The sequence below is a fragment of the Vipera ursinii genome (assembly GCF_947247035.1).
Source record: "Vipera ursinii genome assembly, chromosome: 2".
Classification (NCBI taxonomy): Eukaryota; Metazoa; Chordata; class Lepidosauria; order Squamata; family Viperidae; genus Vipera; species Vipera ursinii.
In genome coordinates, this window is record NC_139513.1 from 59,713,370 (window position 1) to 59,833,115 (window position 119,746).

General features: G+C 40.6%; 1 protein-coding gene across 1 annotated transcript; it reads left to right on the forward strand.

Annotated features, from left to right (window-relative positions):
* Positions 1-56,341: 56,341 nt before the first annotated feature.
* On the forward strand, positions 56,342-119,432 carry SUSD3 (sushi domain containing 3). Its single transcript, XM_083351374.1, has 5 exons — positions 56,342-56,705; positions 94,297-94,485; positions 101,647-101,794; positions 104,154-104,318; positions 118,208-119,432. The coding sequence occupies exons 1-5, from the start codon at positions 56,618-56,620 to the stop codon at positions 118,422-118,424; spliced, it is 807 nt and encodes a 268-aa protein (XP_083207500.1). The 5' UTR covers positions 56,342-56,617; the 3' UTR covers positions 118,425-119,432.
* The last annotated feature ends 314 nt before the right edge of the window (positions 119,433-119,746 follow it).

Here is a 119,746-nt window from a genome sequence, read left to right on the forward strand (position 1 = left end):
ACATCAGGAAATGCTGCAGGAGGCTTGGCTCTCATTTGCTGCAACTTTATTAATCTGTCATTGAATGACTTGCTAAATCAAGAGAAATGTCACTAATCAAAAATAATGTTCCAGCAAACTGATGGTATTGAGGAAAGGCATCCAAAGTCTCTGTAACTTTTTTCTGTTCCTATAATGAGACATGGAATTAGTTCACGCTTAGTTGAGCTATGCCAGGCACACCCATTCTCACTGAAATAGCTCTCTCCCTCCCTCTCTCCCCCTCTCTCTCCCTCCCTCCCTCTCTCTCTCTCTCTCTCTCTGTTCCCCACCCGTATGTGTGTGTGTGTGTGTGAAAGAGAGAGGGGGGAGGGAGAGAGGAAGGCAGAGAGACACACACACATACACATGGGAGGCAACTGACTAGATATGCATCATGATGCAAATACCACAACTTAAAGGTAAAGGTAAAGGTTCCCCGCACATGCGTGCTAGTCATTTCCAACTCTAGGGGCCGGTGCTCATCTCCGTTTCAAAGCCGAAGAGCCAGCGCTTGTCCGAGGACGTCTCCGTGGTCATGTGGCCGGCATGACTAGATGCCAAAGGCGTACGGAACGCTGTTACCTTCCCACCGTAGTGGTCCCTATTTTTCTACTTGCATTTTTTACGTGCTTTCGAACTGCTAGGTTGGCAGAAGTTGGGATGAGTAACAGGCGCTCACTCTGTTACGCGGCACTCGGGATTCGACCTGCCAAACTGCTAACCATCTGATTGACAAGCTCAGCGTCCTAATCCACTGAGCCACCGCGTCCCTTAACAACCACAACTTACGGACTTGTATATATTTAAACTTTTTTTTTTATTGAAAAGTTTTAAAATACAATTTTCCTTTAAAAAAACCCCTTCCCCCTCCCTCCTCCCCCCCCTCCCTCCCCTCCTCCCCCCTCCCTCCTCCCCCCCCTACCTCCCCCCTCCCCCCCTACTTCCCAGAGCTGAATACAAGGTATATATATATATATAAAAAAAGCAAACCTAAGCAACCATATACTAACAACTATAAATTCTAAAATCCATCACTCTCTAGCTTATATAGGATAAAACAAACCTTAACAATATTAAATATATGTATAAAAAAAAAACTAGAATAAGAAAAGGACACTCTCTAGCTTATATAGAATGGAACAAACCTTAATAGTATTAAATATATATTAAAGACAAAAAAAAAGGAAAAAGAAGAAAAAAACCCCTTCTCAACCCTATACTTATCCTAAATAAACTCCATCCATTTTATCCATTCCATGATATAACATTCTTACAAATAATTTTCCAAATTAACCAAGGATCCCAAATCAAAAAACTTTAAAGTCAACTCTTCTGTAATCGGCCGTTCCTCTTCCAGTACCACAATCCAAAAAAGCTCACCCTTTCCACAGAACCACCAAATATAAAAATATATTGCATCTACACCCAAATCTTTTCCCCCCTCCCCTACTTGACTACTTGACTATATCGTAAAAGTTCCATAGACTTCTGCAATTCCTGCTACTTTCTCTTCTTAGATCGTTTTGCAGCAGCACGCGTCACCCTCTGTTTTATAGATTCATCCGACGAGGTTGTATCTTGATCTCCTCCAACACCGTTGTCTTCTATCTGACCATCTTCGGCCTCTTGATGCACTCCTTCTCCAGATCCCTTTCCAGCTTCCAAAAGTGTTAATGGCGTTGCATTTAAAACATTATTGTAGAAATCACGCGCTTGCATCACAGTAACCAAACGGTACTTTTTACCTTCGTGCGTCACCATCAACCCCACTGGGATCTCCCATCTGAACCTTATATCTCGCTGCTTGAGCTCTTGCACAAGAAATGTAAAATCCTTCCTTCTCCTTAGAATCTTTGGAGGAATTTCTTTTAAAACCAAAACTTCTTGATTAGCAATCATAACTTTAGTATCATAAGCAGCTTGTATAACTTCATCTCTAGTTTCCCTTTTTGCAAAATATACCACCACATCTCTAGGCAACTTTCTCTGTCTGGCAATCCATGAATTCACACGAAACACTTTGTCCATGCCTCCTTTTATTTCAGATGCTGGCTGTTTCAACACTATTTCAAAAGCCTCAGAAACCAGCTGCTTTAGATCTTCCTTAGTATTCTCCTTTAAGCCTCTAATTCTAATGGCAAACTGCATCTGGAAATATTGAGCAAGACACAGTTCCCTTTCCATTTTATTTTCATTCTCCAATAGTTTTGCTTCTAATATAGCATTCTTTTGAGACAAGTCTTCTAGCTTTTCCTCCAATTCTTCCACACACCGAGCCACTTTAAACACTGAAGTCAAGATGTCTACCCTCATCGCTTTGAGCTTCTGTTCCATCCTCTCCTCCATTCTCTCCTCCAATTTCTCCAATTTCTCCTCCATCTGTGCAAATCTAATATTAATTGATTCCAAAATTACCTGGGTATGTTTTTCAAGAGCATCTTGTAAGTCCTTTGATGTCAATACATCAGGAGGATGCAGCGCCTGCAATAATGATTGTTGCACGGGAGAAGTTCCAGCACTCCGAAGAGTTTTAGGGGGTGGTTTAGCCGCCATCTTTTACCAAATATGACGCACTTTCACTTCAGATTTGTAATCCAAAAAAGTCCATCAAGCTGGAGAGTAAAACATAGTAATCCTCTTTACCATTTCCTCTTGTATTGCTCTGCCTGCTCCTTTAAATCATAGTCATTCCTTCAGGCAGGGGTGGTCGCAGACGGCTGGCTCTGCTCCAAGAAGTCAGGAGCAGAGGCGACGGCCAGCTGGGAGCAACCCAGGCTACGGGGGAGTTCAATCCTTCAGCCGCCCAAGCCATAAGCTCAGGCGGCCCTGGAGAACTCTACCCCTACCTGGGAGCTCGCCCCCTCCTCTTCTCCCGAGGAGGGGGCTTCGGATTCGCCCGAACAGCTGATCAGCGCTGTTTCGGGCGAAAAAACACCAACTGAGCCGCGGGCAGCCCGGGAAGGCTCCCTCCGTCGCCGCGGAGCCACCGGAAGTCTTATATTTAAACTTTTTTAAAACCAGGTATCTAAATTTGATTCTGACTCAAATGGGCCTTTTTCTCCCCCTTTCCCCCCTGAAACGGTTAGATTAGTCCATTCACAGCATAGTTCCAGTTCCTGTGATTCTTCATGACAGCTAGGACAATTCTGCCTTAAGCTGCTTGTCTCCTGTGCTGACACTGATTGGAAATAACACCATCTTAGGAAATTTCGGTCTGAGATTTCAAGCTTTGGCAATAACTCTGGCTAGGTATTCTTACTAGACAACTGTTGTCCCACCCTCCCAATTGCTGAGTTTCCTTGCTTTGCAATAGCGGCAAGGCTCGAGCGTATAGTACGATGAGGGTGAAGATTCATTCTCCGAATGGGTTGGTTTCTGAACCTTTTGTTACCAGGCTAGGTAACATCTGACCTAATGTAATATCCCAATAACAAGACCCATCACAAGCCTCGCACTGATGACTCGCACTTGATCCATCACAAAACCCTCACTTGACACACCCACCCCTGAAACCCTTATAAACAGACCACTGAACTGACGTTCTCTGAAGATGTTACCTAGCCTGGTAATGAAACGCTCGGAAACCAGCCCACAAGCTCAGGGAACAAACCTTCACCACCACGCCTTTCTTTGTTTTTTTACCGTTTCCATCTGGCCAGGAAAAATAAGTGCCAATAGCTTATCTTTCTTTAAGCAAGCAGAAGGATGTGCAGTTTGTGGGTGCAAACTATTACTATTCATGGATCAATCCATCTGGAAGGGACCTTAGAGACAATCTAGTCGGATTCCTCTGCTCCATTACTTGCAGTCAATGAGCACAATACAGATAGTCCTCAATTTATGACCACAATTGGGACCAGAATTTCTGTTACTAAGAAAGGCAGTTCTTCACTGAGTTTCGAGTTTTTACTATCTTTTTTGCCATGGTTAAGTGACTCTCACAGTCATACTGGGAGAGAAAAAGGGGTGTGTGTTTTCCTCTTTTTTGTTGTCAGAAATTAGTTTGGAGGCTGCTTGCTTCTTATTTTACTCACTTGTGCAACCACTTTTTCTCACACCAGACACATAGAAAATATAAAGAAACTGACGGCAGAAAAAGACCCAATAATCCATAAAGTCTGTCCTTTGAGTTTTTGTCGGTTGGGTGTGTTTTTTTTAGTTTATTTATTCATTATTTTTGGTTATTTATTTATTTATTGATTGTTTTTTCTTGTGTTCCTCTCCACTGGTTGCCGCTACCTCTTTTCTTGTCACCGTTTCTCTGCTTTGGGGGCATTTCTAGATCTAAAAAGAAAAAAGAATGAAAGAGTAGAAAAGAAAGCTCTGTAGTTTTAACTGCTTCTAAATAGACCAGCATCAGCTTCCCATCGTCCTGTGCATGCCCACAGGGAGGGCCTCCTTAGGGTTCCGCCAGTTAGAGATTGCCGGCAGGTGATTCCCAGGGGGAGGGCGTTCTCTGTGGGTGCGCCCGCCCTTTGGAACGAACTGCCGATGGAGCTTCGGACTGCCCCCGACCTTCGCTCGTTTCGCCGGGACTTAAAAACCTGGTTGTTTGAATTATCTGGCCTGGACTGAGAGATTTTAAATTTTAAATTATTTTAATTAAATCAAATCAAATCAAATTAAATTAATTTTAAAATTTTAATTTTTACTGTTATTATTAATTGGGGGCTTGTACTAATTTAATTTCATTTTATTCTCTTTTTTGTACTGTTTTAACTGCCCTGTGAACCGCCCTGAGTCCTTCGGGAATAGGGCGGTATATAAACTCAACTAATAAATAAATAATAAATAAAACACAGAACGCCAGCAGATTCATTGCTTCACCTGTGGCCTGATTAAAACGAAACCAGAAGCTTCCAACAGGCCAGGACCAAATGGCCACAGAGGAGGGTGACCTCTTCTTCATAGAGAAGAAAGAGTGTCATGAAAGTAAAAGGCCAGGGCTAAAAAAGAGATAGTGCCTTTGGAATATGTGTTGGCAGTGATTAACCAGGAAACGGAGGGTGGGATTATGATGAAAACTTGGAACCTGCCATACATCATAAGTTATTGATTTAGTGTATGTTATATCATACATGGTCTTGGAATATATATTAACATTTCATCTAGATTAATAAAACACAATAAAATATAAATGTTAAAAAGATCTACAAGGTGTTATGTTCAATATCAATGTCTCTAGATAGTCAGTGTCAGCAGGATAAGTCCCGGGGCTGTGCATGGACTTTTTTTAACTGCTGCTGACACGGACTGCATAGACATTGATATTGAACATAACACCTTGTAGATCTTTTTAACAGGAACTTTGCAACCATAGTTGGGAAAAGAAATCAAACATTCCACTCTTTACTCCAGGAGTCTTCAAACTTGGCCCTTTTATGATTTGTGGACTTCAACTCCCAGAATTCCTCAGCCAGCGTGCCTGGCTGAGGAATTCTGGGTGTTGAAGTCCACAAGTCATAAAAGGGCCAAGTTTGAAGACCCCTGCTTTACTCCCTAACTTGAGCATCAAATTACAAAATTTCCCATATGGTTGCACCTCTTATTTCCTTTTATTTCCTCTGATGTTATAATTATCCTTTCACTCTCCCTGACCTTGCATGTGCCCAGCTTCACCTGTCTCTTCAGTCTGAGTTTTACATTGAGATCTTATATCCACTTACCTGGGTATAAGCTCTTAAGCTCTCCTCAACCTCATTCCAAGCAAGTGGGCGTAGAACTGCACTCTTATCACCTGTCTTTTCCTCCTTCTCTTCTCTGCAAAGCCATTTTTATCTCCCTATGTAATCTGCAGTTTTATTTTTTTGTGATAGTATAATGGTCATAACGCCAACTCATTCACCTGTGGCATGTCTAGTCACCAACATCAAGAAGGCATGAGAGAAGTTTTTATAGGCATCCCATTTTTCTCGTTGTCTCCTTGCTGTGGCGTCTCTGGAGATTAGATGTGAGCAATTAATGCTACCAGGTACAGCACATGCACCCACTCACCCTCTAGCCTTCCTCCAACATTCCTCCTGCCCAATACCCTTCGGCTAAGATGGAACAGTGTTCCTGGCAAGGCAATCGTCTCTCCTTTCACCACTACACAGGCAACCAAGCCCCTCTCTCTATGCATTTGCCTGGCCACGCTCCATGGTCACAAGGTTCCTTTGTCTAGCACATCCCTGACTGCAGCTATCAGGACAGACTTGACGAAATTTCATAAAGCTATCTGAACTGAGTTGCATCCTCAGGAGTGTACCGTTCCTCCTTCCTTCCTGGGAATCTGATTCACAACATTCCAGGAAGCATTTCTACTCTAGAGTAATATGAAAAATAATAATAATCCTATGCTTTAAATAGTCTCTGTGGGGGGGTTTGTTTGGTACTGATATAACTATTAATGCTATTAATACTGCATGGTTGGGTTTATTATTTCTTTTGCTGGAATTGGAAGAATTTCAAATACGTGTCCCCTGAGGCTGATGGAGGGGGTGTGCAAATTATGTTTATTTTACAAAGCCTGCAAGGTGATCAAAAGATTCACACTGAAAATGTCCCATGTATACTGGTCCAGAAGGATCTTAATCATAATCATAATAGTAAAGTTGGAAGGGACCTTGGAGGTCATCTAGTCCAACCCCCTGCTCAGGCAGGAAACCCTATACCATTTCAGACAAATGGCTGTCCAGTACTGAAAGTATCTTGACAGTACCGAAAGCCACTGAGAGATCAAGCAGCACTAGGATGAATGTACCACTCTCTACCCACCAAAAACCATTAACAAGTGGGACCCTTGCTGCCTTCGTGTTGTACCCTGACTGAAACTGGACTGGAACAGGTCCAGATAATCTGTTTCCTCCAAGATTCTCTGTAGATGTTGTTCAACCATCTTTTCCACAGCCTGATGTCTCAGAAGAACATTGGAAACTGGCCAATAAAATATCAAAGTAGGGAAGGGTCTAGTGATGACCTCTTGAGGAGAGAGATTATCACTGCCTCTTTCAAGGCTGGTAGGACCATTCCCCTCTCTCAAAGAGGCTGAAACCTCTGCATAAATCTCCCCTGTGGTCACCACCTGGGCTGCCTTAACAGCCAGGAAGGGCCAGGGCCAAACTAATTTCATCTGGCATAATAGAATCAAACTCAGTCCAGAAAAATATCACAAAACTGTGCCTCAGGCAACTTACTTGGGCTTGTCCTATCAGAGTTCAATTCCAAGCAGATCTGAGCAATATTGTCTGCCAGATAGCATGAATATTTCTCGGTGTGGATCTGAAGATGACCCTGTGGCCTAGCCCAATCAATAGACAGCAGGCCACCCTAAATAGGGTTGCTGGATGGCTATTGCCAGACACAATATCCATACAGATATTGTTTTCCAATCATTCATTCACTGGGAAAGATCTGTTGCAAGATATATACTGTTCAGAGGCAGTTAGGTTTGAAAATGGTTTAATAAAAACATGGCTATTTAACAAGTTGTTGCTTATAAAATACTCATTCCATTCTGGCCTTTTATTCACTGAAGTAAGCTCCAGTTCATTGGTATTTATATTGTAATAATTTATTGGTCTTTAAAGTGTCCTCAGACTCTGCTCTTTGTGATGTTATTTTAGATTAACATGAACATGTCGTAAAAAAATTTCCTCTTCATTTGTAGCTCATCAGTGTCTGATCTATTCCATTCCATTCTGATACACTTTGCTTTTTGTATTTGTTGGTTTTGATTTTCTTCTTTACTTTTATTGTACACTGCCCAGAGTCACATTGTCTTTGGACAGCCATGCAAAAGCTTTAAATAAATAAATCCATCAGTGTAGAAATACTAAATCAGCACCTGTGTTGTCTTGGCCAGCATTACTTATTTTCACAAAATAATGTTAGTTTCAGAAGAGATTGTTTATTTGCCAGACATGTCCTAAATATTTCAGGGCATCTGTTTTAGAGTTTACAGTTTATGAAAATCTGCATATCCCCCACCTCTGATCTTTCTCCCTCTTTAGAGCACTCGAATCGCTTGAACAACTGAAATCAATCAGATGACTATATCACTGTCTAACATAGGGAAATTTACTTGGAAAGTAATCCTGGAGCAGACTGGATAATTATTCTTATAAAACATGAACCTAATGTAGCATGCAAGACAGATACCCTTGCATAAGATTGTTTTGATCACTATGAGATATAGTTTGCAATCTTGTCTCAGACTCAAGCAAGATATTGTATGCATTTCAGGCATTCTGTAGGACCATGGCAGGACCACTGGACAAAGCCATTCAGGAAAATTAGTGGAAGTCTAATGGGACAGGATATGAAGGAATTTAGAGCTGACCTTGGAGAAAATATGAATGATGGGGATTTGAAAAAGAGATTAACCAGTTCCAAGATGGAGTGAAGTGGGAGAAAGAAACTCAAAATAACCCTGCCTTGTAATTGTTTAGTTGGAACTAAATGTGGATGGGCTTCAATATTGTGTTATTGCACCTTATTACAATAAAGGCTATTCCTGGAATCTTTGCTATGACTGTTTTTTGACTTGGACTATCTTGAAGGTCTGTCTTGCTTGTCTTCCACTAGAACAGAATTATCCATGGATTATTATAACTTCAGTGCAAAAAGCTATGGTAGATTCAAAATGTCTATTATCAAATAAAGACCAGTTATAATCTCATGCTTCACTTAAAGGTTTATTTAAGTGTTTTATAGAACCTTAGTTGGTTTGTGTGCTATGGTGATGCCGTGCCATTATAATAGTCTATCAGTTAGGATTATAAGAACAATAACAGTTACTAAGTAGAACAGAGAGACAGAATACTAGCAAAGGGCATCCATAAACACCAACTAGCAATCAGGAACATGATGAAAACTCCTTAATCTCACAACACATGGACAAGGACAATCATCATTTCTTTTTTTTTTATTGAAAAGTTTTAAAATACAATTTTCCTTTAAAAAAAACCCCCTTCCCCCTCCCTCCTCCCCCCCCTACCTCCCCTCCTCCCCCCTCCCTCCTCCCCCCCACCTCCCCTACTTCCCAGAGCTGAATACAAGGTATATATATATATATAAAAAAAGCAAACCTAAGCAACCATATACTAACAACTATAAATTCTAAAATCCATCACTCTCTAGCTTATATAGGATAAAACAAACCTTAACAATATTAAATATATGTATAAAAAAAAACCTAGAATAAGAAAAGGACACTCTCTAGCTTATATAGAATGGAACAAACCTTAATAGTATTAAATATATATTAAAGACAAAAAAAAAGGAAAAAGAAGAAAAAAACCCCTTCTCAACCCTATACTTATCCTAAATAAACTCCATCCATTTTATCCATTCCATGATATAACATTCTTACAAATAATTTTCCAAATTAACCAAGGATCCCAAATCAAAAAACTTTAAAGTCAACTCTTCTGTAATTGGCCGTTCCTCTTCCAGTACCACAATCCAAAAAAGCTCACCCTTTCCACAGAACCACCAAATATAAAAATATATTGCGTCTACACCCAAATCTTTTCCCCCCTCCCCTACTTGACTACTTGACTATATCGTAAAAGTTCCATAGACTTCTGCAATTCCTGCTACTTTCTCTTCTTAGATCGTTTTGCAGCAGCACGCGTCACCCTCTGTTTTATAGATTCATCCGACGAGGTTGTATCTTGATCTCCTCCAACACCGTTGTCTTCTATCTGACCATCTTCGGCCTCTTGATGCACTCCTTCTCCAGATCCCTTTCCAGCTTCCAAAAGTGTTAATGGCGTTGCATTTAAAACATTATTGTAGAAATCACGCGCTTGCATCACAGTAACCAAACGGTACTTTTTACCTTCGTGCGTCACCATCAACCCCACTGGGATCTCCCATCTGAACCTTATATCTCGCTGCTTGAGCTCTTGCACAAGAAATGTAAAATCCTTCCTTCTCCTTAGAATCTTTGGAGGAATTTCTTTTAAAACCAAAACTTCTTGATTAGCAATCATAACTTTAGTATCATAAGCAGCTTGTATAACTTCATCTCTAGTTTCCCTTTTTGCAAAATATACCACCACATCTCTAGGCAACTTTCTCTGTCTGGCAATCCATGAATTCACACGAAACACTTTGTCCATGCCTCCTTTTATTTCAGATGCTGGCTGTTTCAACACTATTTCAAAAGCCTCAGAAACCAGCTGCTTTAGATCTTCCTTAGTATTCTCCTTTAAGCCTCTAATTCTAATGGCAAACTGCATCTGGAAATATTGAGCAAGACACAGTTCCCTTTCCATTTTATTTTCATTCTCCAATAGTTTTGCTTCTAATATAGCATTCTTTTGAGACAAGTCTTCTAGCTTTTCCTCCAATTCTTCCACACACCGAGCCACTTTAAACACTGAAGTCAAGATGTCTACCCTCATCGCTTTGAGCTTCTGTTCCATCCTCTCCTCCATTCTCTCCTCCAATTTCTCCAATTTCTCCTCCATCTGTGCAAATCTAATATTAATTGATTCCAAAATTACCTGGGTATGTTTTTCAAGAGCATCTTGTAAGTCCTTTGATGTCAATACATCAGGAGGATGCAGCGCCTGCAATAATGATTGTTGCACGGGAGAAGTTCCAGCACTCCGAAGAGTTTTAGGGGGTGGTTTAGCCGCCATCTTTTACCAAATATGACGCACTTTCACTTCAGATTTGTAATCCAAAAAAGTCCATCAAGCTGGAGAGTAAAACATAGTAATCCTCTTTACCATTTCCTCTTGTATCGCTCTGCCTGCTCCTTTAAATCATAGTCATTCCTTCAGGCAGGGGTGGTCGCAGACGGCTGGCTCTGCTCCAAGAAGTCAGGAGCAGAGGCGACGGCCAGCTGGGAGCAGCCCAGGCTACGGGGGAGTTCAATCCTTCAGCCGCCCAAGCCATAAGCTCAGGCGGCCCTGGAGAACTCTACCCCTACCTGGGAGCTCGCCCCCTCCTCTTCTCCCGAGGAGGGGGCTTCGGATTCGCCCGAACAGCTGATCAGTGCTGTTTCGGGCGAAAAAACAACAGCTGAGCCGCGGGCAGCCCGGGAAGGCTCCCTCCGTCGCCGCGGAGCCACCGGAAGTCGACAATCATCATTTCTGAGCATCTCTGAGCATCCTAGACCAATGTAAATCCAAAAACACTAGGAAATTCCTGAAAGTTTGACATTCAGACAAATCAGCCATTAATAGACACATTGAGATAGATCACATGGACACAATTCAAAAGAAACAATAAAAAAAACTTAGAAGGGAACCAAAAAAGTAGAACACATTCTCTTCAGCATCCTGCATTCAGATAAGCAGGGATTAACACCAAATGGTCCAGTAGTAAACAATACCCAGTAAGGGAATTGCCAAGGAAAAAATTAGGCCCTCATCTACATTGACAGGACAACCAACTATATATAAACAGAAGGCAGACCTCACATTCACTAGCACTGATGATGTTACCTGACTGGGTGATGAAACATCTGCAAGCAAACCAACCAACCTCAGAGGACACCAAAGACTTTACAGTTCAACCTTGAGTACATATATTCTCTTCTATTGGAAAAAAAGATGATTTCAGATATAGATACAACATTAAAATGCTGATGTGTCCTACTGGGAGTCAACATATGTGTTGTTAAGATCACATTTTTTTCCATTTGTAATATATGGCTGTGAACAAATACTGTAGATAGAAATGGAGAGAAAATGTCTGTAAAGCCAGCATCAACCTATTTACAATGTTTGCTACTTGGGTGGTTTACAGTGGCATGATAGACTTTCAGAGCAGCGCCCTTGGGTCCGGTTATAAAACCCAGCAAGACGATGAGAAGAGCTTCATAATGCAAACCCTGCCCCTTTTGAATGCGCACTCCTACAAAATGTCCATGGAGATTCTCAGTCATCCAGGTCATGATTGTCCCAAAGATGCTTTTTCAAACAGCAAGTGGACTTTGTTTTTCCTTGAAGCCCTTTTGCTTCTCATCCAAGAAGCTTCTTCAATTCTGACTGAATGGTGGAGGATGGAAGGATTTGTATTCCTTGAAGTCATCTAGTCGTTAGCACTCTTTCTGAGAGTTGTTGAGGCCATTTGGAGGTTTATCTGTGCCCTCAGGGTCACCTGAATAATACAAATGGGTGGGGAACCTATTTGGAATGCCTTCAGGTGACTCTGAGGGCACACATAAACCTCCAAGTGGCCTCAACAACTCTCAGAAAGAGTGCTAAGAACCAGATAATTGCAAGGAATATAAATCCTTCCCTCCTCCACCATTCAATCAGAACTGAAGAAACGTTTTCAATAAGAAGCGAAACATCTTCAAGAAAAAACAAAATCTAGTTGCCTTTTGAAAAAAAAACAACTTTGGGACACTCCCACAAAAGAGCAAGGGTTTTCGCTATGGTGCCCTGCCCATCATCTTGTTGATTTTGACCACAGCCCTAACTCCCCAGCAGATGCTGCTGTTGAGTAATAGTAATAATGGCTTTGCTAGGGAATCAAACTGGTTAGACTGCTCTGCCTTCTTTAATAGACACGGCTTGCCATGACACTGGCAATAGTGTCAGCTCTTCCAATGAAAGGAAAAAAATAGGATCCAGTTAAAACATTTAAAATCTCAATATTTATTCTGCTTAATAAAGAGAAGGAACATTTTGTGATGCAGCAGACCCATCAAGATGAATGCATTCCTTAATTTCATTCTCAGGAAATGAAACAACTGAATTTCAGCAGGAAAGGCTTGAGTAGGGTACGGTTGTGTACATGTGTGACTGTGGTTTGTTGCAGACTTTTGCACTGGTATTAAAACTAGACTTAGAAGAGTTCCTGTGTTAACAGAGAAGGCAATGAGAAATATAGCCACATTCTTAATTAGGGTTCAGGCTTTTCCCTATTTTTCAAGACAATTCACAAGGCTATTATTGATCTCAGCTGCAAACATGAAAAAGAACATTAATTAAAGCTGCGTTTGTATCTGTATCTAAATGTTTGCAAGCTACTCATAGGAGCTGCTTTCTTTACAGCATGCTACAGCGTGGATTAACTGACTGATAGTTAATAATCCAACAACAGTTCCTGTTAGGAGGAAATTAAGGTAATTGCCATTTTGTAGATGGTGTCTGGTAATCTATTCTTTTTTTAATCTAATATTTTGAAGCTAGCATGGTTTGGTATACTGATTTATATTAAAGACAGAAAATTACTTTTGGTTTGCTATCATGCTATTACTGAACTGTTGTAATTATAGATCAAAGTTCTGCTTCAGATCTTTCTCCTCTTCCTTTTCTACTGTGACATAGCAATAGTGAAATATAATCCAGAGGCTCCTGAAGTGCCACCCCACTTTAAATACTGATCACTTCTGAGTTAATCTGCCAAAATTCATAATACTGTAGGCAATTTTTTCTCATGGTGAAGGAATGCTATGCAGCCCTTGCAGTTGACCCAAAGGGCAAAGTTTCCAGAACATAACAACAACAACAACAACAACAACAACAACAACAATAATAATAATGTAGTAGTTGGAAAGGACCTTTGAGGTCATCTAGTCCAACCCCCTGCTCAGGCAGGAAACCCTGTCCAGTCTCTTCTTAAAAACTTCCAGTGTTGGAGCATTCACAGCTTCTGGAGGCAGGTAGTTCCACTGATTACTTGTTTGACATTCTTGTTCTAAGCTTGCAACATTTCCCCTGGGGTGTGTGTGTGTGTATGTGTGTGTGTGTGTGTGTGTGTGTGTGTATTACATGAATTGAATTCATTGTAGGAAAGCCCTCTTCATTTTTAGATTGAATGTATTTCCAGGCTGGTCACGATGGTCACCAATCTGCTTAAGTTTCACTGTTCTTGCATCTGGCATTGCTTAAAAGAGAGAAAATGGGGAGAGAGAATGAATCAAACAAAAGGAACCTCAGGCTAACAGCTACTGGTACAACATCACAAAACCCAGGGAACATTCACACTGGTGATTCACAACTTCTGAGGTTCTGAATCAAATTGTTGTTACTGGAATTTTGAATACTGTTTAGTGAAAAATGAAGGTGAAGGAAGAAATTGAAACTGAGTTTAGAAGAGAATATATTTTTTTAAGTGTCTGGGGAAAATTGCGAGGTTTTTTTTTCATGAGCAAGAAGACAAAGGCAGAAGAAGAATATGGTTGAGTCTAAATCAGTTGGCTAGAGAATTCTTGGGGGTTGCTTAAAACAGCTAAGGTTGAGGAATAGTGGTCTACATGAACACGAAAGCAATTTTACAGCTATGCATAAATGTCAATTTTTAAAAGTGTTTTAGTGAACAATTGAAGTGGATAAAAATAATCCCACATAGGGCTAAACCAAGACATTACAAAAACCACTTTCAGTCTATGGACAGATCTGAAGCTTTTAGTGAGAGATTAAAGTACACAAAATGCCACAAACACAACCTGCGGACAAGAAGGTTCCTTAAACCCTGGGAGAGATGAATTTTTTTTTTAAAAAAAACGAGATAAGTACAAGAAAGAAGTCCTATCAACAGTTAGAAGAACATGGGACAGCAAAATGGAAACTCAGTGAAGAAAGGCGGTCCATGACTGTAGCTCAGATCTTTGACATGGGAAAAAGAGGAAGAATATGTAACAGCTACCAGGTTGGAAAGAGGCACTCGTGAAAAAAGAATGCACCTGATTTTTCTAATGTCCGATATTTAAATTACACTATACTTGGCATAATTTAATTTAATACTATACTTGGCATTTAGAGGGCAAATACGAACCCTGCAACTGGATTACCTGAAAGTTGCAACACTTGTACAGTGATTGCATGTTGGGAGCATATTGACACTCATTGGGCCAGGCATTTACTTGGCAGTAGTAAAAAAAAAAGTAAAAATGGAGACCATGAGTATGCATAGCACATGTAAAAAAAATTGTGGCTTGGACTTTTGTTCTGTTGCCCACCTGCACCCACGGGGAGACCCTATACTGAGCCCTTCTAATATTAGCATCTTGAAAAAGGAAGGAAGTCAGTGATGGCGGTAGAAGGAGGACAATTTAAGAAGGCAGCAATGAGTACCGTATAGAAATACTAAGGTCAATGACCTAACACTTAGTACTTTCCTATTTTGTCTTGGCATTAGGTAAGCTGGCAGTTAAATGAAATAAGTGTTTTTAGGGGGGAAAAAAGAATTCCATTGCCAAGTCATCACTTAGATACATTTTTCCTAAAATTCTACCATAATAAATGTCACTGTGGAATAATATCTTATATGTTAGGCTTAAGTTTGTCAGATGGTTTCCCGTCAAATTCCTTTTCTTCACATCCATCCCCAAACTAATCATCTCCTGAAATGAAATTTTAGTATACATGACTGCCTTGCTATTTTACTCCTTTTTATTTATTTATTTTCTAAATCTATTACTGGATTATTTTTGGTGAGACATATGTTGTCATAACATATAATACAGCATCATCCAATGATAACAGTCAAAGATAGCAGAAAATGCAATAAATAAGACTCAAGGAACCTTGTATAATAAAATACACGATCCTTATCTAGTTACAGGAGATACCTGAACTTCTTGGGAAGGTGGATGGAGAAAATGATGAAAGCTATAAATTTGCACTGTCTCTCTCTCTGTCAGCTGAAAATTCTGCTCCTGTCTACTAATCACCATCCAAAAGGGGCAGAAAGAGGATTTCCCAGAGGCAGTTTAGAGAAAGTTGAGGATCTGCAGCATCCTCTGACAGCCTAGAAAAATGTTTAGGATTTTCCAAATTTCAGCATTGGCAGACATTCCTCTACTCTCCCCAGTCTGAGCTTAGTGGCGAACCTTTGACACGTGTGTCAAAGTTGACACGCCATGATGTTTTGGAGGACACAACAGCATTCGCCAACAGACAGCAACTATCCTCCAGGGCTGAGTTAACAAAGAAACTGAACAAGCAAAAGTACAAGAAATATGCGATTCTGCACCACCCAGAGCTTAAAATGGACTCTCACCATCTGTATCAGCCTGTAATTCTGTCATCTTCAGAATTGTGATTGGTGGTGACTTGAAAGAGAGACAACTTACAAAATGCAATAGAAATGCAGCAGCCACACAGTTCTGTTGTTTTCCAACCACTGTACAGAACGGAAGTTTGTGTAGCCAAGCTTATATTCAAGGTGCAAGCCCAGAGGATATCTGTGAACACAATCTCCAAAATCAGCATTTTGCTTCTCATCCAAGAAGCTTCAGTTCAGTTCTGAACTGAAGAAGCTTCCTGGATGAGAGATGAAAAGTTTTCAAGGAAAAGAACCAAGAAAGTCCAGTTGCCTTTTGGAAAAGAATCTTTGGGACAATGATGATCTGGATGATTGAGAATCTCCTTAGAAATATCAGCATTTGTCTGAAATCAGCTTTTGTGTTTGTTATCAATTAGCAATTAGTTAATCTTGAAAAAGTTTGCAACTAATTGTTGATAAGACAGGTCAAAATGAAATCAATAATTTTGAATTTATGAGGCACTTTGCCCATAAATGAGCAAATGGATTACATGACCAATTAAGTTGTCATGCTTAAGTTATTTGGCAATGCACCTGTGGAGGAAAAAAGTTCTTTTAACATTCATCCTCCACATGTTATAGTTATAGCAAAAACAACAGTCCTTGGCCATATAATCTACACCCTTAACTTAATGAAATTAAATTAATAAACTGTACCAGTTTTTGAAGGCAAATGTAACGCTGTTTGCATATAAGAATCATAGCGTATGTTGAGTAATAGGTAATTCCTCTGAAAATGTCACGAATCATAAAACCTCAGGAGAAATAGATTCTGAAATTGTGGGAACTCTTGGAAAATTACAGCAGTTATAAGTTAAACTTATGAAATGTAAATTATTTATTGGTTTCAATTTGACCTTAGCAGCTGGTTATTACAATAAATAATAATCAAATATTCATTTGAAGTTATTATGTAATTATTACTTACATTAAATATTTCTCCTTTTTCTTGAAATTGATAATTTATAAAAAATTTCATTCCTTTGATGTTCTAGCTCTGTTATGCATGAAACTCAAATTAAAAAATTCTGACTGAATGATAAAGGATAAAGGAAGTGTCCAGGGCTTTCATGATGCATGACTGAGAAATATGGCATTAATGACAAATCATTGTGCCTATTGCACAATTATACCGAAGCAGAACTGGAATATTTTGAAACAAATCATCACTGGCCTTTGGGAAAAAAGTGAAGAGGAAAGAAAGGATTATGGTTTTCAAAAACTACACCATGAAGGTAATTAATAACTTCCTTAAATTCTTAAGAAGCCCTAAAAATTTAACGTTAGCATTACGCATTCCATTGTTCAGCAAGAAAAGACCCTCAGTGAAGATTTTATTAAAGCAACTCTTCTAAAATGTGTACTATTTTGTTTCAAGATATGTAAAATAAATATCTTGAATTATTATTATTATTAACTATTATTAAGCATATTTCTGATTTATCAGTCAGGAGAAATACCATTAAAAATCTCTGACACACAACATTCCATTAAAAATATTATTAAATAATAATTATCATTGTTGTTGTTAGCTGCGAAGTCGTGTCCGACCCATCGCGACCCTATGGACAACATTCCTCCAGGCCTTCCTGTCCTCTACCATCTTCTGGAGTCCATTTAAGCTCACGCCTACTGCTTCAGTGACTCCATCCAGCCACCTCATTCTCTGTCGTCCCCTTCTTCTATTGCCCTCGATCTTTCCCAGCATTAGGCTCTTCTCCAGTGAGTCCTTCCTTCTCATTAGGTGGCCAAAGTATTTGAGTTTTAGCTTCAGGATCTGGCCTTCTAAAGAGCAGTCAGGATTGATCTCCTCTAGGACTGACCGGTTTGATCGCCTTGCAGTCCAAGGGACTCGCAGGAGTCTTCTCCAGCACCATAGTTCAAAGGCCTCAATTTTTTGGCTCTCAGCCTTTCTTATGGTCCAACTTTCACTGCCATACATTGCAACTGGGAAGACCATAGCCTTGACTATACGCACTTTTGTTGACAGGGTGATGTCTCTGCTTTTTAGTGTGCTGTCTAGATTTGCCATGGCTTTCCTCCCCAGGAGCAAGCGTCTTTTAATTTCTTGGCTACAGTCCCCATCTGCAGTGATCTTGGAGCCCAGGAAAATAAAATCTGTCACTACTTCCATTTTCTTCCCCATCTATTTGCCAGGAATTGAGAGGGCCAGATGCCATGATCTTAGTTTTCTTAATGTTAAGTTTCAACCCAAGTTTTGCCTCTCCTTCTTCACCCGCAACAAGAGGCTCTTTAGTTCTTCTTCACTTTCTGCCATTAGAGTGGTATCATCTGCGTATCTTAGGTTGTTGATATTTCTTCCGGCAATCTTAATTCCAACTTTTGATTCATCTAGCCCTGCCTTTCTCATGATGTGCTCTGCATATAAGTTAAATAGGCAGGGCGACAGTATACAGCCTTGCCGGACTCCTTTCCCAATTTTGAACCAATCAGTGGTTCCGTGTCCAGTTCTCACTGTTGCTTCTTGACCCGCATATAGGTTTCTCAAGAGACAAATAAGATGGTCTGGTACTCCCATCTCTTGAAGAACTTGCCACAGTTTGTTATGATCCACACAATCAAAGGCTTTAGCATAGTCAATGAAGCAGAAGTAGATGTTTTTCTGGAACTCCCTAGCTTTCTCCATGATCCAGCGTATGTTGGCAATTTGATCTCTAGTTCCTCTGCCTCTTCGAAATCCTGCCTGTACTTCTGGTAGTTCTCGATCCACATACTGCTGAAGTCTAGCTTGTAGGATTTTAAGCATGACTTTACTAGCATGAGAAATGAGTGCAATGGTGCGATAGTTTGAACATTCTTTGGCACTGCCTTTCTTTGGAATTGGAATGTAAACTGATCTTTTCCAATCCTGTGGCCACTGTTGAGTTTTCCAAATTTGCTGGCAAATTGAGTGTAGCACTTTTACTGCACTGTCTTTTAAGATTTTGAATAGCTCAGCTGGAATACTGTCACCTCCACTAGCTTTGTTGTTGCTCAGCTTTTCTAAGGCCCACTTCACTTCACATTCTAGGATGTCTGGCTCGAGGTCAGTGACCACCTCATTGTGATTATCAGGGACGTTAAGCTCATTCTTGTATAGTTCTTCTGTGTAATTTTGCCACCTCTTCTTAATCTCTTCTGCCTCTGTTAGGTCCCTGCCATTTTGGTCCTTTATCATGCCCATTTTTGCATTAAACGTTCCCTTCATCTCTCCAATTTTCTTGAAAAGATCTCTGGTCCTCCCTATTCTATTGTTTTCTTCTATTTCTTTGCACTGTTCATTTAAGAAGGCATTCTTATCTCTTCTAGCTATTCTCTGGAATTCTGCATTCAATTGGGCGTATCTTTCTTTTTCTCCCTTGCCTTTCGCTTTCCTCCTTTCCTCAGCTATTTGCAAAGCTTCCTCAGAGAGCCATTTTGCTTTCTTGCATTTCTTTTTCTTTGGGATGGTTTTGGTTGCTACCTGTTGTACAATGTCACGAACCTCTGTCCATAGTTCTTCAGGCACTCTGTCTATCAGATCTAATTCCTTAAATCTATTTGTCACCTCTACTGTATATTCAACAGGGATATGGTTTAATTCATACCTGAGTGGCCTAGTGCTTTTCCCTACTTTCTTCAGTTTAAGCCTAAACTTTGCAAGGAGAATTATCATTAAATAATTGTAAATGTTTTTCAAATGTCTTGACAAAATTACTGATGTCACATCATGAGCTTGGTTGGCCTTCATTGCTAGATTTTCCAATGGTCAGAAAATGAGCAGCTGGAAAAGTAGAAACAGTGTCAATGTGATCCATTGATATGTCTAAAGTTAAGTCTTTGACCACAGATGTAGGCACCCAATATAGTGTGAAAAATGGGTCGGATTTGTGAGACTATTTATGGAAACTATTGGACACCCAGTTGTGCCACTTCAATGCATAATCTACCAGGAGGTGTTGTGTGCCAAGGTAGGATTCACAGAACCACATGATGTAATGACAGTTGCAAACAAAAATTTAATAGCTGCTTGACCCCTTCACAAGTAAGAATTTTCTGCAGGAAGTTGAACCAATTTACAGTGGACTGTGGATGCACAACAATGTGACATGGCTGAGCTGAGGAAAAGTCCTCAAAAAATTTGTGGAGTGTTACAAAGAAATTAAGTTATACTGTATGTTGAGAATAAAAATTTGGAACAGCTTTCTCAGCTCAGTGATTATATAGTACATGAGTCAGCCCACTGATTTTTTTTACAGACCTCTTGGTTCATATAAATGAATGAAACTTAAAAGTTACAAGGTTTTGGCAAAAGTACTGACATTATGTTTGGATACAAAAAGCTTTTGAGACCAAAGATCCAATTTTCAAACAAGATATGGAGACAAGAACGTATATTTTCCTTGACTAAAAAATATTTTAAGATAGTCAGCTGAGATGTGCAAAACAAAATTGAGCCCTTGCATATAAAGTACCAGCACATTTTAAATTCAATAATTGATTGGTTTTCTGGAAGATTTAATCAATTCAGAAGTTTAGAGCAGACAATTAAAACAATCAAGTATCCAGATGTATTAGTCAATATTACTATGGAATTAAATGATTTCCAATGGCTACAAATTGAAGGATTAAAGCTGTGGTTAGTAAGCATCTGGACTTACATGTTGGCTGATCCAAGATCTCAACTTGAGGATCTGGAAAGAAATTGCCTGCAGAATGAAGAGTGCCATTACAAATAACAAATTTGAAATGCTTGGAACTGAATACTGGAAACTTAAAAAATCTAGCAATGGCTTTACTCACACTTTTTTCCTCTACATGCTTTTGCAAGATTTATTTCCGATGTTAAACAATATTAAAATGGACAAAAGAAACCAGCTGCAAGATGAAGTTAGTGAATGCTTGGTTTTAAGTGCACAAAATACATACCTTCAGTTTTAGTCTTATCTATTAAAACTCAGCAACAAAAGACTTATTAATCGATGTTAATCAAGTCAAATGCAATGTGTTCCATATTTTTTTTACTTCAGTTCAAAATTAGATTTTATTTTTATTTTATTTTTTAAATACTATGTAAAGAATTGAAGGGACGCGGTGGCTCAGTGGGTTTAGGACACTGAGCTTGTCGATCAGAAGGTCGGCAGTTTGGCAGGTCGAATCTCAAGTGCTGCGTAACAGAGTGAGTGCCTGTTACTCGTCCCAACCTAGCAGTTCAAAAGCACATAAAAATGCAAGTAGAAAAATAGGGACCACTACAGTGGGAAGGTAACAGCGTTCCGTGTGCCTTTGGCATCTAGTCATGCCAGCCACATGACCACGGAGACGTCCTCGGACAAGCGCTGGCTCTTCGGCTTTGAAACGGAGATGAGCACCGGCCCCTAGAGTCGGAAACGACTAGCACACATGTGCAGGGGAACCTTTACCTTTACCTTTATGTAACGAAATGTTTTGTTCGGCTGTGTATATAACACATCTGCAGAGTCAAGTTGGACATTGTCTGAATTTTTGACACACCAAGCACAAAAGGTTTGCTATTACTGGCATAGCAGGACTCTAGATATGGCAGTGACTTTGTACTCCAGGTAATTTAGAGATGCTATGAAAAAGAAGAAAGGAAGAGGGGAAGAGAGGAAGAGAGGGAGAGGAGAGGAGAGGAGGGGAGGGGAGGGGAGGGGAGGGGAGGGGAGGGGAGAGGAGAGGAGAGGAGAGGAGAGGAGAGGAGAGGAGAGGAGAGGAGAGGAGAGGAGAAGAGAAGAGAAGAGAAGAGAAGAGAAGAGAAGAGAAGAGAAGAGAAGAGAAGAGAAGAGAAGAGAAGAGAAGAGAGAAAAAAGTCAATAAAACCAATACTGTAAAGTCTTTTCCTGAAGCTTCAGGATAAGGGTTTTCAACCCCTTCTTTCAAGTTAATGGCTGTGTCTGCATAAAACAATAGCCATAAACCATAGATTAGTGTATACTATGGGTTAGCTCAGGGGTCCCCAACCCCCAGTCCATGGACCAGTACCGGGCTGCGGTATGCCAGCAACCGGTCCACACAAACAAGCAAAGTCCCATCCGCGAGATGCAGGCAGCACACAATACCACGTATTGTCTGGTCCACGGAAAAACCTTTCTCCACGGAACTGGTCCCTGGTGCCCAAAATGTTGGGGACCTTTGGGTTAGCCCATAGGGAAGGATAGCTTCTGAATTGTCTCCCCGTGGTATGTCTACACTGAGATCTGTTGTTAAATCCCAAGAGACTTTATAATCATAAAAGAATCTCCAGCAAACCAAGCTACTTGTTTCTGTAGCTGAATCCAGACAAGACAAGTATGAATTGCATTCTGACAGAACACATGGCTGCAGGGTTCAGGAGTTGCATCACACTGATGATGATGCCTTGTGGTCTTCCATGTCACATGGCTCTGTCTGTTGCAGCAAGTTGCAACTCCAGTTACAATAATACTGATGGCAAATAAATATAGAATGCTTCAAAGTTCATTTGTATTCTTTCTTAGAACTCAGGTTTTGAAAGAGCAGCAAATGGGAAGATGTGTTGCTGGCATTATTAGTATCAGCCTCAACCCAAATGCTATTTTATTCGGTCCCTTAATCACTGTGAATACATTGGGGCCAGGCTAGAGGTAGTTGCTTTCCACAAGGCAAAATATCTATAATTGCTGGCACAACTGATAAGGTAATGAGGTTTTGAAAGATTACCAAACTCCTCAGTCGAGTGCCTTAATGTCCAATATAAATCAGGCCCTTGCTGAGAAGACCCAGCCATCCTTAAAGGGGAGAGAATGCACAGCCTCGGGCTTCACTGGGGATTTAGAGGAAGCTGGAAAGGTTGAAGTCTTACATTGAGCTAATTGTCTCTGCTCTTTTTCTTCTTCACCTGGACCCTGGAAACCTCAGCTGCTTTGGAATACAAATTGCTTTCTAAAAATATTTTAGATAATATTCCCATCCACAATGCAGATTGTGTTCTGTATGCTAGCTGGGCTTTTAAGCTATTTCTTTAAAATGTAATATGAATTATATTGCTATATTTCTGCATTTTATTCTGCAGTACTTCCCACATTGTGGGATGGCATTTTGTTTTCCCTTCAAGTACTCAAAAAGGAGAGAAGAGGGATGAGGGAATAGAATAGAATAGAATAGAATAGAATAGAATAGAATAGAATAGAATAGAATAGAATAGAATAGAATAGAATAGAATAGAATAGAATAGAAACAGAGTAGGGACCTTGGAGGCCTTCTAGTCCAACCCCCTGCTTAGGCAGGAAAACCTACACCAGGGTAGGCAACCTCAGCTCTTTTATGACTCATGGACTTCAACTCCCAGAATTCCTGAGTCAGCATAGCTGACTCAGGAATTCTGGGAGTTGAAGTCCATGAGTCATAAAAGAGCCAAGGTTGCCTACCCCTGCCCTACACCATTTCAGACAAATGGTTGTCCAATCTCTTCTTAAAAACTTCCAGTATTGGAGCATTCACAACTTCTGGAGGCAGGTTGTTCCACTGGTTAATTGTTCTAAGTGTCAGAAAATGTCTTCTTACTTCTAGGTTGCTTCTCTCCTTGATTGGTTTCTATCCATTGCTTCTTGTCCTGCCCTCGGGTGCTTTGGAGAATAGCTTGATTCCCTCTGCTTTGTGGCAACCACTGAGATATTGGGACACTGCTATCATGTCACCCCCTAGTCCTTCCCAGAGCCCAGAACCCAGAGCTAGAAGGAAGGAATAAGAATAAAGAGACATAGAAGGATGGGAAAGAGAAAGATGACAAATAAATGCAAGATAAAAGATGGGCACTGCCCTTGACTCCATTCTTATATTGTTTGGGGATGTGCTCCTCTGGGTGACTGTTCCTTAAAGAATGTAACTGAGACTTAAGAGTCCTGAAAAGATTTATGCAAGCGATAGGATGGGTGTCCAAGGAAGCTTTGAAGAGCCAGGTGCTGGGGAGGGCATAAAGGCAAATATAATTTTTTTTAAAGAAGAGAAAAGGGAGAGGTTGTATGTTGAAGCACCAAAGCAAAGGACTGGATAGAATGGAACAGAATAGAATATACAATACAAAATGACAGAGTTGAAAGGCCTCAGAAGTCTTCTAATCCAATTCCTTGCCCAAGCAGGAGACTCAGCAGGCCTCAGCAGGCCTCAGAAGTCTTCTAATCCAATTCCTTGCCCTACCATTAAAGTCAAATGGTTGTCTAATCTCTTTTGGGAAACCTCCAGTGATGGAACACCCACAGCTTCTAAAGGCAAGCCTTTCCACTGATTACCTGTTCTTCCAGTCAGGAAATTTCTCCTTAACTCCATATCCACTGCTGCTAAATTGGGAAAAGAGAAATGTAATAGCAAGAAGCATCATGTACGAAAACAAAATGGAGATTTTATGTTCGGCTTAACTTTATTTCATTTAAATGACAGTAAAATTAGGATTTTTCACATTTATGTTTTCTTTCAATTAACCTAATTGGTGAGATAAGTTGAACTTTGTCCCCATACTTAGTTTTCATCAAAAATCCCCCTTTTCAAAGCTTTTCTTTGCATGTTAAAGAAACATTCACTGGTATTCAGGCTGTTCCCCCTGAAAGTCAAGAAGACTTTTCCCCTCTTGGTTCCGGCAATAAGAGGTGGGGAGTGAGAGAATTCACACTGTCCTCCACTTCCTATAGCTAAAATTTCCCCATGCTGCTATTGACATAGAACAGGGGTAGGCAACCTTGGCTCTTTTACGACTCATGGACTTCAACTCCCAGAATTCCTGAGCCAGCCAAGCTGGCTCAGGAATTCTGGGATTTGAAGTCCATGAGTCATAAAAGAGCCGAGGTTGTCTACCCCTGACATAGAAGAAAAGGTCTCTTGGAGTCAGTGTCCTGATCGTTTCCTAGACCGTCCATGTAGTTTTCTTGGCAACAATAGAAAAATGATTTGCCATTGCTTTCTTCAGGGTTGTTGTGTTTTTCCTCTTCCCAGTTTAGTGTGGGAAGTGCTTCTCCACTTCTGCTGGAGAATTCTGGCAGTTGAAGTCCACATGTCTTGAAGTTGCCAAGGTGGAGAAACTCTTCTCTGGGCCCTCAGGTGACCTCTCATCTGAATAATACCAGGCCTTTCCCCCACTTATCTTTGGAGCTGACAAGGTCAACCATCTGCCAAGATGGCAATCATAGAAATGTGGACAATAATTTTGATCGTTCCATTAACATCGTCTGTAGCTTGGCCTTGATAAGCAATCTGAGGAAGGTCTTTGACCAAAATCTCCTCTTGTTTTTTATTCCTCTGGAAACATTCCCTTTACTTCAGGATAATATTTCAACATATTTTCTATTCCCAGACCTATTTTATCTGCCAATTATCCACTTTATGGCTGTAATTTGGAAACAAGTCCCTTAATATTTCATGTTCTATACAGTGTAATGCTGTCTTGATGCATAATTTGCAGAGAGGGGAAAAAATGGAGTGCTGGGGCAACGTAATATATTTGCTACATTTGGATCTAATCCAGTTGCTGCTAGTGTCAGATGAAGCCTGGCTAAACACCTGTAAAGAGGGCTGCAGGTGTTTTTTTTAAATAATCATAGGATAATTCCTTTGCATTTGTATTTCTCCACTATTTGGCTACCTGCAGGTAACATGAAATACTAATTTTCAAAAGTATGAAAAGGATGGTTTCCAACTCTGTGGTATAATGCAATGTTTATGGAAAAGAGTACTTGCCTGCTGTGGGACATCAATAGTACCTTATATGATTGAACATGAGCACATTGAACAGACTGTGTTGGGCCATATAAGCATCTGCTTTGAATTGAGACAAAATAGAAGAAGAGCCTTGGTGGAGCAGTGGGCTAATGCCTCCTTAACTAACACCAGCTGCCTGCAATTAGTGCAGGTTCGCATCCCACCAGGCTCAAGGTTGACTCAGCCTTCCATCCTTCCGAGGTAGGTAAAATGAGGACCCAGATTGTTGGGGGCAATTAAGCTGACTTTGTAATAATGCCACTTGGGGGTGTGTGAAAGCCCTAATAAGCAGGCATATACATAGAGTGAAGGCTACTGCTAAGCTTGTAAGCCACCCTGAGTCTTCGGAGAAGGGCGGGATATAAATGGAATTTTAAAAAAATACTGAATTCATAAATAGAAATTAGCCTAGTTCCTCTTCCCTTGAATTCTTTAATGCTGAGGACCGTCACCTAACTTTCTTCTTTTCTTCCATTCAATTGTGTCTGATTCTGAGAGACTGCCTGGACAAATCCCTGTTTCCTTGGTAAGGATTTTCAGAAGTGGTTTGCTGTTGCCTCCTTCTTAGATGAGAGAGAGTGACTGCGCCAAAGGCAGGACTAAAACTCATGGTCTCCTGATTTCTAGTCTGATGTCTTAACCACTACATCAAACTGGCTCTCCAACCAACATTAAAAGTGCTCTAGAACAGGGGTCCCCAACCCCCGGTCTGTGGACCAGTACCGGGCCGCAGCATGCCAGCAACCGGGCCACACAAAAAAGCAAAGCCCCATCCGTGGGATGCAGGCAGAACACAAAATCATGGCCCCTCCACTCCATGTATCTGGTCTCTGGTGCCTAAATGGTCCTCTGCTCTAAAAGATGAAAAGTCAGAAATGGGTAATACTAGAATTACTTGTCTTCAAAGCACTAGATTCTTTCAATGAATATTGTTTCTGTGGCTCCCTAATTTATACTGAAGTGCTGCTTTATTTGAAGCCTGCTGTCATGTCTTCCCCCCAGCCCCATCATCTTTTCTGTGGACCAACCATAGCTAGATGGTTTTACTGCTTCTCTATTACTTGATTTTGAAATCCCTCGCCATCTTCACAGACCTTCTCTAAACATGTTCCAAATTTGCCAATATCCTTCATGAACACAGAGAACTGGACACAATATTCCAAATAGCATCTGACCCAGATAGTGTAGAGAACAATTACTTCCTGTGATCTGGACTTTATATACCCAAACCTAGCACATCGTTTAACTTTCTAACAGCTGCATCACCATGCTGGCTTGTGTTTAACTTGTGAGCTAATTGTGAGTCCTTTTAGAAATAGTGTCATCTAGACCCATATTTATATTTTATGAAGCAAAATATCATCAGAGATGCATCCCTGGCCAGATAGTCTGCATCTTTAAAATGCTTCTGGTGTACTAAGATAGCCACTTTATCAAGGAAAAAGATGTTAGTCTGGTACTATTTGTGACCAATCGATGCTAATTGCTCATTCACTTTCTTGCCCGGCATTTTGTAATCCTTTGAAATTCCTTTCAAGGTATATTCTGGTTGCATAATTTGTTCCCAAATCAATCAACAGAGAGGGATAATATTGGGGGGGGGGTGATTTGAATAAACTCTTGTTCCATATAAAAATTCTTCTAGTTCTGCTGGCAATTTAGACAACCTTAATATAGGAGTTGCTTATGCCTACCCATCCCCAAGTCATTTTCTTTCCTAAATTGTCTTTTGTACTTGGAGTAATAACAGTCTGAGTTCTTTTCTTCAAGAACAATAGCATATTTTTACTGGATGCAAAGATGGAAATGCACGGAACAAGGTAAAATTACAGGTTAAAGACATGAAACTAAATGTCTGTTCAGCTTAGAATAAAAATTGGAAAGGGGAGCTATAACATACGTTGTGGAAGAGGTGAATAGAGTGAAGTTTTTCTTTATCACAGTTACAGCAGGAAAATAGACATGGGAATATTCTAAACTTATGAAAACAATTACTACACTACACACTGAATTATTAAATGGTGCAAAATTAGGCACCATCAGATATTAGCAATTCACCAGATTGAGGACTATCAAATCTTTCAGTACTGATGGCTGTACACTGTCTCATGAATCACAAGCTGCAAATATTAAATCCCATCTGCTGGGAAGTGGGGCTATAATTTTCCTATCCTGTTTGTGACCCTGCTTGAAACACCAAGCGAGCTACTATGTGACGCAGAATGCTGAAATAGACAGATACTGGCCTGATCCAGCAAGGTAGTTCTTAGGTTGTTGTGTTGTACTAACCCATCTACAATAGAAAGTCCAGAGGACTTCTGTTAATTGATGCAATAAAAGGTTTGCTGCGGGCAATTCAGTGGCAGTGTTCCCTGTTTTTACTAACAGCCCCTTTGCACTTTGGTTAGTGGAACATTGGTTCAGAAACAGGTCTAAGAATTATTGCTAGGATTTGCTGAAGAGCATCAAATTAGGAATGCCAAACTTCAGATTGGAGATTTTTTATTTTGTATATTTCTTGTAGAAAAGCATATTATTTAAAGTAGATGTTAACAGATAGTTTTGTTAATGTATAACTCACTAAACAAAATATTGCTTTTTAAAGATATTCACTTTCTCTTATACAGTTTTGCTACTGATAACCACTGATAATCAGAAATTAATTCTTATGTGTTTATAAAGAACCCTCTGCACCTTGTAAATTTTTCTCTTGTAAATACAGGCAACTGGAATACCCCAGGCCAGGAAATCTAAGGATATGTGTCAAGGTTCCGACTAACAAATCCAACCAAGGAAACACCTTCAAGGCTTTTCAGGCTCTTAATGCAAAACTTTATTGAGTACACCATATTGGTACAAATGAAAGTAAAACCAACTCTGACAAGACCCACCTAAATCACTATAGTAAAAGCATTTTCCTCCTCCCTCTGGGTCAGATCATGTTGCCCAATCAAGTTGAAAAATATTGTGAGAAAGCCTCTCTAGGTCCAGACAAACGCCTGGCAATTCCCATGGTCTGCTTCCTTAATCTTTGAAGTCTACATTCCAAATCTCTCTCCTTCCCCTGAGCTTGTTGGCAAGTTGAGAAGTCACATCAGCAAGACTGGGCTTCGAGACTTGACAGGATAAGGGCTTTGGGCTGCATGGGTTCAATGGAGCCTATTTCTGTACCCTCCAACCCCAAACCCCTTCTGATTAAATCAAATATTTGCACAAATTACCTGGCCACTTTGAGTAAACAATAAAAAGCTATTCTCAAACTCCCTTTCCAATTGAGAGAAAATTGTGTGGTCTTTGCTATTGGTCTTAGTAGTCCAAGGATTCTTAACCTGGGCAGATAGTTGAACTAGAAGATACTCAAGGTTCCTTCCAACACTATGATTCTGAGTAATGCTAAATAGGCCACTGGCCACCAGAAAAAGGCCAATCCTTGTTTTCAAGAAGTAAAGTTGCCTGTGAACTGCTTGTGACTTTAGGTGATTAGAGGGACCCAGCTATCCAGCTTGACTAAAACTGAGATTGCAGCCCTAAGTATGTTTCAGAGAGAAATCCAGTAGGACTTAAGTGTGATAAATAAATAAAATTTATTTTATTTAATTTTAATTTATACTATTTAAATTTAGATTTAAATAAATAAAATTTAAAACACCTGGCAGAACATTATATGGCATGTTGCCAATTCCTATATCTTTGCTAATTTTTATTCCTGATTTCACCAGAAAAAAATGTAGTCTCCACTCCTTCCTTTTTCAGATATCCAGAGTATATTTCATTGGGATGTGGAATCTGTGAGATTCAGTTTGGTGTAGTGGTTGAAGGCACCAAACTGGAATCCAGGAAACTATGAGTTCTAGTCCCAGCTTAGGCACGAAGCCAAATGGGTGATGTTGGGCCAGTCATGCCCTCTCAGCCCTAGGAAGTAGGCAAAGGCAAGCCATTTCTGAAATAGTGCTAAGAAAACTGCAGGAACTAGGCCAGTCAACTCCAGGAATCAACTATTCCTCGCAAAAAAAAAATGTTGAATTGTAGCAGGTAGGGGAAATTGTCCCACTACTATGTCTTTGACAGAATGGCTGACAAATAAAAAAATAAATACATCACACACCCAAAATTAAAAAAACTCTATAATTAAAAAATGTGTGGATTGCAGCAAGGAGAGTAAATTGTCCTGTAACTATTTCACTGACAGAAGTCATTGTGTCAATTGGAGGGATTAATTAGAAAGTTATTATTATTTTAGCTAAACGCAAAAAGAATATATCTGAGTGAATAGGGCATGAAATTGATTCCTTTAAATGTTGCTGATTAAACTCTTCCATCTCTTTGTCCTCTATATTTTACTGCAACTTTGATTCCCCCTCCCACTGCTTCAAATATTAAGAGAAAGCGCATTAGTATTCATGGTTTTAGAAAACTGCATAAATCTTTAATATTTACTCTTGATATTTAATAAAGCAGATAAAAGATAATGATTCTGTTTTCTTGCATTTTAGGTGAAATAATGGGGCTAAGCTATCAATAATCAATTACTAGAAGCTTTGCTTCTTTTGAACATTTAATACATGTGCAGTCACTTCCACTTTGAAAATCAGATGGTGAGTTTCGTTCTATCTTTGTCATAGATTTCTAAACTAATGAGCTCATCACAAATTAAAGTAGGTTGGCGCAAGGCAACTTTACTGTTTCCTTGTTGCTCTCTGAGTTTGGTTGTTTGCTTGCCGACATTTAATTATCCAACCAGGTACAGAGCTGTGGTGACGCAGTGGTTATTTATTTATTTATTTATTTATTTATTTATTTATTTATTTATTTATTTATTTATTTATTTAATTAAATTTTTATACCGCCCTTCTCCCGAAGGACTCAGGGCGGTGAACAGGGCATATCTTAAAACTACAAAAGTACAAAAGTTAAAAAGGAATTAAATTATTGCCCACAATAAAAACAATAAAAAATATATATAAATATTAAAACCCTAAGTAATTCCCCATCAGGCCAGGCCAGCTTGTTCAAATAAATGGGTCTTTAACCCGCGCCGGAAGGAGCGGAGATCCGGTGCCATCCGGAGCTCAACCGGCAGCTGATTCCACAAAGCCGGAGCGCCCACAGAGAAGGCCCTCCCCCTGGGGGCCACCAGCCGACATTCTCTGACTGGAGGCACCCTGAGGAGGCCCTCTCTGTGGGAACGCACGGGGCGGAGGGGAGTTGACGCCGGAAGCAGGTGGTCCCCGAGGTATTCCGGACCCATGCCACGTAATGCAGTAGAATGCAGTACTGCAGGCTAACTCACTGCTCACTCCAGGAATTTGATTCTGAGCAGCTCAAGGTTGATTCAGCCTTCCATCTTTCTGAGGTCGGTAAAATGAGGACCCAGATTGTTGGGGCTGGGGTGGAGAAATATGCTGACTCTATAAACCGCTTAGTGAGGGCTATAAAGAACTGTAAAGGAGTATATAAGTCTAAGTGCTCTTGCTAACATCTTTGGTCCTAGAAAGTAGTGGGGTTTACTTTCTGTTTATATATAATAGTTTTCCTGTCAGTGATTGTTGTTCTGAGTTGGCTATTTCTTGATTAGCATATTGTTTACTGCTTGATTGTTTGCCTAGTGTTAATCCCTGCTTATTTGGATATTGATCACTGGGGTGGATGTGTGTTGGTCTTTTTGTTCCCTTTTTAGCTTTTTTTATGGTCTCTTTTGAATGGTGTGTGAATATGGTTTATCTCTACATACCTGTTGATAGCTGATTTTTCCAAGTGCCAGGCTTTCAGGAATTCTCCAGAATTTTTGGATTTAGCTTGATCTATGATGCACACAGCTTCCCACTTGATTCCATGGTTAAGTTTGTCCATATGTTATGAAATTAAGGAGTTTTCATTGTGCCTTCTGACTGCTACTTGGTGTACATGAATGTGCTGTGCTACTCTTCTGTCTATCTTATATTAGTGGCTGTTGTAGTATTTCCACTGACAACTGGTTTTTTTTCTTCTTGGGCTACTGGGCCTTTTGGTTTACTTAATATATTTTGTAATCCCAAAGGTGCTTTTTCAAGAGGCAACTGGACTTTCTTGTTTTTATTTGAAGATGTTTCGCTTCTCGTCAAAGAAACTTCTTCAGCTCTGACTGGATGGTGGGGAATGGAAGGATTTGTATTGCTTGCAGACAGCTGGTCATGTGCATTCTTTTAGAGAATCATTGAGAATCATATCTGTGTCTTCAAAGTCACCTGAGTGGTGCAAATGGGTTTGGAGCCTTCTTGGAACTGCTGAAAGGACTTTGTTGTAGACTGGAGATAGATGATATTATATCCCTCCCCCTCTATTGAGAAAGGGCTGTTCAATTTAGACATAGATAGGCTTTTTGACCCCTCTTTCAAACCAGCGATCTTCTCTGTCCAAAATGTGGACTTTGCTGTCTTCAAGAGAGTGGCCTTTGTCTTTTAAATGCAGACGGACTGCTGAATCTTGTCCTGATGGGTTTGTTCTCTTATGTTGTGCCATACATTTATGAAGTGGTTGTTTTGTTTCCCCAGTGTACAGATCTGCACGTCTCACTGTATTGTACTGCATATACAGTACCAGATTGCTTAGTTTGTCTCTGGGGTGGACAAGCTTCTGCCTTAATGTATACTTGGGTTTAAAGTGTGCACATATGTTGTATTGGCTGAAGATCCTCCATTTTGCTAGAAGATGTTGTAAAGTCAGTCTGTTTCCTGACTGAAGATCTTCTGGGTTGCTGCTGTGCATTTGTGCTCATCTGAATAATGTTTTTAAACAGTTCTTCTTGTAGGACAGGGTTCCCCAACCCCCAGTCTATGGACCGGTACTGGGCTGTGGCATGCCCCCAGCCGGTCTGCACAAACAAGCAAAACCCCATCAATGAGATGCTGGCCACACACAGAACTGGTCCCTGGTGTCCAAAATGTTGGGGAATATGTTGTAGGACAGGGCTTTTCAACCAGTGGTATGGGTACCACCTGTGGTACATTGGCACCTGGCAGGTGGTACGCCATCCTAGAAAAGTGCTACAGGGGAGTGGAATGAGCAGCACTGCACAAGCCTGAGCAAGAGATGGCTGGAGTTGCAGGGCTGTCAGGGCTCAGTGGAAGCACCAGGATCAGCACCAGGCTCCAGCTGGAGCTTGGCGCCGATCCCGGCACTTCTGCTGAGCCCAGAAGAAGCGCCGATCAGCTGGAATGTTGCAGCATCTCCAGGGTCTTGTGATTTACATTCAGATGCTTGGCAACTGATTCATATTTATGATGATCACAGTGTCCCAGGGTCATGTGAAGTGACCAAAACCTGCTGCAACCACCCAGCAGAGTGAGGGGGGAATAAAAACCAAACACCACCCCACCCCCGCTGCCAATCCTCAACAGAAATGCTCACAACAATGAAAACCTTGGACAGGAGGAAGAGCACTGCTGGGCGGGCAGGCAGGTGTCTTGCTCGGCTGTGCCTTGGGGGGCACTTTTTTCAGTGCCATTGTAACTTCGAACAGTCACTAAGTGAACTGTTGTAAATCGAGGACTACCTGTACTTCATCACTTTTTTCCTTTTTTTTTGGTCCTCAAGTTTTTTACACCTTGCTAGGCAACTGGTGGTATTCGGATATTGCCATATCCTAAAAGTGGTACAATGAGTGAAAAAGTTGAAAAGCCCTGTTGTAGGAGATGGGATTGTTTCTTTGGAAATGGAGCACTTAGCTAGTGTAGGTGTTTTTATATATATATATAAAATATATATACAAATCTTATATATATATATATATATATATATATATATATATTATTCAAATTGCTAATAAAGAATTTGGGAGGCTAAGATGATCATTTCGAACTATTTATGTTCTCATCAGTTAGTCATACCCTATATCTGAGATTCGAACCCGGGCTGATTATATATATCAGGCAGTGTTTTAACCTCCTGAGCCACGGGTTCCTTCTCTCTTATATTAGCTGGGAGGCAAGGCAAATGTATGTTTAAGTATTTGTCAAGGTTTTTTGAATGGACCTTGCTGATTAACTCTTTCATTCCTGTTTTGGCCCGGCTCAGGGCTTATCCACAGGAACTAGTCAACTTATGACAGCTCATTATTTGTGCAAATTATTCAAATTGCTAATAAAGAATTTGGGAGGCTAAGATGATCATTTCGAACTATTTATGTTCTCATCAGTTAGTCATACCCTATATCTGAGATTCGAACCCGGGCTGATTATATATATCAGGCAGTGTTTTAACCTCCTGAGCCACGGGTTCCTTCTCTCTTATATTAGCTGGGAGGCAAGGCAAATGTATGTTTAAGTATTTGTCAAGGTTTTTTGAATGGACCTTGCTGATTAACTCTTTCATTCCTGTTTTGGCCCGGCTCAGGGCTTATCCACAGGAACTAGTCAACTTATGACAGCTCATTATTTGTGCAAATTATTCAAATTGCTAATAAAGAATTTGGGAGGCTAAGATGATCATTTCGAACTATTTATGTTCTCATCAGTTAGTCATACCCTATATCTGAGATTCGAACCCGGGCTGATTATATATATCAGGCAGTGTTTTAACCTCCTGAGCCACGGGTTCCTTCTCTCTTATATTAGCTGGGAGGCAAGGCAAATGTATGTTTAAGTATTTGTCAAGGTTTTTTGAATGGACCTTGCTGATTAACTCTTTCATTCCTGTTTTGGCCCGGCTCAGGGCTTATCCACAGGAACTAGTCAACTTATGACAGCTCATTATTTGTGCAAATTATTCAAATTGCTAATAAAGAATTTGGGAGGCTAAGATGATCATTTCGAACTATTTATGTTCTCATCAGTTAGTCATACCCTATATCTGAGATTCGAACCCGGGCTGATTATATATATCAGGTAGTGTTTTAACCTCCTGAGCCACGGGTTCCTTCTCTCTTATATTAGCTGGGAGGCAAGGCAAATGTATGTTTAAGTATTTGTCAAGGTTTTTTGAATGGACCTTGCTGATTAACTCTTTCATTCCTGTTTTGGCCCGGCTCAGGGCTTATCCACAGGAACTAGTCAACTTATGACAGCTCATTATTTGTGCAAATTATTCAAATTGCTAATAAAGAATTTGGGAGGCTAAGATGATCATTTCGAACTATTTATGTTCTCATCAGTTAGTCATACCCTATATCTGAGATTCGAACCCGGGCTGATTATATATATCAGGCAGTGTTTTAACCTCCTGAGCCACGGGTTCCTTCTCTCTTATATTAGCTGGGAGGCAAGGCAAATGTATGTTTAAGTATTTGTCAAGGTTTTTTGAATGGACCTTGCTGATTAACTCTTTCATTCCTGTTTTGGCCCGGCTCAGGGCTTATCCACAGGAACTAGTCAACTTATGACAGCTCATTATTTGTGCAAATTATTCAAATTGCTAATAAAGAATTTGGGAGGCTAAGATGATCATTTCGAACTATTTATGTTCTCATCAGTTAGTCATACCCTATATCTGAGATTCGAACCCGGGCTGATTATATATATCAGGCAGTGTTTTAACCTCCTGAGCCACGGGTTCCTTCTCTCTTATATTAGCTGGGAGGCAAGGCAAATGTATGTTTAAGTATTTGTCAAGGTTTTTTGAATGGACCTTGCTGATTAACTCTTTCATTCCTGTTTTGGCCCGGCTCAGGGCTTATCCACAGGAACTAGTCAACTTATGACAGCTCATTATTTGTGCAAATTATTCAAATTGCTAATAAAGAATTTGGGAGGCTAAGATGATCATTTCGAACTATTTATGTTCTCATCAGTTAGTCATACCCTATATCTGAGATTCGAACCCGGGCTGATTATATATATCAGGCAGTGTTTTAACCTCCTGAGCCACGGGTTCCTTCTCTCTTATATTAGCTGGGAGGCAAGGCAAATGTATGTTTAAGTATTTGTCAAGGTTTTTTGAATGGACCTTGCTGATTAACTCTTTCATTCCTGTTTTGGCCCGGCTCAGGGCTTATCCACAGGAACTAGTCAACTTATGACAGCTCATTATTTGTGCAAATTATTCAAATTGCTAATAAAGAATTTGGGAGGCTAAGATGATCATTTCGAACTATTTATGTTCTCATCAGTTAGTCATACCCTATATCTGAGATTCGAACCCGGGCTGATTATATATATCAGGCAGTGTTTTAACCTCCTGAGCCACGGGTTCCTTCTCTCTTATATTAGCTGGGAGGCAAGGCAAATGTATGTTTAAGTATTTGTCAAGGTTTTTTGAATGGACCTTGCTGATTAACTCTTTCATTCCTGTTTTGGCCCGGCTCAGGGCTTATCCACAGGAACTAGTCAACTTATGACAGCTCATTATTTGTGCAAATTATTCAAATTGCTAATAAAGAATTTGGGAGGCTAAGATGATCATTTCGAACTATTTATGTTCTCATCAGTTAGTCATACCCTATATCTGAGATTCGAACCCGGGCTGATTATATATATCAGGCAGTGTTTTAACCTCCTGAGCCACGGGTTCCTTCTCTCTTATATTAGCTGGGAGGCAAGCCTTGCCTCCCAGCTAATATAAGAGAGAAGGAACCCGTGGCTCAGGAGGTTAAAACACTGCCTGATATATATAATCAGCCCGGGTTCGAATCTCAGATATAGGGTATGACTAACTGATGAGAACATAAATAGTTCGAAATGATCATCTTAGCCTCCCAAATTCTTTATTAGCAATTTGAATAATTTGCACAAATAATGAGCTGTCATAAGTTGACTAGTTCCTGTGGATAAGCCCTGAGCCGGGCCAAAACAGGAATGAAAGAGTTAATCAGCAAGGTCCATTCAAAAAACCTTGACAAATACTTAAACATATATATATATATATATATATATATATATATATATATATATATATATATATATATATATATATATATATATATATATATATATATATATATGATTTGTATTTCTATTTTGCAGCCATTTCCTCTGCTGATGAGAATATCCAGGAAGGGTAATGTGTTAGCTTCTCCTTCCCTTGTGAATTTTATTCTTTTGAAGATGTTTTTGATTTTTTCATGTGTCTTCTCTAATTGTGAAAAGGTATTGTTGATATACCACATCATACTTTGGTTATACTGTATGTGTGAGAGTGCTATAGTTTTTAGACACTGCATTACAGCCTCTCCTATGAGTACTGAGAGCTGGGATCCCATCAATGTTCATCTAATTTGTTGGTATGTTTGTCTATCAAACTGGAAACAGATGGTGATGCAGAGTTCAATGAGGTCCACGAGTCAGATATTTCAGTCTTAGTATATCTGATTAGGTCTGGTGTGTTCTATAATATATAACATAGATTGTTATATGCTGTATACATATACTTATTAAAGAAGATGCCACCTCCACGCCATTGTTTATTGGTTCCTCCTTAAGTGATTTCTGTTGATTTTAATCTTAATATGTATTGTTTTTTGTTTAATGCTTTAAATTGTTGTTTTTATGTAGTTGTACACCATCCGAAGTTGCTTGATAGTGAGATGGGTGGCATATAAATTTAATAAATAAATAAATATAAATAGCATAGCTGCTATGGATTCTTTCACTAGTTCTGGGTATATGGATGAAAAGGATGCTGTGATAATCCCATCTTTTTCTATTATTAAGTCTTTGATTTTCTGCAGACATGGTAGTGGGCAGTTGATGGAATATTCACTCTGCTCTATGAGATGTTCACACTTTGGAGATAGACTTCACTCTCCATACAGTACTGCCTTCTCATAGGACATGAATAGCTTCCCTTGACAGAATATTTCCCAGTTGCTCAAGCGAACAGGACACCATGTCACTTCACAGCCCTTGTTAATATGGTTTAATATTCAAAAGGTTTCAATGGCAAAACATAGCCCTTTGGACTATTAGAATGCCACCCACTCTGCTTGCTATCCTTCTTTCCCACTCTGGCATGGATATACATGAAGTCCCAGTAAATGATCATTAGAATAACTAGCTGAAAAAGATGAGCTCAGCCAGGTGCAGCTGCATTTTATATAAAGAGATAAATCAAAGACAGACCAGATCCACTTGATCTATTTCAGCCATAGGCAAGAAGTCGCTGATGTTACCCTTCCCCATGGTGTAAGATATACTTCTCAATCATTAGCAAGAAGCTGATCAATATCAAGATACCCCATTATTATAAAATGATTGGCTCTAAAGGAATTAAGAAGTTTCTGACAATTATGGGCTGCCTGTCAACATTATTCTGGCTTGTGACAGGCTACATGGTGTAGCTATGGGGAGCTCAGAAATCAGCTTTGGGGATGCAAAGGAATGTTAGCATAAACACCCCAGTAATTACTTTCCCAGTGTGTGTGGTAATTGCCCTGGTGAGTCTCATGGGAGAAATTCAACTTTTCTGAAAGGAACTTTTGGGAAGTGATTATCACCATGCTTGGTTTTGCTGACACAAATTTGAACTTTCAGTGTCATAGCATAACTTCTCCAACAATTTACAGTTGTTGTATGCAACTAGAAAAACTAGCACAACTCTTGGGTTATTAAAAAGGTGAAACCTCAGGGAAACTTAGGAATCTGTACTATCTTGGCTTCTGGTTTGGAATCAGGTCTGACAAATGTCAGCTAGTTGTTTATGTTAGAAACCTCTGATACCATATGCTAGGAAGGTTGAGAAATCGAATCAGCTCCCAGTCATCTTGAAACAGAATGAAACTTTTTCTTCAGGAAGAAACAGGTGTCCCCCTTTGGGGGAACTGATGAATCTTGAAAAATAAGGTTCTACATTTAGGTAAGAAAAACAAACACAGAGGTATAGAATAGGTGGTACCTGGATCAACAGTAGTAACTGTGAGAGAGATGTTGGAGTCCTAGTGGACAATCAAATATGAGCCAGCAGTGTGCTGCAGCTGCCAAAAAAGCCAACACAGTCCTTGGCTGCATTAACAGAGGGATAGAAACAAGCTCACATGAAGGGTTAGTACCAATTTATAATGCCTTGGTAAGGCCATACTTGGAAAATTACTTCCAGTTTTGGTTGTCACAATATAAAAAAGATATTAAGACTCTAGAAAGAGTGCAGCAAAGAGCAACAAAGATGATCAGGGGACTGGAGACTAAAACATATGAAGAACAGCTGCAGGAATTGGGTATGCCTACTTTATTGAAAAGAAGGACTAGGTATGACATGATAGCAGTGTTCCAATATCCAAGGGGTTGCCACAAGAAGAGGGGGTCAGTCTGTTCTCAATCTATTCTTGAAAGCAGAAGAAGAAACTAATCAAAAAGAGAACCAATCTAGAAATAAAGAGAAATTTGCTGACAGAACAATGCTGTCCATTGATGGAGCTCCATCACTGACAGTTTTTAAGAAGAGATTGGACAACCATTTGTCTGAAATGGTAGGATCTCCTTGAGCAGGGGATTGGAGTAAAAGACCTCCAAATTCCCTTCCAACTCTGTAATTTTCTTAAGTCTCCTGAAACACACACCCCCCCAAAAAAAACCAGGGCATTTTTTTGTATTTTGATGTGATTAAAACTCAATGTTTAGGGAACACAGTTTGTCCCTTAAAATTCCCAGAGTAATGAAACAGATTTCAAATAATGTAATAGTGTCACCAGTCATATATTGCTTATAGCTCTCAGGAGCTAAGCAAATAAAACCTTCATCCTTCTGGCCACTACAAAGTTATTTCTTTCTATGTCAGTATTAGAAAGGGATCAATATTTGAACTTTTCTGCCAGCAAACAAATACAGTATCTGTAGCAGGCTGGCAGCATGTCCCATCTTATTTCAATCATATTGCTGTTAATCCAGCACCAGCCTAAATCCCTAAAACACAACTAACGGGGATGATGGGAGTGTGATTCAATAGATCTAGAGCAGGCGTGTCAAACTTGCAACATCACGTGACGTGTCGTGACGTATCGTGACTTTTTTGCCATTGCCGGCAATAGGGTGGGCACGGTTTCGCTATGATGCATCCGGCCTGCAGGCCAGCAGTTTGAATCCCTGATCTACAGACTGATGGTTGGAGAAGGATGTGAAGATATTGAGCCAACTTTATCTAAAGGAACCCAACAGAAAGCAAGAATGCTTAAGAATAAATGTTACTTGACAATTAAGAGCAACTACACAATCTAAGTTCAGTTTCGGGGTGAATTCCATGTTTTGAATGAGGAAACGCCAAGGTCCTTGCGTTTCCGCTTGAAGGTATGATTTAAAACTTTTCTGCATCGAGCCTTTGAAAGCTTATAAACATCAGAGCAATGTAAATAAAAATGTGCTACATATAACTATCTGATATTCTATATGATAGCTTAGGTGTCATGTTTAGATGTTATTGGTAGTTTGTTCTATGCTATTTTTCTCTCTCTACTAAATTCAGAAAAGGGTGAAGATATTCCAGATTTTTTCCTTATCGCAATTCTTGGAAAATTTCAAAAGTACAGAGGAAAAATAAATAAATTTTATCCAGTGATCATTTAATCCATCATGCTTTGTCTGAATATTTTCCCCTGTCATGACTGCCTAGAAGGAATCTTTTGATGAGAGGATTTGTCCCCCCCCCAAAATAAGGCTATACAGGGTTAGGTCAGCTATGGAAGAAGATCTTAAGATAAACTATTCTCCCAAAGAGAACATAGCTAGAAAGAAGATGCTGAGATCTACACCTGTCCTGGAATAATGCAGGAAGCAGCAGAGAATGGAGGAACAAGCTGGAATCAGCGTCTGAAGTTAAGAGAAAAATCAGGATTGCTCTGACAGAATAATTAAGCAACCTGTAAAGAAAATGCTCCACTCAATCGCATTTAAAGTTGTTCTCTGTTCCTCCTTGGGCTGCTTGCAACTGAAATCTTTCCAGTACATGTGATGAAACTTTTTAATTACCTCCAACATATAACAAGACTTATAGACCATTTTGGTACTGCCCTCTTCTAGGTTGCTCCTTGGACTCTAGAACTTCTTTTTCAAGAACATGGTCAATCAATCAATCAATCAATCAATCAATCAATCAGAATAAAGCTGCAAGGGACTTTGAAGGTCTTCTAGTCCAGGGCTTTTCAACCAGAGGTACAGGTACCACCTGTGGTACATTGGCACCTACCTTAATTTATATTCGTCAAGATCAGGTAGGTATTCTCTAACCGTTTACTTGCTTATTGTAATTTTTATTTCTAGTTTGTCTTTTACAGTTACATTTTTGGTAGATTGGGCTATATAGTTTCTTTTTGCATGAAGACTGATGCAAAGAATGAGTTAAGCAGTTCTGCTTTTTATCTGCTGCCTGTTGCTTCCTTGCCATCTTCTCTCTTAAGTGGACCTACTGATTCCTTGACTTTTTTCTTGTTATTTATATAGTGAACAAAAAAAATATTTTAAATTATCTTTGACTTTTCTTGCAAGTCTTTGTTCATTCTAAGCTTTTCTTTTCCTCACTTCATCTTCGCAGATTCAGCCTATATGCTGGTATTCTACTTTTGTTATGTGTCCCTCTTTCCATTTTTTTTACTTGTCCTTTTTGTCTTTCAGTTTATCAGAGAGATCTTTGTGTAACAATGCTGGTTTCTTTTTAGATTTCTTGTTATTGTGCTGGACTGGGCTTTTACAATCCTATTTTTCGGAGTTTCCTGTAAATAACTTCTTGAGTTGTTTTCTCCTTTAGGATTTTCATCACGGAATTTTTATTAGGGTCTCTCTGAGTTTGTTAAAATCAGCTCTTTTAAAGTAGAAGACACTGGCTAGATTATGTTGTATAGTTTGTGTTTGCATTATATTGAATTCCAATATGAAGTGGTCACTCTCACCCAAGTTCCAGCAACTTCAACTCTCTCTATCACTTCTTCTCTATTAGTAAGAATTAGGTCCAGTATAGCTTTTCCTCTAGTTCCCTCCTCCACCTTTTGGATGACAAAGTTGTCAGCCAGGTTGGTTAGCAATCTGTTTGATCTCCCACTTACTGCAGAGTTTGTCTCCCCGTTGATATTTGGGTAGTTAAAGTCTCCCGTTACTACTATGGTATATTTCCTACATACATTTGTTGGTTGTTTAGCAAAATGTTCGTCTATTTTTTCTGCTTGGTTGGGTGGCCTGTAGTATACACCTATAGCAATGTCATTCTTTTTTCCTTTTATGTTCATCCATTTGAATTCTAGGAGGTTTTCATTCTTGCTTTTGTGGATTTCTCTAGAGATGTAATGATATTTTATTAGGTCCAGCTATACTGGACCTAATTCTTACTAATAGAGAAGAAGTGATAGAGAGAGGTGAAGTTGCTGGAGTAAGTATGAACACCAGACAACACCCTGAGTAAGCAGCTTTTTAATTTGAAAGCTTCTCAGAGTCTGCTGGAGTGGAAGTCATAATAAATTTAATTAATAAACCCCACCTCCATGTATCCCTATATCCAGGGAAATACACACATCACAGTGAGGGGGGAAGGGGGAGGGGGAGGGGGAGGGGGAGGGAGAGAGAGAGAGAGAGAGGGAGAGGGAGAGGGAGAGAGAGAGAGAGAGAAAGAGAGAGAAATACTCCAAGTGAAATACTCCAAGCAGCACTAAATTTCCCCCCCCCCGCCCCGTAGCAATAACAGTCTTCTTATTTTCTTCCTGTCCTGAATGAGAAAGACCAGCTCCTGGTTCTAATTCTAGGGCTGTCTTTGCCTATCTGCCACCAAACTCTGTGTAGTATTTTAAATGTTTGTTTTATCACTATCAACTCTGTAACATCATGTGATTTCAGTGGAGTTATTCAGACTAGCTTGCTGATTAACAAACTGGGGCAAACTGTAATGAAAAAGCACTTTTCTATAGAGGTCAGCGCAAACAGGATTACTGCTGTTTCAGATATATTTCCGTAAAAGTACCGTATTTTAGTTCACCAAAGGCATTACCTGTGATAGAATAATGAGGAGATGTTCATGTTTTTCTCTGATCCTTGGATAAAACTCTCCATTGTTCCTGATGTGCCTGGGATTTTTTACTGTAGATTTTTAATTTCTTACTCTTTACAAATTCCTTGTAAATAGCTAGAGACGAAACTCCCATTAATTTCAACGTCATTTCCCCCAGTAACTGTGACAGATAAAAATCCTGCTTGTACAATGATCTATCAAAAAAACAACTTCTTGAAAGGGACCAAGATCAAACCCCACGTCTTGTGCAGTTCACTAATCATACAGCTGCTCCAGTTAATCTTTTGGGATTTGTCAAAGCTATGCAGTTTGCATGAAATAAACTTTGATTTAGCTGTTTCCTGCTAGAGTTTTTTTCCCCTCCCTTTGGGCAGCTGACTCAAACTCAGGTGATCTCAGAAGTTCTCAATAGTAATAAACTTTAAGGAGGTTTCCCCATTCTAAGGAATCGTGTAGCTATCCTAAGAGATGAACCCAACAGTATCATTTTTTCCAGGGCCATTTGTATAAGCTGGCTGCTTTTTTGGTTGAGATTTTAGTTGCCTCCATGTTTTTTGCCTCCTCAATTCATTATTTAATAAAAAAAATGTCACAGAAATTTCAGGACAGGAAGGAGACAAGGAAAATATTGATTGTGTATTTGCTTTTCTATATGCATAGAGAAAAACCTAACTTCACCCATACTGTATCTTCCCACCTTCTACATCTTCTGGTCTTAAAGTTGTGAAGTTCCCTGTCACAAAACACCATAAATCCTGATTTAGAGAGAGACAAAGTATCTCCCCTTATTAATTAGTTCTTTTGAGCTAACATTCTAGAATTCACAGTGTTACTATTATTTGCCTGTTGCACCATGTTTTTTTTCCTTTGCAAAAGTATCAACTTAATTTTAGATTGCTAAAATGTTCAATCTATGTCTCAAAATGGACATGTTTAATGTAACTTAGCTAGCTAGCACTGATTTGTGTGGCATAGTGACAAGCCAGCTGCATTCAGATGAAAGAAATAGAGGTTCAGATCTCATAAATTATGAACTATCCATTGAACATGTTAACTGGGAATTATGAGAGTTAAAGTAAATCATGTTTGGAGGGTATCAAATTGAGGAAATACCTATGCTCTTAGGCAAGTTGCTATCATATTGATTTTGTATGTGACTGATATGCCTGGGAGAGTGGATTACATGTCGGTATTATCCTGTCTTTCTTTTGTTTAACTATTTTTCCTTAAATGATTAGAAGTTCCGAGAGTGCAGTGGTTATGTGGGCTTGATTCCTCTCCAGTTTGTTGGCAACTATTACTTCTTATTATTATTTATTCAATCTGTATTCCACCTATCTTTGCATGTATTTACAAATATGCATCTTGAGACACAGCTTAAGCTCTTAAACAGCCAATATTTACTGATCTCACATCAAATATCACTGGAGTATTCAGCAGCTTAGGAAGCTGATATTGGTTTCATATCTCTTTACTTATCTCTCAACAAAAGTACAATCCTGTTACTCTTCTCAAAGAGCAATATTCTGCTCCCTGAAACTAAAGGAAATCCCCAAGTATTGTAATATCTTCCAGCTGGCAGTGAGCTTCCTTAGCTCATGTAGAATCATAATTTGAAAAAGAGTTATCAGCTAGGTCTCCAAAATAAACTAATATAAAGTAAGAAGAGGAAAACAAAAACAAAAATAAAAATCAGAAATATTTCTGAAAAGAAAAAGGATTCAAAGAAATGGCTTCCAATCTCTTTTAAAGCAGCTATAAGTACAATGATAAATTTACCCCTTATTCTAAGATTGCAACATGAGTTTCTTCACTCTATAATCTATTGTGTCTAATCATCAAAACCATAAATCGTGCATTCATTTTTTTCCTGTTTTACACAAGAAGTCCATAAGAGGGTTCAGGTCAGCAATAAACGTATTGCCATTTTTGGGGGTGGGTGTGTTAAGTCAATTTGGCCATTTCGGTGAATCCCATCATGTTCACCAACCATTCCTCCATTGTGGATAATGCCAAATCATTCCATCTTAAAAGAAAACCCTCTGGTCTCACTTGTATATTAATCTTTAAAATTCTCTAGCTCAGTGTATGTATTTGTATTTTTTATTTTTTTTAACACATCTATCAAGCATAAAAAAAAATGTTCCTTCTTGCGGTTCACATTTCCCAACATAAATTTGAAGTGCCTTTGTACATTCTAGACAATTTCTCTGGTGATATATATTAGTGGTACATCATTTTATTAAAATTATCTTTAATTTAATTTAATTTAATATCTTTAAGATTACAATATACAATATACATTTTTTTTCAACTACATATTTTCCCATTGTTCCATGTGTATATTATAACCGAAATTTTAGCCCACTTTATCATACATGATTTTGCTCCTTCTTCTGGTTCAAATTTCACTTAAAAGGTATACATTTTACCAATGTATACATTGTCATTTATGGACAATTTCAATTTTGAACTCAGTCTTGCAATGTTCAAAACTATAAACTGTTTTGTCTATTTTAAATATTTCTAATAACTGTAACTAAGAATGCTATTGTTAATTATATCCTCCTGCCCCCAGTTCTTCCCTTGATTTTATTTTGTATTGCCCTTGGCAAAATTCTAGTTTCTCGCAATAACATCAGTTTGCCTATAACTTCTCGCCTATAAAATGCTTCTTGTGCTGAGAACTACAGAGGTTTTTAGGCACAACCTGGCTTTGTATCTATTCCATATTCTGAGTATGGAAAGCCTGGCATAATGATTTTTAAAATCCAAATTAACCTTGACTTTATTGTACCACAAATATGCTTGCCATCCAAATCTCAGGTCATAACCTTCTAACTTCAAGAGTTTTCTATTTCTTGACAGCATCCACTCTTTGTTCAAGCCAAACAGCAAAGTGCAAAATACAGTTTCAAATCAGGCAGATCCAAATCTCCACTTTCCTTTGCATCTTGTAATACTTAATATTAACTTGTGTTTTTTTTACTGCCAAACAAATGTAGATGTATCCTTCTGCCTCTGTTTAAATGGCACATCAGTTATCAAAACAGGTACTATCTAAAAAAAACATGAGAAAAGGTATTCATTTTTATCACAGAAATTCTCCCCAGCTATGACAATTGTAGTTTCTCCTGTCTTATGTCTTTTTTTTTACTTTTATAATCAATGTTTTTGCCATGTGTTTGTATTACCTCAAGATAGCCAATATCAGTAGCCTTCTCCTAGACATTTGTCAGGAAACTCACAGCACACTTATAAACTATTCTTAAGATGATGCCCAAAATGGAAATATAAATGAAAATAGAATTGTAAAATTATATGGAACATGTTAATCAAAGTCCAAGAGTGTTTAAAGATTAAAATGCTATTCTAAGCTTCTTAGAGAAAGCCAAGCTTCGTAGAGAAAGCCAAGATACAGATTTATTATGATGTATGGATATTCTTTAGCTGTATAAGTACATCATGATTACTTTTTCAATAGCTGTCAACTGTTTGAGATACCTTTTTTGCCCAGAACAAATAGAGAAGTAAATAAAAGGAATTATGGTTATTATTAAGAGAAGAACTCATGCTGAAACTGCATGCAATTTTGCAATGTTTTATTTATATATTTATCATAATTGTATGCCTGCCCATCCCACAAAAGTGTGACTCTGGGTGGCGTACAATAGTTTCAGTACAAGGAGAAACATGTTGAGAAATAGTCCTCTATTTCCATATAAACCTCAGCTTTCAAGGCACATGGAAAGATCAGAGTTGTATAAAGGACCTTGAGAAGAGGAGCCCTAGTTTGTGATAGGAAAGAAGTGGAAAAAGCATTATCTGGAAGGCAGAAGTATAACCCTCCTATGGGCATGTTTTCATGAATTGTGGCATGTGAAATTGGCATTAGAATGATTGGAGGAATATAAAAGCAGCTGCTAAGCTTAAATGTCTCAACAAGGATTGCTGTAGATATTCATTGACCATAAGAAGCCATGGTATTGCAAGCCAAGTTAGGAGATTTTCTAGGAAACCAACCAGGAATGGTGGTAATGATGCAATGAGGCAGAAGTAATAGCTGGAAAGAGGAAGAAAAGTGAAAGAAGAAAGTGAGATTGCAGAGAAAAGGCTTAAGATCCATAGCTACAGTGGTGAGAATTGGGAATGGAGTAGATGTTTGGTTGAATGTTGAAGAAGATTCATGGAACACTAGAAAGGAGAACCTAATGAGAGAGTTAGAGATGAAAGTAAGGGCAAGGTGCATGAGTAAATCTTCAGAAATTTGACCTAAGGAGATTATTGGTTATTAAAATAATGCAGTAGTCTGGCATACTAATGGGCAGCCCAATTGTCTAGGTGGCCAAGGAAGATACTGGGATTTGGTAGCCCTCAATCTCCTTGAAGGCCAGCTGAGATAGTGACATCTACCTGGGTTATGGAATTTGGTAGGAGGTAAGTGCCGTAGATGGTCAGCAGAATGGATTATATGTCATAGGAAAGGCTGAGTAATACAAAAGATTCTACCTAACCACACACACACACACACACACACACACACACACAAAACCCCAACCTCCAGGAGGATGAGTTGGAATCCAATAGGAGTTGGCTTGGGAGGGACTGTGTGACCGGCTTTGGTGTGTGGTAGGCAATGCTTCCCTGAGTGAAAAGCAGGAAGCATTGATAGGTGGCACCCTTAGAGTGAGAGGACAAGGAGTGATCCACTTAGAAGACCCAAGTAAGTGGGTCTTTCTTGGGAAACTGGCACAGTGGAGAAAGAAGAATTGTGAAGGGAACTGAAAAGCTGGAAGAGATTAAGAATGAGTTGGAAATTGGTAAAAGTGGGCTGCCAGATATTAGCTTCCACTCAGATTGCCTCAGGGAGAGAATAAATGTATGTTGAGGGTTTAGTGATAGTGGATTAAATCTTATGTTTCCCAATTATGTGGAGAGGATTGGGAATAAGTTCACAACATATCGGTTCTACTGATTCCTGGGAGATATGGCTGGGGGCATTGGTTGAGGCATCAAAGGGGAAGAAGACTATTAACTCATTACTGATCCACACTTTCAACCTTAATGACCCACTCCTAGATCCATGTGGTTGTATTGTTTCTTGACATGGCCTTGTACTGCTGATAATGAATGCAGGTCTATTTAAAACAAGGTCACATTCATCACAATTTGGTTGCAGATGAACAATCAAGCTTGGAGTGCATTACCAATACCTTTTTGGGGAAAGGAGGTGATGAAACCATCTCATAGATTTACCCTTCCAGTTTTTAATTCTTGATTCCAGAGGTGGGATAAATAGGGATGATCTTCACCTTGTATGTTCCAGGTCCATCGTCCATGACAGGATATGATTGCCTATTAGTTGAGAGCCTGCTTTTATACCAGCTCCCATCTGCCTAGTAGAACACCTTCCTAAGCTCCTGGATCTCAATACCAGGCTGCTGGTCAAGATCCCCAGCTTATTGTGCTGAGGAGACCTCAATCTTGGGATGGTTCCAAGCAAGCTAATCCATGACAACCATTAGGTCATCCTACGTAATAGTCAACTTGACTGTATTGCTTTTTGCTCAGCTGGGTTGCATCACAGGTTGTATTGGTTCTTTTGTATTGTATTACATTGGTTCTTTTGCATTCAGAAGCAACAAACAGACTAATATGAGCACTTAAGGCTTTATTCCAAGGCAGTATAGTCACGTAACATGAGGTAACAATCAAAGAATATTAATACCATTAGCAATTGAAATATTGAACAATACACTAAGAAAAAGAAAGATCTTACATTTTTTTCCAGTCATGGAACCCCAGAGAGATAATGGCAAGCAGACTCCCTAAAAGTCAGCAAACATACTGCACATTATATCTGCACTGAAGCTCCATCTCATGGAGGTTTATGATTAGCTTATACTGTATAAGCTTCAAAATATAAATAAGCACACCTGATTTGCAATTGTCTCATCTCTCTGGATTTTACCAAGGACAAGGAGGACAACTCTCTTATCTTGGAGTGCTTTGCTCTTCTGCCCAAGAGTGAGACCATCAAAGTTCAAGGTTAAGGAGTCTTGCCAAGAATGAGACCATCGAGGTCATAGAGCCTTTGTTTATGCCAAGTGGCAATCAGACCATCTCAGATTTCAAGTATATCTGTTTCTCAAGATTAATTAGATTGAAAATGAAAAAGATAATCCAGCTCTACAAAGGTGCCTCACCAAAGACAGGGTAATACAACAAATGACACAAGAATGGCCTTTTAGTGATTTAAATAAATGCTTGCTTAGTTCTGAACTTCATACTGAACCATTATAGGAAAATATAAAACCATATAGAATTCTGTAGAACTACACCCCACAAAGGATCTACACCACTGTTTAATTCCTGGTCACCAATTTCCCAGTGGAACCACTAGCACTAGACCAGGGGTAGGCAACCTCGGCTCTTTTATGACTCATGGACTTCAACTCCCAGAATTCCTGAGCCAGCCAGTATCCTGGTCTCAGTAAGCTGTAGGATCAGCAGTTTTCTGATAAAGTCACTCAGATTTGCTGTAAACCTGGCCATTCATGGGAGATGGTGCTTCAAGTAACATCTTACAATATTATCTGGGATTCTGCTTATAACCTATGAACTTTTCCCCCTGCATATTTTATCCATACCTTTCTGACTTCTTAAGGTAGAAATGGGTGTGTGGTGAGTTGGGCCTGGGAAACCTTGGATGATTCACTATAAAAGAGGAACCTGGAAGGAAAGAACGCACCCCTTCTGGTCTTTTTCAACATCATTGACCATGGTACCACCTTGAATGCCTGTAAGAACTGTGAGTTAAGGGCACAGTGGTTCCTAAGCAAGTGATACCATTTGGTGGCAGTCAGGGAGGAGATTCTGTACTTTTCCCTCTTTATGAAACCTCTGAGAAAGGCTGTCCATTGCTTTGTAGACTGCAGCAATACACTCAGTGGTAGATTCCCCTGATGAGAAAATGAGTGGGTGAAGGAGATGAAGATTCATAGGCTATGGTTTGCAGTTGAGGTCCCACACCATGGAATAATGTACTTCTTGAAACCATCTCTGTTGACTTTGAATACTGAATTGTTACAGAGGGCATTTGGGAAGTGAATATTGTCATCCTGGCACCCACTTGCATTTGACCTTTTTATTCTGATTGTAACTTGTTGCAATGTTTTATATTTTTAGAATATAAATTGCTGAGAGTCACTTTGGCATCTGATGACATAAAACTGCAATGAACGAACAAACAAGCAATGTGCATATAAGCCCTTCATTCAGCGGAAGAAAGCCACTGAATGGCAGGTGGCACTTCTATTACAGGGATAGTAGCAAGCAGAAGACAGAAATTGGTATCTAAATGGTTCAGCAACATGTTTCCAAATATTTAAAACACTGTACTCTATGAACTGTGTATATATACAGAAGCTGAATTCAACTATAAGAAGGCTTTATCTTTATCATTTTTCAGCTATATCTGGAAATGTGCCATGCATATACCACATTTTAGTATAAAACGTTCTATAGGCCATCTCCTCAATCTAGAGAACACAATGTACAAATCAATCTCAAGTAACCATTTCAATCATTGGATTTTTAAAATAGTTTTTGCAAAGTAAACTGACGTAAATAATCAATGTGGTATTTTAGGCATGGATTAAACCTACCCTTTTATCTGAAAACATTTCTTTTAAGCAAAGGTTACAAAAGGGAATGTTTCTGGAATAACATTAGCTGAGGGTATTAGGATGATGAGAACTGTCATCACTTTTGTTGTAACTATTTTAAGTTCAATTTCTTCTTCACAGCCTCCTTGCAAATGTTTATGTTACTTTGCTTGCATACTATAAAAGCTATGCAAACACAATAACTTCTACATATCCTGGGCATAACCTTTTCTGTGATGGGTCCATTAGAGAGGCAACCTAGAGAACACAGAGGGCAGGACAAGAAGCAATGGGTGGAATACCCTAAAGAGAGATTCAACCTAGAACGAAGGAGAAATTTAAATTAATCAAGAAGAGACAACCATTTGTCTGGAATAGTCTATAGCAGGAGTGTCAAACTGCTGGCCTGCAGGCCGCTTGCATCATACAGAGGCCACGCCCACCCCAGCTCCGGCAGTGTACAAAAAGTCACAATACGCCGCAACACATCACATGATGTGGCAAGTTTGACACATGTGGTCTATCGCAGCAAGGCATTGGACTAGAAGACCTCCAAGCTCCCTTTCAACCGTATTATTCTGTTATTCACGCTGGCTGAGGAATTCTGGGTGTTGAAGTCCACAAGTCATAAAAGGGCCAAGTTTGAAGACCCCTGTTCTATGATTTTGAGGGAAATAAGTAACAATATTGTATAGGCAAAGAGGACCAAAATATTCCTTAAGATCTGGGAAGCAAGATAGCATTTGGAAGGCTCCTTTATGACTATAACCAATAGTTATAGTTATTTTTAAGAGATGACCTCATGCTGAAATTGCATGCAATTTTGCCATGTCTTATTTACATATTTATCATAACTGTATGGCTGCCCATCTCACAAGAGTCTTTGAAAATGTGCAGAATTGTAATATATTAAAAATTCACCTTGTAGACATGCAAAACTGTGGCAAGATGGAAAGCAGCATAAGCCTCCATATTTCAGTTTAAAAGCAAGGGCAATAGATTGCCTTTGAGATAAGGTTACAGGATGGTGCCTAAAATTTTGTTCTGGAGAAGCAGCATTTCATGATCATCAAAGCCACTATTTCAACAATTCACATGTACCTTTTATTGATATCAATCACTACTTTAATAGCAAATAGAAAATAATTATACATCATGATAGATCTTTCAAAATGACCTTGATCATTACTATTTCTGCAATTCTCTATGGCTTTGTTCAAAATTGCTACACTTAAACCTAATATTAGGCTGAATTCATTCTCTCTGTCTGTCTCTGTCTGTCTCTCTGTCTCTCTGTCTCTCTCTCTCTGTGTTGGTTAAATACATTTTCCATCTCATTATTTCAATCTGCAATTGTTCAGCTCTGCTCACAGCATTGTTTGCACAGTCCCTAAACCCACCTAATTCTGCTTTAACCTTAGTGGCTGAGCAGCCAAACCTGAATGTAAAAATAAACTGCTTCTGTTAAAATGTTAGTAACTTGCCCCCCTGACCCACAACATTGCCATTAAATCAGTGGTGGGATTCAAATACATGAACAACTGGTTCTTTGTGTGGATGCTGCTTCTGGAAGTCCATTCTGGGCCTGGGTAACAAAAAATTAGCTACCAGTTCTGCTGAAGTGGTGCAAACAGGCTGAATCCCACCACTCCATTAAATCCAATAAGCTTGGGAAGGGATAAGCTGGGCTGGTGAGCAAGATGTCTTCAGTTTCATGGTCTTGTGCACCCTTTCAGCATTTTATCTGAATTTAATATTTTGCACTCTTGAAAGAAAGGGGTTGTTCACATATTAGAATAAGACTTGATAAGAAAATGTATACATTTTTACTATACTAGTACCAATAGCCTCAGTTTTTCTAGGGAAAACAGTGGATGGTACTTGCCTTTTCCTTGCATAGTGACAATATATATATAATTTATAATTTAAAGGGAAGAAAAAGCAAGATAAAAATGCAGACGGAAAAAGGAACCAAAAATAAAGAAAATAGAAAGAGAATGGTTTCCAACTTTCTTTGGTACAGATATACATTAAAAAATACATCAAACTCTTAATTATCAATAGTCCACATTATTTCTACAATCCTGCATAATTCTAATCATCAAATTCCAAAATCACATTTTCATTTCTTTCCGTTTCTCGCAGAGTACTTATGACTGTAAGCTTGGCACCCTGCTCTTCAGATATTGAGTGGGATGATATGTGATGCAGATCTGGACATGGGACAGAAAAAGCACTGGTCGCTCTTTTGGATGACCACTGGCAAGAATGGGATGGGGTAGTGTACCCATCCTGGCTCTTCTTAACCTTTCAGTAACTTTCAGTGTCATCAACCATGGTAGCCTTCTGAAGCAGCTTCAGTGTTTGGGAATGAGTGATGGCTCACTTCCTTCCAACGGGGCTGATACCAGTCAATGTTGATTGGAAGAAATAGGGTTTGGTGCTCTCTCCATTCTGTTTAATATCTATATGAATCAACTGGACTACATCATCATCAACATACTGATGATACTCAACTGGACCTTTCTGGCACTGGTGAAGTAAGTGGTGCTTGAAGGCTGTGGAACAAAAGACTTCAAAATTGAACACTGCCAACATCGCCCCCCACTCCAGCCGAGTGGTTTGGATTTTAGGCCTTCCAAGTCTGAGACTGCTACTGAATGGAGTTGCACTGCCCCAAACGTACCTGATGCATAAGCTGGGGGTCCTTCTTAATTCATGACTCCTGCTCAAGGAGCAGGTGGCAGTTGTGACTAGGAGGGCCTTAGCACAACTTCATACTGTTTACCAATTGTGCCTGCTCCTGAATCATAAGGCTCTGCTCACAATTACTCATTTCCTGGTCATATCCTGAATGGACTATAATTTGTTCTATATGGAGCTGCAATATCCAGAAGCTTCAGGTGGTACAAAATGTTATATCTCTGCTCTGTGAGCTACATAATTTGCTTCCAAGTCCATTCAAGGTGTTGTTTATGACCTTTAAAGTCCTACATGGTACAGGGTTAGGTTATCCTCTCCCTAATTATTTCTACCCAGTCCATCAGGGGCAGCAGAAGCACGTGGTAGGTCTCATCTATTAAGGATTTCCATTTGATGGGACCAAGGAGATGTGCATTTTCTGCTGTGGCACCTACCTTCTGGAACAACTTCCCTCTAAGATGAAATTGGCTCCAACTTTTCGGCCTTTTAGAAAGCCCTCAAAATGTGTTTTTTCTTTACGCCCAAGGGTCACCCAGCTGGAGAAAGCCCATCTATTGATAGGCACCACATGTTAATCCTCTCACTTTCTTGTTTTTACTTAGGTTAATTGTTTAACTGTTTTTAATATTGTTTTAATTGTTGGGTTTAATGTATGTCGCTTAGAGTCACCTTGTGTGAGATGGGCAGCCATAGAAATTTGATTAAAATAAATAAATTTGCTTATGTATGCTGCAGCCTGAAATAAAAGAATCCTGTGTTATTATTAAATTGGTCCTTATCTTATGGTTTAGCTTTAACCTCATCTTTTTTTCCATCTTATTTTGCTGATCCAATAAGCATATCACGGTATTTTAGTTTTAGAAATGACTTACCTTTTCTGCAGATCAAGCTATGGTAATATAAATAAATAGCCCTGCCTTGCACAGAACAGCTTAGTTTCGTGCAGATGTCTGCCAGTCAGTTGGTGAGATGGCAATAAAAACCACCTGGAGGGGATTAAGTTATCATATCCAAAGCCCAAGATTAATAATGACAAGTTAGGAGTTTACATACTGGACTGACGTACAGTCTGCTAAGCTAAGCAAGATTCAGACTGTTTGACACTTGGATGGGCAACCCCATGGAATTCTAGAATGCTAAGATAATCTGGGAACATTAAAAAACAACCATCATGCCTGAAGAAAGCAAACACTTCTATCTTGATAACCAGAAAACTACATGGATGTCTCCATGAATTACAAGAGTCAAATTAACACTCTTAACCTTTCAGTGCTGCCTGAAATCAAACCCATACTTGTGTACCTCAGTGTGCCTGGCTGAGGAATTCTGGGAGTTGAAGTCCACAAGTTGAAGTCCACAAGGGCCAAGTTTGAAGATCCCTGCTCTAGATTTTCCATAAAAAAGGCCAGCTCTAAGAATTAGAGAAAGCCCTACTGAATGAAAGAAAGGCTCACAGGATTGCAGCTTGATTAGAGGTGCTAATTAACAACAAGGCTGAAGGCCATCACTTCTTTGGGATAATGGAGCAACTTTAGAGTTGGTTTCATGACATCTAACAGAAATTACATAATTTATGTAATTTGTATGATGGTTTTTTATTAGATACTATGGCTATATGAGTTGGCATGATTATATAGCATCAACCTTGTGAACTTGTACATAGCGTGTGTTAGTTATGTGTATAGGTAGATATATACTTTCTTTTGAGAGCAAGCAACAGAATTTCATTTTTAGTGTGGACCAGTGTGCTCACAGTAAAAAATGACAATAAAGGTTCTTATCTATCTCATCTCACTAGACTGTCATTATTATATAGTCATCTGTAGTAGACGTACTGTACAACATTTGTTCGGTACTAGAATAGAATAATGGTTTATGGTTTATCTACAAAAGCTTTATTCTTACTGCTAGTGTTTGTCCCACCTTGTGAGCTGCACAGTGTCAATCATCCATTCCAGACTTCTTGTAAGTAGGTATGGTCACGCAAACCCAGACAAGTATAATACAAACCATAGTTCAGTAAGAGTTTATAGATTTATATATTGAGAAAGTAAGTTCTGCTTGTGCATCAAAAATATTCCAGGTGCATTACTGCTCTGAGTCATTTGATGTTATTAGTCCCCACCACAAAATTAAATACATATATATATATATTTGCAGACATGCAAATCAGACATATTTTAGGTCCACCCTCTCTCTCTCTCTCTCTCTCTCTCTCTCTCTCTCTCTCTCTCTCTCTCTCTCTCTCTCTCTCTCTCTCTGTGTGTGTGTGTGTGTGTGTGTGTGTGTGTGTGTGTGTGTGTGTGACAGAGAGGGAGAATGGAAACTTAATAAACACAACAGTGTGAAGCAGTGGTAGAAGAAGACTCAGGTTCAATTCCACTGTCCTGGAAGTAACTTTGAGTTGATCTATTTTGCAGTCTGATCTACCATCGTAAAGCTCTGTTTGGGGGGGGGGGGAAATGAAAGGAGGGCGCGCTTGTGTGTGAGCTCCCAAAGATCAGGCAAGGTATGAATTATTTAAATAAGGAGCAACGCAAAACACAAATATGTGCTTTTGTAGACAAAAAAAAAAACCCTACGTCTGCCTCGGGAGTATTCCGCGGTGTGTGATGATCCCCAGCGGAGCATGCCTTTGTCTCACACGCTCTTATACAACCATAAGTGTCGAAGAAATTACTCATGCATATTCATGTGGCCTAAATGGTCCTGTGCTCCCGTTTTCTCGAAGAAAGGGGGGGGGATTACGTCGGACTAAGGCAGGGGTCTTCAAACTTGGCCCTTTTATGACTTGTGGACTTCAACTCCCAGAATTCCTCAGCCAGCTTTGCTGGCTGAGGAATTCTGGGAGTTGAAGTCCACAAGTCATAAAAGGGCCAAGTTTGAAGACCCCTGGACTAAGGAGTGCGGGGCCCTGACGCGACTACTTCTACCGAGAGGAGGCCCCGGGTTGCGCCCCAAGTCGGCGAAAGAAAGGCACTGGTCAGCCCGCGTTTCGACCAGATGGATCGTACAGCCCGCTCCGGTTGCGCCGCGTCGAAGCCCCAGGACGCGGGAATCCGCCTCTCGGGAGATCTTCCTGGGGGGGGGGGAGGAAGCCGCGACACACCTTTGCGTTGGATGCGGCGCAGTGAAGGGGCGCATCCGAACGGAGAGACCCGACGGATCCGGCTCGTCGAGTCCCCGACGATCGGTTGAGCGAGAAGGCGCGACGGCCTCCCCCTTCCTTCGCCCGCGCTCGGCGCTAAAGAGGAAGCGAGGTGTGCCTTGTGTGGCGGCGGGGGGGGGGGTCGGGGGAGGGCGGGGTCTCCAGGTGCTCAGCACCGTCCTTTGCTTGCCGCTCGTTAGACGACGCCGCGGCGGCGGCGGCGGCGGAGGGGACGGCGAGCCAAGTGCCGGCAGTTGTGAAAGGAGAAGCGGGCAACGAAGACGACGGACGCTGCTGCCCGCAGAGAGCAGCTCTCCGGAGCGCCGCGATCCCTCGGCCGCAGCGGACAAGCCAGCGGGGAAGACCCCTCCCTCCCTCCCTCCCCGGTCCCCCCCCACCCCCGGGAAGAGTGCGAGATTTTGCCCGGAGAAGAGGGCCAGGTCTCCCCCTCCCCCTGCGGCTCGGAAGCCCCGAGGGCCCGGGAGCCATGCAAGCCGCCACCGCCTCCATCCTCGACGTGTCGAGAACGGTGGTGACCCGCGAGGAGGGAAGCCAACGGCGGAACGAGTCCGCGGGTGAGAAGGCAGCGGAGGGTGGGGGGGGGAGAGCGGGGAGTGGAGGGGCGGCGGTCCAGTGATGGACCGACGAGAGTCACGATGCCGTTTTGAAGGAAATGACCCCTCCGGGTTTGACGTGCGGGACGGGGGCAGGTGGCGGCGGGAAGGGATGCTATATAATCCGTGTTGCATCTGCGAGCGCCCGTTGCTGCTCTGCTCTTTTTCCCGCCTGGGGCCAGTGGGTTGTGGAGGTTCTGCCTTCCTTAGTTGAGGCAGCTTCCTGGCTGTGTATTGAAAGATGGGAGAGTGGGCAGACTAACAAGTGCCCGAAACATGTTTGTGGTTGGGAGTGAGGTTTCTTCGGAATTAAAATGCTTAATTGAGTTTAGCTGAACCTTGCCATCACCACCTCTCAGCATCTCAGAGAACCTGTGATGGTGGTGGTGTGGGGGGGGGTCCCTTCAGTTCCCGCAGTAGCCCCTGGAAAGATCGGAGGTCAGGATTGAAGAGGCATTTCCTTAAGAAACTGAAGACCTAATTCGAGTAGCTTAAGCAATGGGACACACACCATCTGTCTGTCTCAATAAAAAGCAGCTTGTTCTAAACAGATCTTGGTTGCCCCTTGATGCTCCAAATGACCTATCAGTTTTTTGATTTGTAGTATATTTGGTAACCTTTCCAACTGTTATTGCATTTGTTTCAACCTTCTGAGAGGCTCCAAGCTTAATGTCATCTGTAGGTTCATGAAGTCACATTCATAGTGAAGTTTAAGGCCTTCTGGCATCAAGCAATACTTAATGGGACACTGCCAGAAGACCCTTGATTTACCACGAGAGAAAAGAGGTGGAATAGAAATAATTAAGGAGAAGTTGCCTGAAAACCATCTTGAGTCCAAGGTTCAGATGTATTCAGGAATCCTACCTAGCCTTATTCCCACAGGAAGAGAGTTCCCTTACCGAAATATATGAACTGGACTTTTCAATATAGACAAATATGGAAAGAATCTGAAATCTACCATGCAATGCAGTTAATGAGCCATTCATGTAATCTGTGAGAACAATGACAGCCGGTGTTGAAGTAAAATTGGTACATTGAGATGGAGATCTGATGTCCATCTACCTGGAACTGAAACCAGTTTCTGAATTATAGGAAGCTTCTATCAGAGCAAAAATATATATTATGCGAAAGACAATTGAATGGTTCACCTAATTTTATTTTTATTTCTCATTGCCCTATTTTTTTGATATCACTAGTGTAGTCCTCACCCTTTTCCTGAGTGCAGAAGTAAAACTCTTGGGAGACCTAGTAATGGATTTTCAAAATCTTTAATTTATCTAACAAACCCAGCTCAGCTTATATTTGCAGACATTTCATATCCTGAGTTTGTATATCTCTGAATTGAATAGATGCTGCAAACGCATGTTGCCTTGAGAAGTAATGTCTATATTAGAGGTCCTGTCTTGCACAGAAGAGTGTAACATGGCTTGGGATAACCCTGGACCTGGATTGTACTTTGTGGCATGCTGACCAAAATATGCCTAAACTAAGTGGTACAACTTGTACTCTGCCTAGGTATAGGCAAGTGAAAAATAAAACTAGTAGTACTACTGTACTTACCATTAACAGGGAAAGCTTCATGTATTATCAGTATGGCCAAGGCCAAGTTTATCTTACTAACAATGAATATGTGAACTAACAATGAATTATGTGAATGCATGGATTAATTAAAGCCATGATGGGTGCAATAGAAAGATATCCATGAACAGATCTGGTAGGGACCATGGCATATTGCAACTAATAGTGTATAGAAATAGCAAGCAACATGAATAAATTACCAAAAGAAAAATAAATATGTTGGGTGCCTGTGAAAATAAGAGAAAGGGGAAGGATGTAACAGCTGAATGAAAGTGTTCTGAGTTGATAAACATGAGCAGGGAAGTGGAAGTGGAAGTTTAATTATTAATTAAAGAGCTAAAATTCTTTCCAAAAGTATTCATTTCTATCACCTAGGTTATGGGTGCATATAAAAGTATGAATTCATGGTTTGTGATATTTGCATGTCATGTGACATTGAATTGTGATAATGAGTGAAGCGGGGGTGAATTTTGGGGAATGAACGTGATGTAAGGATGTGTTAGATGATATGAATGGATGGATGGGAATGAGATGAAAGAATGCAGAAAAAAAATAACTGAGCCATGGATAGGAATACATTCTTGTGTCTAATAAAAAAATATCATACAAGTATATTGAAAAATAGTAAGGCTGAAGGCATAGATAGTATAATTGGAGAAATGTTAAAATATGTATATGTTGATACATAAAGTGGATGAGAATTTGCTTAAGGTAGGTGTGAAGGTTGCACTTCTATTTGATATTTGGAAGAATGCTATTATTGTTCCCCTGTGCAAAAGGAAATATACAGTAAAAACAAAATTAGTTTAATAAATGTGCCTAGGAAGTGGCTGATCAGAATTCTGATCAGATGGGTATGAAACATAACAGTGAACAATTTTGGGAAGTGGAGTGTGACTTTGTGTTAAGAATGGGACCGGATCTTTTGCTCTTCAGATCATTTAGCTCATTTGGAAATGTATGAATGTGAGAGAAGAAATTTCCAAGTGTTTTTTGTGTCGAAAAGCCAAATTATTTTTAGCAAATATAGATTGTATGATGCAATGGAGTGTTTCCATTTAGAATAAAAGATTAAATGGCAAAACAAAAAAACCCAGCAAAGTTTCTTCATGCTTACTAAAGAATGAGGAAATGTCCAAATGTTGGTAGAAAAGTACTGGATAGTTTGTGATCAGTTCCAAGAAAGGAATTTTAGAAAAAAAAATAATGTATATATGAGCATGCTCCTAGTTCCTTAAAAAGAGATAAAAAAAGTTGAACACTAAAGACGAATATATTTTAATCACATCCTATACTGTTTCATATTTTTTCTCTCTCGTTATTAATTTCATACTTTCAAGTTGGTTGACTTCCTATTTTTATTCCTTTTCTGTGCTTTACATAATCTGACTTATGTGGAAAGAGAATAACGTAAATATATATATATTTATTTCAGGAAACCTACGTAATCACATAAATATATTCACTGTGTTCTAAGTATTCTTTGGTTTCATGGCAGAAAATAAGGCCAAGCCGACAAAATACAAATTTAGTTTAGTTTTGTTTTTTTACATTTTAAACTATATTTTGCCGTCCCCAGTTTTCATAGGGTTCCCAAATGAGCTGTGGAACTGCTGTTAGCCCTTTTTTTCCAGATGAAATGTCTTCAGCGATGTCAACTCTGGTTTTGGGAAAAAGAAAAAGAAAAGAGAATCCTCTTCTGAGTGGAGCACATTCATTTGGGCTCCAGATTGATTTTGTTGGAATAAAAAGCAGATGTTTGTCACTTAGTATGTTTACACAAAGACGCAGGAAAACAGAAACCTCTTTTTCATTTGCTAATGTTATCTCAGAGATTAAAAAAATAAAAGGAAACATGCATCCTTTTAAGTAGATTAAATTGTACCTTAACTTCCTTCTTGCTTCTGCACCAACATTTGGCTTCCTTTAGAATTTGTGCCATAAAGAGGGAAGTGATGTCAGTTGGGGTCAAGCAATAAGCTGGCTTCACGCAGGGAGAGGCAGTGTTGGTGAAGACTCTGACTGTGTTCATTAATGCAATGTGCCTGCAGACATGCCGTGCTATGGAAGCTAGGACTCTAGTATATTCTGACAGTCAATAAAAAAGTTCCTTGATACTTGTGGTTGAAATTGTGGTACTGCTTTCTTGAGAAGCCATTTACTGTATTCCCAACAATCTTCTTTATTTCTTGTTTCCTCTGCTAAGATTGTGTATCTAAAACTCCCATCATTGCAAAGGAAGACCTGCAGTTCAGTCTGAGGATGATGGGAATAAGTAGGTTTCCTGCCTTAGGTTTAGGTTGGTCTAGATTTGCAGTTGCTATGCCAAGCTTATACCATAGTATTGGCATGGCAACTGCGATTCTAGATAGAGCAAGGGGTTGGAGCAGAAAGCCTCTAAGGTCTCTTTCAGATCTCTTCTGATTGATTGATTAAATCAGGGAGCATAGGCTCATGGGGCAATTGATTGGTTAAAAAGAGGGTGAAAATTAAGAAAGTTTTAAGTATTGTATTAAAATTAATTAAATATATTAAAACTGTTCACTAATATGAAAACAGCAAAGCCACAGCTAGTACTCCAAAAGGCTATATTTAAATTGTTGAAACTTTTGTTTGAAAGCTAAGAATGAGGGTTAATTTCATTTTGGATGCAAGAGATCCTTTTCCTATATAGCATGGCCACTGTGCCCTCAAGAGGGAGTCTTCTACCAATTTTCCCAATCAAATTCATAATGAGAAAAATAGTCTGTCAGATAACCAGGTCGTAAGCCACTTAAAATGTTGGATTGTGTCTGATAAACTGAAAAGGTGGTGAGGGCAACACATATATACATATGCTAGACCAGGGGTGTCAAACTCAATTTCATTGGGGGCTGCATCAGCATTGTGGTTGCCCTCAGGGGGCCAGGTGGGTATGGCCAGGGTGGGCGTGGCCTACTGGGTGGGTGTGGCTAGAGTGTGTATGGCTTACTGGGTGGGCATGGCCAGCTCTACATTGTTCACATCAAGGGTGCCTATGGGGGCCTGGGCAGGAATGGGACAGATCTGAGGGTCTCTGGCAGAAGGAGGGTCTCTGGGCCAGGGCCAAGGCAGTGGGGGCCGTTCCCTCACTGTTTCCAGGATGGCTTTGTGGGCCACATGAAACCACTTCGCGGGCCGGATCCGGCCCCTGGGCCTTGTGTTTGACATGTCTGCTAGACAAACCATGACCCATTGGGTTATCCTCTCAGAGATATTTCTTTACCTAAACAGAGAAACAGAATGACTACAGGAGGGCAAAAAAGCAGTGGCTGTAGGAGCAACTGCTGACTTCCGACTGGCTTCCCCATTGACATTGTTTGTGGGAAGCTGGTAGGAAGTTTTGGACATAACAATCATGTCGGGGTGGCAGACTGCGACCATTCTGCAGTGGCAAATGCAACCATCTGAAGATTCTTGAAATTTTAATTCCACAGGAATAATGGGTCCTGGATTATTTTACACATTCTTTAAATTAGCACATTTGAGGTACCTTGTTTAAAAATTATTGCCTTACGATGCACTTTTTTCAGTGAAGACAATTAAAACAGGAGAAAGAGTATGTAGATAAAACAGTAAAGAATTCCATTCCAGTAGATCTTGTCTGTGGAATAGATTAAAAAGCATTTTTAAATGACCTCCAAAAGACCCACAACTTCTTCGTAACAACTGGGCATGTTCACTGGTCATAGAATACTAGCAGATGGGGAGGAGAGGAAACTGGATCATGGTGGAACAGAGGATAAATGGTTAGGGAAAAATAGCTTTTCACAATGCAACATTTAATTATGAGTGTCAGTGAACATATACCAACAGTTTTGTTTTGTTTGCTTGTTTTTACATATGGCTTCTGTGGCTGGTGACTGAAAAAGTTTAATTCTTTCAATACAATTGCATACGGAAAGTTTATTTTAGGCCATGGAAGTTGGAGAGGTTGGGGGACTTTTTTAAAGGTAGAAATGGGAGAAGATTGACTTCTAGAATGTTGTTGGTCTCATTCTTATATTTATCATCCATGCAGAGTGTAATGGAATGCATGGATAACCTCAAGGAAAAGGGAGAGGAGGAGATGTTGCCTAGGAAGCCCTCAGACAAGAGAGGCAGAAGCCTGCAGAGGATTAACAGTCAAAGAAAGAAACTGAAGAAGGACCAGCCCAAGTGGATTTAGCACTTAAGAGTGGTGGGCAGGAAGTTTGTACCTTCACACTTACAAGATTCTATTAGCATAGCTTTACAACAAAATATATTTTGCTCATCTGGTTTCGTTTCCTGTCTGATTCACTTGGGCTAACACCCAGTTGGTCTTCCTACTCTTGCAGTGATTTTACCATCACTCTGGCTACTTTACCTATAGCCCTGCAAGTGATCAAGCAAGTGAACTGTAGGCCCAAACTCCACAAAAAGTTGCTGTAAAGGATATAGGCAAAACAATAATCAGATCCATAGAATGGCATATATAATAGTCTGCTTTATGCCTTGATATGTAGGGGGCAGAGAAAATGGCCTTGAAGGACAGGAGGAGGACCCACCTCCAAGACAAGAGCGTGAGTCCTGGCCAAGAATGTAACACAGAATAACAGACCTTAGAGATCTTCTAGTTCACAGGTCTGCAACCCGCGGCTCCGGAGCCGCATGTGGCTCTTTCAGCCGTCTCCTGCGGCTCCCAGTCCTCTGCCATGTGCAGTCCAAAAAAAAAAAAGTGGGACTAAAAAAGTTCAGCCAATCAATTCAAATATGCAGGGTAGGTGCATATCTTGCCTTGGCTCCACTCTTCAGTCAAACCCTGTTCTGCACATGCGCGCATGTACACACATGCACACGCATTTTTTGCGGCTCCCAGTTTTTCCTTTTGTGAGTGAACCGGTTCCTAGTGGCTCTTTCACTGTTTCAGGTTGCTGACCCCTGTTCTAGTTCAACCCCATGCTCAAATGTCTCAGCAAGTCCCTCCTTAGTTCACAGAAAGATAGAAGGGTGAGCACATTCTGACTTGCAATATTTTGTTACTAAACCTTTATTATAAAAATAGCACTAACCTGCATGGCCTTGGTTTTCTAGTCTGGGCTACTTGAAGGGCTGGCAGGATTTATTCTGTTCTGTCTTTGTTTGAACACCTATTGCCTTTCCTTTAACCAAGTCATACCATTTATCTTGTATCTGTCAGGGTATTTAGAGTAGAATATTTGAAAATTTCTTTAAAAACGGCTACTATTGTCATACATTATATAAGTCTGTGTATCATTTGTCATGGCTTTACTATAAAACTTCCATTGGCTCAGTGCTTACCTGAGTTTGATTTCCTTTAGAAACAAGTGTACGTTAGAGTGTGTGAGGCTTTTGGTCATTTTATATAACTTTGTTTTTAGTTGTACAGTGTAAAGAACATCTTGAAATTCCAATAAAGAAACAAATGTACTGCCCAACATCAGACTTCCCAAAGAAGCAAACATCATTATGAACTTTGTTCTCTTACAATATCCATTCAAACATTTGGCATTTCTTATTTGAAATCAATCAAAAATAGAGATTGTTACAATCTTTGCTGCCTTCCAGAAATATAAAATAGAGAAAGATGAGATCTCCAACCCCAGTATGAATACAGTATGTACCAGAATTCTCCTAAATTAAGAAGCAATAATTTAACAATCAACTCTCATTGAGACATATCATCTAAATATAATCTGTTAATACTCCTTTGTCAATTGTTTTAAGGCCCTTGTTCTAGAGCGCGGGACTCCGAACTTGGCAACTTTAAGACTTGTGGACTTCAATCCTCAGAATTTATGCTGACTGGGGAATTCTGGGAGTTGAAGTCCACAAGTCTTAAAGTTGCCAGGTTTGGAGATTCCTGTCCCTAGAGAATGGATGCACTAATTTTGGAGGACTAAAGACTGCATAGGGCTTTGACGGTCATTTGCCTCCTCTCTTCTTCAGAAGTTAGAAATATATGGCCAAGGTATCATTAGCATGTACACTTCCTCTTTGTGATCCCTGTAATTTTCTAAGATTATGCATGGAAAATAATCTTGCATGGATAATGAAATAAAGTGTATTGAATATCCCTAAAATTATAAATACCACTCAAGCAAAAAAATGCTGGTGATATTCTACGGCATCCATTATGGCTCTTGTTGAGCAAACCTCTTTTTTTCCCCCAGAATCTCTGCTTTACTGCTTTTTCATGCTTAGTGAAATAGAAAGGAATCTGCCCAGAGCAATTCATGAGTGGACCTCATATAAATCTGTCACTAGAGCAATGAGTAAGGATACTTACTGCAAACAGTTCAACAGTGACAGGAAAAAAGTTGCCCACTTTTGCCTGAGAAAGGAATTAAAGAGGTGGGCACTTGTGGCTGTACTGACAGAAATTTTAGAGGAAACCCTCTACAAATAATTTATGATGAGAATCTGAAAAACCCCTTAGAGAGGGAGCCAGCCTGGGCTCTTAGCCTTCTCTTCCCAAAGGCAACCACACTATCACATTAGTGGGCTAATGCCTCCTTAAGTAACACCAGCTGCCTGCAATTAGTGCAGGTTCGCATCCCACCAGGCTCAAGGTTGACTCAGCCTTCCATCCTTCCGAGGTAGGTAAAATGAGGACCCAGATTGTTGGGGGCAATAAGCTGACTTTGTAATAATGCCGCTTGGGGTGTGTGTGAAAGCCCTAATAAGCAGGCATATACATAGAATGAAGGCTACTGCTAAGCTTGTAAGCCGCCCTGAGTCTTCGGAGAAGGGCGGGATATAAATGGAATTAAAATAAAATAAATAAAATAAATATCACACTCTGGAAGAAGGCTGAATAAACACGGTACCATTTGGTGACAGTTTAAGGGCTTTCAAGAAGAAAATATGCTCCATTTATTGGTCATAAAACAGGGGTGTCAAAGTCAATTTCATTGAGGGCCGCATCAGCATTGTGGTTACCCTTGAGGGGCTGGGTGGGTGGGGCCAGGGTGGGCGTGGCCTACTGGGTGGGTATGGCTGTATTTCAGCATAGATGATCACCACAAAATTGTACATTGGCTTCCAGCTGGCCTGGGCCGGAGCCAAGGCAGTGAGGGCCGTTCCCTCACTGTTTCCAGGATGGCTTCACGGGCCACGTGAAACCACTTCACGGGTTTGACATGTCTGTCATATGGTGTGGATCTTGAGACCCTGTGCTCCATCACTCATGCCCACATCATCTTCCACTTGAATTATTGCAATGCACCCTACATGGGGGTACCATTGAAGAGCATTCAGAAGCTACAATTGGTCCAGAAGGCAGATGGTTTTGGATGGCACATGTAACACCACTGTTGTACAAGCTGAATTGACTGCCGATCTGCTTCCAGGTACGATTCAAGGTGTTGGTTATTGCCTTTAAAGACCTTTACGGCATGGGTCCAGGATTTCTGCAGAATTGTCTTTACCTAATAGGATTGGCCTGCCCCACTCATGCTGGCTCAAGGGGCCTATTGCATATCTCATCAGTCAAGGAATTGTGGCTGGTAGGATCCAGGTGAAGAGCCTTTTTTGCCATGGCTTTGGAATATCTTGATCTCTCCTGCCCCCCTTTTACCCTGAAGGAAAGCCCTTAAAACCTGTCTATGCTGGCTGGCATGGGGTCCTGAAGGAGAAGCTATAGCTGGAGGTGGTTGAAAGATTAATAGTAGAGACATCCCACCTCTCCCCTCCAAACTCCTGTTTTTATCTTGTCTTAATTTTTCTAATTTTAATTCACTTTTATATTTATAATTGTTATTCTATGTCATATATCCTGGTGTAAGCTGCTCAGAGTCGCCTGAACCAAGAGATGGGCAGCAAATATATTTGATAAATAAAATAAAAATAAATTATCAAATGTCTTCATAAGTGGGATGGAAAGAACATTAGGCCTGGGTGACAGCTGGCCAATTCCTCTGTCACAGCCTGATCTGCAATACAAAATGCTGTTGAGAGGATTAGATAAGAGGAAACTCACATATAAGCCACCTAGAGTTTTCAGAAAACAAGCAGGATATAAAATAAATGAAAGCAAAATACTTTTTGCAGCCACTATGGTCCTCTTACACATCAAACTCAGTGTGGCTGTTACTGTCGGCAAATTCTCAAAGCATGAATCAGCCACATCCTTTGGAAGGACTGACATGGTGGTTGATTCACACACATACACACCCACCCACCCACCCACACACACACACAGTTATTTTGCTTTGATGATGAGTGCAGTGGAAATAATATCTGAGCATGCAGAAATGTTCAGAGAGTAGCCTTGAAGGAACTATGTATACCTTCCAAAACTGCGGCTGGTTTAATGATTTCAGAAGAGATGCTTTATTTGTACCTCAATTGAATGTTTTGCCCAACTTATCTGTATCTCAGTCTCTTTCTTTAGGTACGGAAATCTACTCACTTGCAGCTTTGCTGTAGATTTACCTTTGTTTAGGTAATGCCAGAATGTAGAACATAGTAGAAATATTGATTATGTCAGAAAACTGGATTATTTCTCTGACGAATCTATACCATGAACAAGAAGCAACCATAATAGCTGAGTCTGGAAAAATAAGAGTTGAACCAAGGAGTGAGACCAGAATGAATACTGTCCCTACATCTTTTTAATTTGTACAGAAAATATAAGTGCTGCAGGATTGGAAGAGTTGATAGCTGGAATCAAACATTAACCATTTAAAAATGCAGACGATGCCATTTTATTAGCTGCAGCTAAAAAAGATGTAGACTATCTCATTACAGAAGGAAACATGAAAAGTTCAAAATCAAGGTTAACCTTAAATATTAGAGACAAATTTCTAGTGTTGCACTATAATGATGTTTTGTTTTTAAGAAAAAAAGGTAATATTTTATGGTTGATGTTGAATAAGTGATAGTTTTGTTTAGAAGATTTATGGATTTGGGATTCAAAGAATGATGGGAAAGAAGGATAGAATTCATAATTCTATGTTTTCTTTTTCTACTTCCTTTTTTTCTTCCTTTTTTATTTTTTTTTTAAACTTTTATATGTTAAAAATTGAAAATTTTACATTAATTCTAGGAGGGAAAGCAGTGACTTCTTACATAAGATCTGGATCTGTTGAAAGTTGATTCCAAAGGATAAATGAAATAAATAATCCTATGTTTCCCAACATAAGAGCCTTGGTGGAGCAGTGGGCTAATGCCTCCTTAAGTAACACCAGCTGCCTGCAATTAGTGCAGGTTCGCGTCCCACCAGGCTCAAGGTTGACTCAGCCTTCCATCCTTCCGAGGTAGGTAAAGTGAGGACCCAGATTGTTGGGGGCAATTAAGCTGACTTTGTAATAATGCTGCTTGGGTGTGTGTGTGTGAAAGCCCTAATAAGCAGGCATATACATAGAATGAAGGCTATTGCTAAGCTTGTAAGCCGCCCTGAGTCTTCGGAGAAGGGCGGGATATAAATGGAATTAAAATAAATAAAATAAATAAATAAAGTTGCCTTTTGTTTATTAGCTAATGGGTTGTCTTCAGATGAAATTTCAGAATCAGAATAGAGTTGGAAGGGACCTTTGAGCTCTTCTAGGCCAACCCCCTGCTCAAGCATGAGACCCTATACGATTTCAGACAAGTGTCTGTCCAGTTTCTTCTTAAAAACTTTCAGTGATGAAGCACCCACAATTTTTTTGACGGGAAGCTGTTCCAGTGGTTAATTGTCCTCACTGTTAGGAAGTTTCTCCTTAATTCCAGGTCGCTTCTCTCCTTGATTGGTTTCCACCCATTGTTTCTTGTCCTGCCTTCTGATCCTTCAGAAAATAAGTTGACCCCCTCCTCTTTTTGGCAACCTCTCAAATACTGGAATACTGCTATCATGTCCCCCCTAGTCCTTCTTTCCTCTAGACTAGCCAAACCCAAATCCTGCAACCGTTCTTCATGTTTTAGTCTCCAGGCCTTTAATCATCTTACAGTAGTTGCTCTTCTTTGCACTTTTTCCAAAGTCTCAACAACACATTGTAATGTGGTGACCAAAACTGGATGGGGTATTCCAAGCATGGCCTCGCTAAGGCTTTATAAAACTTCACTAATACTGAACGTGATTTTGATTCTGTGCCTCTGTTTATACAACCAAGGATTGTGTTACCATTTTTGGCTGCCGCCACACATTGCTGGCTCATACTTAAGTAATCGTCCACTAGGACTCCAAAGTCCCTCTCACAGGTACTGTTTTTGAGCCAGGTTTTGTCTAGTCTGTACTCTAAGCTTTGGCTTTTCTTGTCTACATGTAAAACCTTGGCCCATTGATCAAGTCTGTCAAGATCTTTTTGGATCCTGAGTGTTGGCTATTCCTGCCAGCTTAGTGTCATCTGCAAATTTGATGAGTTCCTGTTTTATTCCCTCATCTAAGTCATTTATGAAGATAGTGAAGAGTACTGGGCCTAAGATGGAACTTTGTGGTACTCCACCACTTAGTTCTCTCCATTTAGATGTAGTACCATTAAGGATGACTCATTGAGTATGGTTTGTTAGCCAGTTACAAATCCATCTGGTGGTGATGCTATCCCACATTTTTCTAGCTTACCAAGAAGTAAGTTGTAGTCTACTTTGTCGAATACCTTGCTGAAGTCTGAGTATACTACGTCCACAGGATTTCACTGGTCTATTAATTTATTCACTTTGTCAAAAAATGAAATAAGATTGGTTTGGCATGATCTGTTTTTAACAAACTCATCCTGGCTTTTAGTTATAACTTTGTTTCTAGATGTCCGCAGATTTGTTTTTTGATTATCTTATTCAGTATTCTCCCAGGTATTGATGTTAGGCTGATGAGTCTGTAGTTTCCTCGGTCTATTTTTTCCCCTTTTTTGAAGATGGAAACCAACATCAGCTCTGTTCAAATCCTCAGGTAATTCTCCAGGATTTTTGAAAGATTCAGTACAATGGTTCTGAGATAACACCTGACAGTTCCTTCAGAACTCTGGGATAACATCCATTAGGTCCCTGTGATTTATATTCGTCAAGATCAGATAGGTGTTCTCTAACCATTTTCTTCCTTATTGTAATTTTTATTTCTAGTCTGTCTTTTACAGTTACGTTTTTGGTAGGTTGGGCTATAGTTGTTGTTTTTTTGCATGAAGACTGATGCAAAAAATGAGTTAAGCAGTTCTGTTTTCTGTCTGCTGCCTGTTACTTCCTTGCCATCTTCTCTCTTAAGTGGACCTACTGTTTCCTTGACTTTTGTTTGTTATTTATTGTTGAAATAAACTTTTATTATTATTTTTGACTTTTCTTGCAAGTCTTTGTTCATTCTGAGCCTTTGCTTTCCTGACTTTATCTTTGCAGATTTGGGCTATCTACTAATATTTTGCCTTAATTATGTGTCCTCTTTCCATTTTTTGTATTTGTCCTTTTTGTCTTTCAGTTCATCAAAGAGATCTTTGTGCAACCATACTGGTTTCTTCTTGGATTTCTTGTTTTTCTTTTTCAATGATATTTTGCTGGATTGGGTTTTTAATGAGGCTATTTCTCCTGACTGCTGACTGCCAGCAGTTCGATTCTCACTGGTTCAACTTGACCCAGCCTTCCATTCTTCCGAGGTTGGTAAAATGAGGACTCAGATTGTTAGGGGTAATATGCTAACTCTGTAAACTGCTTAGAGAGGGCTGAAAAAGCACTGTGGAATGGTATATAGGTCTAAATGCTATTGCTATATTTTTCAGAGTTTCGCATGCTTTTTGAGTTGTTTTCCCATTTAGTATTTTCATCCATGGACTTTTTCTTTAGACTCTCTCTGAATCTGTTAAAATCAGCTCTTTTGAAGTTTAAGACACTGGCTGGATTATGTTCTATTGCTTGTGTTTGCATTATATTGAATCACAATACGAAATGGTCACTCTCACCCAAAGTTCAACTCCCCCTCTCATTTCTTCTCTATTAGTAAGAATTAGGTCCAGTATAGCTTTTCCTCTAGTTCCTTCCTCTACCTTTTGGATAATAAAGTTGTCAGCTAGGTTGGTTAGGTATCTGTTTGATCTCCCACTTGCTGCAGAGTTTGTCTCCCCGTTGATATCAGGGTAGTTAAAGACTCCCATTACTACTCGGGTATATTTCCTACATACATTTTTTAATTGTTTAGCAAAACGTTCATCTATTTTTTCCGCCTATAATATATGCCTGTAGCAATGTCATTCTTTTTTCCTTTTATATTGACCATATCGATTCTAGGAAGTTTTCATCCTTGGTTTTGTGGATTTCTGTAGAGATGTAGTAGATCTTTTATATATAATACAGTTCCACCTCTGCTTTTGTTAGGTCTGTTTCTTTTGAATAGTTTGTATCCTTCCATCAGTACATTCCAGTTATGAGTTTCATGTCACCGTGTTTCAGTAATGGCAACTATATCATACTTACCTTCATGTACTAGTACTTCAAGTTCACCCTGTTTGTTCCCTAAACTTTGACCCTTTATGGGTCTTTGGTATGTTTCTTATATCCTACTTTGTATCTCGGTTTTCCATCCTTTCCATCACTCTCTATTTGTTGTGTGTTTCCTTTTTTTCCTATTTTTTTTTCTCTTTACTCTCTGCCTCCTTATATGATTGGTTATCTAGTGGACCTATGAATGGTCATGAAGAACTTCAGTAACCTTAATATTCTATACACATAAATCCTAATCTAATGAAAGATTCACTGTGAAAAGCTTTTTCCTATTGAGATTTGATTCAAGATGTTACAGGATAACATTTAGAATTTTTATAAGAAAGTTACAGATGCCTTACAAGTGATGATACTTTTCATAGAGCTCTTTTATGGTGGTCAGACATATTGAACATTAACCAGAGATAACATGTCAGCTTGATTATGGGCACACAAGAAATAACATTTTACTATATTGTTCCTTCCAGCAGAAAATATGGTTTGTAGCGAATGTCTCTAGTATACTATTTGGCTGTCTGTTGCTGTGCCATGGTTGGCTGCACATATTTAACAAAAGAGAGGTTATTCATGCATCTGGTGGAGAATAATGATTAGGACTGAACCATAGGTTCTCCTGGTTTGGTTGTTTCTTCATGAGTAGTAGGTTTGTAGTCCACCTCCTGTTTTTCTTCATGATTGCTGGGAGTAGCTAATTCCATTCCAAGCTGCCCAGAATCACTGTTAGTGAGTGGGAGGTGATATGAGTCTTCTAAATAAATAAATTCTCCTCCGTTGTTTCAGTCCCCTTTACTTTTTCTCTCTCTCAGCAATTCCACTCGATCAGGAACCATTTCCTGGCTACCATATGAGACTAAAATATGATATGAGATTACAAATCTGGTCAGGTTTGCTAAGGTACAAATGACTGTAAAAATATATGAATCTTATTTAGAGTAAGGGAAGTATTTCGTATAGCAATTACCGATGGAATCCCATCCAGCTAGGCATCACAATACCAATTAATCTCACAGTCCTCTGCAGCAACCAATAATTATGATCCAAAGAGGGAGGGAGGACTCCCTTTCATTATATATTAGGACTTTCAGAGAGTTAGAAATCTAGGAAACTTATATTAAATCAAGACTATTTTATATCTTTATTTCATCCATTTTTGGATCCAGCTGGTTGCAGATTTTCACAATCTCTGGAAGTCTTATTACCACCAGCTGATCCTCTCAACAGGCAATGTTGTTAGTGAACCAAAATATTCAGCCTGTGAAGCAGGACCCAAAATACCAAATTACCTTCTCTTCCTACTGGACTAGTGCTAATCATTAAATGATTAATATTAAATCTCCAGGCAGAAAGTTGCAGCAAGGCTTTTTGGGGCTAAGGAATAATTGTGCGAGTGTGCCTTTGAGGTATTGTTGATTCCTTGCAACTGCACGGACTAGTCCTAGCACTGATGGTTTTACCTAGTTTGGATAAGGAAATGTCTGCAAGAAAACAGCCAAGCCCAGAGAGAACCAAGGACCCCTCAATTCAACCCAGAGCTCCTGTACCAATATTCTCCTTTATTAGTGCAGTGACTAGTCCCTGCAGTTATCTTGTCAAGATTTTGGAAGTAGTTTGCCCTTGCCTTCTTCCTAGACTGAAAGAGCATGACTGGTCCAAAGTCACCCAGCTGACTTCAGGCCTAAGGTGGTACTAGAAGTCTTTCACTTTCTAGTCTGATGCTTCAGCCACTACACCAAATTGGCTCTCAAAGAGTACTTTAGGCTAATGTTTTTCAGCCTCAGAATGATAGCAGCAGTGGCAGTCCCATTCTTGTTCTGCGTTTAAGTTGTTGAAGATGAGTTCTTTGAAGACTACCTTAAGATTTTCTTAAAACGAGAGGCAGTTTGTAGATGGGTTAAATAAGTAAAAAAAGATTGGCTGCTGCATGGAGCAAGGACTACTGTAAAAGAAGGCAAAGAGCCATGGCTAAAAGGAAAACATTTTGCTGAGGTGGTAGAGAATTTGCACATCCTTCTGGTTACTGATTTCTCAGAGGGCCCATGTCTTTCCCTCACTAATTTCTCATTCTGTTACTTATTTGATGCTGGGACAGTCATAAAACGCAAAAACAAAGGGAAACCTTGCAAAAGGAATCCCCCCTTTCTTTTGCCCCTATTCAAGGCAAGACCTTCGGCACTGAAAAATAGCCAGTTCAATGACACAGTATTAGCTTACCTTACATAATTAGTAGTTACTGAGCAAAATTCAGTAGGATTGGACTAATTCTCTAGTATTCCTAGGACTGTTTTAATAGTGCTATTTGGTGAACAAAAAGCCTTCCCCAGGCAGTGCTGCTTTTGGCCAGCATTGCCTGTTCACAGTCAGCCATTCGCTAGTTCTTTAGGATTAATTGACTCTTCAGCACTCTTTCCCCTTTGAAAGAAACTTTGGCCATTGTTCCTGTTTATTTTTCAAAGGAGGACAAGAATTTTAGTGACATTCTTAGAATAGGGATGAGAATTTCTTACATGAATGTGGTTAGCTTATCTTTCATGACACACTTTCCCTGCCTCAGTGAAATGCCAGCTCCTGATATCCTGAAGACAAGAAGCTTCTGGAGGGGCTTTTTCAGGGCAGGAAGTGGAAATGATTGCAGAGCAGGATGATGACATTGTCCAGCAGACCTCAGGTACCCCCTCCTCTCTTGTTGGTTGGTTTGTTTTTAACTTTCAGAATCGGGCTGCTAAAATTCTCTGGTAGATTTCTGGAAATTGGTGGTGTAATTGGCTTCTGGTTTCTAGGGGGAAAAATAAATAAAGTATGCTTAGATTGCAACCTTAAATGTAGGAGTTCTTCATTTAAAATGGCAAGAAATGGAAATCTTGGAAATGGGGAGGTGGGGTTAGAAATCATACCAAATTCCATTATGTTGTATCACGGCATCACTATTCTGTTCCATAGTGGTCCTTGTTCTTAATGAATTTAAGTAGGGAAAATAAATGCTACCTGTTGTTGAAAAAGCCTAGCTTGCCATGCAATAGAATGATTGTTATAGGTAAGGAACAAAAAGAAACAACCAGCACTTGAAGTTTTAAAACAGTGCAAAAGCTTTACCTAAGTTCTTCAGTAATCTTAAAGCATCTTGAGGACAAAGGAGAAAAACAAGATACCTACAGTATACTGCAGAGGAATATGTCTGGAAAACCAGAGAAAGGTTATGGAGCAGTCTTGCTGACCATATCAGACTGGCATCTCTCTCTCTCTCTCTCTCTCTCTCTCTCTCTCTCTCTCTCTCTCTCTCTCTCTCTCTCTCCCCCCCCCCCCAGGAAGCTGCTTGAACTCTACTTGAGAGTTAGCAGCTGAACTGAAACTTTAAATTCCTAGGAAGACAACAACATTTTCATCCTGCTTAGTCGTCCTTACACCTTATATTACTGCCTGATGTCATATCTGGAAACATTTGTTTCCATTCATTTTTCTTTATCAACTACACTAAAACTAGAGATTGCTCAGATTTTCAATATAATCAATAGGCTTGCCATCAGATTTCAACAGAGTTCATGGCGCCGAGTACCCTCCTGCTACTTTCCCCCTACTTAGTATGGAGCTGTGGTGCGCCTAGGTGGGGATAGAGAAGGTTTCCAAAGTTTCTGAACTGAAGCCACATATTTCTTAGGGGGTCCTTTATTATACATGTTATTAGCAAAGCAGCAATGTGTGGAGATGAATTTTAAAATCTGCACAGCTGTTTGATTTCCGGATGTTGGAAATAAATGACAGGAATAGCAATCGCCATGATTCTTTGCCAATGAGTGTGACAGAAACATCTAGATAATTGAAGAAAAAGTTGGAATGGTTTATGGCCTGAGACAGCAGAATGATGTGCTTAGCAGAAAGCCTGTGCCTCATCAGTCAAATTTTAAGGTCTGGACTGAGTATCTGTTCCAGCAATAGTTGCTATTCTTTGTAGCCATCTGCAGATATCTTTATGCAGTAGATGAGTAAATAAACTAAAATTTGCATGAAAAGTCTGCAGAGAATGGGAGAAAATTAGTTTCTGCCTGCAGCTTCTGCTGATTTTATATCACTCATTCTGAACCATGTCGTTCTTGTGCATTGACACAGATATTCTGTGAGCTCAGTTTGTATGAATGGATTACAAATTATAACTAATGTATTTTGGTGGAAGACTGAGAACTATTGCCACCACTCAGCTACTCCTACTTAATTCTTGTCCAAGGTATTTACTCAAAGATGCATCCAGTTTTTATAGCAACTAAAAGATGGGTCTTCAAACTTGGCCCTTTTATGACTTGTAAACTTCAGCTCCCAGAATTCGGAGTTGAAGTCCCCAAGTCATAAAAGAACCAAGTTTGAAGACCCCTGAACTAAAACTTAGTTGAATGAGTGTGGAGAAAATAGCCCCAAAATTAGGTCTACATTTTTAAAGCAAGAAAGCAATATCCTTGTTTCTTACAAATTTATTTTCAAGCCTATTCTCTTTTAGACTTCCTGTTTGAAGTACAGACATTTCAGACTTCAATAAATACTTCAATCTTCTCTTGATTTACTTTTTCATAGAATGTGGGACAGGATATGGTATTATAAAATTATCCCTGGTGGCAATGAAACAAAAATCAAGAGTGAAGAACATGCTGATCTATGTTAATTACAAAATATAATAAAGAGAACAGTTTACACCTTTTCCATGAGTAATTCACGTTTGCAAATGTTGTGCTTATTCCGGCAATTTCCATTGCTGCCTATTTTTAACTAGAAAATAACAGTCAAAATGGAACGATATAACACCTTTAGTTTCTTTTAATTAGATTGTCTCTGTATTTATCTGAGGTGTTTGGAGTCACCATTTGCGGGGCTGGTGCTGAATGTGTTGATATAAGGCTGTCATTGTTGTTTTTGAAGAAGCTATAGTTTTTTGATTCTGGCAAATTCTCAAAATATTGAGAGGACTCAATATCTCACAGATTCACGAGGGAGAGCAATAGTTTATTTAATCAAATCTGGCACTGAAATAAATGAGAAAATGTAGCCCTGGAACAAATCTCCTATTGTAGTTAGAAAGTAACATAAAGGTACAATAAAAAGTGTTATGTACTGGGCTCATTAGTAATACCATGTGGGTTGCTGGAGCAGCAACCCAGACTACAACTCTCCAGCGCTACAATTGGCTATCCCTAGGTGGCAATGGTTGCTTCAAACCTATTGGCTGCCACCTAGGAGCTAGACTATATATTGCGGCTAGTTGCAGCCATTTGTCCAGTTCAGATTCTGCACAAAATAAACTATGAGTTTCACTATACTCAGTTACCTCGTCTTCAGTCCTGCGCCAAAGAACCCGCTACTTAACACTGGCGATGAGGATGGGATCCTGCTTCACTGAAAAAAAGAGTTGAAGTCTACGAGGGGAAGGCAGTGCATGCCGGAGGGAAAAGGCATTTCCCCCCCCTCTCTCAAGGTCGGCTAGCAAGCTACGCTAGTGACCTCGTGCTCAGTGGACTCATTCCCTGAGCCTGGAAAGCAGGATTTGGAAGGAAATGCAGGAACCAGCAAAGAAAGAATGCCAAAGGTTGGGAAACTTCGAGAATTCGACGTGAAGCACCCGGAGGAATGGCCATCCTATTTGTCCCAGGTAGAAAACTACCTCAGGGCAAATCAGATCATGGAAGAAGGACTAAAGGCTGCAACGCTACTCTGCGTGTGCAGCCCAGCAACCTTTGATTTGGCCAAGAAGCTTTTCGCGCCGACACCGATTGAAGCGTTCTCCTACACAGACCTCAAAAAGAAGCTAACCGGACATTTCCAGCCCAAGATGTCTGAAATGGCTTGGGGGTTCAAGTTCAACCAGAGAGTGCAGCAACCCGGTGAATCAGCTTCAGAATTCATAGCGGGCCTGAGGCAGGCTGCATGCCTTTGCAAATTTACAAATTTAGAAGAGCGACTATGAGACCGGCTCGTCTGCGGCCTACGGGACTGAACGCTTCAGCAGAGACTCTTTGCCAGACCAAACTTAACATTTTCAGAAGCACAAGACGAAGTGATGGCTGACGAAGCTGCCGGGGGCGCAGTTCAAACAGTACAGCCCACCAAAATGACAAAGTTTGAAGAAACGATCCACCTTGAGGATGCCAAATGCACCGATGAATATTCCGAGAAGGAGAGCCTGAAATCAACAGACTCCAAAAGCAACCCAACGTGCAACACCAAAACTGCCAGCAGCGAGAGAACACTTACAAGGCAGTTCTCTTCCCTAGATTTAAGGGGTGCGGCAACCATTTTCGCGCCAATTTCAGATTCCAATCAGCCACATGCAGAGCTTGCAGAAGGACAGGCCACATCGCAGTGGTTTGCAGACCCCGCCAGAGAGACCGGCCATCCAAACACCAGTTGGAAGAACTGACTAGGAGAGGTACTGGGGCCCAGGGTCCAGTCAGGGTGGGGTTTTTCAGAAGCCGTAGAAGCGTGTGCCGCACCGGGGCTTGACGCCCCCTCAAACCTAAACTCAGGCTCTTGGTAGAGCTATAAGGAGTTCCATGTAAGATGGAATTGGACTCTGGCTCTGCAGTCTCAATTATTTCACAAGACACTTTTAACTTCGTGTGTAGGCGCAGTAACAATTGGGCCAAACTAAGGCCCTCAGATATAATCTTAACTGACTTTCAAAATGTTAAAGTTAAGGGAGAAGCCACTTTGACGGTAAAATTTAAGGGGTTTTGGGGGCACCTGGATGTCATTGTAGTAGGGGGCCAGAGAACGAGTCTCATTGGATTCGATTGGTTTGATGCCTTAGGTAATCAGATTACTAGTATAAACCGGACACAAACTGCAAACCTCGCGTCAGTATGTGAGGACTATGCAGATGTTTTTGATTTAGCCCTAGGAACATACACAGGCCCACCTATCTCATTTAAGCTAGATCCCAATGTAGTTCCAATCAGGGTTAAGCCTCGCAGGGTCCCCTTTGCCTTAAAACATAAAATTGATTCAGAAATCAATAAGCTTGTAGAACAGGGCATGTTACAGCCTGTTGATGGTGGGGAGTGGGAAACTCCTATAGTCACTCCAACGGGGAAATTCGCATTTGCGCTGACTATAAATGCACTCTAAATAAAGCCCTCAAGCAACACGCTTACCCGGTCCCAATGGTCAACCACATTTTAGCCTCCTTGCAAGGGGGTACTATTTTTTTGCTAAACTTGATTTAGCACAGGCCTATCAGCAATTGCTGGTTGATGAGGCCACAGCTGCGGCTCAGACGATCGTACTCACAGGGGGGCTTTCAAAGTTAAACACTTACAGTTTGGAGTCAGTGTTGCACCGGGCAGTTTCCAGGGAATCATGGAGCGTACACTTAAGGGTATTCAGGGCGTCTGCCTTATTTTGATGATGTTCTTATTGCAGGGGAATCCCCAGAAGTGTTAGCCAGTAGGCTTAGGGCTGTTTTGCAGAGGCTTTGTGAAGCAGGCCTCAAATTAAAAAAGAGCAAGTGTAGTATTGGGGTTCCTTCAACAGAATTCCTGGGTTTCCGAATTGATGCTAATGACATTCACCCTGCTGATTCTAAAGTGAAGGCCATTAAAATGGCTCCTAGGCCCAAATCCAAAGGAGAGCTACAAGCATTCTTGGGCCTCCTAAATTTCTATCACACATTTCTACCTCATAAGGCCACACTAGCAGAGCCCCTCCACAGGCTTCTAGATAAGAAAGCTCCATGGAAATGGACTAACTTACATGAAAAAAGTTTCCAGGACTTAAAAGCACTATTGTCAGAAATGTCCACTGTAACTCACTACAAAAAGTCTAAACCAGTATGTCTTGCATGTGATGCATCTCCCTATGGGGTGGGGGCAGTTTTAAGTCACGTAAAAAAATGGAACACAGGTTCCTATAGCATTTTACTCTAGGACATTGTCCTCTGCTGAGCGCAACTATGCTCAGATTGACAAAGAGGCCCTAGCCATCGTTGCTGGAATAAAAAAATTCCATGACTATTTATATGGCAGGGACTTCACAGTCTATACAGACCACAAACCTCTTTTGGGACTTTTCACAACAGACAAACAACCCCCCCCCCCACATACTTTCTCCAAGAATGCTGAGGTGGTCTATTTTTCTATCTGCATACACTTTTAAATTGATTCACAAACCGGGCAAAGAAATGGGCCATGCTGATGGCCTCAGCAGACTACCACTGCCACTAATGGAACCAGATCCGGCTCTGGCTGTTAGAATACTGTCCATATAGGACATACCTGAATTTTCCCTCCATGCGGGGGACATTGCTGCTGAAACTGCCACAGATAAAACACTCAGTAGAGTATTGTCATGGGTATACACAGGCTGGTATAGTTCTGAATTTCAGAACTATTTTGTCAGAAGGCATGAGTTATAAAATGCCCACAAGGGGTGCATTTTATGGGGAAACAGAATCATAATTCCCACTTCCCTAAGAGACAGGGTTTTACAGTCATTACATGAAGGCCATCCAGGCATTGTCAGAATGAAAGCTTTAGCTAGAAGCTACCTTTGGTGGCCTGGCCTTGATAAGGACATTGAGGCAGAAGTACATGGTTGTTATACATGCCAGCAATCTAGGCCTGAAATACCACAGGCTCCAGTTCACAGGTGGGAGGAAACACACACTCCTTGGTCTCAGATTCACATTGACTACGCTGGACCCTTTCAGGGACAGCTCTTCCTTATAGTAGTGGATAGCCACTCCAAATGGCTGGAAGTAATTCCAGTTCCTAACATGACTACTGCTAGGACCATCCAGGTGCTGAGAAAACTTTTTGCCACACATGGGCTGCCAGATGTCTTAGTTTCAGACAATGGGGCCCAATTCACTGCTGCTGAATTTCAGGCCTTCCTTAGAGCTAATCTCATCAGACATGCAATGTCTGCGCCTTTTCATCCGTCTTCTAATGGTCAAGCTGAATGCATGGCGAGGACAATGAAGGAATCACTCAAGTGCATTGTAACAGGTGACTGGCATCACAGATTGGCAGATTTTCTACTCTGCCAGCATTCCACGCCCTGCACTGCTACAGGCTAAAGTCCTGCAGAACTACATTGGGGGAGGCGATTGATCACTAAACTGGACAGGTTGCATCCAGATAGAGTGGCAGCAGAAGCCTCTTGACCAAAACCCCAGAGGGGGCTGCACATGGGCGATTGGGTTTGGGCCAGGAACTATGGTCATGGGAATCTGTGGGTTCCTGGTCAAATTACTAAAGCATCCGGACCCCTGTCTTATGAAGTGGGGTTGGAGGAAGGGCGAGTTGTCAGACAACACACTGATCAGCTCAGGAAACGGTTTCCAGAATGGCCACTAAGTGAGGACTGCATCATAAGTCCCTCCCAAGGTCCTCAAACTTGCGGCCAAGCCAGTCCTCACATGGACTCTCAGGACTATTCCTTCATAGCTGAGGTGGAACCAGAGGGAGAAGTGGGGAGTCCTGGAATGCAACATGGATCCCCTAAAGGAGCAAGCCACCTGAACTTCAGCAACTGCTGCACCTACTCTGCTGATCAGTCTGACTCTGGGGTGGGGCCAGCCAGAGAGCCTCTAATCCCCTTGACTCAGGAGCACAAAGGGACACAAGTCTACCCAGCCCACTGGGTAAGCTGGTAGACCACAAAGTGATTGGAACTCCGAGATGTTCCACTAGGGCACACAAGCCTCCTTCATATCTTGCTGATTACATTGTAAAATAAAGAGCTATAATATTGTTGTATTGCTGTTTGCCACTATACTACAGAAACTAGTGCCGTGTTGTAACGGTCTAAGTGTGCTATCCATGAAGCCTATTCATTCAGATGTTGTTTAATAACGTTGTAACCTATATGGGTGTTTTTTCTATTACTTTTATTTTAGTGTGTTTTGAAAATGAGTCTTGATAATTGCATTGAGACTAACTTGTGTTAATATTGTCTGATCTAAGAGGGGAGGGGTGTTATGTACTGGGCTCATTAGTAATACCACGTGGGTTGCTGGAGCAGCTAACGGCTCTCCAGCAACCCAGACTACAAGTCTCCAGCACTATAATTGCCTATCCCTAGGCGGCAATGGTTGCTTCAAACCTATTGGTTGCTGCCTAGGGGCTAGACTATATATTGCGGCTAGTTGCAGCCATTTGCCCAGTTCAGATTCTGCACAAAATAAACTATGAGTTTCACTGTACTCAGTTACCTCGTCTTCATTCCTGCGCCAGGGAACCCGCTGCTTAACAAAAAGTCTTTACAAAAGTTTTCTGTACTTTGATTCTAAGACAGACTGCAAATCTCTCCTGGAGTCAGACCATGGAGCTCAGGAACTTTCTTAAGCACCCTCCTTCAGGATAGGCTTAAGGTACAGGAGGATATCTTAAGTTACAGCAGGATATCTTAAGTTACAGGAGGATATCTTGAATTTTAGGATGATCTTCTGAGTGGTAAGTGCCTTGTGGAAAAGGTACAGATGATTCATGGTCTTGCCAAATGGATGCCATAGAAAGCAGAACCTGTGACAAAATGCTAGGGCTGGGTATGCTTTGGAAATGATTCAGAGGAAGCATTTGAGCTTTGTATGAGAACCATACAGCACTGCTCTGCTGTCGATTTCAAATTGACCAATTTCTTTAAAATAGTCTAAAAAAGGTTGTGGTTATTTTAGGAGTCACATTAACTTTCATTAGTTTACTTCTCCCAGCAAGCACAACTCTTTTCAGACTCCCAGGCTGTAAATTGTAAATAGGTGCCAGAGCATGATTTCAGTTCCTTTTATTTTACACAACAACAGAGTCATAAACTTGGAAGAGACTTTGTAGGTCATTGAATCAACATGCCTGCTAAGTGCAGAAAACCAAATTAAAGACTCCGTATCAGGTCTTCCTAAATACATCCGTTGAAGGGAGTTCACCACCTCATTGGACAATTGATTGCACTGTTGAATTGCTTTTACAATTGAAAATGTATTATTCTATATCCTGCATTGTTCAATGAGAGAGTACAGATCTTGACTTGGTTTTGTGTGATACCCTTTTCATGAATTGGAAGGGGGTTATCACTACTCCCCTCCCCAATTTTTTTAGCTAAACATCCTTAGCTAAACCATTCTTGTTTTAAGACCTATCTACTAGCTCCTCATCACCACATGCTTCTCTGAATCTCTTCTAGCTTGTCCAAATCTTTCTTAAACTGTGGTATCCTAGACAGAACATACTATATGAATAGGGTACTATGTTCAATACAATACAGATCAATATAGATAGGTAATTAAAACAATATATTTTAAACAATGGAGCTTGGTGCATGACAAGTGAAATGGAACACCATGTTTCCTATCCATTGTATGAATTCCTTGTGGTTATTTAGAGCTTAAGCTCTGTGGCAGGTCTTTATTCAACTAGGGAAGCCCTCTATTTGATGCTGTGCTTGAAAAGGGCCCCAAAACCTGAGTTAGTACAAACTACAGCAGCTGAGATGCTGATCAGGCTTGATATTTGATCAGATTATTTTAATACTGAATTATCTTCTCTCAGCTTCCAAACCTCATGTAAAATGCTGTTTTTAGCAATAAAGTGCTTCAGACCTCAAAGCCATTGTCTCTGAAGCAGGGCCTCTTTTCATACATCCCTTGTTATTTGATTAAAAACGACTGTGCTTTTTCAAGGGTATTCCCCCCTCACCACTAGGGAAACCGCTTAAGCCTATCTTGTTATTTTGGTAGTATCAGATGAGGCTTCTTATTCTCTTAGGCCTCTTACATTTCCCTGTTCAGCTGTCCTATTAGTTTTTTAAGTTATTCTGATCCCCAAGTTATGTTTCGGCCTACCCTGGGGACTTATTTCTGGAGCTTGCTGCTTTCAAATTTAATTGCTGTTTCCATTCATTGTTTAATTATTTTATTTATATTTTATTTATATTTTAATTATTTTATTTATATCTATGTTTAATGTATTCATAAATATACTTGGCTGTATTTCTAGCAACAAGATGGCTGATACCTTGTAGTCAAAGTGCATAGTGATAACAATAAATACAGCTTCCTACAATATATATTGCTTTCTTTCCTTGAGGGAAACAGAGCCATAAGGAGAGGTGGACTTCCCTAGAACCTCAAATGGTAGCTTGCTGGCAGTTCATCTGTCCCATCCCCTACAAACCTAATCTTGACCTGTTCCCTCAAGGATCAAACAAGTCCTGAAGGTGAGAGATTTCATCCAGTTTGGCCTAGTGGTTAAATCACCATGCTAGCAAGTGGGAGTCTGTGAGTTCAAGTCCTACCTTGGCCATGAAAGAGAGCAGGGTGATTTTGGGCCAGACCAACTCTTTGTCAGACTAACTCACCTCACAGGGTTGTTGTGGGGAAAAAAGAAGGAGGAAGGTGTATTGGATATATTTATCACCTTCAGTTATTTGTAAAAAACAATAAAGTGGTATTATATCTTCGGTTCTTTAGGCATTAAGCAAGTGGAAGTGTTGAAACAGCAAACAAGTTTATTAACTCAGAACAGAAGCAGCCCTAATGGCTGCTGCGCAGCTATTTATACAGTCAGCCTCTAGGCGGCGGCCAATAAGTTCAAAGTAACAGTTTTCCACCCAAAACCTAATTATCAGCCTGTAGACAGCAAGTCTGGCTTTCAGTAACAGCAAGTTACATAACACAGAAATCTAGGTCAGACATTAAGCAAGTAATCAGACATTAAGCAAGTGATTTAAAACAGTTATGGCCAATACATTACAGGTGGGATACAAATAAAAGCAAACAAACCAGTGTGAGGAGTAATTTTGACATATTCTTCTTCTGCTCTACCAAACCACTTCCCATGCCCTGGGTACCTTTCAGTTTCAGTAATCTCATAACAATTTAGTGTGGCTTCAAAGAGGGCTGTTTTGCAGAGGCTGAAATACAAGATGATCATGTGATCAAAGCCCTGCCATTGCTATCATACCCACGGATGACACTGAATCTAAATCTCCAAAGTACAAAGTACAATATTTTTGTGCAGCATTTAATAACTGAAAACAAAACACCTTTCCAGTTCCCATCCTAAGAAATGTTTCACACTGCAGCTCCTCAGATGGCAGTTTTGAGGGGTGGGAGAGTCTCACATTAATTTCTCTCCCATTAGAAGGCAAAGCTATGTATGCCAGCCTGAGGTAGCTTTGTGAATGTCAACCCATAAGCTTGCATGTTGCCTTGAGTATGGGGAAATGCTTGGCCTGCCTTTAGTCCTGAGATAGAAATCAAGACATTCAGTTTTTGTAAGAGAATTAGGAGCAGTGATGGCATTTTGTCCTGCGTCTCAGGCAGAAAATGTCTTCAGCCAGCCTTATATAGATATCTGTGGATCACATTTAAAGAATTCTTGAGAAATAGAAGTTTCTACATTCACCACATTAAAAACAGATCATAGTGGCGGCAATGTGCTTATTTAATTCAAGTTGTTCCTTGCTTCAGACTATAGCTCTATGAATGGCCTTTTAAAAAATGAAACTTGTTTCTTTTATGTCTGTTTTGTTTCTTCCTCCTAGGTGGGCTAGTAGCTAGAACATTGTTTTATGGAGATGGAAGAATCTCCTCCTTCCTGTTCTGTTCCAGCCTACAACCGGCCCTGTTTGTGTATCAGGGACAACCCCTTTTTCCTTTTTACAGTCAATAGGCTGGGAAAACCCAACCCAAATTTATTTACAGTTCAAACAAAAAAGCAATAGAATAAATGAATCAAAATATCAAACAAGGGTTAAACCCGAAGTAATAAGAACAGACCAGGACTCTCTCAGAATGTCTTCAAATGGTTGCCTTCAGCAACCAGCCCCGCCCACACCTTCCCCTTTTATTATCAGTCCCAAGGTGTGGCTTCTCACTACCTTCTCCTCCTCTCTCAGAGTTGCCTCATTGATTTTCTCTGCTCTGCTCTGCTGGATTGCCTTCTGCTTCTAGCGTCTCTGAACAGATTCAGCTGTGACTCATCTAAGTCCGACACCTCGTGCTCACACAGCTGGGCCTCATGAGGAACATGACTGGAGGGGCCAGGCTGAGAGTCCTGCAGTGCATCAGAACCTCCCTCTGACACCAAAGGCTCTCCAAACCTCTCCTCCTCCTCAGATTCATTGGACTCAGCTGCTGGGAGCACAGGCTGACACTGAATCACAACACTTCCATCCCAGAAAGCCTGCCTGGGAGCCCTCTGTTCTAGGATTTGGAAGCAGAGGTTGGGAACCAAATCCAGTAGAAAGATGGATTGCTTCACTGGATCTCGTAGGCTAGATAGGGTCATTCAAGCTTCAGAGTGAAACACAGTCTAACAGATCAGGGGATGTTAATGTTAAATTGTTCTCAATACAGGGAGACGTCAGTCTCTCTCTGACTGAGAAAAATAATTCTTGGAAGAATATACCTTGCAGTTTTTATAGGTTTAAAAGAAACTTTCTTGCAGTACATAATAATAATAATAATAATAATAATAATAATAATAATAATAATAATAATAATAATAATAATAATAATAATAATAATAATGTTGGAAGGGACCTTGGAGATCATCTAGTCCAACCCCCTGCTCAGGCAGGAAACCCTATATTGTTTCTGACTCTCAGCATTATTTCTGAATCCTGCTCTTTTTTAACTGCAATGAGCAGATAATAAGATGGATCGTATCTGAGGGTTTTATTTTTGCTGGTATGAGTCTAGGACAATTACTTTCCATCAGAAACTGAGTCCTGCTCAGCTGAGTATTTTAAGCATTTGGATGGGGAAATTCCAGGAAATGAGGTTGGGAATACTGTGGAAAGAGAAAGGACCAAGGGCAAATATGTATGGATGAAATCTGCTGAGAAAGCTGAAGCTTTGAGAAGGTTGGAGCCAGATGTGATCTAGTAGCAGTTCTGGTCTATGATAGCCATGGCACTTCGCAGCTCATCTGCCTGAACAATTTGTAACAGCCTGACTGTGACAATTCTGTCTACCCTTTCTTTCTCTCCTACCCCCTACCATTCTTTATTTTGCTTTGTGCAGTCCTGTTGCTGGTACTCTTGCTTATTATCATATCTCTGTCTAATAGTCTTTACCCAAGAAGAAACTCATCTGCAGCTGAAGAAGGAAACCATATAAGCAAATTTGAAAAAAACAAACTTTTATGTGCATTCTTTAATATTATCCCCTAATTGTTGTATGCTGTGATCTTCACTGATTATAGAACCTGAAGGCATCAAAGTATGCAAGTTTGTCTCCCAGAAATTAGTTGATCATGTTGTTTATAGTACAGTCATACAAACTGCCCTTTTCTGTTACGGGAGAGACAATAATTTGGTGGACAACATCCTGCAGGCCTCCAATTAAACTAATTGCTGCCACTTTTGCCAACAGTGCAGTCACTGTTGAGAGCACAGAGCAAGTCAGGTCTCTGCGGTCTTTTTACATACCGGGGTTGAATAACTTTTCTGGTAGGAAATAGGTCATGGGAGGACATTTTTAACTGTATCTTGATTTTAGATGCCCTGTCCTAAAGTCCAGGATGGTGGAGTGCATTCTCTCAGCTCTCATCAATTTTATTGATAAGCATTCTTTTCAAATTAAAATAAAAAGAAGAATATGATGGCTTGTTTAAGCCTCAAAATAAGTCAGGCATAATGGAACACTTGTTACATCTCCATCTATCAGTGAAATGAGTTTCCTACAGCAATCTTTCATTTATATGATTCTGGTTGGGAAGATATTATTGCCTCAACTGGAAATTGAACACCACTAAGCCTGAAGAGGGTTGAGCCACAAACATTAAAACTTGATCTAGATCAGGGGTGTCAAACTCAATTTCATTGAGGGCCACATAAGCATTGCGGTTGCCCTCAGGGGGCCGGGTGGGCGTGGCCTACTGGGTGGGCGTGGCTAGAGTGCATATGGCCTACTGGGTGGGCGTGGCCAGCCTGAAGAGGGTTGAGCCACAAACATTAAAACTTGATCTAGATCAGGGGTGTCAAACTCAATTTCATTGAGGGCCACATAAGCATTGCGGTTGCCCTCAGGGGGCTGGGTGGGCGTGGCCTACTGGGTGGGCGTGGCTAGAGTGCATATGGCCTACTGGGTGGGCGTGGCCAGCTCTACATCGTTCGCATCAAGGGTGCCTATGGGGGGCCTGGGCAGGAGTGGGACAGATCTGAGGGTCTCTGGCAGAAGGAGGGTCTCTGGGCCAGGGCCAAGGCAGTGGGGGCCGTTCCCTCACTGTTTCCAGGATGGCTTCACGGGCCGCATGAAACCACTTAGCAGGCCAGATCTGGCCCCCGGGCCTTGAGTTTGACATGTCTGATCTAGATGGTTGTAGAAAAGAAAATATTATTCCAATAAACCCTAAACCAAAGGGAAGTGCCATAATGCTAGAAGATCTTTAAACTCAAGGATTTGGTAACTACATGATAACATTCAAAGCATATTTTTTCCTGATGGTACAACATCTGTCATTGGATCTAATATTTGGTCTTTTTCCTTTCAGTTGCCATGTTTGATTTCCAAAACTCCTGGCAGGATATTGGTCTTCACTTGTAATGTTTCTTAATGAAAGAGAAGCCATAGATAAACTAAACTACAACAATATTCTTTAAATATTAATGCCAGACCACATGTGCCATATATGTTATTTTTAGAAAACTGGAAACTTTCAAGGGAACATTAGGAAATATTTTCCCATCTGTATTGAACTTCCCTCCATATATTTAATTTGTCAATCAGTACATTTAGGCTTAATATATAACAATATGAAGTGTTAAATTATTACAAATGAAGGCAAAAATATTATGTTAAATTGTTTTTCATTGAAGTTAGAAATGAACTAATAATTAATTCTGATATGGGAATTCTTGGTCCAATGAAACATACCTCTGAAATATGTAGCTAAGCTTCTAGATGATGAAGAGGGAGGAACATTGACATTTGAAATTGTCAGGACTTGTCAGCTATGTACTAGGTATCCTATTAGTTTGTTTTGGATAAGAAACAGAGTTTGTACATTTCCTCTCACCTTTGGAACTATAATGCCACCATTTAGCATTTATATAGCATATTTCAAGCCTGTAAAATAATCCCTATATATTAGCCCAATAATCTTTACTTCAGCTCTATAATTTAGCTCAAAGAACCAAGAATAACATGTGGAGTTACTTATAGTTCTTTACTGTTGTTTGCCTGGAAACGGAATCTTGCCAGACTAAAGGAACTATCTGAATAACTATTAGATATTCTCTGTGAATTGCTAGAGAGGATTCGCCCTCATCCTCTTCCTGCCTTCCAGACATTCCATTTCGACTTTTTCTTTGCCCCTCCCCCGGAAACAACCCTTTCTTCCTGCAATTTCATACTACATTCCGCCATAGTGTCTTAATGAGCAGCAGACCACTAATCTTTCACCTTTGATAGGCAATGGCTTAGTTTTTTCTCTCTTCTAACCCTTATAGTGAATAATTAACATATCTGAAATTTACTGGTGCTTTTTCCAGGAACAATATTTCTATTTCTGCAAATTCAGCTTTTCTCCCAATATGTTCTGCATATATTATAACTATATTCAGCAGGCCACACTCTTACATCTTTCAAAACACCATCAAGACTTTGCTTGATGGGATAGAGTGAGGATTTCTGGAGTGGGGGATGATTGAGATACTGGGTTTTATTTTGGTTTTATGGTTTTAAGTTTTAAAATAAATGTATTTTGAGAATTCCCCTTCTTTTCCACTCTTCACTTTATTTAGTTATTTAAAACATTTATATGGCAACCCATGTTTCAACAAAGTCTGGCCAGTTGCCAGTCAATATTTATTTATTTATTTATTTTATTACATTTATATACCACCCTTTCCCGGAGGACTCAGGGCGGTTTACAGGGTAATTAAAAACCAAAAATGCAAAAGTTAAAAAACCAAGTTTAAAAAAGATTAAATTTATCCCTGTATAAGTAAAACCCCAATTAAAATAAATTAATCCTCAGCCTGGGCCAGAGAGCTCGAAGAGCCAGGTCTTCAGGTCCCGGCGGAATGAACAGAGGTCGGGGGCAGTCCTCAGCTCCACTGGCAGCTGGTTCCAAAGGGCAGGCGCCCCCACTGAGAAGGCCCTATCCCTGGGTGTCGTCCACCGGCAATCTCTTACCGGTGGCACCCTGAGAAGACCTTCCCTGTGGGAGCGCACTGGATGAAGGGAGCTTGATGCCAGCAGCAGGTGTTCCCTCAGATATCCCGGACCCAAGCCATGTAGGGCTTTATAGGTCATCACCAGCACCTTGAATTTCACCCGGAGGGCAACCGGAAGCCAATGCAGCTCACGGAGTAGAGGTGTTACATGGGAGTATCGGGAGACCCCCATCACAACTCGCGTGGCTGCATTCTGCACCAGCTGAAGCCTCCGAGTGGTCCTCAAGGGCAGCCCCATGTAGAGAGCGTTGCAGTAGTCCAAACGGGAGGTCACGAGCGCATGAGTGACTGTGCGTAGGGCATCTCGGTCCAGATAGGGTCGCAACTGGCGCACCAGGCGAACCTGGGCAAAAGCCCCCCTGGTCACGGCTCCTATATGGTCTTCAAAATTGAGTCGTGAATCCAGGAGGACGCCCAAGTTGCGAGCCCTATCAACGGGGGGTAACACCTCACCCCCCATCGTTAGAGATGGAATAGTCTGGTTGACCCGAGATGCTGATATGCACAGCCACTCAGTCTTGGCGGGATTGAGACGAAGCCTGTTTCTCCCCATCCAGACCTGGACCGCCTCCAGGCACCGGGACATCACAGAGAGGGTATCACTGGGTTCGTTCGGGGTGGAAAGAAAAAGTTGAGTATCATCAGTGTACTGATGATACCCCACCCCGAAACCACGAATGATCTCACCCAGCAGCTTCATATAGATGTTGAACAGGAGAGGCGAGAGAACCGACCCCTGAGGAACTCCACAAATGAGAGGCCTCGGGGTGGATCTCTGCCCTCCCGTCAACACCGACTGCGAGCGGCCCAGGAGATAGGAGGAGAACCACCGTAAAACGGTGCCTCCCACTCCCAACCCCCTGAGACGCCGCAGCAGGATACCATGGTCGATGGTATCAAAAGCCGCTGAGAGATCTAATAGGACCAGGACAGAGGAGCAACCCCTGTCCCTAGCCCTCCAGAGATCATTCACCAGCGCGACCAACGCCGTCTCTGTGCTGTATCCGGGCCTGAAACCCGATTGGTACGGGTCCAGATAATCAGTTTCCTCCAGGAACAGAGGAAGCTGATGTGCCACCACACTCTCAACAACCTTCACCAAAAAGCGAAGGTTGGAGACTGGACGATAGTTATTTAAAACAGCCAGGTCCAAGGCAGGCTTCTTGAGGAGGGGTCTCACCACCGCCTCCTTCAAGGCGGCAGGGAAGACACCCTCCTTCAAAGAAGCAGTTATTACTGCATGGAACCAGCCTCGTGTCCCCTCCCGGGCCGCATAAGCTAGCCAGGAGGGGCACGGATCCAACAAACAGGTGGTGGTGCTCAGCCTCCCCATGATCCTGTCCACATCATCAGGGGAAACAGGGTCGAACTCAGTCCAGATAACATGCTCAAGACCGTCCGATTCCTCCACATCAGACTCTGCCCAGTCAGAGTCCAGACCGATCCGGATCTGAGCGATTTTGTCCGCCAGATGATGACTAAACTCCTCGGCTCGTCCCCGCAAGGGATCCTCCCTCACCTCCTGATTAAGGAGGGAGCGAGTTACCCTAAACAGGGCAGCCGGGTGATTATCTGCGGACGCGATAAGGGCAGCAAAGTAGTTAGACTTCGCTGTCCTTATCACTGCAAGATAAGACCTTATAAAGGTACTTAACTGCAATCGGTCAGATTTGGATCGGCTGGACCTCCAACCGCTCTCTAGACCTCGTCTCCGACGCTTCATCTCCCGGAGCTCCGCAGAGAACCATGGAGCCCAACGGGATCTGCGCCGGGTCAGAGGTCGCAAGGGTACAACGCAGTCAAGTGCCCCGGCGGCCGCCCTTTCCCAGGCATCCACCAGAGCATCGACTGGGCTGTGGGTAAGGGTGATGGGTATAGGCCCAAGCGCCCTCTGGAACCGTTCTGGGTCCATTAGGCACCTGGGGCGGAACCACCTGGTCGGTTCCGCAGCCCAGCGGCGGGGGGTGGCATAACGGAAAACCAGTCGCAGGAGGTAATGATCTGACCATGACAGGGGGGCGATGGTTGGTGAACCCCCTCCCAGATCATCCAACCACTGTCCAGATAGGAACACCAGGTCAAGAGTATGATCCCCCACATGAGTCGGGCCCTCAGTAACTTGGGTCAGGCCCGTGGCCATCATGGAGGCCATGAACTCCCGAGCTAACTCAGACGACCCTCCCAGTGACGGCAGGTTGAAGTCACCCAGGACTATAAGCCTGGGGAACTCCACCGCCAGCCCTGAGAGAGTCTTGAGCAGCTCGGGCAGGGCTGTTGCCACACAGCTGGGCGCCAGGTATGTGAGCAACAAGCCCAACTGAGCCACATCTCAAGAGGAGGGATTCACTCCTGGCCATCTGGACAATGGTGGCCTCCCGCGGGCACAAAGTCTCCCAAACAACCACTGCCACCCCACCACCCCTGCCCTGAGCCCGTGGCTGGTGTAGCACCCGGAAACCTGGAGGGCATAACTCAGTCAGAGGCACCCCTCCCTCCGAGCCCAACCAAGTCTCCATAATGCACACCAGATCCGCACATTCCTCCTCGATCAAATCATGAATGAGGGGAGCTTTGTTAACGACGGATCTGGCGTTAAAATAGACCAGCCTGAGCTCAGGGACCTGATCACCCTCATCCCCGGGTAAGAGGGTGCTAACCGGAGGGTCGGAGCGCGCCACCGCTCGAAGATAGCGGGGGCGCGATCCTGGGTGTTGATATGGCCCTCTGTGCAACGACCTGCTGCCATTCCCTATCGTCGTGGGGATTTGAACCAGCAGCTACCTCCCCCAACCCCGTCCCGTCAGGACCCCTAACAGGGCCAGACTGAGTGCCGGTTAAAGATTCCCTCCCCACCCTCCTACCCCTCCCCCTCCCTAACCTTTTAAAATAACCGGCTAAAAATTTCATCAGGGGCCTCTTAGCGCGTCTCAACTCGAGGCCCCTATCTAGGCCCAGCCACCTCTCAGAGTCCCAACACTTGGGCTCGTCATTAAGGGGAGTGTGGAAACAGGTGGTAGGTTGCGCCCAGGAGGGAGAAACCCCCCTGAGGGCATACAGATCAGCTTCGGAATAATGGAAGCAAACCATGCAGCACTAGAATGTTCACATAGGGCAGATGTTATAGATATGTCCAAAGGGTAGTTCGATGGTATTGTTATAGATGAAAAAGTAAGTCCAGTAGGCATGTCTCTCAATCCACTAAACCATCTCAGCTCTCACCTGAGATGGCAATCAAAAGGGAAGCCTCAGCCGTCCTCTCACTCCGGCTGAGGGGTCCAATCTGGAGTGGAGAGAAAAGGGAGTCCTGGGCCAAACCCACCCCAACTGGTCTCTCACACCAGTGAGGTGGTCAATGACCAGTCCAAGACCATCCTCCCACCACGGTCAAGTCCCAGCCAAACTGGACTGTCAATGGGGAGGTCTTGATTCCAGCTGGGCATGGAGATAGCCATAATACCTGCCTGCCAGCACAGAAAGCAAGAAAGCAAGCAAGCCAGGCCTCTGCTGATCTTTGAGTCGCCGGCCAATGCCGCCAGTCTGGGGGGGAGGGCAAAAACATTCTCTCCCCCAAGCGCCTGCCCGCCAATCCAAATGGTATTCCAGCGGCGGAGAAAGGCATTCACCAGCACGTCCACCGAGGCCAATGTCCAGGCCCACAATCCACTGCCGCCATCCGGGAGGAGAGGGAGGCTCCGCGCCGCCGAGGACGGCGCCTGCCAGCTGATAGCCCTGATTGAATCTCCAGCCGGTGGGATTGTCGCCGCTGCCCCTCCGAACGAGCAGAGGGTATCCACGACGAACGAACAGGAAAGGAAAGGCAAGCAAGGACGCCCACAGCCTTCGCAGCATTCCAGCATTGCTCGGCAGGCCGGCGATATCCAAAGCGCTGCTATTTGGAGGGGGGGCTCAGCGCCGCTGAGAACAGCACCCAGCAGCCGTTTCTGCATCCCCCAGCCCCCGGAGTTGCCCCATCATACCGTGCCGCGGCTGGGCCTCCCTAAACTGACCCATTTAGAGCCCTTGTGGAGCGCCCGAAGCTCAAACTGCGGCCGCCGCCATCTTGGGCAGGGAAAAAAAAATATATGTTAGGAAGGTTATCCAAAGTGCCTCTACTTCTGAATTCAACTGGGAAATTCATTCTGTATATGGTTGAAAGTTGAATTGCAAAATCTTGAGCATTCTCTTGCAAGAATGTGAGATAAATACAATTGTTCAATAGTCTTAACATTCTTTACCAATGTTATCTTTTTTGGTAAATTATAATATAAATTGATATTTTCTAGTCTGTTGGCTACTGTTGTGTTTTTCATATTAGTCCACAAAACACATACAGCACTTTAATTGCATTATTTTGGAAGACTTAGAGGTTCTGCTGCTATTTCACCAACTCCTACACTTTTCAGTGCTCAAACTTTTATGTATATACAGGTAGTCTTTGACTTACAACCATTTGCTTAATGACCGTTCGAAGTTTATAACCGCACGGAAAAAAGTGACTTATAACCATTTTTCACACTTATGACTTTTGCAGCATCCCCATGGTTTTGATCAAAATTGGACACTTGGCAACTGGCCCGTATGGTTGCAGTGTCCCAAGATCATGTGATCACCTTTTGCTGCCTTCTAACAAAGTCCGTGTGGAAGCCATACTCACTTAATAACTGTGTTACTAACTTAACAACTGCAGTGATTCACTTAACAACTGTGGCAAAGGTTGTAAAATGGGGCAAAATGCACTTAACAACTGTCTTGCTTGGCAATGGAAATTATGGAGTCTATTGTGGTCATAAGTCAAGGAATACCTGTAATTGATTTGGATTGTTGTTGTTTTATGTAGTTCTCACCATCTCATTCTGATTATATTTTCTTTCATCAGTATGGGTTTGATTCCTTTGCCTTTTATTATACTCATCTGGTTTCCTTTGATTTCTGTAATTTTTTAAAATAAATCTGCTTACACCTCCCATCTAATTGTTATTCTCCAATTCTTTACTTATTTAGACATATAATAAGTGATTTTTTGTTTCTTCTTGCTTATTTCTAACTTCCAGCATTTTGTTGGGCAAATTTTCTTCTGTCTGTGCTGCCTTTTTATTTTCCACCATTCTCCAACTATTTTCACTATCAGCAAACAGCCATTTTGCCTTCTTTTGCTTTTTTGCAATTCTGGATTTTTGTTTTGTTTCATCTTTAAGGATGTCTCAAATTTAGAGTGCTTTCGATACACAATTTATCATTAAGTCTGTTTAAGTTCCTAGCATAACTCTTTCCCACAGTTCTATACCAGATACCAACTCATTTTATCTCAATTGTTTTTTAATCTCATGATAATATTCAGGTCCATTCATGCTAAATATGTTTCTGCCAAAAATGCATGGTGATAAAAATAAAACAACTGCTTTTATTCTTCCCTTTTGAATAGGCCAGTGCAGCCAGATTTTTCCCCCACATCTTGGCTCATCACAGATAATCTACGGAAATGGTACCACTCTTGGCTCTGTAATTACATTTCGTTGTTCTGATGAGCATCAGCTGATTGGTCATGGAGTTGTCACATGCATTTGGAAAGAAAATGCTACACAATGGACAGCTGATACTCCTTCATGTATACGTAAGTGTTTTTCCCCACTCTCCTCTCGCTGCTAAATGATTTGTATAATCTTCAGACTTTCTCTGACATGCAGGTGATGTATACCATTGTAAAAACTGATAATAATGGCTGCAGGATGAAAGAGCAGATTTCGGACTTTGCAGTTCTGTTCATTTTCAGAGATCGCTGACCATTATCAAAGAAAGACTTGATGCTGAATAGAAATGCCACAGGTTTTTTTTAAAGATTAAATTAAATTTAAAATAATATTACCCTTTCATTTGTTTCACTTCTGGTTCTGTAAGTCTTGCTTGATGCTTAATTAATTAATTAATGTCATCAATCTTGCTATCTGAGACACATATGTTTGCTCAAAACATTGCAGCTCAGTTAAATGTTCAGTTTTTAAATTCTAAATGTGTTGATGAAGAGAGGTAGAGTTTTGTTTTTTTGTTTTTTTAAAAAAAGAAATACACTTATGCTACTGTTTATAATTGCAAAAAAGAAAAAAAAGAAAAGTGATTATAGCTTCATGCTAGCAAAGTAAGTCAGACCGCAGTATTTCTAAAATGTCTGTAAGCCTGTGTTCCTGTACGTTTCCTAGAAAATGGGTGTCAGCATCATAAAAACTGCAAAAATCGCACACAACAATTCAAAAAACTGCTACTATGTTTCTCATTGACTTTGGTGGATTATAAGCCATTCAGTCAGTGGGCTGCACCTAACTCCATGAAAGTTGATAAATAAGTGTGTTAGTCTTCCGAATGCTACCACAGCTCTTTCTGCTTTTCCTCCAACATAACCCAGTTAAATCCCAGTTAATCAAGAGCATTAAAATAAATTCTCTTTATAATTTTAATTGGATGACAAACAGCTAGGTTGAAATTTTCTTCTGCCTCTTTACCTGTGGTTTTCACTTCATTTGACTATTCTAAAGAGGAAAAAGATGTTAAAAATTAAAATTAAATATGTTCAGAATATTTCCAGGCTATCCTACAGGACAAGAGCCTTCTCAAGGCAGCTTATAGTAATAAAATCAAAATGCTATAAAGAATGTAATAAAAATATTAATAAAGCCCACAAACATTCTGCCACAGTATTAAAATTGAACTTGTGTAGAGTTGAAACCAGAACAGAACAATAGAATCCCATTTAGGAAAAGTCTTGAGAAAAATAAATGGGAGTTTAGAGCTTTTGCAGAAAAGCTGGGAATGAATCAGCCCCAGGGCAGTGCATTCCATAGGGCGGTGTGTGGTCCTACTTGCATTAATTGGCTTAACTGCTGTCAACGAAAAGAAGGTAAGAAGGATTTCCATTCCTGAAAATGGAAGCAGATCAACGGGAACGAAGGTGAACTTGATCCCAATCAGTTTTAAGGCTTTAAATATTAAAACCAGCATTTGAGATTGAGCTGGTAGTCATACAACTGGCACACCCTGGCACATGTCAGATATTCTGACTGCTTTGCTGCCACCAAAGCTATACTCTATACTAACTGGAGTTTCAGGACCATCTTCTGAAGCAATCCTCTGAAGTGAAAGCAAAGTGTCTGAGATTCCTCCCTCCTTCCAATGCTCACTTAGCAGTGAATGCGAATTAGCCACAAAGTATGGAGAAAAATCAGATGACTAAGTGACTTGAGATATTAGCAACGGGCTCTTTTCTGGTACATGGGCTATAATAAGAGGGCTCAGCCATACCATATCCTAGCCTTAGGCCTATTCCTCTGATTGTGCATTCCAACCTTACTGTATGTATGCCTTTGATTTCTATCCTACCAGTGGCTTACAAATACAATAAATGTAGAGTGCAAAATAAAAATGCAACAGTGATCGTTGTTGTTGTTGTTGTTGTTGTTAGCTGCGAAGTCGTGTCCGACCCATCGCGACCCTATGGACAACATTCCTCCAGGCCTTCCTGTCCTCTACCATCTTCTGGAGTCCATTTAAGCTCACGCCTACTGCTTCAGTGACTCCATCCAGCCACCTCATTCTCTGTCGTCCCCTTCTTCTCTTGCCCTCGATCTTTCCCAGCATTAAGCTCTTCTCCAGTGAGTCCTTCCTTCTCATTAGGTGGCCAAAGTACTTGAGTTTTAGCTTCAGGATCTGGCCTTCTAAAGAGCAGTCAGGATTGATCTCCTCTAGGACTGACCGGTTTGATCGCCTTGCGGTCCAAGGGACTCGCAGGAGTCTTCTCCAGCACCACAGTTCAAAGGCCTCAATTCTTTGGCGCTCAGCCTTTCTTATGGTCCAACTTTCACTGCCATACGTTGCAACTGGGAAGACCATAGCCTTGACTATACGCACTTTTGTTGACAGGGTGATGTCTCTGCTTTTTAGTGTGCTGTCTAGATTTGCCATGGCTTTCCTCCCCAGGAGCAAGCGTCTTTTAATTTCTTGGCTACAGTCCCCATCTGCAGTGATCTTGGAGCCCAGGAAAATAAAATCTGTCACTACCTCCATTTCTTCCCCATCTATTTGCCAGGAATTGAGAGGGCCAGATGCCATGATCTTGGTTTTCTTAATGTTAAGTTTCAACCCAAGTTTTGCACTCTCCTTCTTCACCTGTAACAAGAGGCTCTTTAGTTCTTCTTCACTTTCTGCCATTAGAGTGGTATCATCTGCATATCTTAGGTTGTTGATATTTCTTCCGGCAATCTTAATTCCAACTTTTGATTCATCTAGCCCTGCCTTTCTCATGATGTGCTCTGCATATAAGTTAAATAGGCAGGGCGACAGTATACAGCCTTGCCGGACTCCTTTCCCAATTTTGAACCAATCAGTGGTTCCGTGTCCAGTTCTCACTGTTGCTTCTTGACCCGCATATAGGTTTCTCAAGAGACAAATAAGATGGTCTGGTACTCCCATCTCTTTAAGAACTTGCCACAGTTTGTTATGATCCACACAATCAAAGGCTTTAGCATAGTCAATGAAGCAGAAGTAGATGTTTTTCTGGAACTCCCTAGCTTTCTCCATGATCCAGCGTATGTTGGCAATTTGATCTCTAGTTCCTCTGCCTCTTCGAAATCCTGCCTGCACTTCTGGTAGTTCTCGATCCACATACTGCTGAAGTCTAGCTTGTAGGATTTTAAGCATGACTTTACTAGCATGAGAAATGAGTGCAATGGTGCGATAGTTTGAACATTCTTTGGCACTGCCTTTCTTTGGAATTGGAATGTAAACTGATCTTTTCCAATCCTGTGGCCATTGTTGAGTTTTCCAAATTTGCTGGCAAATTGAGTGTAGCACTTTTACTGCATTGTCTTTTAAGATTTTGAATAGCTCAGCTGGAATACTGTCACTTCCACTAGCTTTGTTGTTGCTCAGCTTTTCTAAGGCCCACTTCACTTCACATTCTAGGATGTCTGGCTCGAGGTCAGTGACCACCTCATTGTGATTATCAGGGACGTTAAGCTCATTCTTGTATAGTTCTTCTGTGTAATTTTGCCACCTCTTCTTAATCTCTTCTGCCTCTGTTAGGTCCCTGCCATTTTGGTCCTTTATCATGCCCATTTTTGCATTAAACGTTCCCTTCATTTCTCCAATTTTCTTGAAAAGATCTCTGGTCCTCCCTATTCTATTATTTTCTTCTATTTCTTTGCACTGTTCATTGAAGAAGGCATTCTTATCTCTTCTAGCTATTCTCTGGAATTCTGCATTCAATTGGGTGTATCTTTCTTTTTCTCCCTTGCCTTTCGCTTCCCTCCTTTCCTCAGCTATTTGCAAAGCTTCCTCAGACAGCCATTTTGCTTTCTTGCATTTCTTTTTCTTTGGGATGGTTTTGGTTGCTACCTGTTGTACAATGTCGCGAACCTCTGTCCATAGTTCTTCAGGCACTCTGTCTATCAGATCTAATTCCTTAAATCTATTTGTCACCTCTACTGTATATTCAACAGGGATATGATTTAATTCATACCTGAGTGGCCTAGTGCTTTTCCCTACTTTCTTCAGTTTAAGCCTAAACTTTGCAAGGAGAAGCTCATGGTCTGAGCCACAGTCAGCTCCTGGTCTTGTTTTTACTGACTGTATAGAGCTTCTCCATCTTTGGCTGCAGAGCATATAGTCAATCTGATTTCTGTGTTGACCATCTGGTGATGTCCATGTGTAGAGCCGTCTCTTGGGTTGTTGGAAAAGAGTGTTTGCTATGACCATTGTATTCTCTTGACAGAATTCTATCAGCCTGTGCCCTGCTTCATTTTGCACTCCAAGGCCAAACTTGCCTGTTATTCCAGTTATCTTTTGGCTTCCTACTTTAGCATTCCAATCCCCCATGATGATAAGAACATCATTTTTTGGTGTTAGTTCTATAAGGTGCTGTAGTGCTTCATAGAACTGGTCAATTTCATCCTCTTCAGCACTGGTGGTTGGGGCATAGACCTGGACTACTGTGATATTGAATGGTTTGCCTTGGATTCGAACTGAGATCATTCTGTCATTTTGAGGATTGTATCCCAGTATTGCTTTTCCTACTCTTTTATTGACTATGAAGGCTACTCCATTTCTTCTGAAGGATTCTTGCCCACAGTAGTATACCTGATGGTCATCTGAATTAAATTCACCCATTCCTGTCCATTTTAGTTCGCTGATACCTAAGATGTCAATGTTCAGTCTTGTCATCTCTTGTTTGACCACGTCCAGTTTTCCTTGATTCATGGATCTTACATTCCAGGTTCCTATGGAGAAAAAATCTTTACAGCATCGGACTTTCCTTTCACCACCAGACATATCCACAGCTGAGCGTCCTTTCGGCTTTGGCCCAGTCGCTTCATTCTTTCTGGCGCTACTAGTACTAGCCCTCTGCTCTTCCCCAGTAGCATATTGGACACCTTCCGACCTGAGGGGCTCATCTTCCAGCGTCATATCGTTTTGCCTTTTGGTACTGTCCATAGGGTTTTCATGGCAAAGATACTGGAGTGGTTTGCCATTTCCTTCTCCAGTGGATCACGTTTTGTCAGAACTCTCTGCTATGACCTGTCCGTCTTGGGTGGCCCTGCACGGCATAGCTCATAGCTTCATTGAATTACGCAAGCCCCTTCGCCACGACAAGGCAGTAATCCATGAAGGGGCAACAGTGATCACACACACACAAAATAATAAAATGCCAATTTCCTAGGCGGCAGCACCCAAAATCTCTCTAGAAGAGCTTCAGTTTTTTTCCATAAAGCAGCCAGGCTTGGAGCTGGTCTAACATGAAATTTTAGTGCTGCTACTGAGAAACAGTGCCTTTTAGGATCAGACTCCTTGACTTCCTTTAAATGGGAAATGAGCTGCTTCTTTTGACGCAAACACAATGTTAAGCCCAATTTCAGTATGCAGAGCATCAAAGCTTGGGAGGTAAAAAACAACATTTTAAATTGCAGGCCAAACTAAATACACTAATGACTGCTGGCGAGCATCGAGACCACAACATTTGGTACCAACTGAAGTTTCCAGATGATCTTTAAAGGCGGCCCCCATATATAACACACACTGCAGTAGTTTACAAGGGCAACAATCATAGTTACAAGGTCCTCTTATCCAAGGGAAAGCATGAAGCAATGGTTTGAAGTTAGTACTCCCCCTTTTGTTTATGGCTGAGTTGTGTTGGAGTAATTGCTGTGCCAAGTTCCTCCTGAGGATTTCATTGCTCACTTATAAATAAGAGGCTTTTAAATAGTTTGCTTTGGGATGGTTCCAGATAGAACACTCCTCCTGTTGGTGCCTTTAATGGCAGGGGTGTGAATGTACATCAAGGTGCAGATGTCAGCCTCTAACTGCTTCAGGCCCGGGTACAGCACGGAGACGGCATTGGTCGCGCTGGTGAATGATCTCTGGAGGGCTCGGGACAGGGGATATTCCTCTGTCCTAGTCCTATTAGACCTCTCAGCGGCTTTCGATACCATCGACCATGGTATCCTGCTGCGGCGCCTCAGGGGACTGGGAGTGGGAGGCACGGTCCTTCAGTGGTTATCCTCCTATCTCCTGGGACGCTCGCAGTCGGTGTTGGCAGGGGGGCAGAGGTCGACCGCGAGGCCTCTCATTTGTGGAGTTCCTCAGGGGTCGGTCCTCTCGCCTCTCCTGTTCAACATCTACATGAAACCGCTGGGTGAGATCATTCGTGGCTTTGGAGTTGGGTATCATCAGTATGCTGATGATACCCAGCTTTTCATTTCGACCCCAAACCACCCCAGCGATGCCCTCGACGTGATGTCCCATTGCCTGGAGGCGGTCCGGGTCTGGATGGGGAGGAACAGGCTTCGACTCAACCCTGACAAGACTGAGTGGCTGTGCGTACCGGCATCTCGGGACATTCAAGACATCCCACCCCTCTCTATGGGGGGGTGAGTTATTACCTCCTGTAGATAGGGCTCGCAACTTGGGAGTCCTCCTAGATTCACAGCTTTCCTTAGAAGACCATATAGTAGCTGTGACTAGGGGGGCCTTCGCCCAGGTCCGCCTGGTGCGCCAGTTGCGGCCCTATCTAGACCGGGATGCCTTACGTACGGTCACTCATGCGCTCGTGACCTCTCGTCTTGACTACTGCAATGCTCTCTACATGGGGCTACCCTTGAAGACCACTCGGAGGCTCCAACTGGTACAGAATGCAGCCGCAAGAGTTGTGTTGGGAGTTTCCCGACACTCCCATGTCACACCTTTGCTCCGCGAGCTGCATTGGCTTCCAGTTGTCTTCCGGGTGAGGTTCAAGGTGTTAGTAATGACCTACAAAGCCCTACATGGCATGGGTCCGGAATACCTTGGGGAGCACCTGCGGCCGGCGTCAACTTCCCTCCGCCCAGTACGCTCCCACAAAGAGGGCCTCCTCAGGGTGCCACCGGTCAAAGAATGCCAACTGGTGGCCCCCAGGGGGAGGGCGTTCTCTGTGGGCGCATCAGATTTATGGAACCATCTTCCGGTCGAGCTCCGGATGGCGCCTGATCTCCGCTCCTTCCGGCGCGATCTTAAAACCCACCTTTTTGAACAAGCCGGCCTGACCTGATGGGATGGGGTTGGGTTTTATAAATTGGTCTTAACTTTTAATCTGTACTAATTTATTATGGGCATCGCTGTTTAATTACTTTTTAATAATTTTTAATTTTTGTATCTTGTTTTTATTATGTATTGCCCTGTTCACCGCTCTGAGTCCTTCGGGAGAAGGGCGGTATACAAATTAAATAAATAAATAACTGTGTTTGTTTTATTCCAGCCATATCCAAATATGAAACCTTTGGATTTAAAGTTGCTGTGATTTCTTCCATTGTGAGCTGTGCCATTATCCTCCTGATGTCAATGGCTTTTTTAACCTGTTGTCTCATCAAGTGTATTAAGAAAAGTGAAAGAAGACGGGCTCAAAGGTAAGTCATATTTCTGGCTTTAGGCTGTTAATTGAAGTATCAGCCGTGATGCTGTACTGTTTTTCTCTTTGTCTATTAGTAAATGCTCATTTCCTTCTCCTGGTTGCAGATATAAACAGGAAGGTTCTCATCAGTTTGTATGTTCCATATGACAGGATCTGCAATTTTTAAAATAGAATAGAATAGAATAATAGAATAGAATAGAATAGAATAGAATAGAATAGAATAGAATAGAATAGAATAGAATAGAATAGAATAGAGCTGTTCCACTAAGTTAATTGATCTCACTTTTTAAAAAGTAAAAATACTTTTTAGTGTTACTTTACTTTACTTTACTTTTACTTTTACTTTACAACGGTAATTCTATAGGTAGAATCTTGGCTCAGAGCAGGGACCAGCCTGAATAATCTAGTAAACTCTGTGGCCAAGCGGGACTTGGATCTAAATTTCTCAGTCCCAGTCCAGCACTTAAGCATTGGCATTAAGCCATTAAAGTGGCATTAGGGTAGAAGAGTCACCAATCATGCATTTCCTCCTTCAAATCTAGGGAATGAAATTATCTTTCCTCTGGGCAACAGTTGTCTTGATACTGAGACATTTCTCCCTTTTTTAATTTGTCAGCCACCCATAATTGTTCTGCAGTTGGACAACCCTAGAATGTGCCCAATACATTACATTACATTACACACACACACACACACACACACACACACACACACACAGACACACATGTTCTCCAACTATGATAAGGTCCTATAATCACTTGTATTTACTGACCTCTTGGCAGAAGTACAATTTTTCCAAATTTTGTTAATCTGATTCAAGACTAAGCTGTCCCAGAAGAGTTCTGGTCAGTTTAATTTGAGGGACCAAGTTCATAATAACTTTTTGTTCTATTGCTTGCAGGTGGGAAGCTTTTACAAGTCAATTTTAAGGTTCTATGAGTTGCTCAGCCAACTCACAGACCCTTCTCAAATTTCTCGCAAGGCGTAATTGCCCAGAAGACACAGACATTTAGCCACGGGGCCCATGATAATATGTCAAGAGAAATAAAGGGTTATTTAATTGTTCATTTAAGTAGATATGTATGCCTCTTGAATCCATTATTTCCCTAAACCCAATCAGTCTCACACTTCACATTCATACACAAATCCCAGTTCTTCAGTTCAACTTCTACAACGGAATAAAGCCACCATACTATTTCATTGCCATTGTCCTTTACCATCTCCATCAACATTCCCTTATTACTGTTATTGCTCCAATTGAAGGTCAAATTTGCACTGGTGCCAGCTGGTCAACTAGCTCCTGTTCTCTAATCTTTCCATTTTTTTCCTACCATATCCAGGGGGCATTTTCATTCAGTTTTGTTCTGCCCAACTTTCTCTCCAATCTTCCTGATTCACTCTCACCTTTGCTTTGAATTCAGTGGCATGTTTCTTCAACATTCATCCTGCATATATATTTCAAACCCAAAACCTCTTCCACCCAAACAGTCCAGCTGAATGCCATCTTGATATCTTCTCTGAACAATTAGGGAATTTGACTTTTCAGGGTTCTTTCCTATGTGAAGAGAATCCACATATATACAACTCACACATACTTCCATTATTCAGAACTTCAGATGATTGTATAGAAGTTGGAATCGGGGGCAATGGGCACAATCTTGCATTTGCAATAAAGATGAAAAGGGGCCCTTCCACTAAATTGGAGAAAAGGGCAGTATTGTCATCGTGCCTTTCTTAGCTTATTTAAGTTATATTGCATAAGGTCAACATCACATAAAAGAGAGAGAATAAAGGGGGAGGGGTTCATGAAGGAATGTGAGTTGCAGAGACAGTCAGCCCTCCCAACCTGGTCAGTTAGAAAAGGAAGACTCTCAAATCCATTGTTAATGAAAGTACAATTTAGTAAAGCCAAGTGGTTACAGAGTAGCAAAGCCAGATCTGAAGTTTCAGTCTCAAAGCATCTGATTAACTCTTCCCTTCTCCCCATCTTTCCTTTGGTTATCTTAAACTATCCAATTACATTCAAACAAATAATAACACTCCCTATCTTGGCGAGCTGGATGATCTCATATGCCATTCCATGACCTTGGAACGGCCAGGGGCTCCCATGGAATGGCATGAAAAGTATTTTCAATTTTCTTCATCCAAACCTCCCCTTTACCTCCCTGCAGGTCCCTCCCCCCATTGCTTATAGCTGACTAGCATCTGGTGAAGCATGAGCTGGTGTAGCGGGAAGACAGTCCTGACAGAGACTTGATGTGTTCTGCTATTTCAGATGTTTGACATTAGTCACATTTGCACAGTACACATCTGCTGTGATCTGCTATGGATGGAAACAGTGCCTCTTTTCACAGGGATATGCAGTTCTGGTACCAGCTCAGAAGTGAAGAGCTAGAAAACATGCAAGCAGCTTACTTTGGTTTGAAAGGCAGGAATAACAACAACAACAAAAATATTAAAACCCAGGCGGAATCTGATGGTGGTAGTAATGTGGCATATGACAACCAAGGCTTCTGCAGGTAAGGAAGAGATCAATTGGTATTGTGCTGCATTTCCCGAACAGTTTTTACAGATGACTGGACAATCTACTTATCACGCACATCTCAGCACTCTTGGTCATTTTTGTGCACAGCTCCATCTTGCAGAGTGCCTAAAATGACTATCATTCAAAGCTCTGTTGTGAAAAAAAACATATTGTGAAATGAACCTCTAGATCATTCTCAGCGTTGCTCCTTCAGGCCTTCTCTGCATTCCCTCCTCTAATTTAATATGCACCACTGTAGTTATACTGTGCAATTTTATTTATGATAATGCTACATAAGCTATAAAAGTTAAACTGCATCTCCAGTCACTGCAGATCAAGAATCAAGCTGCACATTATGCTCAGTGCATGGCATGTTAGTTCATCTTCCACATTTAATTCCATCCTTCCAGGAATGGAAGAAATGGAGAACAACCAACACAGAACATATTCAGCCTCTTTATTTATCTGTGGTAACAGCCAGTTGATGGTTAGTTCTCCTGCAGGGTATGTGATTGTGGACCAAGAAGTTGTTCCATGCATAGCAAAGATGAACCATCATGGCATCAAATAGGAATAGGGACCAATTCATCAGATTTATTTGGGTGATGGGGGAGAAAATAATCCAACTTGACATTATCAGCTTTAGTGTTTTTCACTAACACACCCAGGAGTGTGTATCAGCTCCCATCATTCTGTAATAGTACAGAAAACCTATATCTCTCTTATCTTTAATTATACTTTTAAAATGGTAAAATGCTGCAAGATATGCATTAAATGTAAATGTAATGTTTAGCCCTAAACTAAGTCATCTGATTATTTACCTTTGAAAGCCATTGTAGGCCGTTTGTAGGGTATTTGTAAAAAGTCTAAGTAAAAAGTCTCACAAATGGTAAAACGATTCCATTTATTTATTTATTTTTTTAAAATCCTAAATATAAATTAAGGAATTACTTCACTGCTGCAATTTTGCTGGGAAACTAAAACCTACTTTATTTATTCTCTAAATAAAGGGAATAATCTTGGTTAAATAGCAATTTAATCAATATTATTCCCTTTATTTATAGAATCCAAATATAATGCAGGTGCAATTTCCCCCCCATTCATATAGGAATGAAAAAGTAACAGGACAAAATTTGCAAGAATTTAGTCTGCAACTATTTTGTGCCACTTTGTCTCTTTGGAAGATAAATCTGTTTAAAACTGCACAATGCTGAGTTGCATTAGCTGCTCCATCTTGTTTCTGATAATGGGAAAAATTCTTACTGCGGCACCTCCAACCCTTAATTTGTGAAAGTATCACTGGAGTTTTTCACTGCTAGTGATAGAAAGAAAGCTAAGCGTAAAATGGCTGCTGCGCCTTGCAGTAACTTGCAAAGGTCAGAGCAGATAATATAATAATCTTCTGCTCCTGCTGTATGGCTATCCAAGTCTCCCTAAGAAGCCACTCCTATGCACCCCATTAGTTAGTACTGCCTTGTACTAGATCAGCTGGAAGACTTCCAGCGTTCAATTATTCCTGCTGCAGTTTCCAGTCTACCCACCACTGGGCCAGAAATTGCCCTTGTAGAAGGACAAAGGAATCTCCTTATGGCCTCATTAATACCACTTTCGCTCTATAGGAAACTGTTTTATACCATCTCTCGCTCTTTGTCCATCTAACCCAGCCTTGTCTCTGCTGACCAGCCAACACCGGTCTTTCTTATTCCTATCAATTCAGGCTGCCAGGGATTGGATTTAGGACCTTCCCAAGGGGCAGAGAAACTATTGTTCTACACTTTACCTTTATTATCTGGTTTATAATGTACCTTTCTACGCACATTTTAGTAATAATAGATATCTTTATTATTCTCCATTTTTGCCTGGTAGTGATACCTTGCAAAATTATTGTTACTATAGCTCAAGGCAGTTCTTCAGCTGTCTTTTCAGAATTCCTAGAAGGTCTGAGATATTGATATTTTTTAATTTTCCAAGTATAGGTTTTCCTTGGCTTGCGACCACAACAGAGACCAGAATTTTGATCATAAGTCATAGTGGTTGTTAAGTGGGTCACCATGTGAGCTGACTCGATTTTATGACTGTTTTTAATGATAGCCATTAAGTGATTCACAAGTCATTAAGCAAACCATGCCATTAAGCAAATCCAGAATAATATCCAGTGGGTGAGGTTTTTTGCCACTTTCTGCTGGAAACTGGTTTTAAAAAATCACAAATCACAATCACATGACCACAAGACACCACAACCAGTCCTAAGATATTAAGGGGAAGCTGGGTGAGTGAGCTGTCTATCACTTTGCTTATTGTATGATTGCTACTTTCTACAACAGATGTCTGATAGCAACAGTGACAAAATGTATCACATCAAAGGAGCATCGTATGTCCATCCTGTGTGCTAGTTGCTTCCTGCTTACTTTAATCTGAAAGTTTTAGGGATGGTGTGATGGTCCCAGGACCATGGGGCCTAATTTTTGAGCCGGTTTGAGCCATGCCATTTAATCAATTAAAAAGGATGGTGTGTGTGTGTTTCAGTAGAATCCCCAAGCTATGATGGGCCTGAGAAATTGACTAAACTCAAGAGAACGAGGAAGAAAGTGGTGCTAAAGTAGAGGCCTTCACTTTAACTTTAGGGTTAGCCTGATTTGTTTTATTAATCAGTCTCATGAGCTGCCCTAAGGATGCTTTTGCCCCATAAACCAAATCAAACAACATGCAATTTCTTTTTTTACTACATCTATTTCAGTAACACTGAAGATCTGAATTTGGCACTCTCTCTATATCAAATGATATATTGCAATTGGTCCACTGGATTATGTGGAAGATGAACCTTGAAGCTGACAAATGAGATGCCAGTTTTGTGTGTCACTTAAGGGATATTGTATAATGAATTAGATAAGAGTCAAATGATCCCAACTCATAAATTGCTGTTAACAGCATGGCAGTAAAGAGGAATGATTGGAGTAAGAGCGATCTCAAAAAGGCCCATCATGGGTAATGTAAGAAATGCAATTGGAAGACAATAAATTAGATGTCATTTTTGCATTTCCTAGATTCCTGTCCTTACATAACAACTGCTATTTTTTTTAACACGGTTATGCCTCTCTAAGCTAAGACAATATGCCAAATAGCTAAATTGTCTGGAAACCTGTGCCAAGCTTGTGTCCACCAAGGGCAATTCCTTCTGTTATTATCCTGAAAAGAAAGAAGCTGTCAACTTTAAACATTAACCACTCCTCACATTTATCCTAATTAACAAATAGATGAAAGTTTCTTTTCCACTACTTGAATGATGCCTTTTTTACAGCATCCTACAAAGCAGTGGCTTTTTTTCCCAACATGGGGACAAATGCATCAATAGCTTAAATGCTTTGCAATTGAAATCCTGTCTGCTCAGAGCAGAAATATGTTTTTCAGGCCCATAAAAACTTATTACATGGATTATTTCTTCTATATGCTCTTCCTTCTTTAAGCATTGCTGTAAGAAATGAATTTAAACCCTTTTTCTCAAATACTTGCCCTCCTTTTTAATACTATGTGATTTGGCCACCTTTAGATGTCAATATGTTAAGGATTCCTTAGATTTTGGTGAAGATGTTTAATGAATAGGGGTGCCCTGGAGGCCAGGAACAAACCGAAGTGTTAAGAAGTCCAAGAATGAAATAATAATGAATAATGAAGCAATGCATTTTATTAAAAAACAAAGGAGGCTAATCACTTAACATTCATTCATTCCAGTCAGCAGTGTAAAAGCTAACACAGAGATCTGAAGTAATTAATAATAGGCTATGAAGAATGCAGTACATTCAAGAGAGAGGGACAAAGGAGTGAGTTCAGAGAAGGGGGGAATAGGCGATTTTTAGAAGCAATTGACTCTAATGGAACTCTATACAGAGTTCAACTATATAGGCAGAAAAACCAAAGTAGAAACTAAACACTTCGGAAGACCTTGTGCCAAAGGTGAGCAGTTCAATGAAAGGCCAAAAGAGTCTGAGCATCCCAGCAAACAAATAAGTCAGTAGCTTTTATTTATTTATTTATTATTTATTAATTTTATTTGTATACCGCCCTTCTCCCGAAGGACTCAGGGCGGTGAACAGGGCAATACATATTAAAAAACAAGATACAAAAATTAAAAAATGATTAAACAAATGCCCATGAATAAGTTAACACACATTAAAATAGATTAAAACAGGTTAATAAAACCCAACCCCATCCCATCAGGCCAGGCCAGCTTGTTCAAAATGGTAGGTTTTGAGATCGCGCCGGAAGGAGCGGAGGTCAGGCGCCATCCGGAGCTCGACCGGAAGATGGTTCCATAAGTCTGGCGCGCCCACAGAGAACGCCTTCCCCCTGGGGGCCACCAGTTGACATTCTTTGACCGGTGGCACCCTGAGGAGGCCCTCTCTGTGGGAGCGTACTGGGCGGAGGGAAGTTTACGCCGGCCGCAGGTGCTCCCCAAGGTATTCCGGACCCATGCCATGTAGGGCTTTGTAGGTCATTACCAACACCTTGAATCTCACCCGGAAGACAACTGGAAGCCAATGCAGCTCGCGGAGCAGAGGTGTAACATGGGAGTGTCGGGAAACTCCCAACACAACTCTCGCGGCTGCATTCTGTACCAGCTGGAGCCTCCGAGTGGTCTTCAAGGGTAGCCCCATGTAGAGAGCATTGCAGTAGTCCAGACGAGAGGTCACAAGGGCGTGAGTGACCGTACGTAAGGCATCCCGGTCTAGATAGGGCCACAACTGGCGCACCAGGTGAACCTGGGCGAAGGCCCCCCTAGTCACAGCTACTATGTGGTCTTCTAGAGAAAGCTGTGAATCTAGGAGGACTCCCAAGTTGCGAGCCCTATCTACGGGGGGTAATAACTCATCCCCCATAGAGATGGGATATCCTGAATATCCCGAGATGCCGGTACGCACAGCCACTTGGTCTTGTCAGGGTTGAGTCGAAGCCTGTTCCTCCCCATCCAGACCCGAACCGCCTCCAGTGGTTTTGAATGCAGATTTAATGGCTCTTGCAATAGTAGAAAGGGCAGGAGGCTTAAAGATGTGATGTTAAAACTGTGTCCACTGCAAAGAAGGCAGAAAGTAAAGAGACAGCATTCATACATGCCCACTAGTTTGTAGGGACATCACTTGTTCAGGGAAAGGTGGTGCAAAGGAAGATTTCTGGGGAGAAAGGAAGAAGTCAAGTCAATCTTTCCTGGAGATGCTGGGCTGGATGAGCTTACTTGCTGGGCTAAGGAGTTACCCAAGAAAGTGGGTGGCATACCTAACAATACAAAGAGCAGGAGTGTGCTGCCTTCCCTGAACTCCTGTTCAGAAATAGCAGGTTTAAAGAGGGGACTGAAACAAAAAGATCATTATCTTCAGAGAAATAACTGGGTGGTAAGGAAGAGTGATAGGAACTATTGTAACAAAGAGAATCAAAATGCAATTGCTGGGTTGTGGTATTGGGTTTGGTTAATGCTCTTCAGGACTGATGTAGATGAAGATAGCCTAATAGAACCTTCTTGCAGGATTATCTGGGATGAGTTTGAGCCTGTCCATTTTAAGGAATGATGTGCAGTCACTTGTGGTTTGGACTTTGGTTCTTATTAAGTGGTGAAAGCCTCCAGGGAGGTGTTGGGAGCTTAACCAGGATGATAGTGTATGCATCTTCAGGATGGAGGTGGTATTATTGGCCTTGAAGGAGATGATGATGCATCCCCTCTTCAAGAAACCATTGGTCCACCTAGCAGGCCTAGATAACTGTCAAACAGTCTCCAACCTTCCCTTTTTGCCTGGGATTCCTGAAATGGTGATTGGTCAATAGAGTTGGAGCAAGCAGTGATTGAGAGTCCAGGACAAAAAGGGTTAAAGACACCAATTCTCCTTCCCCAACACAGATTTCTTTCCTCATACAAATAACCTCTTTTATCGCCATCAAACAGCACCTGTCAGAGAAGGGTGAGACAAATCTTATCAGAGATCTAAAGTGACCTCCTGAAAGAGGATTTTGAAGTTAAACCAAAGGTCACCTGTGGCTCAAGAGCTGCAGGATCTTCACTCTGAAATTTCTTATATTTATGAAACATCATAATATACACAGTGGATGCATCCACCCAAATGTGCAGTAGGTGAGCTACAGATGAGTTTCTGGTATGTGGATTGAAAAATAAATGTTTGATTTTTCTAAATCTATGCATTGCCTCATTTAAAAAGTTAAAGAATTTTGGTGAAGGCTGTTGCTAGTTTATCTAACTGAAATTGTAATAGGAAAATGTCACTGGTTAGGTAATCTAATTGCTGGTTGAACTGCAAAAAGCCGATGGGTTTCATTAAGTATGAGAGTCTGTCTTTTGAGGATTGGTTGCACAGCTGCTACATACCAGTAGCAAAGAAAAATATTTTGATTGGTTGGTAGAGCTGCTATTTGGGGTGTTCCAGCCTAAGTATTTGCAGGTTATTTTTAGATGTTGGTATCTCTGAAAGACTGAAATATTATATATTATGGGAATCTTTAAAAGGTTAAATCAGGCTACTTTTAGCTGGGGGGTCGTAGTGAGGAAAGTGGAGGATTTAAAGAAAAGAAACTGAGCCTTCAGGAAAATTGCCATTAGGAAGGGAAAGAATAAACATTTGACATGAAATGGGTTATTGCCTGTGGGAGCTTACAAATAAAGCAATTCAAGGTGCAAATCTTGACTAGCTGACTTGAAAATAAAACCACTAAATTCAGAGGCTTTTCTATTTCAGTAGACTCATCTAGGGCTTTAACCACCTGTTAAGGTGCTACAGTATATTTTTTTCTGCCACAAATATACCTGAAAAAGGAAGTGCTTCATCAAAAGTGTGAAATTGCGTTAATATATTTACTTTGCAGTAAAGATCTAAAGCATACAAGAAAGTAAAGTTTATAGCTACCCGGTAATCATCAGGCTCCAGTAAACAAAAACTTCAGTCACAATATAGGTATGTTTTATTGATAAAAGCACTGCAAAATCTAGTAACACTGCATATTTGAATAAGTGGCATTTGACATCATAAAATTCACTGTTCTGTTCCTCAGAAAATTAACTGCTTCTGTTATTTCACCTTGTCAGTGAGATATCCACTCTAAACTGTGGGAGTTGAGGTCCCTATATCTTAAAGTTCTCAAGGTTGAACAATATTGATCTAAACTTACAGTGTATTGTAGACTATTAGAACGTTCTACATTCAAGGCAAGGCCCCAAATAAAAGGCACTGGCTTTGCTAATTCTAAGATCCTGCTTATACGGTTGTTACACTCTTACAGCTGTTTTCCAAAACAGTCTGTCTTTCCTGCTGTTCATCCCACCCTGGAATCGGTTTATTGTCTCTATATTTGAAAGCTTTATTGTGTCCTATTGACTAAGAGGAATTCTATAACTACCATCTGCTGAGCAGTCCTTTTGAGCATAATGTAGTTTCGGAATTAGCATATAGAATTGCAGCCATTGACATATTTTTGCTGATTTTTCTGGTCTTTTTAGACACATTTAAATTACTATTCATCACCACATCTTGAGGCATCAGATATCACAGTTATTCTCTTCCATCCCATCCTCCCTTCTTTTCCCACATCTTCAGTCATTCATTTATTTAACTTATACACTATTCTTGAAGGAATGCAAGTAATAAAAATTTTAAAACAATAAAAGAAAAACAGCAATAGCAACCAATTAACAGCAATATGTTGCAACTAGTTATGCCACATATAAAACAGATACCACAAACAAATCAATGTCCCCCAGGCTTGCTGGAAAGCCAGGAATCTTGGACTTAAAAAAGAATGTTGATCTAGATACAGGGGCTCATATACAAGGATGTATAAGCAGTTTTACTAATGGGCTTTGGAGCTGGATGCCTGCCAGATCTTATTGGATTTATAGATTTAATTTATCTGTCCCCAATCTGGTGACCTCCAGACTTTTTAAGCACAACTTCCATCATTCCCCTTCAGTGTGAATATCACTAATAATAGACTGTATCTAGGATGCCTATTATTGGGGCTGCTTAGATTTATTATATGGTGATCCTTTAAGATAGGAGAAACTTTTCATTTAAATATATAGGAAATTTTTTTCCAGATGCTGAAGTCTATACAGGCAATAACCAGGGCTGAGAACATTAGCCCCGTTTTGCATTTTTATGGGTAGTTGGGAAACTGGGCTGGAAATTAATCTCACAGGGAAAGTCCATATTTATTCTGTATTTTTGTGAAACTAAAAACAGTACGAAAATCACACAGTTGAAAATTGTTGGTTTTGTCCCCCAATTTCAGTGGCATAACTGGGAAATAATCTAGTGATTGCAGATGTTAGACTGAAGGGACCAACTCTGCTTTACGAGTTCTATATAGGCTTTAAGGTTTTCATATTTAGGAATGGAGGACACATTAAAAATCTTAATGAAACATGTCCTAATATTATATTCAAGTAGTTGGAATTTTAAACAGAAACATTAATGGGAAAGGTATACAATAAGATATACTACTCTGATGTACCCTCCATTTTCTAATATAAAGGAATTCTTTCTTCTGCCTTTTGTTTTCTGTGCTCTGGCATTTGTTAAGCCTCAATCTTATTTTTGTGAATTAGCAGCTTGTTGTTGTTGTTTTCTCTTAATCCTCAATTAACACTTCCTTTTTCAGGTTGTAGGGCAATCATATTTCTGTCATTTGACTATTTAAAAATTCTGTCAGCACCTGTTCCTCTGGACAGGCATAGTCTTGAGGCCATAGAGAGCTCAGGGGAGTGGGAAACATATTTGTTTAAAAGACCAGAAAGTATTAACAGTACTTGATTAGAAGCAGAATGCATCAATATAATGGAGTTTCCCGTGTTTGCATGACTTCAGTATTCAAGTAAGTAGATAGGAGACTTGGGTAAATCATAGAATTGACATATGGTACTTTTATCCCTTCAGTGCTTTGTGTATTGCAGATATGTCAAAAACAAGGCCCGGGAGCTGGATCCGGCCCGCGAAGTGGTTTCATGTGGCTCGCGAAGCCATCCTGGAAACAGTGAGGGAACGGCCCCCACTGCCTTGGCCCTGGCCCAGAGACCCTCCTCCTGCCAGAGACCCTTAGATCTGTCCCACTCCTGCCCAGGCCCCCATAGGCACCCTTGATGGCCATATCCACCCAGTAGGCCATATGCACTCTAGCCACGCCCACCCGGTACACCACGCCCACCCTGGCCATACCCACCTGGCCCCTTGAGGGCAACCACAATGCTGATGCGGCCCTCAATGAAATTGAGTTTGACACCCCTGGTGTATTGCTACTATTTTTTTTTATTAAGGGAGTCTGTCCAACTCCAATATGTCGCTGGACATCTTAGAGAGAAAAAACAATAGAGAGAATCTGAAGCATCTAAATAATTACTTCACTATTTTGCATTGTACCAATTGTCAGTGAGAGGAATGTACCGTAGGTTTCAAAACACAAGGAGAATGAAGAAAGGAAATCCTTCTAGGTTCATGTACAACCAGTATGGAATATGACAGTTGAAGATAACATAGCAAAGATCTATGCCTGTTTCTAAAATGAGCTGAAATCATATACAGGCAGAAGGACTATATAATAGGGAGACCACTTTATTAGGACTTGTTTTAATTACACTTTGTATACCCCCTTGATTTTTTTTGGATATAGAGTAGCATAAAACTATTTTGAATTAAACGATAAATAAATCAATCATATTCAAGTTGTGCATTTGCTCACTTGAGTCTAAGTAATTTCCTTTTGGTTCAGACAACGGAGTCAAACAATATGTAATGCGATGTAATTCTGTTTTCTTTGTATACTATTATGCTGTTGCAAACAATGTGTTCCCTTGTGTATGATTTTCTCATAAAGAATCTATTACTGCCACTAAAATGTATATTTTGGAACAAGAATTTTTGTTCCACTCCCTTTTCGAAGAAATTTATTTGCAAAGCCATTTTTAACATCTGTCAGGAAATATATGACCACACTAATAATGTCTTAACTGTGCGGGCATCTTTTTATTGCCAGAGCTATTAACATTATTATCCCTTCTGGCAAAAAGCAATAATAAATAACAAAAGTAAATTAAGGGGATTTTTTTGAATGCTCTGTATTTTTATTTTTATTTTTTTATTTTTATTTTTTTAAAAAAGAGCAATGCAAAATAAGACCAAAACTACAGACACCAAACAGTCAAAGTATACTGCTAATCCTACAAGTGAGCTCTCCATTTAAATATAGTTATTCGTATGCATTTGTAGGAATAAAAGGCCCAACCTGTAGTCTTATCATGTACCCCTTGCTGAACTGCTTTGATACATTCCCTATAAACTAAATACTTAAGAATTTAAAAGTACAAAGAAGTCATCCTACTGTTGAAATTATAGCACTTATCTAGTGTACTTTCAAATTTACATTCCTCACAGATGCTTCCAAAAACTGGGCTTGACTGCTTGATTGCTGTAAGCTAAATAAAAGGTGAAAATTCAGTGCTGGCATATTGCAGGATCTAATGCGCCTCAATGTATTCTTCCAAACAATGAATGTGATATAATCAAATGAGCAGTGTTGGTCAGTCCACTTTCTCTAATTTTTGTAGCTAAGAATTAGGTTTAACTATATTTCTCAACACTGATGATTCATGCATTACTTTCTCTACTAAGATTAAATTATCCACATTATGATTATTTTGCCACTTCTGACAAAATCCTACCAATGTCAGAGCCGCTCCTTCCAGTTTCACACAATCTGTGACCAAGTTGCCACCTGCGAGAGAATAATGAAGTTTTCAGGAAAATAGTTATAAAAATAAAGCCAAAGTGAGTTGAAATATACATAAAATGTACCAACCCCAGAAATCTGCTCAATATGATCAAATTCCTATTAGAGTCTTCTATTCCAGGTAACATAGACAGCCAGGACCCAGATTGTTGGGGGCAATTAAGCTGACTTTGTAATAATGCCGCTTGGGGTGTGTGTGAAAGCCCTAATAAGCAGGCATATACATAGAATGAAGGCTACTGCTAAGCTTGTAAGCTGCCCTGAGTCTTCGGAGAAGGGCGGGATATAAATGGAATTAAAATAAATAAATAAAAATAAAAATTTTGGTCAAGTGCAGGGGTAGGCAACCTCGGCTCTTTTATGATTCATGGACTTCAACTCCCAGAATTCCTGAGTCAGCTGAGGTTGCCTACCCCTGGTCTAGTGGTTAAGCCACCAGGTTAGAAACTAGATGAGTCCTAGTCTCACTTTACGCATAAAAGCCAGCTGAGTGATTTTGGGCCAGTCACTCTCTCTCAACATGGATCATCTCATAGGGTTGTTGTGGGAAAATTAAAGGAAGGAGCATTAGGCTTGTTTGTTACCTTGAATTATTTACACAAATAATAAAGATGGGAGAAAATAATCTATATTTAATCTAAACGTTAATACTCTTTTAACATCTATCATGAGTACCTGGTGATCCAGAACCACCAATGTGAGTGTAATTATCTAAGTTTACAGCAAAAAAATAATAAAAAATCACTCTTAATATAGTGGGCCCCAATAATAATTTGATCATTATTGAATTGATCAAATTATTAGTATTCTGATAGAAATGATTTGTTCAGGAGATTTCCTTGGAATTCTGTAAAAGTGAGATGTGGGAAATCTTCAGTAATTGTTGCCATTAAAAACATTGTGATTGATGTTTTAATAGCATTGCTAGGGATAATTGATTTTTCCCAGTCCCCACTCTCTTCACAATTGTGGTTTATTCTTATAATAATCAAACTGAGTCAAGATAATTTGATTTAGACAAATGGAGTTTTATTGAGATTTTAAGGTACAGATTTTAATGACATTTACTCAATATCTACCAGTGCTTTAAGCCTAACATGTAATTATTTCAATAATTTCTTTTGTTTTACCCTGGCAAAAATATTATCTGCTGTTTCTTTGACATAAAACTTCAAAGAACTTTCTAGGGAAGTTGGCAACCTAATGCTGATCTAGGAGTTCTAGGAGTTGAAGTCCACACCTCTGAAAGTTGCAAAGTTGGAAAAACAACATTCTACAGTCAGTTACAGAAAGATAGAAGATTCAGTGGCTGGAAACACCAAAGGCTTTTAAAATAATTTGTGACCGAGGGAACTTTCTGTTTGAATTACTATTGCCTTCTGCCAGACCTTAAAATTGAAAATGATCTTCTATGCCATCCAGAAGCTAGGAATCAGAAACAAATGTAGCTGACAATCTCACCTTTCCCTTCAAATTATATTGTACATTCCTTTCCTCCCTCGTTGCCCTTTCAGTTTCACTTTTGACTTTTATTATTTTGTGAAAATCCAGCACTCTATCCGGTGTCATTAATCCATTAATACAATGTCAGACACACAAGGTTATCCAGTGAATTATTTCCTGTAATTGCTCTTGCATAGCTTCAGCTCTCCCCAAGACCATTGCAAAAGTGGTGTTTGAATGTCAGAAACAATAAATTAATACAATTCCAAGGTATCCAAGTGAAGGAAGTGCCATAAAGAAGGCTGTGTAGATGTGGATTATGGAAAAGTTTCTTTCCAGTAAAAGTCAGTGTGAAGCCTGCAAAGCTGGTGTACAGTGCAGTTGAGAATAGACTTCCCAGTTGCCGTCATAACCCCAAGATCCTGGGTACATTAAATGGGAAATGGCAGAACTCCCACGTGGGAACATCGGCGTGCTACGGGAGGTATGGGGCTATTGCAGAGGGGTGGGGGAGGCTGTGGGAAGGCTGCACTGCAAGCCGTGTGCGAGTACAGACTAAGCATTGGATGCCCAGCAAACCAACGTGCAAATCAGCGAGATAACTTGGCAGGCCCAGCACAGGCCATGCATGAATCTAGGGAAGTTGAGGGAGAGTTTGGAAAGCCCAGTGGATGCTCCACATGAGTTGGGGAAACCCTGAGCCAGCAGAGGTTGCACACCGATGGGAGGATGCTATAGGTGGAAATGACTTATCAGAGCAACTTCTGACCTTTCCTTCTGGCTTTCCCATTGACTTTGTTGTGGGAAGCCAGCAGAGGAGGTCACAAATGGTGATCGGAGATGTCATACTTGCAAGCTAGGCATCAGAGGACCCAGATTGCGATCATGTGACCCTGGGAGGAGGGCTACAATGGCCAGAATTTTAGAGACTAGTGACACATTCATTTTTTTAGCACTGCCATAACTTTGAACAGTCACTGAACAAATGAGCATAAGTCCAGGACTACCTGTAGTTTTCTCCAGAAACATGAGTGCTGAGTTCGATAATCCATGCTAATTTTCCAAACTTCCTAGAATTTCCTCTGTCCCCAGACACATATAGCAGAACATTTGGCTTCCTTGTTTATTCGGCAGTGAAATTTTTTCTCATCATTTCCAAGACCCAAATTATCTTAATGAAAAAATGAATAATTAAGTCTTCTGGTTTCATCCAGGAATACAGTTAACAAGCTTATTATATATATAATTGCTTTCCCTACAAAAATCTTTATTGGCACAAATCAAGGCATGTTTCATTATTAAACTGGTTAATATTTTTAAAATTGTCAAACATGTCTTGGCTTTATGCCATTTCAGGGAATAAAGTTTGTGGTTTTAAGTACTTCTACATGCACTTAACTGCAGTTGATTGCATTTTTCTAAATACTTTTTTTTTGTCAAACAGTACACATCTGGTGTTTAGACTGGTTTTACGTAAATTAATGTAACTATTGTTGGATAGTTTTGTAACTATTCAAGTTACAAAAATATTAACTTGTATTTTACATTCTTACCTGTCTTACTTTTAATTTCAGATGCCAGGCAAAATTGCAATACTGTAGCTAAATTAAACCAAAGCTATTGTTTTTTCTAAATAAATGAAAAGAATGCCTCTTCTTTGTTTTCCAGCTTCAAAGAAGACTGGATTAGAGACATGACAGAAACTCGCTGTTCTGGGGAGTGCGACTTACAAAATAAATCAGCTAAAATCAGTAATGCACTTGATAAACAGTTCGTCCCTGGACATAATGTTGGCGTACAGAGCATCCATACAGTACATGCGGTAGATGTCTATGGGCAGGATAAGAATATCGTTGGAAAACTGCATAATCACTTACCTGGATAAACAGCCTCAACTCTTAAAAGTTGTCCTGGACCAAGGGAAATTTTGAATATACACGCTTACTGAATGTGCCTTAAAAGCAACATCAAATAAATGTCTGGACTGTCCCTTATGTATCTGTTGCAGTAAAAGTCTGACTATAGCTATAATTTAGCAAACCCCCCAAAATACAGAAAACTAAATTCAGTTTCACAAAAAAGCAAAATGAAATGCATTTTTGATATTAGGGCCGTGCATGCTTAAAAAATGATTAGGAAGAAATTACCTGGATTTGCACAAATACAGTACCTCCTTTCATTAAAGAAGCACAACTTACTCCATAAAAACTTCAGTAAAAGGTGCTGCTGCTTTAATGAATGGGAGATGTTGTCCTGTGTTCCAAAGCACTTTGGAATTATTTTCTTTGATGTGTGTGGGCACCTACAATTTCATATCAAGTTACCATTTCTACACTTTGCTTAAAAAATTAAAAAGGGATCACATCAAGAAAGGAATTGTATATTGTTTTAATATGTGCTTCAATGTTGGCTCTTAACAGTTTGTACCTTTTCTGCATGTGAAAATTCTGAAGATAGTGAGGATAAATTCAGAACTGCAAATTTAGTTTAACTGCTCTTTTTATAGATCTATCAAAAAGAAACAAAATATATTTTTGCAAATTAAAAGGAATCAAAATAAATAAACATATATTTTAATGAGAAATTTGTCAAGCAAACATGTTGCTTCAGTGTCCAGATTGCATTATAATCTTCCATTTCAGGTCCTTTATCACGTGTCCTGACTCTCTGAGTTGTGGTGGTGCAGAGGTTAGAATGCAGTATGGCAGGCTAATTTTGCCAACTGCCAGCAGTTCAGTCCTGACTGGCTCAAAGTTTAATTAGCCTTCCATCCTTCTGAGGTCGGTAAAATGAGGACCCAGATTCTTGAGGACAAAATGCTAACTCTGTAAACCACTTAAAGAGGGCTATAAAGCACTATAAAGTGGCATATGTCTAAGTCCTATTGCTATTGTTAGGAGAACTTACTACTTTTCCATTTAGTGAATATCACAGCAGCTAATGTAAAAATAAAGTAAAACCCTTTTGAAAAGAAAAATCTAAGTTCAGTTGCATCAACCTAATTTCAAAGCAAATAAGTGGGGGGAAAAGCTGTTATATCAATCAAATGAAACTGAAATTACCCACTGGTAATTTTTTTTAATAAAAAAAATTCATAGGGTGCCTAAAAGGGATAAAATTAAGGTTATGTGAAAAAGAGAGAATGGCTTATTTTTAATAGCCACACAATTATCCTTTGAAGCATAGCTTCTGGTGATTATCTTAATA

Coding starts and splice junctions, on each gene's coding strand:
- SUSD3 (XM_083351374.1), top strand. CDS start 56,618: ATGCAAGCCGCCACCGCCTCCATCCTCGACGTGTCGAGAACGGTGGTG. Junction 56,706..94,296: donor ACGGCGGAACGAGTCCGCGG/GTGAGAAGGCAG, acceptor CCTTTTGAATAG/GCCAGTGCAGCCAGATTTTT. Junction 104,319..118,207: donor GACAACCAAGGCTTCTGCAG/GTAAGGAAGAGA, acceptor TTTGTTTTCCAG/CTTCAAAGAAGACTGGATTA.